We start from the raw sequence: 144,179 nt of genomic DNA on the forward strand, positions 1-144,179 counted from the left end.
GAGGTTTTAGTGTCTCAACAGGGTAAAACACATTTCCTACTCTTTCCCAAATGTGCCTAAAGATAAGAATCGCCTAGAGCCCTTACTAACAAAATAGAGTCCAGAGTCTAGGTCTAGGACCTAAGGAATCAGAAATCAGAATTTTCAGTGTATTGAATAAGCGACCCAGGTGACATTTATTAACAAGGAAACCTGGGAAACGCTGGTAATCTTATGATGTTCCATTCCTTTTATCTGGTAGCCTTGTGGGGGAATCATTTTTGTCTCAGAGCTCCTCTATCCTTTTACCAGGTGAGAAGAGGGAATGGACTCAGAAAGCAGGGAAGTCAGCATGGAAAGGAGAGAATGTGGGATGAGATTCCAAAATATCTGATAGGGTAGGAGCAGAGGTGGAGATGGGACTTAAATGAGGCATCCTTTTATCTTTATCACAAGCCATTGCTCCTCCTAGATCAGTGAATGATTCTCAACACCTCTAAGTCTCTTTGTCTGGGAAAGGGCTGGTGCTGAAAGGGAACATTTCAGACAAGATAACCACAGTTTTTACGGGAAGAGGGAGAGCAAATCAGAATGGTTAACTTGACTCTGAGTCTTAGCATTCACTATGAAGGGAAGGAGTAAGGACTCTTCAGTACTGTGAAAAGCTATCCTCTGGATTCCGTTTACTCTTATTTAAACCCCAGATTGAGGAATACTTATTTCAAGAATACGTAGTCTCTTTATTGATAAATGTGCCACAAAGGGAAAGAACCCATTTCTAATACTGGTGTGGATAACTCTTATATTCAGTTTATCTGCCATCTTGACATAAACACCAGGTTGGTTTGACAGGTTTCTTCTTCATAAAATTGTCGGTTGTCATCCAAGATCTTGCATTGATTGATAGAATTATTTATATTTTTATTTGTTATATTTGTAATAGGAAAATACCCTGTATTTTAAGTATCTATATAGAGAAATGTATGGAGCATTCTTCTAGGTGTTACAGATAAAAAATATTAGAGGATATAGCCCCTACTCTGAAGGGCTTAAAATTTACTGGCATGGGTAGGGGGGTTGGTGTCAGAACTAGTATGCTCCAAAAATAAACATCAGTGGAGTAGAGCACAGATTGAAAGCCAAATGGGAGATTCAGATGGTATGTGCAAAAGAAGTTGAGAGTGCTGTTAGGCCTGCCTGTGGGTATTGTGCCTCGGACTCTCTCTAAAAGATGCCCACGTTAACCAGGAGACTATATTCTGTTTCATCACCTATTCTCCCTTATAACTGTAACAATTATTTAACTTCTCTGACTATCAGTTAGCTGAATGCAAATGCTTTCTGGATTTCGCCTGGTCCTAAACGTAAAGGTACTTCAGAGACACACTGAGTTATCAAGTTTGACTATCTAGGGAAATTACAAGACCCTAAGATAATTAGCCTTTGTAATATGCTCACAAACTGGACATTTGGTAGATAACTATTGTCCTGCCTTCTCATTCTAGCAAGGGGTTGTGATTTCCCAACAAAGGCAGAGGAGTTGCAAAACAGCAGGACTTTGCTATGGTTAGTAATTAATGAGGTGCTAAAAGTGCCAGAGCAGAGGCTCCCAGACACAGTGTGTGACTCAAAGGGATAAGAAGCACCCAGAATTTCAAACAAGAGTGTCACTTAAATAAACAGAAAGTCAAGTGAGTCTAGTCTGTGGAATGGAAAATGGTCTGTTGACATCAGGAGTCATCATACAACTGTGTAATACAATATAATAAGGATTAGTCACTACATTTTGCAACTTGTGAAAAACTGGAATTTTTTCCTCAATCCTGCAGAAAGTGAGCAATTATCTACTTTGCAGTATTCAAGAAAGTCATAATGAACTCTTAATGCCCCATAGTGTACAAATAAATAACCAATCGGTTATAGGTTCCCACCAGCATGACTTTCCTCTGCCCCTTTAATGTATATTAATCAATCAAGTTAAGTAGTAGTATTAGTAGACAAGCCAAAGCACTTTACTAATCAACTAATAGCTGGGGACCCAAGGCCTAATGAGAGCTTTCTGTACTGGGAGGAACATTACTGAGAAAGAATGATATAAGGGGTAATTTTGGACCATGAGAACTGCCTAAAATGGAATGTGTTTTCTGGTACAGTGGAATTTCTGCATGAATTCCGATGAATGTTAAAGTATTTTCAAATTAAGATTTTATGGTTTCTTCTCCCATGTTATAGTCAAATTTCTTTAAGTACACTATTTAAATTTGGGGGTGGTAGATAGTAAAATAACACTATACTTGGGTCTACCAATATAGGTTAGCAGAAGCTCACTAAACAGAGCTCACTAATATACATATACATCCATAAATACTGTATCTATATATATTTATAAAGTATATATATGTATATGTATATGCTTTATGTATGTTCCTTGCTAGAATGGGAAGGGACAAAAAAAGATTGGCGGTAATTTGATCATCCTAGCATGGATGTTATTCCTGTGAGGGAGTTCATAAATACTTCTATTATTATTGATATATTTAATGCTTCAGTGACATTGAGAAAATTTTTAGGTTGAATAAGTCTACCTTAGACCAAGAATGCAAAACATGTGAAAGAAATCTTTTAAATGTATTCAAGGATTAAGATTTTGGGAGAATTAAGCAAGTTATTGAGTTTCTTTTTTTGCAATACGGACCTAATACCTTCATATCCTGCCATAAAAGAACTTAAGACATTTTCACATTTACAAATGAATATATGTTTTTTATATATGTGAAAAAGCTGAATCTCATTGAATTTGGTTAATGAACTTTTGTTGAAATTGTGGAAAGAAAAAAGGTTTCACAATAAGTTTATTTGATTTGATAGCATTTATTAAGTTCTAACTCATTAAAAAGAACACAACCAGCCCCATACTAAAGGTATTACTGTGAATTTGGAATTTTAATACTTTAAACCAGTATTTAATGATGTATTTTATAGAGATCTCTGGTCCTGGTACCAGTAAGTGAGTGAGTTAGAGATATAAATCAGTAGTTTATTCAGCAGAAACATTTTAGCTCCATCCGTTACGAAAAACTGAATTGTTTCTGCCTTTTTTTTTTTTTTAAGAACACTTACAGATTTTGTGGGAGGAGGGGAGTATTGTATCAAGAACTTTCCATGTTTTAAAATGTGTATTGAAAAAGAATTCACTGGATCAAGTCTTTTCCTCCAACATACTCTAGAGGGAGTCAAATCTAAGAAAGTTATGTTTAATGCATTTCAACTGCTATTGGTTCTTTTTAGAAATTTTCTTGGTGACAACGTTGTTTCGATCTTCTTAGTTAAGGTGTAGTCTAGGAGTTAGTTTGAACCTGGGAGCTAACAAGGCCAAGGTAGAGACTGACTCCCTATATGAACCAGTTAGCATCTTACAGAGAAAATACTCTCTCCCTTGGTCATAGACTGCATGGGTCAGCCTGTGAACCAATGCATATTTTGGCAAGATTAAGCAGAGAGTGGGAGGTAGGGTGTGGAGCAAGAGAACATTTATGGCCTGGGATAAATCCTTCCTCCTGGACCAGAATGATAAACTCCACACTTTGGGTCTCAGTGCCGCCATTAATTAGCTGTATGAACTTGCACATGCCATTTATCCTCTTTGAAATTCAGTTTTTCAATTCCGCTAAAATAAAGGGTTGATCTAGAAGGTATCAGATGTAAATGTAATGATATTATTCCAACAGAAGATAGTTTATGGTTTGTATACAAGCATGCCTTGAAAATCTGAGTATGAGCCAGTAGCTCCTAAAATCATGGAAGTCTAGCATTTTGTTCTTAATATACAGAACATATACAATAAACATACACAATTAGACTACATGCTCTTCCCCCAAATACTTCTTGGGCTTTTTCATGTTTGCTCCTTGTATTGTATTATTTCTTTCATTTGGAATTCCTTTAGGTTTTATCTATAATTATAGAAATCCTACATGTTCTTCAGGGCTCTACTCAGCTGGTGTGTTTTCCATGAAAAACACCTTGCCTCTCCCAACACTGCGAATATTTTCCGCTTCCTCTGAACTATCCTTGCATTTTGCTTTAATATTTAATTTTTCTTTTGACATCTTCTGCTTTACATTATAGCTGTTTTTATGGATGTATCTTACCTTTTCTGCAAATCTTCAAGATCCTTAAGTGTAGGGATCAGGTGATCTAAACTTTACATTTTTCATTTTAAGCAACATGGCTTGCCTATAGGAGATGCTCAACAAAAATGCACTGACAGAATGAATGAAAGAAAGCTATTGAAAAAGAACACCTAGTTTTTGAAAACTGAGTTAAGGAGACATGGAGTCTCTTTTAGTGCCCCTAATTGCAGTTCCTCAGGCTTCATACTCTAATGGTACGACAGCTCCTGTGTTTATGAGGAAATTAGCTTTAGGACATTTGTTCTTTAGGAACTGAGGGAGGAAAAAATATTTTATATTTCTTTTTCTTTTGTACTTTACGTATTTATAAGAAACCATACAGCTTCAGTTTTGGTCCGTGGCAATGATAAGCTGGTATTTACTCAAAGCAGATTTTGAGTGAATGTTTTTAATATTTGCATAACATTTTCATATAGTCAACCTCCTGTAGGTGTAGCCCTTGGAGATGAGTAATAGCCAGCATTTTTCTCATCAGGTACCAATTTATTTCCATATTTCAATAGGATCAAATCGCTAAATAGAGCTAACATGGAATTAGAAATTCTTATATTTAGTACAAGATGTGTTTTAGGATTTTGTTTCATGCTTTCTTATTGTTGTAACTTTGATTTCTGTTATTATGCCTTTTTTCTATCTTCCTGCTTCCATTTCTACATTTTGTTTCCTCCTTGTAGCCCACAGCTACAACAAGCCATTTGTAGATGAGGTGCCCAATGCATACTTTATTTGCTTTGATTCTCCCTGCTCCTTTTCCTTAACCAGGGTACCGAAAATTCAGGGAAAAGAGTGACATATGTGGAATATTTGTCTTTTCTTTTTTTTTTTTAATGTACAGTTACCTACACTCTCAGTAGTCTTTTTTACCACCAACTTTTCATTCTGTATTTAGCTTTTCTATATTTCTTTTTCAAGTGGCTGACATTCTATTCCTTTTGGGTGTTAGCTTACACTGCGGGATCTGCCTCCCCTTGGTAATTGCAAAGGCTTAAATCCCTGATGATAAAATGTCAAGTGACAGGGTTGAGATTTTTGAGCAGGAAGTCCTTGTGCATCATCATGTCCTTCATATTATCATGCCATGAACATATATAGTTTTACCAATGGATATGGGCAGAGTGTTCTTCCTTCCATCAATGTTGAATCTTTTCGACTTAGTTGTGGCTTCCTCATCTCTCAGCTCAGCTCAGGGCTGGGGCAGAGCTCTTGCCAGGTTGCTTAATTTTTCTTTCCCTTACCCCTTCATGCCTTTCTGAACTGCTGTGATGACAGCGGTAAGAAGGCTTTATCCTTATCCAAAAATATACCTGAAAATAGAATCTTTTGTTAATGGTTACATAGCAGAGTAGGGTCATTGACCAATCACAGAATCAGAAGTGTCAAGTAGATTGATGTTAAAGGTCAAAGAGAAATACAGTGTTAGAGAGAGAATAGATGTCATTGCAAGGATGAGCTCTGGAAGGAGTATGGCAGCCTGGATTTTAGCTCTGTCCCTTGGATCTATGTTCTGTTCAACTGCTTTTTTTGGAGTTGCATTGAACTGAGTAGTGTGGAATGTGCAATCTAACAGAAACATAGACTGCAGACAATTTGAAATAATTTCCCAGCTTAATTTCTAAGTCTTCATTGTAGAATGAAGATGTTTCCATATGAAATTAAACTACTGATATGACAGAAAACAAAAGTTTTTATTTTTTACAAGAAAACTTTGAATAGAATTTCATAATAGGGATAATTAGCATCATGCATAATTTTAGAGTCTTAGTTTCTGTATCTTTGGCAATTCCTTTCACAGTTTGAGGTATGCCTTTAAATTACAGAGGAGTGTTTGAGTACCAAAGTCAGTGTGACACTACTAAGAAACAGCTGGTTGGCTATCCTTATGGCATAGTTGGTATCATTCTTTTCTCTTGGCTTCAGAGCTAACTTCAATTTCAGGCTGGCTCCTTATGCTATTGGTAATGATATAAGTGGTGGTAAAGCATAGCATGTATATGGCCAAGATTAATAGAGTAGACTTAAATCTTATCATAGACTTGGTCTACTATCAGTATTTCAGGATTTTAGATTGTGTCATCATCTTTTCTTTCTTCCTTCTTTAATTTCTTTATTTCCTTTAATAGAGAATGTAAAAATATATTAATAGCTTTTACTTGTTTTGTTACTCGCTTTTAATTCTATAATTAGCATATTTACATAATTTAATATACCAATAGTGGAATTAAGCATTCATGTACCTTCCTACATTCACTTGGCCCCATCTGTTTCCTGGGGTCTTGGACACTTGTTCAGTGGAGATCTCTATCACCCTGTGGAGTCACCTTATTCCCAAATAACACTTGCTGCCTCAGGTTCCCCTGGCAGGAAGTTGGGCTTTACTGTACCTGATGAGGAGCGACCTGTGGCCGCATCTAAACCAGGCTCAACTCAGCTAAATACATGACAATTCTGTCTCTTCCCACTGGTTCTGCATTCAGATGAGCACTGAATATTGCACATGAGATCTGTCTTTCCCAAAGATACTTCACATGCAATGAGTAACATGACCCAGAAGTTCAGGGGAGTTTACTTTTGGGGAAAAAGTTGACCACTGAGGAATAGGAGATGAGAGAGAGCTGATTCTCTAGTCTACTCCCCAGCCCACCCCCAACTGTTCCAAGGTGCAGATGTTCCATGTGGCCTGCCAGGACATGTCCCCAGCTATGCTTTCCCGTGAAGCTGTGCCGGTTCCAAACTGCCCCATGTTGTTTTTGCTTTCTTTGCTTCCCTGCCTCATTTTCTGGCTTTTCTCACTCCTGCAGCCATTGACTACACTCTTCCCCTCAGTCAAGCATTAAGATCCAAGCTTTACCTTAGCCTCTGTGTTTTAGGAAACCTGGGTTTTGACAGATATATTTTTATTTTATTTATTTATTTTTAAAGATTTTATTTATTTATTTGACAGAGAGAGACACAGTGAGAGAGGGAACACAAGCAGGGGAATGGGAGAGGGAGAAACAGGCTTCCTGCCGAGCAGGGAGCCCAATGCGGGGCTCGATCCTAGGACTCTGGGATCATGACCTGAGCCGAAGGCAGATGCTTAAGGACTGAGCCACCCAGGCACCCCATATTTTTATTTTAGAATAAATCCCATAGAGAATTACAAAATGTCGGAATAAAAAAATAATTCCCATTCTTTCTCCATTTTTCAAGATTTTTAATAGACACTTTCATGTATTTAAGGCAGATAATAATATGTATCTTTTTGCTGTGTGGAGTTTTTAAAAAATAAATGGAATAATCTTGTGTGTATTTTCCTGAGATTTGATTTCTTCATAAAACTATGAAGTTTGAACAGTGCTCTATGCCAGTGTATAGTGTTCATTCTCATTCTTTTTTTTATTTTTGTAGAAGATTTATTTATTTTTAGAGAGAGAGAGAGAGCACGCGCGCGTGTGTGCTCACAAACGAGTGGCGGAGGGGCAGGGGGGAGATAGAGAATCTCAAGCAGACTCCCTGCCCAGCACAGGATCTCATGACCCTGAGATCATGACCTTGAGATCATGACCTGAGCCAAAACCAAGAGTTGGATGCTCAACCACTGTACCACCCAGGTGCCCCATTCTCATTCTTTTAAACACAGTATTCCATAGCATGGATGTACCATATTGATTTAACCCATTCCCTTCTTAACTCACATTTACATGTTTCCAATTTTTTGGTGTTACAAATAATGCTGCAATAAATATTTTGGAAGTGCTTCTCTGAATAGAGAAATCCTATGAGATTTTTAGACATGAGCGTTATGCACATTGTAAATTTTACCTGCTACTCCAAAGTCCTATATCTCTCATCATCTGTACACATTTTTACTGTGATCAGTTTCACTGATTTTCAAACTCAATAGCAGTGGATGATATAAATCTCTACTTTATGCCATGGCCATATGTGAAAGAACATTTCATTGTTATTTTAATTTATATTTCCTTAATTAGGAGGACAAATAGTTTTTCATATTTCCCAGCCACTAAAATTTCTTCTTCTAAAAAAGCCTCTTCTTACTCTTTCACCATGGTATCTTTCGGGGCCCATGTGTACGATGAGCTCTATGGTAATATTTTATTCTCTTTAACCCTTTCTGCTACTGAGGTATTGATTTTTTTAAAAAAAAATTGACTTTTATACAAGATTATTATTAACAAATAATTATTTTTTCTTGTGGGTTCTCATTAAGTTTTACTATCAAGTAAGTATTGCAGTTTGGCTCTATGCTTCATAGAGTTCAGCACTTAATCATCATTTTTAATATTATGATTGCCTATTAAGTTTCTAATTTTTATTAATCTGTTTCCAAAAACACTTTTTATTTTAACTTTCATTATTCTTATGGCATAAGCAATTGCATACTACAAAAATGGAAATTAAAAAAAACCCTTCATACCCTTCATACATGATAACATTTTGCCATAAAAGGTTTTAGATATTTTCCATGAATGTATTTGCAAAGATACACGTTTTTTTCAAAAAATAGCTTACATAATGCCTATTGTTTTATAACCTGCTTTCCTCACTTAACGGTGTAATGCAAACATTTCTTGAGTATGTGTGTTCTTTTCATAAGTGTTGCAAGGGAGGGATGTTTCTGAATATTTGAATATCTTCTGTTGCCTTCATAGATGAATAATAACTTGGCTTGGATATTAAACTATTGAAACAAAAAGTTTTCTCTCAACTCTTTTTGCCAACTATTATTACAGGGAAAAAAAAAGCTGTGTCAGTGATTCTTTTTCTTTATAGTCATCATGTAAGATTTTTGTCTAGGTTATTTTTACCTTTATGGATAATAAATCCATAATGTAATTTTTCAAATCCTTTATTAGTTAAATTCCCTTTTTAATTTGACTATTTCTTTTCTTCTAGATATTCTTTATGAGAGATAGTATAACATAGTGACTAATAGCCAACTTTGATGTCTGATGGCCTTGGTTGTAATTCTCTTCCTATTTGCTTTGTGACCTTGGGCTAGTTATTTTTCCCAGTTTCTGATCCAATGAGTTGTGATGAATTAGTTTCTTACCTAAGCACCTACTATAGTACTTGATACAAGGTAAGTACAAATGTATATTACTTCCTCTTATGGTGGGCAGTGTCACTGACTTTGCATTTAGTGAGGATTCTTCCCAAATGCTTCCTAAATTCTGGCATTAGTTTACTGTCAGTCTTGATTTCCAGTGTTACGTCATCTTTTCCTTTCCTTTACAGGGTGAATAGTGAGATTCATCAGACACTTTCAGCCTTTTCATACTCAATTATGTATGTATGTTTTAGAAATAATGCTCTGGTATCAGATAGGGAGTAAATTTGAGGAAACAAAAGTCGTTTGTAGGCTACATTCATGATCTTAACCCCAAGTGAAAAAGACTGGAATGTTAGTAAGAGAATTAAAGAAAAGAAGAAAGACTGAAAAGATAGTTGGGTGGTATAATGACAATACTTAGCAATCAGTTATTTGTGATGTCTGGGGAGATTGGTGAATAAGAAGAAGGGGCTGACAATGGCTGACAGATTTTAACTTGCACTATTGATTCAATAACAGTTCAGGGAGAAGTAGGTTGCAGGGCAGGAAATTTAAAATTTTAGTTTTTGACATGTTAAGCATATGAAGTCTGCTGAATGTCCACTTGGAGATATTCAGAAGGTAGTTGTAACTGTGGATCTGTGTGGTTTAGGAGATCAGTCAGGACAGGGTTTGGAAGTTACCAGCATAGGGAAGCAGGATTAGAGTGGATGAATGTTGTATGCAAGGGGGCAAATGATAGGGAAAAGCAGGAGACTATGGGCAGGGAGATCAGTTAGAATGTTCAGTATTCCAGGGAAGAAATTATCACTGATTTCTCCAGAACAGTAACAAAGTAAATAGAGGGAAGGATCAAATTTCAGGAAGCTTACTTTGAGTGTGCAATTAAGAACAGGTAGAGAAGTTAAATACCTAACTGGAAGAAATCTTCTGTTTGGGCTGTGGCAAGTGCGTAGAGCCTAAGGAAAGATGTGAAAATTTGGAATCTCCAACATGAGAGAATAGGAGGCAGGGATAAAGACCAAGGTCAAATGAAACATTGTAAACCCCACTGAGGCCAGAAACCAGAAATCTGTAGAGGTCACAATTTTCACAATAAGTGACTTTCTCCTTATCTCTTGGTTGTTAAGAAGGAAGAAAGTAGATTTGTTGCCTTGGTAAAAGTTTGGAGATTTTCTCGATAGGCACTACGAAAAGACCAGGGACCATGAAATGGCAAAAACATAATAAAAATATGAGGCTATAGGGGTGCAAGTTGTGTACAGAAGCAACTGAAACAATGTATGTTGGAGGTGGGGGGAGGTAGTTGATATTCTAGAAGAGAAAAGATGGGTAAAGGAAACAGAGACTTAATTTGGTTGAAGACTGTGTGTCTTAGTTCTTGTAAAAGTTTGGAGGAGGTTAGAGTTGCAATGAAAGGTAAAAATTAGATGTTTGTATTTAGATTTCACTTACTAATTTTCTTTCCACCTAGGGCAATGCCAGATATTAAGTGCAGACCATATATGAATGACATAAGGTGGTTTTACTGTCTGAAACAATGAACAATAGGATAGTGGTACATTCTGGAATGTGATCTTTCCATTTTTGGCCATGTGGCCTGGGATCACGTATATAGGTCTATGTAGATTTCTTAGTTACGGTTTGCCTATGACCTGATATGTCAATGTAATAATTATCTTTTGTGTAACAGTAGAGGTGGCTGTCATAGGATGAACCCCAACAATAAATAAATCAGTTGAGTGCCTGATGCTGTTTGATAGCTGTAGGAAGAGCCTTCAACATGTATATTATCTGTCTATCTTGGCCATGCTATCTGAAACTTCCTTGGATTACTTTCCCTGGATTCACTTTCTCAAAAATACAAAGTTTATGATGTTGCCATCACAAGATGGCATCTTGTATTCACAAGATGTGAGTAGCTTAGCAGCACCTTTACACAGGCAGAAAAGAGTGACCAAGTCAAAGTGTTGGATGCATGACTGAAGAATGAAGATTATAGTGGTTATAGAAAAACCGTAAGTTATTATTGCTCTTATTTTTTTAATATAGGCTAGTTTTTTTTAATTTCTGGTACCTTACAATTTAATAACAATGAATTACAAGAATGAGTCTAGCCACTTGTAATTTGGCTTCACTTTCAACTTTGCAAAAGTATACTAACATACATATGTAAACATATGTAAATATATTTTATGTAAATATAATATTTATAAACATTTTTTATTTTGTTAGGTCAAATCATTTAATAAATGTAGTAAGTTAAACCAACTAACAACCTAAATATTTTTGTTGGAGTGGCAATTTGACTGTGCTTCTATGATGGTCTGTTTCCAAAGATAACTGCCTACTTTAAGTTCCTTTAGGGCAGGGATTTTGTTTTATTCATCATTTGGTACTCTGTGGTGAGTAAAGTGCTTTAAATATAGTAAGTGATCAATGACTTTTATTGCATGAATAGCAGAGAGTGAAAAACTATAAACTAAAAAGAAAATTAGTTTAAAATGTAAATTCTAGGGGCGCCTGGGTGGCTCAGTTGATTAAGCCTCTGACTCTTGATTTTGGCTCAGGTCATGATCTCACGGTTGTGAGATCAACCCCTATGGCTGGGTCCACCCTCAGCAGTGGTCTGCTTCTCTCCTTCTCCCTCTCCCTGCTCCCACTGCTCTCTCTCTCTCTCAAATAAATAAATAAGTCTTTAAAAAAATGTAAATTCTAGGGGAAAATTTCCATTGATAGAAATAAGAATCCTGCTTGTTACCCAGGGCCCTATCATGCAGTCTTGAAGAAAATGAAAACTGTGAATTCCAATATATAATTATTAAAATAAACATTTCATCTTTTTTGTGACACCAAGTTAAATAAGCACATAAATCTGGTCTTGGCCAATTTGGTGTGGCCAGAAAGATAGCTTGATTCTTAACATAGATTAGTTGGGATGGGCACACTATTTCCCATCATCTCTGAAACCTCAGTCCTTTCGTCTGTGCTCGAACAGCTTTTTTGGCGATAATGCCTTTGCTTTTGAGTAGGAGGACTTGTTAGACCACAAACTTCCAGACTCAATTTTTGTATATCCTGATGAAAATTCTCAGATTTCTCTACTGAATGTAAACAGATGTGTGATGTGTTTAAATTGAAACTTACTGAGTGTTGGCAAAGATTTGCTCAAGTGAATAGGGTGGTGCATTTGTACTGATCAAGTTGTTTGGAACATTAAAGTGATATGACACAATAATCTAAACTTGGGATATACTAGCATGTCTGCCTCAGGCTACCACCTGCTCTGTCACTTCTGCCCCTTCTGGATTTCTCTGGAATTTACTGATCCTTTTGCCTATTTGCCTAACATTCAACTTAAATCCCTACCTTTTGTTGTTTCTTTCATATTTCCATATTATGACCCTTCATCCTCTCCACTTGCATCTTTCTCTAACTATATTCCGGGGTGACTGCCCCAATCTAGATACAATGCTGATAACATTTAAAAATGAATTAAACGCTTTTGTCTGGGCTGCCAACATGCCATCCAGACTGAGAAAGATCCGGAAACTTTGGGGCCATGTGAGCCATGGACACAGCGACATTGGCAAGCACTGGAAGCACCCAGGATGCCAGGGTAATGCTGGTGGCATGCATCACCACAGGATCAACTTTGACAAATATCACTCAGGTTACTTTGGAAAAACTGGTATGAGGCATTACCACTTTAAGAGGAACCAGAGCTTCTGCCCAACTCTCAACCTTGATAAATGTGGACCTTGGTCAGTGAGCAGACACAGGTACATGCTGCCAAAAACAAGACTAGAGCTGCTCTTATCATAAATGTGGTAAGATTAAGCTAATATAAGGTTTTGGGAAAGGGATAGCTCCCAAAACAGCCTATCATCATGAAAGCCAAATTCTTCACTAGGAGAGCTGAGGAGAAGATTAAGGGCGCGCGCACGTGTGTGTGTGTGTGTGTGTGTGTGTGTGTATGTGGCTGGGGGTAAGGGGGGGGTTGGGGGGGGCTATGTTCTAGTAGCTTGAAGCCACACAGAGGGAGGTTCATTAAATGCTAGCAAGTGCTTTAAAAAATGAATTAAAAAATTCCAAATGATCTTTATAAAAGGTACCATATAGATATGGTTGATATTTCCCAGAGTTTTTAACAAAAGGCTTACAATACTGACTTAGACAAATGTAGAGATGATAACTGAAAAACAATAAGTTGATATAATTCAATTATAATTGCTACTGTTTGAGATTAGCAAATGAAAATCTTGAGGACATAAATAAAAACTAAGTGCAACTAATGAATCGTTGAACACTACATCAAAAACTAATGATGTACTATATGTTGGCTAACTGAACATAATAAAAACAAAACAAAAAAAACAAAACAAAAAAAACCACAGAAGGATTCCATGTCCCTCTAAATGTCTGCCTACTTATGACACAATAAAATTTTCTCATCTTCATTATAAAAAAAAAAAACTTAAATGCAAATTGGAGTAGAAATCAAGAATAAGTGAGGTTATATTTTGAAACTCAAAATCAAAGGGGAAAACTCATAAGATTTCTAAACCCAAGTTTTATCTACCAAGAGGAAATCTTGTTTAGGGTAGAGATAATGTACTCAATATGTATTTAAGTATGGATGGATTTAGTTTTAGTAGGTATGCATAGGCTTCTGAAGTAAAGTTGGGTAAAGCCAGTATTTCTGGTGTCTAAAATATAACAGACAAATATCACATAAAGTACATGTAGTGGTTAGTCTAAACTTTTAAGTTTTTCCAAGCCTGTGGTGAAGTATTGCTTCTCACTAGAGGTAGTTAACAGAGGTGAGGTAGTTAACAGAGGTGAGTTTATCTTAAGATGGCTCTTTTATAAGCAAGTTATTTTAAATTATATTTATTCTCTTTGAAATTTTATACTCCTTGCAAGCTAATAAGTTTGCCTGTCACAGTTACATAAATGCTGGCAGAAGATACAAGACTTCTGGTTCAGAAACAAATGATCTTATCAGCAATAGCAATAGCCAGAGTATCAGCATTTTCTTGTGCTGGTTCCCCACACCCCAGTTCCCACAAGACAGTGCAAATATTAGGTAATGCCGGTCCATACAGCAGTTGGTGTTAAACTAGAGGTGTCTTGAGATTAGGGAACCTGAATCTTTTATAATAGATGTAACTATTCCTGTCTTTTACTCTGAAGATAAACATGCTTTTTATTATACAAGACAGTAGGCAAACCTGCTCTTTGCTTCGGGAAACACAGTCTTCGTCTTTCGAGGTTCTTCATTTTACAAACACCCATGAAAAGATAGTCTGGAAAAATGATAGAAAGTGCCTCTGTGCTCAAGATGTGGAAAAATGGAAGAGACTTATGAACTGTCTCTCAAAACAAAATTTGACAAAAATGGCTATTCCTCTTGTCTAGATAATCTACATTTAAATTATTGAAGGGTCTGAGAAGGCTTTTCCTTTTATTCTCCCAGAACAATGGTACTAAGGTGACCTCAGATGGTCCAGAACATCTTAAGAGGATTTGACATTTTTGTCATCTCCACTGGATAACTATAGTGACAAACATACAGCCGGATCCTTCTTTAAGCTGACTAATCTACCTATCATTCAATTAAAAAAAAGAAAAAAAAGATTCTGGCAACCTTGCTTCATTCATGCACAGCAAAGATAGCAATATCATAAATATTTCACTACATCCTACCTTCCACTCTGATTGCTGACCAGTTCGTGATCCCTTTAGGTCCTGACTTTTTGCTTTCTTTCCTGTTATCATTACATTTGTTTCTGTTTAATAATATTCTTTTGGTAGTGACTGGTAATCCCTGTGATAATATTAGTGCTTACTCCTTGGCTTACATCTGTTGTCCGATGCTCTGCAAAACAAATCTGATCCAGCCAGACTTCCTGGATTCTATCTCATGCCTGAGAACTGGTCCACAGGGTTGAAGTCCACACCCAGTTTTCACTAGCTTTTATGAAAAGAAGCCAGGCTCTGCCCAAAGTATGAACACCTTCTGAAAGATCTCCACCAGATGGCCATCAAGCTTTTACTTGATTTGTATCTTCTGGGCTGTTAGTTCAGTCAAAAGAATCAAACAGTAACATACATTTGGAAGTTATATTTTAAAAAACAACTCAATAAAGATCCAAACCTTGGATTGAAAACCTATTTCAGTGTGGATCAGATGTATATTTGCATTAGAAAGTATAGAGAATACATTATTTTCGTAAGACACGTAGAATTGTCCAATCCTTAGTGCTTCAAATATGTTCTAGGACCTAGGAAATACACGGTGTGACAGGGCTTTTCCTGATTGCAATATATTTTTTTGTAAGAAAAGACCACAAATATTTGAAAATATATGACTTTGAATATAATAAATATAGTTTCACTACCCCATACAAATTTTGTGATCTTTAAGCATGGGTAAAACGGTGTGAGGACTGACATATTGAATGTCAATGTTAATAACAATATAGACTTTATCAAGCTATACATGACTTTGTTCTGTCTTTCCTTATGGTCTTGACCTTCTGTTCTACTCACAATTTCCTTATTTTAATTTTTTGATATTGTAATTTTTCCATATTGTTTTATACATTCTTCCAAGTTGTGAGTTAAAGCAAGATATGAACATATACATAACATGTTCATTGATTTTCTTTCTGTTTATTTAATTCACCTGGATTGGAATACTTTGAAAAAAACATGGCTTTAGCTGTATGAGCTATAGACTCTAGATCCTTTTACTTCCTATCAGAGTGCAAGGAGAGTGTATTATACTGAGAAATACCACCTCAGTTTGGCAACATAAGAATTCCTGAGGATTGTTTGGAAGTCAGAAAATCATAGAATTATAGAAAATATTAAAGCCTTAGAAATTAGAAATAAAGATTTTTTTTTTCTGAACAAAGGATAAAACTGACCTCCTTCTGAACAAAGGATAAAAATAGCCTGATACAATCAAGCTTGATACAGCTGTACATTTAATTAATAAAAAAGACAGGACCTCAATTCAAGTCTGCCTATATTAAATTCAACATTTTTCCCCTATAACCTGCTGTGATTATTTTATCTGGATTTTGAAATGTGAGTTAGAATTGAGGAATTAAAAAATGAAAGCCAATGCTACTTAACAAAAGACAAGATAATACTCTTAGGGAATGTGGAGCTAATGCATACTGAATTACGTGGGGGAAATTGAACTTATAACCAGTATGTAGAGACAGGTCACCAGGTTCAAAAGTGAATCAGAGATCTTTAAAATGCTGGGTATTTTGAGACCAATAGCATTTGAAGTTATAAAAATCAGATAAAGATAATCAAATCTCCTATCACAGCACGTAAACTGATTGCTCCAGGGATCCGGCGCCTCCTTCTCTTTCTCCCTCCCTCTCCCTAATGAAGTAATTTCTTGGCCCTTAGAAATGTTTTTAGGATTTATTCAAAGTGTTGCTGCCAGAGTCCCATCCCATTTGGCAGAAGGAAGGGAACAAAGCCCCCAACAACTGCACTGCTTTCTACAAAGAACTGGACTCCCACTGTGTCTTCATTTCTTGGCTTTGAGCAATGACAGATTGCAGAATCAGATGTTGCACAGAAGTCTTGATAACTTAGAAAGATGACCATTGCTTGCTTGCTCTGTCAGGTTTCTTTTTTTCACTGTAAAGTTTACTGTGTATGCTTCTAAGCACAAAGAAAGATTCTCAGCTCTATCTTCATAAGTACCTAATTCTCTCTGGTAGCAGAGCAACTATTGACCCTCCGGAAAACCGGACTGATGCCTCTGTAGGTGTACTAACTTATTTCACAGGATGCTAGTGCATTTCAGTTACTCTGAGAATTCTTTTGTATTTGAACCTGATCTGAAAATAAGAATCACTTTATCTTGTAAGTAATCAAGCTGAGGGCCGTGTGCTTTCTATAGCAGGAAGAGCACATAGGCACTTGAAGACAGAATTTCTGGGTTTGAGTAGACAGGCTCAGCTGCTTACCAGCTGGGTCACCCCAAGTTAGTCACTCCTTAGCTTTACTCTTCTCATCTACAAAATGAGGTAATAATACCTTGTCTTTCTACTACATAGCAATGTGTGAGAATCACATGGGAAGATGTGAGTGAAGGATTTTCTAAAAACTGTATAGCCCTGTGCCAGTGAGAGTTATCATTGTTACCATGTGAAGGCTGTGGATGGATTAGAGAACTGTTGTGCCACAGCCAGCCAGACCAATGAAGAATGTCAACTTCAGTTTGTTTTCAAATGATTGTGTGTTTAATCATATCAGCTCTGTAATAGTGCTATTTGCACTTGTGACAAAGAATTACTGTTGCCTTTTCATGAGGACATTCATCCTAATTGACTGTGGGAAGAGCAGGGTTGCAGAAAGTACATATATGGTGATGTTTATGAAGACAGACTTTCCAGTGTTGAGAGAGGTACCCAGGAAGAAGGCATTCTTCAAGCCCTACTCATGTGCATCATTAACTTAAAATTCTGTGCAGTACCTTGAAACTAAAGTGAAAGAATACTGAAATAGGGCTCATGAGACCTTGGTTTGAATTTTGCCTCTGACTAGGCCTGAATAACAAGGCTGCTACTGCTGCTGCCGATAGTAGTAATAATAATAACTTTTATTGAGCAATTAATCTAGGTCAGGTACTATGGTCAGTGCTTTGTATACATTAAATTATTTAATCATCTCAGGTAGGTACTGTAATTATCCCCATGTTCCAGATGAGTTGACTGAGAATCAGAGAATCACACAGAAGCCATTGCTATTAAAAGCCAAATTTAGTCTTGACAGTCTCATTCCAAAGCCCATGTGTTTACTGAATACCTTATTGCCTTAATGTTTCTGTAGCTTGGTTATTTCCTCTGTAAAATGCAAGGATTTGGGTAGAGTCTCATGAAATTTCTTCTAACTCCATAATTTTGTAGGTATGATTTACTATGAAAATTTTGTTGAAGAATACAAATTCCTAAAGCACACTTTGGGGATTTTATACCCGTGGAGTGAAAAAAAAAAAAAAGTAATGTCACCTGAATTTCCCAACATATGTTTATTACCATTTGAATCATTTCTCATTTAATGTCTGACCCTGCTAAGTCCTTTTCACAGAATAGGCAAAGGTTCAGACAAGGAACTTTTTTTCAAAATTAAATATGATGTATTTACTGAATTAAGGATGCATTTTTTCCCTTTATTTTTATTTTTATTTATTTATTTATTATGTTATGTTAATCGCCATACATTACATCATTAGTTTTTGATGTAGTGTTCCATGGTTCATTGTTTGCTTATAACACCCAGTGTTCCATTCAGTACGTTCCCTCTTTAATACCCATTACCAGGCTAACCCATCCCCCCACCCCCCTCCCCTCTAGAACTCTCAGTTTATTTCTCAGGGTCCATAGTGTCTTATGTCTCATCTCCCCCTCTGATTTATCCCCCTTCATTTTTCCCTTCCTGCTATCTTCTTCTTCTTCTTCTTTTTTTTTTTTAACATATAATGTATTATTTGTTTCAGAGGTACAGGTCTGTGATTCAACAGTCTTACACAATTCACAGTGCTCACCATAGCACATAAGGATGCATTTTTAAATGAAAGGAGTGTGAAGATGAGGTGTTCCAGAGAAAGTAAAGGAAATAGGAAGATCAGGCACTGGGAGTACCAGTCAAAGGGCCCATTTAATTTTTTAATTTTTATTTTAAAAAAGATTTATTTACTTATTTGAGAGAGAGAGAAAGAGTGTGGGAGGGAGGGGCAGTGGGAACAGGAGAGAGAATGTTAAGCAGACTCCTGCGCTGAGCACAGAGCCTGATGTGGAGCTTGATCCCATGACCCTGAGATCCACACTTGAGCCGAAACTAAGAGTTAGATGCTTAACCGACTGTGCCATCCAGGCACCCCCAAAGGGCCCATTTAAAAACCCTGTTTCACCATCAATGAATGAATAAGGTGAGCTGTCCAATGATGTACTTATATAATGGAGATACAGAAAATGTTAGAGTTGGAAGGGGTTTTAGAGAATATCTAGTTCCCTAATTTTATTTTACAGGTAAGTAAAGAGTGGAATAGAGAAAAGATCAAGACTTTAGTGTCTGGCATATACACATTTAAATCTTTATATTTGCTACATACTAGGTATTTGACTTTTGGCAAATTATTTAACTTCTGTGAGGCTCTTCAAAGAATGAGAATAGTACTCTCTACCTCACTAAGATATATATATAAAGCAGCTAGAATGATGTTGTCTAACTAGCATTCTGTAAAAATTAGTTCTCCTCCCACTTAAATACCTGATTCTTTGTGAAAGAGTCCCATGTTCCACCTCACCAAGCTCCCCCGTCCTCTGACCTCCACAATTAGCAATGCTCCCTGAGCCCATTGTAAATTTTCCCACCCTGCTAAAGAGGGTTGCAATGCCTTCTTTGTTTCTTCTTCAAATGTCCCTACCCACCTTGAGGTGGCACTGTGAAAAAAAGGGCATTATTTAGTAGGAGAGAGAAAGGAATAGTTTGTTTCCTGAGATTAAGAGTCTCTTATGGTTTGTCTCCCTCTCCGGTTTCATCTTGTTTCATTTTTCCCTCCTTCCCCTATGATCCTCTGTCTTGTTTCTCAAATTCCTCATATCAGTGAGATCATATGGTACTTGCCTTTCTCTGATTGACTTATTTCACTTAGCATAATACCCTCTAGTTCCATCCACGTTGTTGCAAATGGCAAGATTGCATTTTTTGATGGCTGCATAATATTCCATTGTATATATATATACCACATCTTCTTTATCCATTCATCTGTTGATGGACATCTAAGCTCTTTCCGTAGTTTGGCTATTGTGGACATTGCTGCTATAAACATTGGGATGCATGTGCCCCTTCGGATCACTACATTTGTATCTTTGGGGTAAACACCCAGTAGTGAACTTGCTGGGCCATAGGGTAGCTCTATTTTCAACCTTTTGAGGAACCTCCATACTGTTTTCTAGAGTGGCTGCCCCAGCTTGCATTCCCACCAACAATGTAGGAGGGTTCCCCTTTCTCCACATCCTCGCCAACAGTAAGCATTCTTATTCTTACCAATTCCCCTAGGTATAGGCATATCCTATGCCCTTTATCTCTCATACAAATAAATCCAAGTTCTCAGCATTTCCTTTATCAAATCCATACTTATGACTTCAATATTTTTATTTTACTCGAACTTTGCACTCATTTTTCCAAGTATCTCATTGTTATTAAAGCAAACTATTATTTTGCCGTTTCTCCTTGTTCCCTGCCTCTTTGGCTCTCTACTCCCTTCAATTAATTAACTAATTAATTAATTAACTAACTTATTTATTTTTGAGTATCATTGACATACAATATTGCATTAATTTCAGGTGTACAACATAGTGATTCAACCAGTTTATATGTTATGGTAGCTACCATCTGTCAGCACACAACACACAACACCTTTTACCTTTCATCCCTGTGACTTATTCATTCCACAACTGGAAGCCTGTATCTTCCACTTCTCTTCACCCATTTTGCCCAATGCCTCCCACCCCTGGCAAACTTCAGTTTGTTCTCTGTATTAATAGGTCAGATTCTGCTTTTTGTTTGTTTATTCATTTGTTTTGTTTTTTAGATATCACATATAAGTGCAATCATATGATATTTGTCTTTCTCTGAATTCTTTCACTTAGTATGATACCCTCCAGGTCCATACATGTTGTTACAAATGGCAAGATCTCATCCTTTTTTTATGTCTGAGTAATATTCCACTGTATATATATCACATTTTCTTTATTCATCTATGGATGGACACTTAGGCTGCTTCCATATCTTGGTTATTGTAAATAATGCTGCCATAAACACAGGGGTTCATATATCTTTTCAAGTTAGTGTTTTTGTTTTCTTTGGGTGCATATTCAGTAGTGGAATTATTGGATCATATGGTAATTCTATTTTTAACTTTTTGAGGAGTCTCCCTACTGTTTTCCACAGTGGCTGCACCAATTCACATTCCCACCAAGAGTGCATGAGGATTCCTTTTTCTCCACGTTCTCTCCAACACTTGTTTCTTGTCTTTTTGATTCTAGCCATTCTGACAGGTGTAAGGAGATATCTCATTGTAATTTTGATTTGTATTCAAAGAAATTACTGTCTATGTTCTCATCTAAGAGTTCTATGATTTTAGGTCTTACATTTAGGTCTTTAATCCATGTTGAGTTTATTTTTGTGCATGGTATAAGAAAGTGGTCCAGTTTTATTCTTTTGCATGTAGCTGTCCAGTTTTCCCAGCAGCATTAATGAAGAGACTGTCTAGCCCCCTTTGTATATCCTTGCCTCCTTTGTCATCGATAAATTGACCATATAAGCATAGGTTTATTTCTGGGCTCTCTAGTCTGTTCTGTTGATCTATGTGTCTATTTTTGTGCCAGTACCTTACTATTTTGATTTTTACAGCTTTGTAGTATATCTTGAAATCTGGAATTATGATACCTCCAGGTTTGTTCTTCTTTCTCAAGATTGCTTTGGCTATTCAAGGTCTTTTGTAGTTCTAGACAAATTTTAGCATTACTTGTTCTAGATCTGTGAAAAGTGCTGTTGGTATTTTGATAGGAATTTCAATGAATCTATAGATTGCTTTAGGTAGTATGGACATTTTAACAATATTAATTCTTCTAATCCATGAGCATGGAATAACTTTCCTCCCTTAAACATTTGACGTAATATTATTTTTATATTTCCCATTGCTATTCATGGCCCAGCAACAATATGAGATTTTGGGTGTTTTTTTTTTTTAATATCTCACTTCAGCAACAAGCCAGCTACTCAGCCAAGTTAATTCTGTCATCACAAAGTCCTTCCTTTCCATTATCATAGACAATATTCTAGCCCAAGTTGCTATCAAATCATTTCTAAGATATTGTAGTTTTTACTATTTGATCTGTTCTTCCTCATTTGGTCCATTTGCATAGTTTTGGCAGAAAATAATTCAGCTTTGATTTGCCCCCTCTGTCCTCAACTGTAAGAACTTAAGAGTGCTTTTACATTGCCCACTGAAATAATGCCAAATGGTTTTTTAAGATTGCAAACAAAACCATTTGACCCTAATTATATCTATTAACTTGACTTCACAGTACTCCCAATAAGTTTTCCACTCCAATGGAGCTAGTCTTCTTACTGTCAACACTCCTCCCATACACCAGGCTCATGGGGCCTCTGAGTCTTCACTTACATCATTTCCCCAACTAAAAGTGTATTAAAGACTGTAGCATATTCATGGCTCTTTGCAGTTTCCAGAGCACTTCTGCAGGCATTATTTCATTTGATCCTTCCTATAATTATAAGACATAGGTAGGTATTACTATTGTTCCCATTTCTCAGATGAGAAACCTGAGGTTCAAAAAGGTTAACTGGCTTTCAAAGATCTCAATTGACCCAAAGTCTTGTGATTTCAAAAAAAATGATGTTTATTATTCCAGAACACTACTTAGAATGCTTTCCACAGCTCATCTTTCCATTTATTATTCAAGCCCAACTAAATTTTCTCTCTTAAAATTTCTTATGGCTACAAAAGCCTGCCAAGAACTCATCTCATGTTAGATGACTATACCATAGATGACTTATAAATATATTTATTTTTTATCTCTTAATATTCCTTCCTTCTCTGTTAGACCATGAGTCTCAAGTGCTAGGGGTGGGGAGAGTCTTTTTATTTTTTTATTTTTTTCTTCTGAGTGCCTCTTGTGGTGCTCTGATGCTCAAATTATTTTTGCTGAATGAATGATTTCTGCTCTGTCTTTGTAGGTCAGAGTTTTCTATGCCTACCACATATGAAGCATGGGTTCACCCTTGTCTTTAATTATTATTATTAATTACTATTTAAATAAAAAAATATTGTCCGTGTTCAAAACAGGCGTATTTAAAAAGACAGCTTTTGTTTTCCCCAGAACAATTCAGTGGTAGAATTAATTCAAGAATTTAGACAGTTGATTCAACAAAGCCTAGTGTTTTTGCCCCTTGTCTAAAGCTTTTAATTTTAATATGAAAAATACAACTTGGCTTTTCAATCTCATTCCAGTTCTTAGTTATTAAATCTTTTCTGAGAACAAGGTGTGGTTTATCAGTTTTCTCTGAAAATGGAGGCGATGTGGATTAGCTAAGTAAAAGTGCTATTCCACTGTGATTAACCCCACAATTGACAAACAAACTCCAATTGGCTATGTTATGTGACCTTAAATGATCTTTCTGAGCTGTCATGGTACTTTTACATAGCTAAACTATCTTTACTTGGCTTGGACCTATTTATATGACACAATTATACATAACAAGCCAAGAACAGACGGTATCAAATACATATGAACTAACATTTCTTAGTCTTTCTGCATTCAGCCAATCTTAAGAAACACACCAAATTGGAAATTCATTTTCATATATCAAAATTGCATTATAAATATTATATAAATATATTTTAAATGAAGTAGGTCCACATTAAATTATCCACCTTTAAAATACTTACCTGTAATAATCACTGACTTGTAGATTTGTCCAACTATTCTGCCTCAATTATATTTCCTAGATTCTTATTCAGTGCATAGATGACACATACTCAGATTTAAAAAAATATATACATAATCACTTTGAATGGAGTGGAGAGGTCATATATACTGGTAAGAAATGGAACCAGCTCTGAGCCATGCCTCCTCTAAGAGATGTTTCCAAAATTATCTCATCCCCAGATTGTAAATCAGGTGGTTGGTCTCACTTGCAGAAATTCTAATTAGTATGTGGGGGATGCCATTTAGGCATTTATATTTTTTACAATATTCTGCAGATGATTCTTTTAATTAGTCAAGGTTTTGAATTACAGTTTTAGAGAATTGCCACCACTTTTACTCAGGATTATTGTTTTCATACAAGACTTTTGCAGGTTGTTTGCCTCTTGCATGGACATGTCTCGCTTCAAATGTGCTAAGCATGGGAAACTCTGACCAAAAAAACAGAACAGAATCTATCCATTTAACAAAAGTTGTTTGAATTAAAAACACTGTTGTAGGCCCTCAGAATCCAAAAAAGATGCTATTCTAGCCCTTTGCCTGACTCCATAGTCTTTATGGAAACGAGCAGTCTATTGAGATTAAAAACATTTTTTAAAAATATTTATTTATTTATATTAGAGATGAGGGATAGGGGCAGTGGGAGAGGGAGAGAAAGAATCTCAAGCAGACTTCCCACTGAGTGTGGAGCCCAATACAGGGCTCTATCTCAAGACCCTGAGATCATGACAGAAGTCAAAATCAAGAGTCAGATGCTTAACTGACTGAGCCACCCAGGCACCCTGAGATTAAACACACTTTAATTATTAATAGTAGTGAAGTTATAATTCTTTATTTAAACATGGATTTTTGGGCATATACTTAAAAAATGGCTGTATTAGATTTATCAAAGAAAGCCACTATAGGTAAAAAGTAGCTCCTGCTGCTAAAAGCGTACCATAATAATAATAAACATCTGCATAGGACATAGGAGGATAAGGAAAGAATACAGAAGAGTATAATTAAAGGCTAACTCTAATAAGAATGACACAGGATTTTAAGAAAGGAAAGTTCACAGCCAAATTAAATGTTCAAGAAAGACTGCATGAGGAAAATGACATTTAGGGTAGCAATGAATGATAAGTAGAAATTTGTTAGATAGAGATGAAAAAGGACAGTGCTCCATCAACAGAAAGAAAGAGCTTAAGCAAATATTCGGAGACTGGAAGACATAGGGCATATTTGGGAAACATTACATAGTTTAGCTTGGTTCAAGGTTATGGCACAGGAATAACATGGAATGAGTGGGAGGTCAATGAACTAAGTACCCAAGTGTTGAACAGGCACTGAAATCACCTAACATAATATAGAGTTAGTGGTAAAGAGAAAGATGATAAAGTACTCACTAAATGAGAGGGAGTGACCTGGAAGATGATAGACATTTGCAACAAGGAGGGATTATCACATATCAGAGTCTGATAGCATGTACTTGGAAGTAGCTATAATTCTGGGGAGGTTGAAAGAAGCAATAAAGAGCAGAGAGAATATCTAACTCCTCCCTGTGAGTGGAACAAAAAGCCATCAATTGAGAGGCATGTAACATAAGCTGGACCTTATGATGAAGAGAGTTAATAGAGAAGAGGTTGAGAATATTGGATTTATTGATGGTGAAAAACCATGAGTTTCAGAGGGCACAGTACAAGAGTTGAGTGTTGACAAGATGTGGAAGCTTGAGTTAGACTTGGGGATATACATATCCAAATTAGAATAGAAATCCATCTGATGCACAGGGAGGCTGGCCTGCCTGTAGTGACTGAAATAAACCAGAATGTAAGGCATGGTGTGATTCAACTTAGTCATCTCATAGGGAACATAATCATTTCTGCTACTTATTTAACACTCAAAAGAATCCAATAAGGTACATATTTTTTAGTATAAATTTATACATAAAGAAAGCTAGAAACCAAGGAGTTACTTGTATAAGGTTCTATACCAGAGGAGTCTTATTTGAACTTGGGGTTTCTGACTCAGAAATTTTTTCTTTCTTTCTCTCTTCCCCTTATCCTTTCTCCTTCCTCAAACCATGATCCTTCCAGAACAGGCCAAGAAAGTACAATTATAAGAGGGTGGAATAGAAATGAGATGATGCAGTCTCTTAAAAAACAAGGGAGATTGTTTCAGGAAGAAGTTAATCAGTAGAGTAAAATGTTTTAGTCAAATCAAGAATGATGAAGACGAAGGCTAGACCTTTGAAGATGACTAAGACATAAGTATTCCAGTAGATTAGATTGGATATGGCATGATTGTATAACCCTTATAGTTCTCAGAGTCCTCTCTATATAATTTCCTCTTATGTTGACTATAGACTTGTGAAAAAGATATTTCTCTATCTTGCATAAAGAGACTCAGATTAATAGAGTAACTATAGCTAGAAAGTGGTGGAGGAAAGATTCCAAACATAAGTCTTCTGAGTTCAAGTCCTCTTCCCTTTCCAAAATCCCTGAAAATAAAAACAAATAAAGAAAAATCCTTCAAGTTTCCAGTTATACTAGCTGATCTAATACCTACAGAACTATGTGTAATATATTTTTACTGGTGGCTTAGTATTGTTATTCTCAAAGATAAAATTGCCAAAGAAGTTTGCAAATTTTGCTTAGAAAGATACCCCTCTGTCATGCTGTCCAATAGAAGGGAGTGCGAAGATCAAGGGAGGAGTTACATACATGTTCTTTTTAATACTTTAGAAACATCAATGATTAACAACATGGAGACATGCAGCTATTTTATGAAATCTTTTAACTAGACTGTATCTAGCAAGGTAGCCCTAGTGACATTGTATAAGCTTTACATTCAAAAGTCTTTTCCAAAGCTTGTATTTCATACTTTGACTATATACATTTATTCTCATTATTCATGGTAGTTATGTTGTATAAAGTCATGGCAAACACTGAATTAGCAAATACTGAACATTGCTCCTAAGGGAAATACAGTGTTATGTTCCTCTGGTCACAATAGTTTTGACAACTGATCAATATATAACCTTGTTTTATTCATTCTGCTTAAAGACATCTTAATTAATATATATTCTTGGTTTTAACATTGAACTCATGGTCAACAGCACTCTCATGATAACTCATGCCTGAACAAAGCTTAACCCATGCACACATTTTCTCCATTAATGTACATCACAGTCTCTTGCACTAAGGAAGACTAAACAGCACATCAATACTGCACTTGGTGATTATTTGAAAGGGCAAAATCCTCTCTCATATTTAGGTCTTTAATCCATTTTGAATTTAGTTTGGTGGTTGCCAGAGGGGAGATGGGTGGGAGGTTGGGTTAGATGGATGATGGGGATTAAGGAGGCACTTGTGGTGAGCACGGGATGTTGTATGGAAGTACTGAATCACTAAATTGTATACCTGAAACTAATATTACACTGTATGTTAACTAAGTGGAATTTAAGTAAAAATTTAAGTAAAATAAAATAAAATGGCAAAATCACCAACCGAATGCACAAAAATTAAAAAGGTATTAAGTAGACTGTGAAAAAGTACTTGCTTACAGTATGAGAGCTAAAATAAGAAGACTGGGCATCTCCTTGTTTAACCTCAGCTGGGAGATGTGCCAGCTAGAGATGCAAATTCTTCATTGTTCTGTACATGTCTATGAATGACAGGGAAAGCAGTGCAGATATTGATTTGGGGAATATAAATAAATTTTAGTGAGTAGGCAAATTTGCAAATACAGAATCTGTGAATAATGATTTTGGACTGTATTAGAAGATTAAAAGTCTTATATTAACCAAATCAATCTATAGATTCAATACAATCAAAATTCTAATGGCATTTTTCATAGAAGTAGAAAAAACTATTCTAAAATTCATATGGGATCACAAAGATTCCAGATAGCCAAAGCAATCTTGAAAAAGAACAACAAAGCTGGAGGCATCACTTCCTGATTTCAAATTATATTACAAAGTTATAGTAACCAAAACAGTGTGCCACTAGCTTAACAATATATACGTACACCAGTGGAACAGAATAGAGAGCCTAGAAGTAAATCAATGAATATACAGTCAACCAGTCTTTGACAAGTGTGTCAAGAACAAACAATGGAGAAAGGCTGGTCTCTTCAATGAATGGTGTTGGGAAAACTGGCTATCCACATGCATAAAAATGAAACTGGATACCCATCTTACACCACTCACAAAAATTAACTGAAAATGGATTAAAGACTTGAGTATAAGACCTGAAACCATAAACCTAGAAGAAAACATAGAAAAAAGCTCATTGACATTGGTCTTGGCAATGATTTTTTGGATATGATGCTGAAGGCACAGGCAACGAAAGCTAAAATACACAAATGGGACATCAAATTAAAAACTTCTGCACAACAAAGGAAACAATCCATAAGACAAAAAGAAAACCTATAGAATGGGAGAAAGTATTTGCAAACCATATATCTGATAAGGGGTTAATATCCAAAATATATGCGGAACTCATACAACTGAATTGCCAAGAACCAAATAATCTGATTAAAAATGAGCAAAGGGCCTGAATAGATTTTTTTTTTCAAAGAAGGCATACAAATGGCCGATAAGTATATGAAAAGGTGCTTAATATCTCCACTCATTAGGGAAATGCAAATCAAAACCACAATGAGATTATCACCTCACACCTATGAAGATGGCTGTTATCAAAAAGGGCAAGAGATAACAAATGTTGACAAGGATGTGGGGAAAACATTCCCACTAAAATGGGAATGTTTATTGGTATAGCCACTGGAAAACAGTAAGGAGATCCTCAAAAAATTAAAAATAGAACTACCATATGACCCAGCAATTCCACTCCTAGGTATATATCCTAAGGAAATGAAATCAATTATCTCAAAGAGATATCTGTACTCCCATGCTTTTTGTAACATTATTCACAATAGCCAAGGTACAGAAACAACTTAAGTGTCCTTCAGTGGATGAAGGAATAAAGAACATGTTGTGTGAATATGTACAATAGAATTATTATTCAACTATAAGAAACAAGGAAATCCTGCTGTTTGCGACAACATGGATAAAATTGGAGGGCATTATGCTAAGTGAAATAAGCCAGACAGAGAAGAATGAATACTACTAAGGGATATCATTAAATGTGGATTAAAAAAACTGATCTCATAGAAGGAAATTGTAGAATGAGGGTTGCAAGGGGCTGGGAAGAGGGGAAAATTAGGGCGATGTAAATTGAAAGGTACAAATTTTCAGTTATAAGATGAATGAGTTCTGAGATCTGATTTATATATAGCATGGTGACTATAGTTAATAATACAATATACTTGAAATTTGTTGAAAGTAGATCTTAAGTATTCTCATTTCTCACACACACAGAGTTAACTATATGAGATGATGCATGTGTTAATTACTTTCAACTTGGAAATCATTTCACAGTGTATATGTATATCAAATAATCAGGTTGTATTATAAATATATACAATTCTATTTGCCAATTATTCCTCAATAAAGCTAGAAAAAAATTAAAAGTACATGTAGCAGTTATCAGTGATCTGAACAAAATAACACAAAGTAATCACTTCTGGTTGAGGGAGGCAAAGAAAATGATCACTTTAGAAATATGACTTCTAAAATCATTTCTGGACATTTGATTTTAATTTTCTAAAAATATTTTAAAAGGTGTGATAGAACCTCAACAACTTTTCCTCCAAAAGTACCAATCAATTTGTGGCACCTCCACCTGCACTCCTTTTATTTGTAACCTTGTGTGCTATGTAATTGTTTAAGATGGTAAAGATAAGTCATAAGTATGTTGCTAAGGTAAGGATGTAGGGAGCAAAATGCTGAAAATTGGATTGGTATTAAAGTAAACTTTCAAGGTACATTACTATGTATCCTGTGAGGCTCAACATATATTCATTTAATGTTATGTCCTTTGCATTTGGAGAGAGCCCATAAAAAATCATAGATTTTATATATATACATATTTATGTGTGTGTATGTATGTGTGTGTATGTGTCTATATATGTATTTCATTAAATTATGTTTTAAGATGTTGTTCACTCTCTTATCCATAGGCCCTTGTTAGAGAACCTAAGTCAATTTTTAACTGTTCAATTGTAAGATAAATTTGTCTTTGTGGAGTGAAGTGCATGCTTTCCTTGACAAAACAAACACATAAACAAATGCACATTAAACTCAATGTGTTTTGCTTTTGGTCTTAGCTTCCAGGGAATTTAGAGATAATGTTAACCAAATTTTTAATAAGCATCTTTATCTTGATGCTTGGTGGTATCTATCTTCTTTGTAGAATCAGAGAACCTAATAGCTGGACAGGGATTTGGAAATAGTTGAGTGAAAACTCCTCAATTCCCAAAAACCAGATATCCAGATTAGTCACAATGCACACTTCTCCCTTTATCTACCCCTCCATAGCAAACCCATCCTTAATTTGCCTCCCACTTCTCTCTTTCTGCCACACCCACAATTTAAATTTGGCTAAACTCTATTTAGAGTAGAAAATCTATTCTCTGGGTACTCATAAAAGAGGATGGGTTTCTTTTTAATTTGCAAGTATTGACCAAATCTCCCATCTTCATTCCAGGCTAATTCCTAACATATAAATACACATTTTTCATTTATTCATTTATCCTTTTGGTTGTTCATTTATATTTTTTTTACATTACTGTGTGTCACTGGTGAAATAGCAATGAAGAAGACAAAATATATTGCCTTCAAAGAACTGATGTTTCAGTTAGTAGAAACAGTCAACAAATAAAAAAATAATTATATAGAATCTTAGACCTTGAAAGTGCTGTGGAGATAAAGCATGGCAGGGGGAATAGGAAGTGTGAGACAGGGAGGGGTTTGTAATTTTAAGTAGGGTAGCCAGCACAGGACTAATTAAGAAGAAGATAAAGCGTTAGTCATGAGATGGGGTGGAAGAGGGAGGATCTAGGATCATTTTCCAGGATCTGGCAACAGAGTAATTATAAAAGCACTGAGGGGAATGCTTACCTAGACTTACCTAGACTACTCAGGAAATAACAAAAAGATTGTGTGGTAAGAAGAAAGGGAGTGAAGGGGGAGTACTCAAAGATGAGTACATCTCAGGGAAGAGCAGGAACTAGGTCACATTAGGCATCTGTATGGATTGGGGATTTTACCTCAGGTAAGATAGTCATTGAAGAGTTTTGAGCAAAAAGTATTTCTCTGACTGCTCTTTTAAGAAAAGATTGTAGGGAGCAAGTATGGAAGCAGAAACCCTATGGAAGGTTTTGCAATAATCTGAGAGAGAGAGACAATATTGATTTAAGACAAGTTGTTTGGGGTGGGTGGTGATAACTGGTCAGATTCTGGATCTACTTAGATGGTAGAGCCAACAAGATTTTCTGTAAAATTGAATGTGGGATATAAGGAAAATAGAGGGGTTAAGAATGACTCCAAAGTTTTTGTCTCGAGCAACTGGAAGGATGGAATTGTTGTTTACACAGATAATAAAGACTGTTGGAGGAGGAGGGTTTGGGAGAGAATATCAGAAGTTCATTTTAGATATATATGTTTAAGAAGTTAAAGTGAAAATTCTGAGTAGGCAGTTGGATATATAAGCCTATAGACAAGTAGTACAGGGAAGAGATATGGGTGGGAATATAAATCTGTGAGCGTTCTATATATAGATAGTAAAAGATGAGCATTATTTTCTCCTTTTTGATGCTCTTCCCTAGGAGCAATACTTCCTAAAATAAAAATGTGGTCTTCCCTTTATCAATAAACTATTTTAGATTGAGATTGAGTGGCAAGATAGGAACTGATTTCTCTCCTCCTTTCTTCAATATTGTGATGTGTTCAACAAAAGTAGTTTATGTTCCTTTGAAAGGCAGAGTATACATTCTAAATGAAGAAGAAACACATTCTATTGTTATTAAGATAGATTTATTATGGCATTCAGAAATTTTTCATCAGCAGGTGGTTTATTGATTGAGTCACTATTCATTAATAAAAAACACTTCTTAAACACCTTCTATGTGGAGTGGAATTCATAAGATTTGGTAAGCGATTATGTAAAGTGTGAAGGACAAGGAAGATTCTTGAGAGACTTCTGAGGTGGTCAGCTTGGGTAAATGGTGGTGCTATTAACAAAGACAGAAATAGCTGGGAGAAAAAGCAGGGTAATTGGATTTGTATGGAAATTAGAATTCAGTTATATACATTTTAAAATCAAAGATATTACAGATTATTCAAATGGATTATCCTTGATCTTTGTGAGACTGGATCTTAATTTTTAGATCTCAACTTAAATGTCATTTCCCTTCCTCCTACTTTATTCTCTTACTTGTGTCCTGCTTTTCTTCCTTGCCAGCACTATTGTTATTTTATTATATTATTATTTTTCTTTTATATATATATATATACATATATATATATACATATATATACATATATATATACATATATATATACATATATATATATGTATATATAATATATGGCTCCAGTAAATGACTTTAAGTTGTAAGATGGTGATGACCATGATTATTCTGTCCCCAAATTTCTGGACATATAAATAATCAGCAAATATATGTACAATAAATGAATAAAATATATGTTTGGGGAGTTTATAGTACATTAATGGCAATTGGAGCCTGTGATAATATTGAAATTTCTAAGACTAACAAAGAAGAGGACCAATGAAATAGTTTGGAGAAGCTCCAACATCAGAGTCAGTAAAGAAAAGAATCATTAAAGAGCATTTCAGAAAACAGGAAAAAGGCAGTACCTTGAAACCAAATGAGGAAAGTATTTCAAGAACTACACTTTTATTTTTCTTTTTTGGTCCAAAGGAAAGCAAAAGCCACACTCCAACTCTTGATCTTTATTTCTGTAAGACAAGCAAACAAAATAACACACAAAACAAATGGAAACAATCTCTTAGAATTTGTTATTTGGCCTCCATTCTTCCGATCAACTCTGTGAACTAAGGCTATTGAGTATATTTTTGTGTGCATTTCTAATGCTTCCTTTGCAATTAGGACTGTATCACTTACTTAGTTTGAAATAGTGGTCTTACTTTCCTTAAATCAATGTCCAATATAATTAAACTATAAAGTACATAAAATTGTGTGTCTTTGTGTATGTATTTGTGTATGTAAATGTGTATGAAAGAGAGTGTATGTGTGTGTTCATGTGTGTTCTTTTAGATTAAGGGAGGGTTTGAGTCAATGAAAATATTTCTTGAGTTCTATGTAGTTTTACGTAAGAGAGCTCTGAAAATAAAAAGTACATAGGGCCTAAATGTACTGATTAGAAGATCTAAATGTCACCAGGAATGACCCACGGAGTGAATAATTTGTTTCCCTAGGAACATATGGAATCCACTGACTTCAGGAAATATTTTCAGAGTGCACACATATTTCTTCAAGACGTTAACATCCCAGGGGAGGAGGAGGAATAAAAACATGACAAGGAGTAATTTAAAATGGCAGGTACTGCAGTTTTCTTTTCCTATGCTGGAAACCTGATATTTGATACGAATGTAGATGATTTTCTTATGATTGCTATAAAAAGTTGATACTATTCTTTCCAAAATTCTCTAAGATTTATTTTTTCCTCCTCCTTTGTGGAATTTTGTTGTTTTTGAATGTCTTAGATTGTGGGTACAAAGAAATCAAAACATTGCACATTATTTCTTATAATGTAACCACAAGAAAATGCAAATGCTGAAGCTCTGATTCACAAAAGAATATTGCCTATTAGTTACGGTATGGTTCAATGGGAAAATGGAGTCCAAAATTAAATTATATTTCACTAGACTGTAACACAATCAAACCTTGATTTTTGTGCATCAGTTATGTTATTTCCCCTTGTAATTTTAATCTTTTCAACATTTTTTATAAGATTATAACACCTCAGGAGACTTAAATGCTGGACTTGGACTCAGACAACCTAGGTTCCAAGTCCCATTTGCCACTAATAAGATACGTGACTGGGCAAATTACTTAAATTCTCTGAGTTTCATCTTCCTTGCCTATAAAAGAAGAATGATATTATCAATTAGAGATTACTGTGAGGATTAAATCAAATAATGAAAGGGAATAAATGTGTTTTTTTTTCTTTCTTTGCTTCCAAATGCCCACTCTCTGGTGGATGTTGCAAATGCTTGAATTGCTGAGTACATTATCTATAAGTCCTGGAGAACATAATCATATAGAGGGATCTGAGCTTGGAAAGGCAACATTTTGTAGAAAATAGTTGTCAGTATGACTTAAATGAATTTGATTTTCTTTTTCTGAAATGAATCTTTGTTACAGTATAGAGTTCCTGAGTTTAGAAACCATAGACTTTATCTTAGGACATAGATTTTAATGACAATGCTTTCTAAATGATAAGCCCAGGAAGAAATACATCTTATATTGCAGCCTATTACTTTCATTTATATATATATATATAATTATAATATATATAATAGCTCTATGTACACCTGAAACTAAAGTTTCATAAAATTATAAATGTCTTTGCTGTATGTATAGCACTCTGATCTTTCCTATTCTTGTCTATTTCATTATTTAAAAAATTCTGGTTACAACCTAGTAATTTGATTTCAGTATCTACTAATGGGAGTGCCATCCCATAGCTTGAAAACCATTTTTTTTTTTTTTTACTTCAGATATGAAGTATCTTTGTAACAGAGACTTTTATCTGACTGGATTTCCACAAATAGCATTTATATAAATTTAAAATTTACAAAGTTTTTGGCAATCAACTTATTAGCATTCCTTTCATAGTCTAAAAGGTCACATTAGGGGCGCCTGGGTGGCTCAGTTGGTTAAGCGACTGCCTTTGGCTCAGGTCATGATCCTGGAGTCCCAGGATCGAGTCCCGCATCGGGCTCCCTGCTCAGCGAGGAGCCTGCTTCTCCCTCTGACCCTCCCCCCTCTCATGTGCTCTCTGTCTCTCTCATTCTCTCTGTCTCAAATAAATAAATAAAATCTTTAAAAAAAAATAAAAAAAAAATAAAAGGTCACATTAGTTTTGGACACAAACGAAAGTAATCAGCAAAGTTTTCAAGTTCCAACTTAAGGCAAAACTTAAGTCACCTGCCGTCTAATGCTAGTGACATTTACAAGCCAATTGTGTTTGACCACTTACTTTATTCTGTGGTTGGGGTTGTGATCTAAATATTATCAGGAGGCCCCATACAGGGTTGGCTTCATGGGTTTACAGCCTATTCAGGTCAACAGGCTTTGCCCTCAGAAGGGCCCTGTGTTTAATTTAATGCTTTGTTGTTGCATCTTCAATTCTTAAAAACTTTGTGTTAGAACTTGTGTTTTGTAAGCAGAGTTTGATGGATAATAGATCATTCACGTGAGCAGAGACGATATTGAATAGTATATGTGACCACCATTCCTTGCCATCCCTTTTGCATATATAGCCTTTGTGATGTCCCATCAACACAGAATTCCATTGCACTCACAATGCATTGGAGTACAGACTCAAAGCAAGTACAAGGTAAACACTTTATAGAAGCTGCTATGTTATAGAAGGAAAAAGAAAGATAAGGCAATCCATAGTTCCTTTCCTTTCAGTCCTTCCTTACTCCTGGGTAAGCTGCAAATAGTGAGTTGGTAGAATGTGTGCATATCAAGAAGTGAAACAAGATAGTTGCTAGTTTTATGCAGAGTATCCTTTGTTCTAGCAGTAACAAAATACATATGCATATATAAGCTACAAATAGAAATTGTATAATTTCAATGATTCTGCATGAAGGTTAGATTTTTTTCTATTTGCATTTAAAACTGGCATTGTGTAATATGAAATTAGTAGTAAAATTTATAACAATTTAAAATTTAAATATTCTTTACTTAGGATGACATTAAATAGGAAGTAAAAACACCATGACAGTTTAAAATAGAAAACTCAAAAGAAAGGGAAAAGCTTTGTATTTTGTAATTTATGGCATTTTTTTCCCGCTTTATGAACAAGGAATTCCACATTTACATTTTGTGCTGAGCCCTGCAAATTATGTGGTTAACCCAGGCCATATATACATATAATTATGTATATATATATACATTATGTATATAATAGTCTAAGTTATATAATAATTATTATAATTGGTAATTATTTCACAAATATGTTAAGAGATAAGAAGAAAAAATCCAAAATACCATGAAGTAATATAACAAACTATATCTGAACTGCTAGTATTAATTCAAGAACAACCTTAAACTTCTACTTTTCATAAGTTTTTACATCCCAGTAAATGCTAGTATTGTGTGAGGCAATAGGAATATAATAAACATTGGCCTTAAGGAGTTTCTGGTCTATTACAAGTGTTATTTGTTAGTTGTTAATATATAATAATGGGCAATTGTGTTATGACAGAGATAGATTCAAGGTGGAGCAAAGATGAAGTAATTATTCTTTTGGGTGTTAGGTAATGGGGGTGATAGGGTAATGGGGATCAAGAGCTCTTAAAGAAGCTTTCTACAAAGAGGAATGTGGGAGCAACAACTTTTTTAGGATTTGAGATATCAATGTTTTAAATAGTGGCACTTTTATTCAAATGGATCAAAGCTAGGATTAGTGAATTTTTTTCCTGTAATATGTTGCCTTTCTCTGGGCTCTAATGAGAATGTTTCCTCAGATCTTTATACTTCTTCCTATTGAAACAGAGTTTTTACTATTTCCTCTTCTGGAAATCTCTTTGAATCACAAGTAATTTCACCATCAACTATTTAGAAAAAATTTAGTGTTAGCTTAGTCAATATTACTATGTTCACAAAAGTGATAGCAGCATGCTTCGCCTTAGTAAGGGTTCTTTGTTTGATTGGTTATTGTCCGTTATTGGCCAAAAGCCTTATTTCCTTTCTTAATTTTCATGATGTCCTAAGATATTTCTCTCACATTTAGTTTCATGTCTTTTAATGTTTAATCTCCCATTAAACAGTCATTTCTAATTTTTCTACTATTAGATTCTAACATAGTAAAGAACCTTCCATCTACTAAACCTTTTAGAACAATCAACAGATTAAAATTTATTATTTATTTCATTATTGTTTTGTATTGTGCTGAATAGCCTACAACATTCCAAGTAATGAAATATTTTCTCTCTTGATTCATAATGAAATGATATGTAATTACTCTGAGACCAGTGGTAATTTTCCTTAAGAACTTGATTTTGAGGGATTCCATATTAATTAATGGAATATTTATCTGAAATGCTTTTTCATTCTTTTCTTCAGTACAACATGTTGGTCTTATATTTCACTCCATCCATCTTATAATTCATGACCTCATTTTCCTAGATTCCCTTTCCCAGATTTCTTAAATCTCACATGTCTACTGTTGACCTGGATACCACTTAACTGCCCTTGTACAGTCTATTTTCTGAAAATGAATATTTTGTTCAGATTACTGTTTAATATTATCTTATTTTTACATCTATATTTATTTATAATTATTGTCTGGTTCCATCACATGTTTTTGTTTTATTTCCCTTCTTAAATGTTAGTCTCAGGCTACTTTTAAAACTTGCATAATTTGACAGACATCTAGAAAAAAATGTTTTGAATGAATGCATAAGTGCATACATTTGAATATTTCTAAAGCAGGCTTAAATTTAATGGGAACATTTTTCTAAAAGTAATGAACCCATTAATGAACCCATTTCCTTTTGTAATTTTATAAAATAAGAACAAGTTTTTTTTTTTTAAGATTTTATTTATTTATTTGAGAGAGACGGAGATAGTGACAGAGCGCATGAACGGGGGAAGGGAGGGAGAAGCAGGGTCCCCCTGAACAGGAAGCCCAATGTGGGACTCGATCCTAGGACCCTGGGATCATGACCTGACCTGAAGGCAGACACTTATCTGACAGAGCCACCCAGGCGCCCAAGAAGAACAAGTTTTAAAAAAATCTTTAGGGGAGCCTGGGTGGCTCAGTCAGTTGAGCATCCAACTCTTGGTTTCAGCTCCGTCATGCTCTCAGGGTCATGAGATTGAGCCCCCTGTAGGGCTCACACTCAGCACAGAGTCTATTTAAGATTCTCTCTTCCTCTCTTAAGGAGGGCACATGGTATGATGAGCACTGGGTGTTATATGCAACTGATGAATTATTGAACACTACATCTGAAACTAATGATGTACTATATGTTGGCTAATTGAATTTGAATAAAAAAAGCTTCTCTCTTCCTCTCCCTCTGCCCCTTCCCCCACGTATTCTCTCTCTCTCTCTCTCTCAAATAAATAAATAAATCTTTAAAAAAATCTTTAAATTGTAGGCAGTGAATTAATAGCACCTGTAGAACCTGAATAACCTAGTTACAAGCACCTCAGAAGAGACTCCTTGTCATAGATACTAACAAAAATGTCACTAAAGTTTCAATTTCTTTTGTTTCTGAAGTATAAGACCTTGGGTGCAAAACTCTGACACTTATAAAAATCCACCATCACAAAAACCTTTGACTAAAATCATTTCTAATAAGCTTTCTTTATAGCACAAGGATCATAGTGCCAGCATTAAGGATTTCTTTCCTTTTATGATTTTAATGATTTATCTAGAATCACAAAATAAACCAAAATTATGAAATAAGTCACAAAATAAAATTTCCTAAACTCTGCATTCTGAGAAGACCAAGGGAAGATGAGCAAACCATGACAGAAGGAATTGGAACTGGCATCTATTCTTTCACCTTTTTTAGCTTGTGGTACACGATTTGGAGAAGAATGTCCAGTATGAGGATGGAATGAACTGACTAGACCTTATGTCTATATAGCTCCACTTATCAATGAGAGTAACTGCACCTTCATCCAAATGTATGAGAACAAATTATCTTACTTGATTGAAGGCAACAAACCAGGGCATTCCCACAGTCTGACCCGTTCCTCAGACATATAATATCACCATGAGTGATGTTTCCAGTGCCCAACATACTGTGAACACCCCACCGAACAAAAGACTGTCATCACTAGGTAATATATTCAGAATATGATTGATGGAATCTGACTGAAAAGTATCTGTGCTGTTCTGATTATTCTAACTTTCAAAGCATAGTTGTTTCAACAGGGAAGAGAAAAAAAGAAACAACCAAGATCAAATTACTCAATGACTAAGATAACAGGAGGACATGCTGGGAGAATAAGCCCAAATAATTCAGATCAGATATCATGTTCATTCTTCTTATATTCAGCGCCTAACTTAGAAATGAATTGTGTATAGTAAGTTCATTTGGCTTACATTATTCTATAACAACAATATTTATGGTGGTGGTTAGTTTTCTAGGATTGATACAAAATACCAACTTGATACAATAGAACATATGCTTGAAGTATCAATATTTACAGAAAATGTTTTAAGTTTTTCACAATAATATTATGTAAGAAGTGTTTTAAAGTATTTCTCAATAGGTTGGTTCTTGAAGAAACATACACTTCAATTAAATGAAGAGTTAGAAAATGGCAAGTTTGTGCAGGTTTTTAGGAGGATTCATGGGCATTTTCAAGGTCTTTAAAGATTAGTAGCATTCATATAATTTGGGCCTAATTTTATTTTAAAACTTTTTAAGTTTTCTCCTTCCTTGATATGGGTAGTTCCACAGATCCCCAGTTGTATTATCAGCCATGACAATACAATGGAAGTTAAGAGTAGGAGAAAGGGATGATCAATTTTTTTTTCCTGAAGAAAAGGAGCATGCAGTGAAAGATATGTAAGGGGTAAAGTGGTTAAAGTGGTATATTTATAGACAAGGGAAAATTACCCAAGATGGAATGATCTCTATTGTCATAAAAATGAAAATACAAGAATCTTACAGCAGACACAAATCTCCTCAGGCAAAGAGGTAGTTTTTGGGGCTGAAAAGATGATGAGTCAAACAATGGATTTAGAAAGCAGGGCCAGGGTAGGCCAGAAACAGTCCCCAGTGCAGACCAAAAAAGAACATGGAAACCAGGACCTGGACTGGAGAAAAATTGCATGTGAATAATGAATATAATCAAGAGTGGTTTCAAACTCAGCCAGGAAGATGAACTAACTCAATACAGAAACAATACTCAATTATTGAGTTCTAATTAAATGCCAGTTACTGCATTAATTCATTCACATGAGTTATTGTACTTAGTCCTCAGAAGAGCCTCAGTGTGATATTATTATCATGAAGTTCTATATGGGAATATTATTTTATAGATGAGAAATCCAATTTTATAGATGAAAAACTGTGACATAAGGAGGCTAAATGATTTGTCTAAGATCATCTGGAGGGCAAGTGGCAGATTTGAGATTTGAATCTGGAAAATCTGATATTGGGGCCCTCACTGTTGTATGCAAACATCCCCAAAGAGGATTAAATGGTCTAAACCCAAGACAAGAAGATCTAGGTGTAAGATTTTCCAGGGCCTAGATTGGACTCTGCTGGGGATTACTTGAGGCTCCTGCTGTCATTGATAACCTCTAATTCCAAATGTTTGGACCTCCCAAATGCCTTGAAAGTGCCAGGTAACACATTTCAAATCAGATAGTTCCTCATCCTAGCCACTAGGTGGTGATTAGTACTATCAACTTAAAAAGAGTATTTGCTAATATGAGTAGGGTGAAAAAGGACAACAGATTTGCAGTTTTCCAGGTCAAACTAGGCATTCATTTTGCATCAAGCTGTTGAGTTGCTTGTGGTGAGAAGAGCAATTATTTTTAAAAAGAAAAAAATAATATAAAAGGGACAGGTTCTCTCATTCTCTAAGAATTTATTGAGTATCTACTGTGTACCAGTGAAACAAACACAAAGTGAAACAAACACCGCAAACACAAAGATAAGCAGCGTAGAGTATCATGAGAGAAATAAAAATTAACCAGGGTTACATATCAATGTGGCAATTGGCTAGAGAGAGATATATACTAGATATGAAATTGAATAGAAATACCCCAAATTGAGATTCACCTATGCGGGCATGCGTGTGTGTGTGTGTATTTACATGCATAGTTAGGGAAAGATTATAGAAGTTTAGATATGAAGATACCAAACCTAGGTAAAGATTTTACCAACTATGCTGCAAGATTCAGTATCATTTATAGAACAAACTAGGGCTGTATCAAGGGTACTCATATCAGAGTATGAACCAAGAAAATAGAAGTAATCTTTAAAAAAATTGTTTTAGTAATCTCTACACCCAGTGTGGGGCTTGAACCATGACCCTGAGATCAAGAGTCACATGCTCTTCCAACTGAGCCAGCCAGATGTCTCTAGAAATTATTGCAATCATTCTGCTGTTATTGGAGTATAGAAATACAACATATTTCTGTACATTGATTTTGTATCCTGCAACTTTACTGAATTCATGTTACCAGTTCTAGCAATTTTTTTGAGGAATCTTTTGTGTTTTCTATATAGAGTATCATGTCATCTGCAAATAGTGGAAGTTTTACTTCTTTGCTGATTTGGTTGCCTTTTATTTCTTTGTGTTGTCTAATTGCTGAGGCTAGGACTTCCAGTACAATGTAAAATAACAATGGTGAGAGTGGACATCCCTGTCATGTTCCCGATGGTAGAGGAAAAACTCTCAGTTTCTCCCAATTAAGGATATTAGCTGTGGGTTTTTCATATATGGCCTTTATTATGTTGAGGTATATTCTCTCTAAGCCTACTTTGTTGAGGGTTTTTATCATGAATGGATGTTATTCTTTGTCAAATGCTTTTTCTGCATTTATTGACAGGATCATATGGTTCTTATCCTCTCTTTCATTAATGTGGTGTATCACATTGATTGATTTGTAAATATTGAACCACCTTGCAGCCCAGGAATATAGCAGCATTTTCAACAATAGCCAAATTATGGAAAGAGCCCAAATGTCCATTGACTGATGAATGAATGAAGATGTGGTATATACATAAAATGGAATATTACTCAACCATAAAAAAGAATGAAATCTTGCCATTTGCAATGATGTGGATGGAGCTAGAGAGTATTATGCTCAGCAAAATAAGTCAGTCAAAGACAAATACCATATGATTTCACTCATATGTGGAATTTAAGAAACAAACCAAATGAATGTAATGGAAAAAAAAGAGAGGCTGACCAAGAAACAGACTCTTTTAACTATAAAGAACAAACTGAGGGTTACTGGAGGGCAGGTGGGTGGGGGCATGGACTAAATGGGTGATGGGTATTAAGGGGGGGCACTTGGGATGAACACTGGGTATTGTATGTAAGTAATGAATCACTAAATTCTATACCTGAAACTAATACTACACTATATGTTAACTAACTGGAATTTAAATAAAAACCTAAAGAAAAAAAGAAATTATCTTAAACATTAATATAAGCTATCTATTGGAAACAAGAAAATTAAAGTTTTCTCTTTACTTTTATCACTGAATATGTCTGTAACTTTCCTGAGAAAACTTAAGTATGTCTCTCTCACTGGAAACCACACTGTAGCAAAAACAGGCTCTTATCAGTTTATACCAAAAAGAATAATTATAACCACACAGAATGATTAAATGTCTAGTTACATGCATGAAAATTAACCTATCACTGAGGGCTACTCAAAATTTATCCAAAAAATTAGACTTCATTTTATTCTATAATTTGATCATATTCATGATAAAGAAAAACTGTAATTTGAAAGCTAAAAGGGCTAGTAGAGCAACTCAGCTGGTTTTGATTGTTCCAAGGTAGACCCAGTATTAGTGGAGAAGATGGAAGAATATAAGTCATTTGAATTATAGAAATAGAGGAACTTTAAATATCTGTCAGCTGAATGAATGAATGAAAAGATGGAGTCTTAGTTATATAGACTTTTCTTTTTCTTAATGGGCTAGAGGTGGGTGAAGACTAATATACTTTAAGAAATGTCTAATTCAGTTTTATGTTACCGGCTGTGCTGTTATATTTTCATCACTATCCTCACTGTCCTACCATTACCACCAAATTGTTAGTAAAAATTGTAAGACAGTGGTCTTATCTGCATGGTGTTTTAAAGAAATCTTCGGTCAGTAGTTGCAGAAAAAAATTATTACCCCTGAACAAAATTAGAAGTGCCCCTGAAAGAAAATGTAAGCTAAAAAACACTTCTTTGCTCAGGAAGAATTTTTTTTTTTTCAATCTAGACTCCGAGCAAAAAACCCCCACAAACTTGTATTGATTTGTAATGCTAATTTGTATTACTTCTGATTTTCAGGAATGCTTCTATGGTAAGAAATTAATGAAATAAATTATCTTGAATTGGTGATACTCCCAAATCACCTGGGAGAAGTAACTAAGAGGGCACTTTCACACCCCAGGCCACATACAGTTAACACAGAGAAAATAGTTTCCTCTATAAATGAGCTTACAATAATAACTTACAAACCAGATGAGGGGGAAAAATCTACTATGAAAAGACATGACAAGAGAATTAAGCACACAGAACTTTAGAATACAGAATTAAGAATACAGAATACAGGTTAAGAACTGTAAAGTAAGTACATTACATTGATAATACCAACACAAAAATAAACTGAAAAGTATAACATGATATGAAAAAAATAAGCAGCTTTGAAAAACAACTAAATAGGACCTCTAGAAAAAACAATGTTTTTTTTTTAATTTTTTTTTTATAATAAGACCATTGAAGGCAGGTTAAGTACAGTTAAAAGGAGGATCTCTGAACTGCAATATAGATCTGAAGAGTTACCCAGAACGCAAGACACAGAAAAAAATTAAAAACATGGAAGATAAATTAAGATACTTGGGAGTAAGAGTGAGATAGATCCAGTATTTATATAGTGTGATAGAGCCAAATTAGCCAAATACAGGAATATAGAGCCAATATAGGAAGCGATAGAGCCAAATTAGCCAAATATAGGAATATATAGGAATATAGAGCCAATATAGGAAGAGATTTTTCTCAGAAGTGATGAAAATCATAAACACTTTTATATTAAAAAACAACATCCTACTAAGTCTCAAGAAAAATTTATAAGAATAAATCCATATCCATAAATATTGTAGCGAACTCTAGAATCACCAGAGATTACAAGAAAATCTTAAAAATAATCAAAGTAAAAAAAATACTGTCCACAAAATGTAACTGGACTTCTCAACAGAGAAAAAGACCACATGTAATGGATTGAATTGTTTCCCCTAATAATTTATATGTTGAAATTCTAACCCCCAGTACCTCAGAATGTGACCTTACTTGGAAATAGGGTCGGTGCAGATATAATTAGTTAAGTAAGTTTGAGGGCATACTAGAGTAGGATGGGTCCGCAATCCAGTATGTCTGGCGCCCTTATAAAAATGTGGAATTTAGAAACAGATACACATAGAGGGGTGATGGTATGAAAAGACATGTGGAGGAGATGGCCATCTACAAGCCAAGGAGAGAGGCTTGGAACACATCCTTTTCTCATAGCTCTCAGGAGGAGCTGACCGTGGTGACACATTGATTTGGCACTCTGGCCTCCAGAACGGTGTGACAATAAATTTCTATTGTTTAAGCTGCCCACTGTGTACTACTTTGTTAACACTAGCCCTAGTAAACTAATATACCAGATAATAACGGAATTACAGCTTGAGAATAGTGATCTAAAATTACATGCCCAGTTCTTATTCACATATGATGGCAACAGGAAGATAATCTTAAAGAAGAACAACTTTTCCTTTCAGAGATTCTCTTAAAAATTTCCCAAAAGATGGATCTCAGGGAGAAGAAAATTGCATTCAGAAGGAAGAAATCAGCTACATATATGGCATACAGTTTGGTTTCTAAGCACATAAATAAATTTAAACAATCGTTAGCTCAACAAAGTAAAGATTATAATGATTAATTTTAAAGATACCAAACAAGGTACCAAAGAAAGCTCTAAAATAAATATAAGAGAAAAAACATGTTTGTTTGGAAAATAATGATTAAAATTTAAGCATAATAAGATTCCTATATTGTTTACAAGGAATACTGGAAATACATATAAAAAAACTCGGGACAGAGGAGTCACAAAAATAGAAGGAGATTAAATGAGCTGATAGAACTCATACTTAGGAGAAAAGTGGAAAAAAAGTCAGAGATGAATTTGGAAAGAATACTAGGTATGAGAGACACTGGAGAAAATAGATGATAGAAATAAGAAACCAAACCAGTTAAGTGGAAATTAGAGAAATAGTAAAAATAAATAAAAAATAAATAAATAGAGAAAGCATGACAAATATTGAATATGAATGCAAAAACCCAACATATGCATAATTGGGGTGTATGAAAAAGAAAAATAATGGAAAAGAAAAAATATAAAAAGATATAATTCCAGTTTCTCTTTAAAAAAAAAAAAAAGCCACCTAAATCCACATATTGAAGTGCCACTATGTTTGCCAGAGAAAATTGTTTCAGAAGGGTTGACACTGAGATATATTCTAGTAAAATATAAATTTTAGATATAAAGAAAAAAATATGAGTAGTCAGAGAACTAGATAAAGTCACTTGTAATGGGTGTATTTGGGTGGGGAGGGGAATGGAGGCTATTCTAAGTTCTGATTTCACTGTGGCAGTGTGAGTTCTCTGCACCTCATCCATTTAGCAAGTATAAACTCTGGACAAATACAAAAGCAAACATGACAAGAAAAAGATCCCCAAACTACCTAAGATTTCTGAAAAGTAAAGAAAAGCAGGCAGTTTGTGGAGGAGAGTCAAACATGGAAAAGTGACTGGCATGGGAGGGGAGGTGGTATTTTTCTTGTTTGTCATGGCTTTGCCCCAAGTTCAGACTCAGTTATCAGCAGTGCTTCGTGGATAGCTCACACTTCAGAGGCAATAGGGACATCTTTCTGGCTAAAGCAAGTAGTTCTCAACCAGGGGATTTTGTTCTGCAGGAGACATTTGATAATGTCTGGAGACATTTCTGGTGTTACAATGGGGGTTGGAGGTTGGAGGTGCTCAATGTCCTACAATGCAAGGACAGCTCCCTACAACAAATAATTATTTGGTTCAAAATATCAATAGTGCCAAGGCAGAGAAATCCTAAGGTAGAGCAACCATAGAAAGGAGCCTTGGCAAGCCAGAGAGATCAGGGAGAATTGTAGAGTAGAGAGAGCCACAGAAAGAGAGTCCCTTAATTTAGCATATGAATCCACTCAGAAAAGTGATAAAGCTCAAGTTTACAATGTATGACATGCCCCAAATAATCACACCCATATAACTACCACCAGGGCAAGAAGTAGGATATTACTAGTGTCCCAGAAGCCTCCTGTGTGGAGAAATAACTTTAAGAAACCCATTTTCATTATAGACAAACCTGCTTTTAACAATTATCAACTCAGGGTGCCTGGCTGGCTCAGTTGGTAGAGCATGTGACTTTTGATCTGAGGGGTCTTGAGTTCTAGCCCATGTTGGGCATAGAGATTACTTAAAAATAAATAAAGTGTTAAAAAAAAAACAATGATCAACTCAAGTCCAATCTTGTTTTGTTTATACCCTCACCCATTTTTCTCCCCCTGTGTTATTTTGAAGCAAAACCCAAACATTTTATACTTTCTACTGTTACATATATCAGTACATATCTCTAGAAGACAAAATTCATAAACAAGTAACTGTAATAACACTAAAAACACCTAAGCATTAACTATAATTCCTGACATTCATAAAAACTCCAAAAGTGTCATAAATGTCATATAATTTTTAGTGTTTTTGTTTGAATCAGATGCAAACATGTCTTTAAGTCTCTTTCAATCTGTATTTCCTCCCGTATGTTTTTTTTGTTCCTTGTGATTTATTTGTTGAAGAAATGGATCCTTCAGAGTTCAGTAGTCTGAAGTTTGTTGATTATGTCCCTGTTGTGTACTTTTTCATGTTCCTCTGTCCACTGTATTCCCTTTAAATTGTCCCTTGGATTTAGGAGATTGATTAGATTCAGATTCAATTTATCAAATTATTTTTAGGGGGCAAAACCTAATGAAGGTGCATGTCTTCTTTAGAAAAATGTCAATTCAAATCCTCTGTCCATTTCTTAATTGGGTTCTTTGCTTTTCTGACATTAAGTTTTGTGAGTTCTTTGCCTATTTTGGATATTAATACTCTACTGGATGTATGATTTACAAATATCTTCTCCCTTTTGGTAGGTTACTTTTTCATTTTGTTGATGGTTTCCTCCACTGTGCAGATTTTTAGTTTAATGTAATCCTATTTGTTTGTTTTACCTTTTTCTGCCCTTGCTGAGACAGGTCCAAAAAAAATATTGCTAAGCCTGATGTCAAAGAACTTACTGTCTGTGTTGTCTTCTAGGAGTTTTATGGTTTCATTATGAAATTCAATCCATTTTGAATTTATTTTTGTGTATGGTGTAAAACAGTGGTCCAGTTTCATTCTTTTGCATGTAGCTGTCCAGTTTTATCAACACCATTTATTGAAGAAGACTTTTTTTTGCCTCCTTTGTCATAGGTTAACTGACTGTATATTCTATTCTGTTGATCTATGTGTCTGTTTTCATGCAGGTACAACACTGTTTTCATTACTATAGCTTTGTAATATAGTTTGAAATCAGGAAACATGCTATCTCCAGCTTTGTTCTTCTTTCTTAAGATTGCTTTGGCTATTTGGGGTCTACTGTGGTTTCATACAAATTTTAAGATTCTTTGTTCTAGTTCTATGAAAAATGCTGTTGTATTTTGATGGGAATTGCATTGAATCTGTACATTGCTTTGGGTAGTATGGACATTTTAACAATAGTAATTCTTCTTTCCATTGTCTTTCCATTTATTTTTGTTATTTTCAGTTTCTTTCAGCAGTGGTTTATAGTTTTCAAAGTACATGTCTTTCACTTCCTTAGTTAAATTTATTCTTAGGCATTTTATTCTTTTTGATACAATTATAAGTGAATTGTTTTCTTAGTTTCTTTTTCTGATATCTCATTATTTGTGTATAGAAATGCAGTTGGTTTCTGTATGCTGATTTTGTATCCTCTGACTTTACTGAATTCATTTCTTGTCTACGGCCATCCTACCCTGGGTGCACCCGATCTCGTCTGAATTCATTTCTTAGTTATAATAGCTTTCTGGTAGAAATCTTTAGGGCTTTCTATATATCATATCATGTCCTCTGTAAGTAATGACAGTTTTACTACTACCTTTCCAATTTCTATGCCTTTTATTTATTTATTTTTATGGGCTAATTGCTCTGTCAGGGACTTCCAATATTATGTTGAATGAAAGGGTAGAGAATGGGTATCCTTGCCTTGTTCCTGATCTTAGAAGAGAAGAAAATTTGCCTTTTGTCATCTTTTCTTTCTTAATGTCTGTGTCTTTAAAACTATTGTTTCATATATTTTGTTTAGGTTTTTTGGTTGTGTCAGGTGGGAGGCTAAATCTGGTCCATTCCTATTATGTCATCTTGGACAGAATAAAAAGTTGCTTTATTACCTATCAATAGAACTTCATAAATTTTCCTTTACAGAGCTTATATAGATTTTGTTAATTCATTGCTATAGATAAAATGATTGATATAGAAACTTTTAAACATTTGTACAACATATTCAGTCATGCATTTATTCAGTAATATTGTTTGGGTTTGACTACCTCCAAGTTTTATTCTAGATAGTCTCCTAAATATAAAGATAAGTCAGAAATGATCTCTGCCTCCAATGAGCTAATGAGAAACAAGACTCTCTCTCTCTCTCTCTCCATATATATATATAAAACAAAACAACAACAATGAAATATACACACACACACACACCCCGATTTAATGATCAAAGGCAAGGTGGTTTAAATGAATTTTGGTGATTTGGTGATTCTTTTGAGGAATCAAGAAGGTGTGTGGAGGATGTGTCATTTGAATTAATACCTGCAATCTATATAGATTTTTGGTATAAAATGATGAAAGTAAATGCTCTCCAGGGAGAGAGAACAGCAGGATCAAAGACACCAAACTGTGAAAATTTAAAGTTTTCAAAAGATGCAGTAAGTCTTCCAATTTGGCTAAGATGTTGAGCTATTAATTGAAAAACCTTGGAAAATAAGATAGGCAAGGTAGTTCAGTAGTAGATTCAAGGAGACTTGGGTTAAAACTCATTGTTTTGAGCTTCATTCTATGGGCAATAGGGACTTATTGAAAAGCTCTGTGTAGTACAATAATAACTAAAGAGATGCATTCTAGACAGAATAGACTGGCATCTGTGTGTGAAACAAAAATTCAGTCTGTTGCTACTGAGGAGGACAGGTCATGCATTAACATTTTACTAAGACTTCATTTGAACTCTCCCAAATATGTAACAAAGGGAAATTTAATCAAATAAATTCTAAGGTAGAATTAATGTATATTGATTAGTGAAAAATAATTGTTAGGCTACCAGAATAAAAACTACCTAAATTACACAATGTTGACTTCAGTTTTTTACCATATTAGATTTGATGATTCAGGTGCTGTGTGTGTGTGGAATTAAAAAGCATCAGTGAGTTAATTTTATCTTTTATTTGTTTCTCTACCAAAGATAACTTCTGTGTGAGATTTTTCATGCCAGAAGATGATTTGTTTCACATTTTCAATTTATGGTTAGTTCACTGCTAAAGACCACATCAGGAAAACTAATTTACTTATAAAGCAGCTTGTGCTTTCTAATCATTTGTTTTAAAAACCTCTTATATTCAACATCAAAAATATATACTCATCTCAGAGAAAAACCTTGAAATATGATTGTACCATGTTAATGATATTAAGTGTATCATATGTGATACTATTTCAATTATTTTGCCTACTTTATAAATTATTATTAATCTCATCAGTATTGTCTTTGGTTTCGTTAAATAGTAACACTTTAAAGCTTAAGAAAGGTGGCATTCAAAGTAAAACCATCCTCCTTTATCTCTACTGATCTCTTCCACAGCCTTCCTACTTATCAGTGTTACCTTGGCAGGTGTCAAACACTTAGAATTGCTTCATGGAGGAAAAAAAAAAAACTTATGAGAATGTCCTGAACTCCCTGAGGAAATGTACAGGGAAAAGGGATCCTAATCTAAATTTACACCACTTTTCGTTTTGAAGACTGTAAAGAGAATACTCCAATTTCGGGAAAGGTCTGAGGTTTTGATTGGTCTGTGCTAAATTTTACACCATATTAACAAACTAAAGGAGGAAAAAAACACATATGGTCATGTCTTGAGTTCTTGACTTTGATACCAAAAGCACACTCCATAAAAGGAAAATTTGATAAATTAGGATTTATCAAAATAAAAAAAAATTGCTTTGTGAAAGACCCTATTAGAAGATTGAAAAGACATGCTACATCCTGGGGGAAAGTATTTGTAAATGATATATCTGAAAAAGGACTAGTATCTAGAATATGTAAAGAACACTGAGGGGCGCCTGGGTGGCTCAGTCGGTTAAGCTTCCGACTCTTGATTTTGAGTCAGGTCATGATCTCAGGGTCATGAGATTGAGCCCTGTGTTGGGCTCAGAGCTGGATGTGGAGCCTGCTCAAGATTCTCTCTCCCTCTTCCTCTGCCCCTCCCCCCACCTCAAACATAAAAAAATAAAAAGAACTCTGAAAATTTAACAGTAAAATACCAAATGAATTAAAAAATGGACAAAGGACAAAAGATGTTCCACATCATTACCAATTAGAAAAATGAAGTTAGAACCACAATGAGAAAGATGTCAAATAAAGATTAGTGTCCTAAATAAGGAATTGAGAGTTCAGGCTTATGGATGGAAGATATATTGTGAAAATGTCAATTCTTTCTGAATTAATTCATCAATCCAACTTTTTTTTAAAATAGAATTTGAAAAAGTGACAAGGTGCTTTAAAATATAAAATATAAATGTAAACAAGCTAAGGGACAAGAATAACCAGACAACCACTGAAGAAGAGCACAGGGTGAAGTGAAATTACTCTACAAGACATTAGGACTTATGATGAAGGTATAGTAATCAAAAGAACATGGCATTAGCGCTAAATTGAAAAAATGATGAATGGAATAGAATTAAGATCCAAGAAGTATACTTACACATATATGGAACTTTAGTAAATGACAGAGGTGTCATGACGAATCAATGATCAAAAGAGATATTGCTCATTAAATAATGACAGAAAAATGGACACTGATAAAGAAGATAAAATGAGATCCCTACGACCCACCATACACAAAAATTAACCCAGATGGTGCAATGAACTGAAAGTTTATGTCCCCATCCCCCCTAAATTTATATGTTGAAATTCTAACACCCAAGGTATTAGGGTGGAGCCTTAGGAAGGTGATCACAAGATTAGATCACAAGAGCTGAGCTCTCTACAAGATATTAGTGTCCTTATAAAAGAGACCCCAGAGAGATCCCTCACCCCTCCTGCTATGTGAGTACATAAAAGTTGGCAGTCTGCAACCTGGAAGAGGGTTTTCACTAAACAGTGTATCTATTAATGCCTTGATCTTGGACTTCCCAGCCTCCCGAATTTTGAGTAATAAATTTCTGTCATTTATAAGCTACCTAGTTTATGGTATATTGTTTTAGCAGCCTAAACAGATTAAGGCACTAGGAAATAAGCTATTCCAGAGAAGATTTTTTAAAAAATGTTTCCAATGTTTACCCCTCTCAGAGGGAACAAATACTTACCCAAATTCAATAGTTTTACATAAATCATTCTTAAATGTATAACTTTCCCTGTTCTGAACTAAAGTGTATTAAAGTTGATTTAATATGCCTTTCGTGTTATTAGGTTCCCTTTTATGAATATAGCCAATGTGATGGATGCAGTGATGTCCTATAAAATCCTTTAGGGATATTTATTCCTATGCTAAATAGTCACCGAGTGCTATGTTTTAGGGCTCATATCCCAAATTGTATACTTTTATTGTTTCCTTCTCAAGTACTATCTGATCTGGTATTTGTATTTTGCTGGGAAGTGGGAATTGTACAACCATACTTGATAGAGTTTTTATAAAATATTGACTTACATATTTTTCTCTAGCAGGACTGTGGGCCTCCTAGAGTTGGATACTGAAAGCCTTCTTTCCCTTCCTTCTGCATTTGTGATCACCTACTAACATATATAAAATGCTGGATAAGTAGCTAGCAATCAGTAAAATAGTAACATTTAAAACTTTTTGGAGTTTAGTTAGAAATTGCTGTTATTCTCAGAGTTTTCCTAAAGAACAGAACTATTAGGATCTATGTGAGGAATTAATTGTCTGGCAGATTATGATATTTTAATTCTACAAAGAACAGAGCATTTGCATTTATGGGTTTCTTTCTCTTCTAATGAGACATCACATGATTACTTTTGACAAAGAAATGAGTGAGGGTAGCAGTTGGGAATTATGAATTGTATGACACCCAGGTTCAGTTTAAACAGAAGAGTCTAAGGATAGTAAGAAAGCTACTTCAGATTATACGTTGATATTCAGATATATGAAAGATTTTATTCTCTATATACCAACTCTGCATTACATGGATTTAGAACCTTTGAATATTGATAAATTTTAAGTGATTTTCTATTTATTATCATTCTAGAACATTTATTTCAAAAACTGGAGGAAGAGGAATAGTTTTTTCTTTTAACATGCTTTTAGTGTATTGCTACCAAAATAATCTTAAAGGAATGTTATTAGTAGTTTGAACCAATTTCTCACTGTGCATTTAAGCATATTTTTATTAACATGATTTTATAAGAATATGGAGGAATTCAAATGAAAACTATTCTAATTATCAACAAAAGGTCCTTCCCCTTACTGATATGTATATAATTAAATTCAGCACTGCACTGAGTTCCTAGACTGGCCAAAAAACAAACTAGTAACACAAATAAAACAACATATTAGGCAGGATGTTTGAAATACTGTGGGAGTCCAGGGGAAGGAGAGATTAATCCTGACTAGAAAGATTGGATATTCTCACTAAGAAATGGTATTTGATAGGAATCTTGAAAGGTTAGTAGGACTTTATGTTGTAGATATTGGAATAAATATTGTTCCAGTAAAAAAAAAAAAAGAATCCTGAGATACAAGAACACATAAGGGAGAACTTATCAAGGAAACCAAAAAGCAGGTGAGCTTTTCCATGGGTAATGTGGGATTTGGAGTATGACAGTAATTTATATCTTCTGTATATACCAGTTACGAAGAAGGTGCTTTATAGGCATGACCACATTTAGTCTTCATTTCAACCTTGTAATTTAGGTACTATCATTAGCTGTCATTTACTGGTGGGGAATCCCAGGCCTCGAGGGTTTAAGCTGCATCCCTGAGGTCATAGCTAGTTAGTGGCAGAGTTTGACTAAACTCAGTTTTGCTTAAGTTTAGAGCCAGTACTGACTCTTTTGGAGGTGCACTTTAGAAATTGAAAATTTGAGCTGAGGTCATATTCTCAGACTGATTGTATCCTTATTACAGTAAACTATATAACCATATTCTTCATCATATATACTTCTCAAAGTATTCTTATGAGCTGGGATTGCAGTGAAAATGAGTTACAGAGACATGACACTCAGAGAACACAAAGTCAGTAGCCAGATGAAAATGTCCTAGGGTGCATTTTACTGCTAGGCAACAAGAGTTGCAATTTGCCTTTCCTTATGTACCTGCTATGTTTGTATCACCCCATTAGTGCCCTTCACATTGGTATACAATGTTAAATATTTGTTTAGTAAACATAAGTGTAAGAGGCATGTTATTTGTTCTCCCAGAATTGCTTTCTTGAAGAAACCATTTTTAGCCTGCCCTTGTGGTCAGGAGGGACCATCAGTATTAGTGCTCAAACTCTATTTTTCTCCTAGAGAGTCCCATGACCTGGACTAAATGAATAAAGTGCTGTATTTCTCTGGACACAATAATTGATCCAGAAGAGGCATATCATCCAAAGAGGGCTGATAGGACAATGTTTCTGCTATCAGTTCCTGCATACCAAGAAAAAAAATGTGTTTAAACTGAGATGGATTATTTCAGAGCATGTGAGTCTTTGGCTGCTGGTATACATTTTGCTTAACACTTGGATTGGCATGAATGTAGAATGAGGTTAAGCAGAAATGAAAATTGCTGAGAAGTGGAGAGGGAAAAGGGCCCCAATAATACTGTCTAAACTCCTGGATTGACTCATTCATGCTTTTAAAAAGCATTTGTTGAGCACCTACATTACTCTAGACACAGTTGGGGGATCTAAGTGTACAGCAATGAACAGAAAATTTTTCTGCTCTTAGAAAAGAGACACGAATCCATCCATCATCCATCCATCCATCCAAAGTCAAGTGGTTATAAGAACACACAAAAGGGGAGCCTGGGTGGCTCAGTCGTTAAGCGTCTGCCTTCGGCTCAGGTCATGATCTCAGGGTCGAGGGATTGAGCCTCGCATCGGGTTCCCTGCTCAGCAGGAAGCCTGCTTCTCCTTCTCCCACTCCCCCTGCTTGTGTTGCCTCTCTCATTGTGTCTCTCTCTCTGTCAAATAAATAAATAAAATCTTTTTAAAAAAAAGAACATACAAAAAATATGTAACAAGGAGCAAGAGAGATTTTTTATTTAAGAAAGGATGATCAAGGGAAGCAATACTGCAAAGGCGAAATTAGGGCAGAAATTTCAATGAAGGGAGGAAGAATGTCATTTAGATAATCTGGAAGAAGAGATCTTGGCAGAGGAAACAGTGATTTCAGAGGTCCTGAGGTAGAGCAAGGTATTCTGTGCGGCTGAAGCAAAAAGAGGGAGATGGTGGGAGATGAGGAAGAGGGGAGGCAAGACTATGGAGGGCTTGTAGGCTCATTATTTTATTCTGAATGACATGGAAGACATTTAGATGATTTGGTCAAAGGTGTTAAAAAATCTGAATATATTGAAAAACAAAACCAGCAATTTGCCACACCACTATTCAGGCAGACAAGCAAAGGGTTTTAAGCTATAGTGAATGATCAGCCATGACCAATGGTGCTAATAGGTAACACAGTATAAACCCTAAAATTTGACTGTTGGTTTGCAATGTGAAAGTCATCTGTGGCCTTGATAGAGTGATATATGTAAAGTAATGGAGATGAATGCTCAAGAGTGAATGAAAGAGAGGACTTAAGACATTACCATCTCAGGATTTTCAAGTTAAGAAAAGATTCCTTTATAGTGAAGCTATTTGGAATTAGGTTTCTGTCTTGTGAGCGGCCAAGAGGCCCAGTTAATTTTTAAAGAAAGGCATCAGGCTGATTTCTGTTGTAACAGTTATAAACTACAATGCTCCAAGCTCTTAGAAAAAAACAAAAACAAAAACACCTCTCTACAGGACTACAACATAGGAAAAGCTCTGCTCAAAGAAAGAATTTCTTTTTCATCAAAATTCCTTGTCCTGATTACTGGTACAATTATTAAAAGCTATGCAATTTGATATTTGAATAATTTGTCCCTAATATAGATCTTATTAATGCTATATTACAGACCTCTCAGATTTGTAAAAATCTTTTGTGTTTAGTTCAGTAATATGTGGTTTAGCTTCTGCAATTCTGCGTGTAGTAAGCTAATCACTGACTGAAAATATGCATAACTTTGTTTCATGCTATTTTATATTTCGCAGCAAAATCCCTATTAACATCTGTCAAGAAAGTTGCTATGGAAACTGAAGTATAACACACCATATTATACATACAGATTTAACATTTTGCTTTATATCCTTTCTAGTGGAGGTTTTGTGCATATGTTCAGTTTCATATTACTCTGTATTTTAATGTCTTAATTTTCTTTTCAATAAAAGCAGAAGTTATTTGATATAGTAGCACTCCACTGTCATACAGAGGGAATTTCTTTAAGCTTTGTTTAGGTTGTGCTGTATAAGACTGTTACAGTTTGGAGGGAGATTCTCCAGCTGGCTTTAAAGAAGCAGCTGCAGTACTGTGACAGGGCTGTGTTGCTAGGACCTGAGAGTTAGGTCTAAAAGCTGAGAGCAGTCCTCAGGAACTTCAGTCCTACAACTGCAAAAGAATGAATTCTACCAAGAACCGGAATGCGCTTGGCAGAGGACCCTGAGCCCCAGATAGAATACAGCCTAAGCCCATATCTTGTTCGCATCTTTGTTAGACACTGAGCAGAAACCCAGCTCACAGGATGTGTGGACTTCTGACCTGCAGATACTGTGAGACAGTAAGTGGGTAAGGTGTTAAGGCACCAAATTTGAATTTGTTATGCAGCAATAAAAAACTGGTATGATCTGACTTCCTCTTCTATATTCCTTTCACTTCTCTTCTGCCATGGATGTGATAATAGTAGCAGGAGGCTTTACACGATGAATCTCAAAAGGGGTCATCAAGACTAATTGTAATGGAAATGGGGCAACCTGAGGCTGACTTCTGATGGCAAAGCAACCATCTAGAAGTGCTGCTTACCTGTGCCAGGTGTATACTTACACTTGTGTGTTTTCTTATTTTGGACATGGGTCTTAAAAATTCCTAGAACAGTTTTTTATTCCCAAGAATGCCTCCTGAAAATGTAACATTCCTTATAAATGAAAGATTTGGTAAAATGAACTATTTGCCTTCACTTAAACAACTCCCTAATATATTTGCATATTTTCTTGAACATATATGTTTTATCATGTTTGTTTCTGAAACTGGGATACAATGCCGAAATCGATGTCAAAAGAAACTTGCTTCCTGAAGGCAGAGGACTGAGTTGTTTTGTAGCTGTCTGTGCCTGCACATGTGTGAACTTAGCCTTGTAGGAATTTTTATATTTATATAATTGTCAGTTCATTTGACTTATTCACATCATGATCACACAAGCCATTGCCTTATAAATGAAATATATATCCTTCATTGTTGCTTAACATGGCTTCATAAAGTCAGTGTTTTGAAGCAACACTGATGTGAAGAGTTTTTGTCTATGTGGGAAGGTTACTTGTCATGGGCAATAACTTTTGCTCACTATGTGTGGCCAGAATGTAGAACCATGTCTCGTATTAACTGTGGAGTTGTATCTTTGTGTCTTGAGGCAGAGTTAGGTTTTGTGTCACAGCATAAGGCAAAAGTTACATGTTGATAATATTACCTTTGAAAGTGTACTTAAACCAGTCCCTGTTAGATCAGATTGATGTTACTAAGGTTGAGTAATAGTTAATTAGTTGTAAGGTGAACTCATTCTAAATTCCTGCTTTAACCATGCTTTGTGTGACTACATTTTTTTTTTATCACCTTAACTATGCTTTGTATGACCATATATTTTATCATCTCACCTCAGATAACCAACCAATTCTTCATTATAAATGGATTTCTGTATGCACAAAATCAAAGTAAGTTATAAAGGTTAAAAATAAAATACAAAAAAATTTATATCAAATAAATGCAATGAAGATGATGCTTTAGGTCTCAGTATTGGTATCAGATGAGAAAAAATTCGAGAAAAAAAGGAAAAGCATAAAAGTGAGCAAAGTGGCTTTTTTTTTTTAGTAGGTGAGGATATCGAACAAAATGAAGTTTTAACAAAATAAAATCTTTACAAAGCAAGTAGAACGTCAACATTGATTAAAGAAAAAGGATTATAACTCAAGGAGAAAATGAAAAAGAAACAACCACAATTGTTGAAGACTTTACTGTAACACTGTCTTTTTAAATGCAACTAAGTAAAAGAAAAAAAAATAGACCATCTAAGTAATATAATCAATCACATTATTTTAAACATTTCTATATGTCAAATTCAGAAACTCTAAAGAGGGGCTAAGTCTTAAATACTATTTATATCATTTGGTGGTTCAGTTGTAGGAAATAGAGATCACTCTAGCTATTTTAAGCATAAGACATCTGACACAGATAACTTAGTTTGTACAAAATGGTTGGGAAGGCTGGAGAAGTAGGCTGTGAGATGATCCCCAGGGATGATTCCCAGAATGACACTGCCAACTAGGCTTTCGAGGTTGCAGCTACCTTTGCTATAATCAGAAATGTGGATAATCAGGTGAACACCACCTGAACTGTCAAACTGAAGAATACACCACTGGAGGAGTTGTGATCCAGGCATCAGGAAACTGTTGCTGATACCTCCACTTCAAGTGCTTTTGAAGTTAGCGACTGGGTATTGGAGTGGTGCCATCTTTGTCCTCATTTGCCAGTAGCAAGAGGAGAAACAAGAAGTGTTCCCCTCTCTGCCACCCCTTGCCCAGGCAAACTGGCACCTTCCCAGTCTCAAGGGATGGGGTGGGGCATCTTTATTGTAATCTAATTCACATCTCCATCCTGAATTGCCAGTTAACTTTGGAAATGTGGTTTTTAGTTTTCCAGCCTCTGTAGTACAAGATTCCTTAGAAGTAGACAGAATGGATGCTGAATACCAAATTCCCACATCCATGAGACAAACTGAAACTTTTCAAATAATGGGTATATATTTGGATGTAAATAATGTATTTTTTAATGTTAAAAAACTGAGTTAAGCAAATCATAGTTTCAGACCATGAATTAATAAAACTAGTAATCAGTAATATATGTATGTATATGTATATGTATAATAATATGTATATGTAAACAAATAAAAACAAAGACTGGAATTAGAAATTATCCTACACAATTGTTGGATCAAGTATGGAATTGAATCTGCAGGGTCCTTATAAAACAATGATAATCAAATAACATTTTCAGAATGAGGCCAAAGGTATAGTTAAATATATAGTATCAAATGCTTTCATTCTGATAAGTTCTGAATTCCTGATCTTCTCCCTGAAACCAGCTACTCCTAATAACTCTGCCTGAAAATTAAGGAGTGAGATAGTTTTTATATATCAAAATTTCAGTTTTAAGAAACTGTAATTCTCAGGGTCATCAAGGGTAGAGTGGCAGTGATATATTATACACTTAGAAAAATTAGAAGTTGGTACAAAATTTTTAAAGGGTAATTTGATAATGTATATCAATAGTCTTTAAAGTATGAATAAACTTTAATGTAGCATTTCCATTTTGGAAACGTTATCCCAGGAAAGGAATGAGAAGTATACACAAAGAACACAGAATAGGTTATTGAATATAGAACTGTTTAGCAAAAATTTCCAGTTTTAGCAATGGTTAGATAAAACATGGTACAACTTTAATTCAATGTCCTATAACTATTATAAAGTGTTTGGGAAAGTATTTAATGATGGGAAAATGTTCACTAAGTATTATTTGGTGAAGATAAGTTTACAAAATAACATGTACAACATGATCTAAATTTCTCACTCTATATATCTATATATAGAAAATAATACTGGAAAGCTAAATGCAAATATATTAATAATTTTTATATAGTGGTTGATGTATCAGTCTCAGATAGGTCACGTTATGGTTTGGAAACAAAAGTACTAAAATCCCAGTGGCTTAATACACAACAGTTTATTTATTTGTTCTCTCGAGGTCTGCTGAGGGTACAGGCAACTTTCCAGGGCAGCTGTCTTCCATGTGGGAGCTCAGAACCTCAGGCTAGTTCAATCATGTGGCATGTCCATAAGTTCTTCCATGATTGCTGTGGCAGTGAAGAAAGAGTAGTCTGCACAGTCCTACAGGTACTTTTCTCCTTGGAATTCATATTTCACCCATATACAAGTATGAATGATGAACAACCTAAGTGTCTCAACCTAGAATCCAAAACTTCACTCACCCCAAAGGGTTGAGTATTTCAAATCATTCTAGTGCCTAAAAATTAGCTTCCAATTCATTTCATTCTTTGGAAATAAGGTGCTGGCTAATCTTGAATGTGCCATGGACTCCACCAGAATCTCAATTACCCTAGGCAAAATGAGAAAGAAATATTTATGTCAAAGCCTTGATAAAAATTCTCAAATATCTCATCAATAAATAACAGTAACTGAGATGTAATACATAACTTATACTTGTCTCTTAGACTTCTTTGGACACTTTCCGCTTTTTCCTTTAGATAATGCTCATAAACGTTAAATACAATGGACTCTGGAGTGGTTTTATGGATGGAAATTATATTGTTTATTTCAAGTGACCTACCTTTATTTTCCCCACTGGCTGCCATTGTTTTGTATTTGTTGTTCTCATAAGTTTTCCAGGGATTTTATGCACTCTTTGAGGCAGCTTGTCTTGCCCAATATTGATTGGGGGCAGGATAATATTTTAGTCATGCTCCTCATCTTGTGTATAACCTTGTGTTAGCCCCTCTACATCCTGGATCATGGCTTATTCTGATGTAAAGTGAAGTTGATTTTCATCTTAAAGGAGGGAACTTAACTTCTAAAGTGAACTTTAAGGACAGAATCATGTCCTTTTGTTAGAACTGGATTAACAGCAACTGGGCACCATAGTTAGAAAACCATTGTAGTTGGTATATAAACATAACAAATAATAGAAAATACACTGACATTGAGCAACATCCCAAATTACTTGATCTGCATTGGGAACAAATCTTAGATCTCTGCTTCAATTCCATCTTCAATGTAAGATTGATGTGGTGCAGCAGAGATTTTTAAAATGTGCTGTGCAACTCACTGTCAGTTAAAGTACTCATGCATGTATGTTACATACAAGTGACTTATTCAGAACAAGTCAGATGGGATAAATGATGGAAAAGGAAAAAAAGACAAAAATTTTGAAAAGAAAATTGTATTTAGTATTAGATGTATAAGATATATGTGATTTCTTGATTCCTTCTGCATGTGGTTATAATCAAATCCAACTTTTCCTATTTCACATACAAAATGAAGTTGGGAATTGGGCTGGGAAGGGAATTTCAATTGGTTTTGACAGATTGGAGTAATTTTCAACATGGCTTTGAGATAGTGGTTTTGCTTGGCTAATACATATTTTTCAATTTTGTCAATTGAGACAGAAACCCCAAACATTATAAAAGTGTTTGAATACTGGTTGTTTTTTTCCAGGAAGGCACATTGACTTTGGTGTACAATGTTAAGATCATGAATTTTGCTAAATACAATTGCAAACACATGTTCCATTGCAAAGCAGGCAATGAAGAACAAATTAAAAATAAACAACACAGAAATGGGTTTCACTAAGAAACACTGAATAACACCAAGGGTGTTTTTAAAAATTAAAATTGTACAACTATTGCAACTACTTTTTACATTGCTAAGATATTAAAGAACCATATTGGTTGTGCTGTTTCTTTCTATTTTTTAATAATTGAATCAAAGATATTGAGTCATGAAAACTAGTGTCTTAAAAATTCAGCCCTTTCTTTACTAGTGAGGACATTTTAAATACACAAGAAACTAATTTTGGGACAATTAAAATTTAATGTAATTATTAATAATAGTCTTTTCTGAAAATTTCTTTTGGTCAGATCAGAATAGTATGGATTTTGGACAAAGACCATTACAAGACTCAAAGGAAAAAAGCATAATTACAATGTGATCTCTAAAATAATGTATAAATAGAATAATTCTGAATGGCAAAATAGGTGACATTTTAAAATTTCATAAGTGGAGTTATATTTTATTCTCTACCCATCATTTCATCACGTTACTCTTTTCTTTGAAATAGTGCAAAGATATCCTATCATACTAAAATATGGAATCATTATTTATGGAATCCTTAAGAATCTGTGGGCACCATGAGTCTTCCTAACTCCTAATTTAGAATTTCAAATCTTCTAGCTTCCTAATCTTTCAATTTGCTCAGATAATTTTCTACCATTACTGCAATAGTACCTTCCCAAAATCATTCTTGTGAGACCAACTGATGGTTAAACTCCAAACTCAGAACTCCAAGGATTTACCATTACCCTTTTTCTCAACTAATAAATAATAGAAAGAATTTGGTTTATTTATTCCTTCATCCATTCAATTTAAGTCTTTCTTTGAGGTGCATGTACTTGTCTATGCTTCTCTTACTTTTGTCTTGGTAATGTAGTCTGTCTTAAATCATAAGTTCCTATAGGACAGGGACATGCCTATTTAATTTGCTTTTAACACAACTAACCCAATGCAATAAAAATATGTGAACTTAACACATGATTCTTGATGATGATGGTGATTATGATAATTTATGTTGTTTCTCTTTTGCTTCTCAGTGGCACTTACTCGTAATTCACTCTTGCTGACAGCTAAGTTTTGTGTATTTTTTGTGTACATTTTCATATTTCTTTCAGCAAAAATATTATATAAAGACATAATGCATAAAATTTAACTGCAATATTCCTTTAACTTTATCCTACTCCTCTGGCTCTTTTCCATTTATCTGGCAGAATTATACATGAGGCCAAATCTTTGAATTCTTTGCAATTTTCTCTTTGGATTTACAGCACAAGTCTGTTGATTATTCCGTATCAGTCACTATTAATATAAGGCAAACATTAAAGAAATGGAAAAGGGGCAGTTAAAAGAAATATGCTGCAGAACAATGCATGGTATTTCTCTTCCCACATTCTAATGTAATTCATCATGGCCAAAACTTTACCAATCTGCTGGGTTCCCAGAGAATTATGAGCATTTTTTTCTTTTCTGAGATTTTTCTCTTTTTTTGCACACTCAAGAAACTACAAGCTATCCTTATTTTTCCTCAAAGAGAAGACCAACTATACTTGAGAAAATAACTTACAGAGAGTCACATTTCAATATAAATAACTACTAATAAACCCATTTGATAACATCAAGTTTTCTCATTGGAAAATCATGCCAATACTGTTTATTAGTTGGCATCTGTAGGTTTTCCTACATTGTTTCATATGGTTATCCCTAAAATGATTTGAATTTTTAAAAGCCAATATCATGTTATATACATCTTTTATACATCTACTTTACTATCTTGTATAGTTCTGGAATATAATGGATTCCAATAATATTAAAAGTTACATTTATTAAAATTAATTAATTAATTAATTAATTAGACAGAGAGAGAGAGAGGGAGAGAGGGCACACAAGCAGGGGGAGTGGGAGAGGGAGAAGCAGACTTCCTGCTGAGCGGGGAGCCCGATGCGGGGCTCCATGAGGGGCTCGATTCCAGGACCCTGGGGTTATGACCTGAGCTGAAGGCAGACACTTAACAACTGAGCCACCCAGGTGCCCGCAAAATTACATCTTAAACAGAGTTATTATTATTAGTTAGTATTGTATGCTTATATGTTAGCTTATGGAGTTAACCCCAGGTCTCAAACAAAAGTTAAATTATAAATTCCTAGAGAGAAAACCCCTTAGGTCATGGATCTTTACTTGCATATTTCTTACATCAGTAATAGATCTCAGGGAATTCACTCTTCTATCTTTCCCTACCTCAATGTCATTTTCTGTATTCTTTCATTATTGAAATACCATGGGAGCTCAACTTTGCATAGATCTACTGCATAATATCCTCTCCTGTGTGAAACAAAGGAGGTAAGTATGTTAAGGAGCTTTTAGCAGGTGAAACAGGTGTGGCAAAATCCATGCATTTAATTCATAGAAGAACACTACCAACATTCACTCAGATCTTATTTATTCATTGTTTGTACAATATAAAACATTATATCTGCCATAAATACAAACTAGGGGAAGTGTACATGCTCTGAAAACAGAGGTGAGGCAGGCCTGTCAGCTTTGTATCAAAAGAAGATACTAAAAACGGATCTATATAAAACAGGTATAATTCAAAAGGCAGTGTGGTCTTTGTTCATTTTGTATAGGTATAAACAGCCTGTAACTTTCAATAGTTCCCCAGGTAGCACAGTGGTACATCATAGCTAAATAATTGAAATTTTAATACTGGCTTTGAGTCTTCAAGAATAGGTTAAATAATTATAATTTATATTTCTTTAGTGATGTTTGGGGTACTTTTCCAGACACACATGACCATCTTTGAGGTCAAAGCATTCATGAAACAAAACAAATACACAAAACAAATACACAAAAACACTTAAAACAAATACAAGTGATAACAAAACAACTGAAGAAATCTAAGTGTGTTCCAATGATGGAGATTTACTGAAAGATGGTCCATCAACCCAATAGACTATTATATAGTCATTTAAATGATAATTATGAGAACTACATAAAATATATAGTAATGTTAACACTGTTAAGTAAAAAAGTGATCATGGGGTTATACAGACATCTCATATTGTTAACAATATGTATTTTTAAAGATTTATTTATTTATTAGAGAGAGAGAAAGAGAGCGGGAGCCAGGAGGAGGGGCGGAAGGAGAGGGAGAGGATCCTAGCAGACTCCCCACTAGCGCCAGGCCTGACACAGGGCTTGATCTTAAGACCCTGAGATCATGACCGGAGCCATATAAAGAGTTGGACTCCCAACTGACTGAGCCACCCAGGCACTACTATCAATACTTTTAAAAAACATATTTGTCAATAAAGATTGGGATGAAACAACAGAAATGGAAAGGCAATGGCAGATCATAGAGGCCATGTACACAGACTTGGAGCCAGGTTTCCTGGGTTTGGTTCTCAGACTTGCCACTTTTTATTTGCCTTGAGCAAAGTATGAAACCCATGTGCTTCAATTTATTCATCTGATATACAAGAATAGATTCTCTTGTCCAGATGGCTATTATAAGAATTAAACTGATGGGGCTCCTGGGTGGCTCAATCGGTTAGGCGTTTGCCTTCGGCTCAGGTCATGATCCCAGAGTCCTGGGATCGAGCCCCATGTTGGGCTCCCTGCTCAGCAGGGAGCCTGCTTCTCCCTCTCCCACTCTCCCTGATTGTGTTCCTTCTCTCGCTGTGTCTCTCTCTCTCTCTCTGTCAAGTAAATAAATAAAATCTTTAAAAAAAAGGAATTAAACTGATATAGTGTATATATTATATGTGTTGATAAATCTAAAAAAGAAATAGTCATATTTATTAGTGAGATTAAAGGAGAATTTTGTGTTTTTTCTAGGTAAAATGAATTTTAGATTGCATCATGTGAGCTAACTCTAAAAAGTCAAGGGATTGCTTAAATAATTTGGAAAGGATAGTGAGTAAAATGAAATTCTTTTGGATTATGAAAAGAATACAACTCAGCTATCTGGAAAACTCAACAAACAGGTAATTGTCTCAAACATCTGGATAGTCAAGACTTTACTATTCTTAATGACTTCACTCCTGTTTACAAATTTCCACCATGTTGTTCTCTAAATTTATTGTTAGTTATGTCATGTGTGTTTGGCCTTCACAGCCAAGTTGTATGTTTTTGTTTGTATAGGCTAATATTACTTAATATAATTTTCTTTTCACACAAATAGTGATAAATAACTAAGTCTTATTGGACTTTGATTTTTTTTCCACAGAAAGATATTTTTATAAGTCAAAACTAGGCTTCCCCATTGTGTATCCATGTGCTTCTTTGGTGACTATTTTGTTGCATTCTTATGTAATTTCTTCAAGTCCCTAGTCTTCCTTTTGAGGTCTTCCTTTAGTGTCTCTCAGAAGAGACTTTCTGGGGATCCAGAAATTTTCAACAGTTCAGGTACAAGATTCCTTTAGGACTAATGCAGTCTGTGGAGGCTGGAGGCTCCCCTGCTGCCATTGTAATTGCCAGGAAATTCCGGATTAATGATAGTCTCTACTTTATACCTAAAATAAGCCCTCATAACTAACTTCAGTTATCTCCACCATCAACATCACCAATGTACCATAATGTTGGCTTCTACTGAGTGCTTGAGATATTTCAATCTACTTCAGGTAAAAGGTGTTGGCAACAGGAATGGATGAATCTCGGCCAAGGACACTTATTTCATGGGATGGTGACATTCTTTATTTGGTTGTTTTCTATTAGGATATCTGTCTCCTTCCAGTGTGCCTGTGGAAAAACAGGCTCATGATTATTCTTGGGAGGGAATGACTCTGTCCTGAGCAAACTTGAGGTGGGTAAAGTAGAACCAGCTTTCCTTTGCTTGCCTTTTTTGGGTTAAATTCCCCATTATAAGAGGTACCATCTTGGCAGTTGCAGAAAGGCACATGGAAAGCTGGAACAGTGATTTTAGGCCTATGGCTTTACATATAGCTCCATGTAATTCAGCCTAACTCATCAGCTAATTTAGATTTCCATGTTGATATTTGGGATCAAAGACACCAGGTGATCATAAATCATTTTTTATTTTTTTATTTTTTAAGGTTTTATTTATTTGAGAGAGAGTGAAAGATTGAAAGAATGAGTGGGAAGAGTGGCAGAGGGAGAAGCAGACTCCCCGCTGAGCAGGGAGTCAGACGTGGGGCTTGATCCAAGGACCCTGAGATCATGACCTGAGCTGAAGGCAGATGCTTAACTGACTGAGCCACCCAGGTGCCCCTCTTTTATCTTTTTTGTTTGTTTATTTACATGTGTACAGACCCCATTCCACAGTGCATGTGCTTACTTCAAGCCATCAGACTTCCACGGGCTTGAGGTGAGGACTTTCACATGAAGTTGTGGTCAATGCTAAAATCAGAGAAATTAGATAAGTTAAATTTTGAGTGATGAGTCAGTATGCCATTGGCCAATGAAGTGATTCTGAATGGGTAACCAAAAATAAAGCACTAATAGATTTGTGGCCAAATTCTAGAAATAAGATTTGTAAGAATAAGAGCATCAGGTTGAATTCCAGAAGACTGGCGCATTTGCTCGAGACAGAAATTTTTAACAGTTAGGGTTTAATGCTTGCTGAAGTATGGTAGATAAGTAAGTGAGTCTTCCATGTTTATAGGGCCATGGAAAGATGGGACACCATGATTCTTTATTTCTAGATAGGTTCTTCCAATTTCATGGATATTGTGTGTGTGTGTTTTGTGTGTGTATCTGTGTGAGTGAATGTGTGTTAATGGTGTTTTTGTGCACAAGATAGAAGTCTAGTTTTCCTTTAGAGCAAAAAGTATATACTTGGTATTTGCATTAATCTTTTATTTATTGATGTTACTTGAGTCCCATTTAGTAAATTCATTTTTGTTATATTTAATGATGTTTTGCAGTTTCCAAAAGTACTTACTCCCAAGAGACAGTTCACTGGAAAACAATCCTGACAAAGTCAGGAAAAAATATTTATGACTTTGTCTCAAATCTGTGGATATTCATTTATAGTGGATATTTTATTATATTGAAATTATTCTACCTAAAACTGATTTATTTTAATATACAGTCTTATTCACCTTTTTCCTTATAGCAAGAGAATAAACCATAGATTAGTATGAGTCTTAAGAAGTGGCTGTTTGAATATTATATCTTCTCAACTAAAAAAAAAAAGTATACTTTCTTATATTTTCCATCTCTTTGTTGAAGTTCTTACTGTGTTCATTCATTCTTCTCCCCAGTTTGGTGAGCATCATTATGACCATTACATTGAACTCTTTATCAGGTAAAGTACTCATCTCCATTTCATTAAGGTCTCTTTCTGAGGTTGCATCTTGTTCTTTCATTTGTAACATATCCCTCTGTTTCTTTATTTTGCTTGAGTCTCTGTGTTGGTTTGTATACAGTAAATAAAACAACCACCTCTCCCAGTCTTTTTTTTTTTTTTAAGATTTTATTTATTTATTCATGAGAGATAGAGAGAGAGAGAGGCAGAGGCAGAGAGAGAAGCAGGCTCCCCGTGGAGCAGGGAGCCCGATGCGGGACTCGATCCCAGGACCCTGGGATCATGACCTGAGCTGAAGGCAGACGCTTAACTGACTGAGCCACCCAGGCGTCCCGCACCTCTCCCAGTCTTGAAGGTGTGGCCCCTTGTAGGAGATGAATCTTGTCCCTCAACCCTGCCCCAACCCTTTGTCCTTTCTCAAATCTTTATGCTTGTCCAAGCAGCCCCTTGTATTTTTAATAGCTCCCAGTGGTTGAAGGTATGTCAAGACCTGTCAGTGTCCCTAAGGGGAAGATCATTGCATCTAGATTCAGGCTGTTGGAAAACTGATGCTCAGGCAGTAGTTTTTAAAAGTATGCAAATATATAGTCCAGTGGGACTGCAAGTGTAAGTCTTGCTGACCAGACAGTCTGATCATGTTCCCTAGGTGGCAGTTACAAAAAGTAGGCTCCAGATGAGTATATCAGCTCTTCTCTGGGAAATGTCAGTAAGCTGGAGCAAGGCAGAGGGATAGCTCCAAGATGTCATCTACAACCTCTGTTCCTTGTGAGCAGTTTTGTAGTCCACTAGATGTGGCCGAACCTGAAGCCTGTCCCCCAGAGCAAATCTCCAGAGGTCTCCTTCATAGAAAGATTGGAGGGTATGCCTCAGTCTGCCATCTGTACAGTGCTGTGGGGATTGCAGCCTGCCAAGAACCAACTCTCTAATTGCCACAGTCATGTGGGACCCAGGAATGCAAGCTGCCTTGACCACTAGAGCCAGATGATCAAGGAACATTTTCTCGGTGACAGCTGCAAAAACTGGGGCACCAGATACAAAAATCAGGGCACCAACTATGTGTAAAACTTTCCTCCAAAAGACATTGGTGCCCTGGAGTGAGGCAGAGGGAAAGTGTGAAGATAGCACCTACCCTCTGAGATCTCTGAGGCCTCTAGATGTGTGCTTAATTAGAAGTCTACTCCTTAGGTTTCAGCCATGATGATTAGCTAATAGGCCTTCACAGAAAATTCAAGCTCTTGGGTCTGTTTTATCCCTTGCTGTGCCTGAGTTTTGGGGGTAGTTGTAGCTGTTTAAGAATTCTTTCTCTTTTTTATTTTGAAGATTTTTATTTATTTATTTGAAAGAGAGAGACAGCGAGAGAGGGAACACAAGAAGGGGGAGTGGGAGAGGGAGAAGCAGGCTTCCCACTGAACAAGGAGCCTGAATGTGGGGCTCAATCCCAGGACCCTGGGATCATGACCTGAGCCAAAGGCAGATGCTTAATGGCTGAGCCACCCAGGCGCCCTAAGAATTCTTTCTCTATTGACTACAGTCCCATAGAATACACAATCATAAACTCCACTGACCATCAAAGCCAGACAATGTAGAGGTGTCCCCTGGAAGTAGTGACAAAAATCAGGATGCTAGATTGAGGTATGAGTTCCTTTCTGGATGACTGTGATTATTATAGACCCATGGAATAAGGAATGCAAGATCTTCTGTCCTCCCCAGCCAATCAGTCAAGAGGCATCCCTTGGGCAGCAGCTGCAAAGGTTGAGCACCAGACACATGTAAAAACTCTTCTGGGAGATACTGTGCTCTGGAGCATGGCAAAAGGAGAGCAAGAAGATAACATCTGCCAGTATCCATCCCCAGAAAGTGTTCCAGTGACTCTTAGATGTGTGTGTTAAATTAGATGCCTACCCCAATGCTTTAATATAAGTATGTGAACCTCCTTCACTTTAAATCTGGGCACAACTGGCTGCCTCTGAGCTGGGCCATGCAGCAGGTAGTCTGAGTGCATGGGGCTTTTAAGAGTTCTCTCCCAGATCACTATAATCTTATGGGTTTCAGGACATGAGCCCCATTGGTTTTCAAAGTAAGATGTTTTGGGGGTTCATCTCTCAAGATGAAGTCCTAAAAGTTGAGGTGCCCAATGTGGGGTTTGAGCCCTTTCCTCCTCAGAAAGATGCTCTGGGTTTTGAGTTTTCTCCTAGTGTGGGTCACCATACCAGAGGTGGTGTTTATGGCAAGATTGTTTCCCATCTTCTCCTACCTACTTTGATATGGTTTTCTTTTTATGTGCCTAATGTGTGGTCATCACTCAGCAAGTCTCTAGGCTTTTTTCTAAGAGGAAAATGTTCCATATATAGCTGTAAACTCAGTGTGTCCTGTGGGAGAAGATGACGTCAGGAACTTCCTACATCACCAGTTTGAACCAGAAGCAACTAGAAGGCACAGAGCAGAAGAATACAGTAGTAGAATTAAAAAATATACTAGAGGGGTTCAATAACAGACAAAATTAAGCAAGAGAAAGGATTAGTCAACTCAAAGACAGTGAAGCTGACCAATCAGAGCAAGAAAAAGAAAGAATGGGAAAAAAATGAAGATAGCTTAAGGAGTTAATGGGACGACATCAAACTAACTAACATTTGCATAATTGGGGTCCCAGAAGAAGAGAGAGAAAGGGGCAGAAATCTTGTCTGAGGCAATAATGGCTGAAAACTTCCCTAACCTGGGGGAGGAAATAGACTTCCAGATCCAGGAGGCCCAGAGAGTTAAACAAAAAACATTAACCCAAAGAGACCCACACCAAGGCACAATATAATTAAAATGTCAAAAGTTAAAGGTAACAAGAGAATCTTAAAAGCAGCAAACAAAAAACAAAAAACAAAAAAACAACTTGTCACATACAAGGGACTGCCTCTCATAAACCTAGAAGATTTTTTAGCAGAAATCTTGCAGGTTAGAAGAAGGTGGCATGAAATATTCAAAATGCTGAAAGAAAAAACTTCCAATCCAGAATACTTGACCAAGTAAAGTTATCATTCAGAATTGAAGGAGCAAAAAGAAGGTTTCCAGGCAAGCAAAAGCCAAAGGAGCTCATCACTACCAAATCAGTCTTACAAGAAATATTAAAGGAATTTCTTTAAGCTGAAAATTCAGAGTGCTGTTAGTAACAAGAAAACATGTGAAAGAATAAATTTCACTAGAAAAATAAATATAGTAAAGGTAGTGGATTAATCACTTATAAAGCTAGTATGAAGGTTAAAAGACAAAAGCAGTAAAAGTCACTATGATTATAATAATTAATGGATACACAAGATAAAAAGATGTAAAATGTGACATTAGAAATATAAAATGTGGGTGGGAGGCACAGTAAAAATGTTGAGCTTTAGAATGGGATCAAACTTAAGTTATCAACTTAAAATAAACGGTTATAGACATAAGTTGTTATAAATAAGCCTCATGGTAACCACAAAGCAAAAACCTATAGTAAATACACAAAAGACAAGGAGAAAGGAATATAAGCATATCATCAAAGAAAGTCATCAAACCACAAGAGAGTAAGAGAAGAAGAAAGAAGCAGAGAGGAACTACAAAACACCAGAAAAAAATTAACAAAATATCATTAAGTATCTACCTATTGATAACTGCTTTAAATATGAATGGACTAAATTCTCCAGTCAAAAGATATAGAGTGGTTTAATTGATAGCAAAAAACAAACAAACAAACAAAAAAGCCCCAAAAACTTATCTGTGTGTTACCTACCAGAGACTCGCTTTTGATGTAAGGACACACAGAGACTGAAAGTGAAGGGATGGAAAAAGATATTCCATAAAAATAAAAATGAAAAGAAAGCTAGAGTAGCTATACTTATATCAGACAAAATAGACTTTAAAACAAAGACTGTAATAAGACACAAAGAAGGGCATTACATAATGATAAAGGGGTCAATCCAACAAGAATATATAACATTTGTAAATATTTAGGCATCCAAAATATGTAAAGCAAATATTAACATCCCTAAAGAGAGAAATTGATGACAATGCAATAATAGTAGGGGCATTTAGTACCCCACTTATATCAGTGGGTAGATCACCCAGACAGAAAATCAAAGCAGGAACATCAGCCTAAACAACATGTTCATCCAGATGGACTTAATAGATACATACAGAACATTCCATCCAAAAGCAGCAAAATACACATTCTTCTCAAGTACACATGGAATATTTTCTAAGATAGATTGTATGTTAAGCCACAAACAAGTCTTAATAAACTTAAGATAAATGAAATCATATCAAGCATCTTTTATGAATGATATGAAACTAGAATTTAATTACACAAAAAAAAACGGAAAATTCACAAATATATAAAGATTAAACAAAATGCTACTGAACAACCAATGGGTCAAAGAAGAAATCAAAATAGAAATTAAAAAATACCTGGAGAAAGCAAAAATGGAAATGTCACATACAAAAATTTGTGTGATGCAGCAAAAGCATTTTGATGAGGAAACCTAGTGATAAATGCCCACCTCAAGCAACAAGAAAAATTTCCAATAAACAACCTAACTTTACACCTCAAGGAAGTAGAAAGAGGACAAAGCCCAAAGTTAGTAGAAGTAAAGAAATAACAATGATTGGAGGAGAAATAAATGAAATAGAAACTAAAAAGACAATAAACAAGATCAATGAAATGAAAAGCTGGTTGTTTGAAAATAGAAACAAAATTGACAAGCCTTTACCTAGGCTCACCAAGAAAAAAAGAGAGGGCTTAAATAAATAAAAAATTAAAGAGGAAAAGTTACCACTGATATCTAAGAAATACAAAGGATTGTAAGAAACTATTATGAACAATTATATGCCACCAAATTGGACAACCTAGAAGAAATGGATAAATTCATAGAAACATACAGCTTATCAAGACTGCATCATGATGAATAGAAATATGAACAGACAGATTACTAGCAAAGAGATTGAATCAGTAATCAAAAACCTCCCAACAAACAAGAGTCTAGGACAAGACTGCTTTACTGGCAAATTCTACCAAACATTCAAAGATAATACCAATCCTCATTAAACTCTTCCAAAAATAGAAGAGGAGGGAACTTTTCCACACTCGTTTTATGAGGCTGGTATTACCCTGATACCAAAATCAGACAGGGATGCCACAAGAAGAGAAAATTGCAGGCCACTATCCCTAATGAACATAGATGAAAAATCCTGAGCAAAAGAGTAGCAAACCAAATTCAACAAAACATTAAAAGGATCATACACCATGATCAAATGGGATTCATTCCAAGAATTCAAGGATGGATCAACATTCACAGATCAGTCAATATAATATACTAATTAACATAATGAAGGATATCTCTGTATCTCAGTAGATACAGAAAACACATTTGACAGAATTCAGCATCCATTTATGATAAAAACTCTCAACAAAGTGGGTATAAAGGGAGTGTACCTCAATATAATAAAGGCCATATGATAAGCCCAGAGCTAACCTCATACTCAATGATGAAAAGCTGAAAGTCTTTCTTCTATGATTAGGAACAAGACAAGGTGCCCACTCTTTCCACTTTTATTCAATATTGACAGAACAATTAGGCAAAGTGAATAATTAAATGAAAATAAAAATAAAAGACATCCAAATTGTAAAGGAAGAAGTAAAACTGTATTTGCAGATGACATGATATTATATATAGAAAACCCTAAAGATGCCATCAAAAAACTGTTAAACTGATAAATTCAGAAAAGCTGTAAGATACAAAATCAATATTAAAAAATCTGTTGTGTTTCTGTACACTAATAACGAACTATCAGAAAAAGAAAATAAGAAAACTATCCAATTACATCTGCATCAAAAAGAATAAAATACCTAACAATAAATTTAGCCAAGGAGGTGAAAGACTTGCATATTGAAACCTAAAAGACATTAATGAAGTCAATTCAAGAAGACACAGTAAATGGAAAGATATTCCACGCTCATGGATTGAAAGAATCAGTAAAATGCCCATACTACCCAGAGCAATCTGCAGATTCAATGCAATCCTTATCAAAATTCTAATGACATTTTCCACAGAACTAGAATGAACAATTCTAAAATTTGCATGGAAGCACTAAAAACCCTGAATAGTCAGAGCAATCCTGAGAAAAAATAATAAAGCTGGAGACATGCTTCCTGATTTCAAACTTTATTACAAAGAAATGCTAATTAAAACAATATTGGCATAAAAATAGACACTTAGATTAATGGAACAGAAATAAATCCATGAATATATATATGGTCAATTTATTTATGGCACAGGAGCCAATAATATATAACGGGGAAGGAATAGTCTCTTCAGTAAATGGTTCTGGGAAAACTGGACGGCCACAGGCAAAAAATGAAACACAACCATTATCTTAAACCATACACAAGAATAAACTCAAAATAGATTAAAGACTTGAAAGTGAGACCCGAAACCATAAAACTCCTAGAAGAAAACATAGGGCGTAAGCTCCTTCTCACTGGTCTTGGTGATGATTTTTCTTTGAATCTGACACTAAAAGAATTAAAACAAAAGCAAAAATAAGTAAGTGGAACTGCATCATACTAAAAAGCTTCTGCACAGCAAAAGAAACCATCAACAAAGTGAAAAGGTAACTTACTGATAGGAATATTTACAAATCATATATCTGACAAGGGGCTAATATCCAAAATACATAAAGATCTCATACACTCAATAGCAAAAAAAAAATCTGATTGAAAAATGGGTGGAACACAGAATAGACATTTTTCCAAAGAAGACATACAGATGACCAAAAATACATGAAAAGATGCTCAACATCATTAATTATCAGGGAGATGCAAGTCAAAACCACACTAAGCTATCACCTCTCACCTGTTAAAATGGCTTTTATCAAAAAGATAAGAAATAACAAGTGTTGGCAAGGCTGTGGAGAAAGGGAATTCTTGTGCACTGTTGGTGGAAATGTAAGTTGGTGAAACCACTACGGAAAATACTTTGGAGATTTTTGAAAAAATAAAAAATAAAACTACCATATGATTCAGCAATTTCATTTTTGGGTATTTATGTGAAGAAAATGAAAACACTAACTCAAAAAGAAAAATAAAAGATACATGAACACCCAAGTTCATTGCAGCATTATTTACAATAGTCAAGATATGGAAACACCTAAATCTCCACTGGTAGATGAGTAGATAAAGAATCTGTGATATATATATATATGTGTGTGTGTGTGTGTGTGTGTGTCATAATATTACTAATAGCCACACATTGGAATATTACTCAGTGATAAAAATAAATGAATTCTTGTCATTTGCAACAACATGGATGGAGCTTGAGGGCATTGTGCTAAGCGAAATAACTCAGACAGAGAAAGACAAATATTATGTGATATCTCTTACATATGGAATCTAAAAAATAAAAAATAAAATAAAAAACAGAATACAAGCTCACAGATACAGAGAATAGGTGGTTTCCAGAGGCATGGGGTGGAGGATGGGAGAAACGGGTTCAGGGAGTCAAACAATAAAAAGAAAAAAAAAGAACAGGCCAATGCTATAGATGTCTGGTAAATGTTAGTTCAGCTGCATTAAGTCTGTGTATGTTTCATAGTAAGTGCTAAAGAGGAAAAGATTATCTCATCTACTTTGTACCACATTGGATGTAGCAAGATATATACAGAAAATTTATAAATTTTGGATTGTGATGACACCTTTAGAAAGGGGAAAATATCAAAACATCTTAACACTGACATGAATCATATATTTCCATCCTTGATTATAAAAAGTTACCAAAGAATTCTTCAACAAAGTTATGTTTTTCAGAAAGTTACTTCTTTCTCTGTTATTGAAATTTCCTGCATCAAGCAAGCATAGTACCATAATTTTCAGTACATTTTCAAGATCAAGCACCGACTATATGGGCAATGTTCTAATTTAGAAATAGAAATAGAGAAGATTTTTAGGAATGTAGTAATTCAGCTTTATGGAAAACAGGAAAATGACTCAATAAAACCATCTGGTCACTAAAAAAAAAAAAAAGGAAAGAAAGAAAAAAAAAAGTGTATGCCACACTTATGTGTTCCTGCTGTGTGAGTGGCCTAGCATGGTATGGGGCCTGCTTAAAATCACCACTAACAGCTGGTTACCATTCAATTGCTATTGTTGGTGCCCAGTTATTTTCGGTTTGGCTTGGCACTGGCTGTGGCAAACATCTGCTAAGTGATGGCTCAATTTGTGAGTCCAGGTCTTTAGGATTTAAATGCCTCTGAATTTAAGGGTAATCTAGGTTTGTGTGGGAGCTTCTTCAAAGTTGACCTGAATCCTTGCAAAAGGTTGCAAGCTGTCCTGGTTTCCTGGTTTTTCCATAGCTTGGACCTTCCTTATGGGATGGTTGCTGCCCCTCCAGGCTCCTCCAGTCCTGGTAGGACTTGGCTGCCTCCTTTAAGTAGCAACAGAAGGGTATTATTAATAGCTTGGAGCAACTAGATAACCGCTTTCAATAGTTTCTAGACTTTTTGCCACGTGAGGCTAACTTTGGTGAGAATTATATTTACATACGTATGTGGACATTCGGGGCTGTGAATCACAGACATTTGCTGTGCATTTCACTCATGCTTCTACCAGGAATCAGCGGACATTAGAAGTTGGCTTTGGAATTTGTTATATCTACTGCCAGGTCACAAGGTTGTGTTTGAAAGTTCAGGAGGTAAAAGGCCCAAATGGTAATGAAAGCAAGAAAAATGTCATCTACTCTGGTTGAGGAACTGGTCAATTTCAAGTAATTATAGCTTCTTTTTTGTTCATATTTTTTTCCCTATTTACAGTTCCTAGAATTTAGAACGTGCTTGCCTATATCCCACTGTCCTCCCCTCCCCCCTACCACCTTAAGACAAAGAAGTCATTTATTTTAGAAACCCAGTGGTCTTTAGTATCATTTCAATGTATGTTTGAGTTAATTTTAGAGTAGGAAGAGTAAATGAAATGCAATATTTACACTTTGCTAATTATCTTCTCTTGTTAGAAAGCTGCTATTTTGCAGAAAGAGAAATATGTTAAAAATGTATGTATTTTAACTATAAAAATCAATTGTCATAAATTGTATATATAGCAAATCACATGGGAAGTCTTTATTTCCTAATTTAAAAAAGCTGCCTCAAAGCAATGTTTCAGCACACAGAGGCACATGGGCCACTTGGCAGACAGCCTAATTGAAACCAAGGGCCCAGGAGAAGAGCTGAACTCTGCATCTGCCGTCCAGAGCTGGCTGCACTACACTTTGAACCAGGGCTGATGGCTTTGTACACAAAGATCAAAATGAGTTTGTTTTATTCAGCTGGGTTGTGGAGGTGCACGTATTTTGGCTTCTGGATGCAATAAAGCATTGAGCTCTCAGATAAACAAACTATAAATCTAATCAAGCCTGGGCACAATGATAAGTCGATTGCTTGAAAGGGAGAGGTGGGGTTGTGGTGGCGGTGGAGGCAGCGGGGGGGCGGGGGTGAAGGGATGAGAGAGAGAATGAGAGAGAGAGAGCAAGAGAAACTCAGAAGATAAAATGGTCCAATCCCATTGTATGCTGTGGAGTACTAAACCTGAATCTTGGTGTGTTGCCAGTTTTAACAACTATTTCTTCTCCTTCTCCCCACCTCCTTCCTTTCTTTTCTTGTCATGTTGCTGTGAGATTTCAGATACATTCTCTGTTAAAGAACTGTCTTGGGAACTACATCAGATTCCTTGAATGGAAGCAACAGGTGAATTATTGTAAAATGTTTCTTCTTAAGTTGGAGTTTGAAGACTTTGAAATATTTCCCTATCTGTTTCTCAAAGCAATATGGGCAAATAATATGTAGTTAGTGTGTTCCTTATGTGCTGTGTGTAGTCATCAGTACCATTATCATGTAACCTTTATTCGTCCCCAGTTATGTGCTTGGAAGTAAAAAAAAAAAAGAACGATGAATATTTCTTCTTAAACATGTTTAGATGCAGCCACTCCTAAGCATACTTGAATATTTCAGCTATGACGAAGAAATGGAAAGGTGTCATTGATTTATTCATGTGGGTTGGATGCTTTCGCCCACCGTACAACTTCAAATATTGTTGGAATCAATCCATTTCCTTACTTTACTAAGTACCTGCCAAATAAATCTCCAGATATGATAAAATATGTGTCCATTAGGAATGGCTGAATTCCACAACTAGATTTCATCTGAAATCTGAATGATGAAGTTTTCATTTAAAGTGAATACCATAGGTTGACAGGTTTAAAAACTGCCCAAGAAATAAATAACAGTGATTTAGAAATTTTCTCCGGTAATACAGGAATCCTGGCTGTGCAATAAAGAATAAATTTCTAGAAAGTGGACACCTATAATCTGAATCACTAAGTAGATATTTACAGCATAGTTAATTGATTTTCTTAAAAAAATCTGTTTTTATTAAGATATATAATATTGAGATATATAATTCACTTACCATAAAATTCATGCTTTTCAAGTGTATAATTCAAGTAGTTTTTAGTATATTCACAAAGTTGTGCATCCATCATTTCTTTCTAATTCCAGAACACTTTTTTTTAAGATTTTATTTTTAAGTAATCTCTACACCCAATAAAGGGCTCAAACTTGCAACCTTGATATCAAGAATTGCATGCTCTACCAACTGAGCCAACCAGGTGCCCTTAATTCCAGAACATTTTCATCAGCTCAAAAAGAAACACTGTACTCGTTAGCAGTCTCTTGTGGAATTTATTGATAGAAATTTCAGGGAACTAGTACTTACTTTCTAACTTTCAATTTGAATAAAGTTTCATTTATAGTTCTGAAAAGTCAATTTTGATTATTTTTTGCATCACCAATTTCCATGCTCTTAAGATTTTTTTTTACTGTAGATAACCAAAATATTTCAAGTATGTAGTGAAATGTAGCAGAGTTTAGAGAGTTCAGTACTGAAATGGATAGCTTATTGCATGAACTACCTAAGTCTCTTAGCATCTCAAAGTTTTCATCTTATTGCATATGAGCCAAGCAGGCTAATGAATTGAACTGGGTACTACATTGTCCAGAGTATTATGCTAGGAGTCATATTCCTTGTTCAAACATATATTGAAAGTTCAATTATGATTATTATAATTTTAATAATAATAGGGAAGAATAGAAAGAAGAAAATGAAGACAATGAGGAAAAATATTTCATTGATCATCCTACTATGTAAGGAATTTGTTCATTATGCTTCTCATTTAGTAACTCATTTATTCTCAGAACAACTAAAGTACCTAAGTAGCATGATGTAGTATTGAGCATAACGTGGTTTCAAGGAGCAGAAGCCAACGCTGTTTATCTGCAGAAAAAAAGTGAGTCCATTGGAAATATATGTAAAGGCTCCAGACTCCATGGGAGTACAAATGACTGGGCTTACCAGTGAGAAGAAACCAAGGAAACTATAGAAGACTGAGCAGCAGAAATATAGCAGTAGTTATACTGCAGAAACAATCTGATGCCACTCCTGATGCTGCAATGAATATGACCTCCTGCTTTCCTGATATCATTGCATTAATTGCTCAGGATGCAGCAACCAAGAAAGAGCATCTGATTTACTGAACTTATACTAGGTGTCCACTCTATGGAGAAAAAGGGAGGAACAAACCTGTTTGGCATCTGTGATAGTTAATTTTATGCATCAACTTGGCCAGGCCATAGTACTCTGATATTTGGTCAAATGTTATTCTGGATATTTCTATGAAAGTGTTTTTGGATGAAATTAATGTTTACATCAGTAAGCTTTGAATAAAGCAGATTACTCTCTGTAATGTGAATGGGCCTCATCCAGCTAACTGAAGGCCTTACTGGAATGAAAACTGAACCCCTCCCAGCAAGAAGGAATGCTGCTAGAGGACTGCCTTTGGACTTGAACTGAACTTTTCCCTGAGTCTTCAGCTTGCTGGACTACCCTATTAGATTTTGGAATCACCAGACCACACAATAACAAGCGCCAATTCCTTAAAAAAAATCTCTTCTCTCTCATACACACACACATATGCATACACATAAACCTCTATTGGTTCTATTTCTCTGGAGACCCTAACACAGCTTATTTTGTAGGAGGTGGCTAAAACATCCAAAGATTTCTACAAAATGAGGGATTACCAGATAAATTTGGATTACTAATAGGAAAGAAGGGCCTCAATGATGAACATTCAAAAAGTAAGAAATGTCCATTACACCTAATAATATATGAAGATAGTGTCTAAATTCTGAGGGAGAGGAACTCAGAATTAACTCCAGAAGTTAATCTGGAAATAAGTCACAGGAAAATATTTTCTAAAGGAAGAGAGACATGAATTGAAGGAGCAGAAGGAAAAAGATATTCTAAGTCAGGGGAATAAAGATGGGCACGTGATCTTCCACTGAGGTGGCAATATGATGTTATATGGAGGAAGTAATGCTGTTCCAGACCTTTGAATAGCCTGGAAACCTCCACTTTCTGCCTCATGGTTGCCACTTACAGTGTAAGAACTGCAGCTACCCAGAAACCTCCATGCTACAGGTCCAAGCCATATGGAGAGGCCCCGAAGAGAGGGAGAGAGATATCAGACACACAAGGAGCAGCTAGGTGAAAACATGTAAGCAAAGACATTTTTTAATAACTTTAAGAACTGTATTCTCCAGGAGCACCTGGATGGCTCAGTCAGCTGGGCGTCCAACTCTTGATTTTGTATGAAGTCATGATCTCAGGGTCATGAGATTGAGCCCAGTGTCAGGATCTATGCCCAGTGCAGAGTCTTCTTGAAATTCTCTCCCTCTGCCCTCCACCTGCTCTTCCCTTTATCTCTCTAAAATAAATAAATGAAAAAAAAATCATTTTTTAAGAAAAGTGTATTCTCCAGCTATTCTAACTGTCCAAGCTGAAGTCAAGAAGATCAAAGCTGAAATAGCAAGCTGAGCCCTTATTGGGCACTTTAGCTCTAAATTATAAACTAAATAAAATGGTCATTTTATGTCAGTATGTAGTTTTGGGGATAGTTTGTCAATGCAAGATTTCTGTCACATATGCCATGCACTTAATGTGAAATATTGGAGATATACAATCAAAGTCAGGGGAACAGATGAGGTTCCTGAGGGTAAAGTTTAGAGAATACAAAAGGCAAAGACTGAGGTTTAGAGATACCAGTATTAATGGTCAGGGGTAAAATACCCCAGATGTTGAGAAGGTAACAAAATGGTCAGAGAAATCAGAACTAAAGTTGGAGACATTGTGACTGGAGTGCAAGATATTAAAAGGGGTAGTTGGGAACAATATATATGCAGCAGAGAGAGCATGGTTCAATGAAGACAATTCATTTTTTTGAGATTAATATTGGTTTTGTTATAGAGCAATTTTATTAGAGTAAATAATGAAACTAAGTTGGAGCAAGAATGAGATTTGGTTTGGGTACATGTTTAACAGTATAATGGTACATCAGACTATTAACAACTATATGTGATCCCTCTTAAAAGCAAAAGAAACAAAAATCTAATGTACATTTTACTAATAGGAATTTATTTTATAAATGATAAAATTTATAAATAAAACATATACATTTATTTTATAGGTTATAAAATATATGTATAAATTTATCTGATAAATTTAAATTTGCAGAACTTATAAAGAAAATATACAAGAATAAGATTTTAAAGAAATTAAAAATTTGAAATTTGGACTTATGATTCAAATTAATGGCTACTGTCTTGTATCATTAGTCCATTTATTTGAATAGTTTGATTTGATTACACAGTATTGAGATGTTTTCTTCTCTTGTCCAGTGTTATAAAATTAGATATGCATAGATTTGAACACCTAAAAAGACCAATGCAAAGTTATAAACTTCCTAGTGAATACCACATTTTCAGGAAGTTCAAAATATACATAGAGATAGCAGAAGTTTTATACTAAAATCTGCATTAAAATGATTTAGCCTTGGAGTCAAGATTAGTATCACAGGTTCTCCAGTATGTGAAAATATGTTACATATCGTATTATGCATTTTTATAGTTTTAAAAATTCTCAAAATAGGTTTAGAAATTATATTTCTATCAAACATTTGTGTGACTATTGAAGTTAAACAAAGGGAAATCTTTGAAGCACTTTGTTTTCAGCAAAACTATTTTGGATATAAAGCAATTTCATTTGAATATAAAATTGTATTCTCCATGCTACCGTCTATTCTTGTTTTATCTTTAATTATTTGTGGTTTCACCAAATTTTAATGTGTTCTTTAATTTTTTAATAAAATTTCTCATGAAAAAAGGGTAATTTCTTTCTGTATTATCTGCTTTCTAGAACTTTTTGACCCTTTTTGGAAAAAGACCTTGATAGCCAGCTGTATAGCTCACTAAATTCTGCTCAATACCATGCAAGGACAATGGGATAGTCTTTCAGTTTGCTTATATTATTAGCTATTATGTCAGTATTAAAGATATCAGAAGGCATTTAACCTCATAGATGAGGCAGACAGTAGCTAAATAAGTACTGTGACACCTGTTTGTCTCAATCAAGACTTTGGGTATCATTAGCAAAGAAGCATGTTGTGGCTTGAATGGAGGTTCAGTCATCTCTACTTCAGGGTTAGAATTGCCCTAACTGTGCTAATAGCTATATAATATGGGCATCTCTGTTTTGGATACAAGAAGAGAGATGTTCTGATGCTACAGTTTGTGAAATGTAACACCATTATCTGATTCTTCTATTAAGTACAGTTGTTCACGCCTAACCACATATTTATCATCTTGCATTGTTATCTCAAGATATTTATTCTCTAATGGAACCTTAATAACTTTATGTGAGAGGCCTTGTCTCGCCTATTTGACTGTAAGCTCTTTGAAGACAATGGGAAATGTCTCATAATTTTAGTTCCTGCTCTGTACATAGTAGTTTCAGGCACAGACTAGGAATATAATAGAGGTTAACTAACTAATAGAATGTTTGTTGAGCTCCTATATCATACCAGTGGCTATGCTAAGTGCTACATGCACAATAGTGATATGGCATAGGTTCTACCCCCTTAATAAGTTGTAAAAGTAAAAAGGGTGTGTATATATATTTTGTATATATATATAAAAGTAGCAAGCTTTAGAACTTACTTGAATTCCAAACATAATATTATTAATTTTATTGTAGATAATCCAGTGTTTTTTGTTAATTTACCAAAAAACATTCAGTATTAATAGGCTTATGAAAATATGGAGCATATCTTTTTATTAAGAAGGTTTTCATTGGGCGCCTGGGTGGCTCAGTTGGTTAAGCGACTGCCTTCGGCTCAGGTCATGATCCTGGAGTCCCAGGATCAAGTCCCGCATCGGGCTCCCTGCTCTGCAGGGAGTCTGCTCCTCCCTCTGACCCTCCCCGCTCTCATGTGCTCTCTGTCTCTCTCATTCTCTCTGTCTCAAATAAATAAATAAAAAATCTTTAAAAAAAAAAAGAAGGTTTTCATTTATTTCTATTATTATTTTTTAATCTAGGTGCAATAATTTAGGAAGACATTTGTGAACTTTTTAAAAAAAAATTATTTATTTGAGAGAGAGAGAGAGAGAGAACATGAGCAGGGTTGGGGGGAGCAGAGTGAGAGGGAGAAGCAGACTCCCCACTGAGCAGGGAGCCCAATGCAGGGCTCAATGTAGGGCTCAATCCCAGGATCTTGAGATCATGACCCAAGCCGAAAGCAGACACTTAACTGACTGAACCACCCAGGCTACCCTTGTGAAAACTTCATTTAAAATCTGGATGGCCTTGAATCCTCTGGATTCTGAGTCTTCCTTTAGGCCTCTACTCAGTATATCTCTTCTTAACACAGGCTCTGGCCCAGGCTTTCCCATTGGTCAACGTGGACCAAAGATCATTAGTAAGGCCAGATGGAAAATAAAGGAAGAGAGAATTAAAACCTGGGAGGTTTGGTAAAATAAAGTTGGAGTGCATGGGGACCCTTACGTTTTATCCTTCTCTTTATTTTCCAGAACCTCTCAGCTTCATGCATGAAATGGAGGGTCTTCTAGGGTTAAACTCTGAACTTCTAAAAAATGGTAAATCTCCTTCAAAGTGAAACCAGTTAGAGAATTATCGGTGGAGTTGTTAAAATACTTGAAATACAGAGTATTTGGAAAGAAGGTCAATTTAACCTCTCATAGTGATAAACTTGAATATAGTGTATAGTCAAACATATAGATAAATGACTTACTATTGGCAAATGCTAAAACCTAGGTAGGACTTAGTCTTGCCCTGGCTGTAGTATGACTATTCAGATGTTATAGGCTTCAGAGAGCTGTGGTAGGGTATGGGATGGATTAATGTGAATTCCAGTTGCTGGCATCTGAATTACTGCAGTTGTGAATTCTTTGATCTAGAATCCTGAAATAAATCTGGAATCTGAAGTAATTCCAGTTTAAGATAAAGAAAAGAAGGCAAGGAGATAATTATTACATTGATTTTCACTAGTAAATATTGATTTAGTTAAGTATTTTGATTTTTTAATGGAAAGTTTTCCTTATCTTGAAATATATAAGAATTAACTGTGACTTAGATATGTAAGAAGTTGTATAGTCTTTTCAATGGAATTTAAATTTCGTAATGCAGTAGAAATATTTTGTAAAATTGATATAAATAATTTGTCTTATAAAAGGGATATTGAATAAAGAGATAAAGTGAGAGAAACTTATTTTAAATAAAAAATCAGAAATAGCCAAGGAATGTCAATTTAATGAACAATTTTTTGTCCTCAAAGTCATAAATAGCAAATACAATTCTTAGTTGGGTTACATTTTACTATGATATCTCAGTGAAAGTGTTGCAACATTTTAGCATCTATATTTTTGGTGAGCATTACTGATTGATATTTTTCTTTTCTTCTGGATTGTTTATAATAGTATAGATACAATCATTGTATTTAAAAAAAAAAAAAAAAAAAGGCAAATACATTGACCTTAACTATTTTACATGGATATAAACTTGCAAGCCAATGATACAAATGGCAAAAATATTCCATTTTCTATAAGGAAGATCAAGATCAAGTTTATAAAAAGACAATTTATTCCTTTGGAGTTGGCTTTCCCTGGTCAAAAGATCTTTTTCAGGCTTAGAAAACTGTCTACGTTTTCAAAATGAGGATTTCATGCTTCAATTTTTAAGTCAAAAATTCTCACAAAGGGACTTGAATTGGAAGACAGAGAAGATGGTGGCAGAGTAGGACAACCCTAGGTTCATCTTGTCCCATGAACACAACTAGATAACTATCAAATCATTCTAAATACCCCAGTAATCAACCTGAAGACTGACAGAACAAACTCCACAACTAAAGGGAAAGAGGAAGCCACCTCATAGGAAATGCAGAGACATGGTTTAAAGGAGAAATGGATTGCAGGTGCTGTGGAGGGGAGAGAGTTGTGGTCCCAGAGAAGAGCGAGAGAGAGAGAGAGAGAGAGAGGAACACATAAGGGAACACACAAATTGAACATTTTCCCAAAGCCATTGGCTTGGAAAATGAGAGGGGCTGAATTTTGTGAATTCTTGCAACCAGGAGGACTTAAAGCCTAGAATTTTAAATGTCAGTGGGTTTGGCTGGGATAGAGCCTGGAGAGCACTGCTCTGTTCCTGGAGAGAAAGCAGGCAAACAACCTGGGGAAGAAGGCATGGAAACAGAGATCTGATCTGAAGAATGCCTGGGCACACAAGGGGGAAATTATTCTCTTCTCTTCTCTGAGCACATCCCTGAGAGGCAGTGTTCACAGAGAGATGCCTCTCAGAAAACAAAGGAGCTGGTTGGCGCCATGTCCCACCTCCCACCCCCACCTTAGCATAAACACAGAGCCACCTGGGGGAAGGAGCAAAGCACTGACAATGGCTGCCTAACTTGCTTACACCCTCCCCCCCCCCGACCCGTGCCCTGGCAGAACTGCCATTTTCAGTCAAGCTTGCCTTAGTTCCAGTGTGGTGGACCCTACCCCAGAAGACCAGCACAAATCCCTGCCCACACCATGTCTCCTGACCAGAGAGTTCTGCAGGCCTCAGTTCTGGTGCAAATGGTATCAGGTTTCATATCACAAACTGACCAGAGCACACCTTGCTAAAGCTCATCACATTTAGGCCAGGGATCAAACACTGCCCATAACAGGCAAGGAGAGCCTTTGCAGATGACTGGTCTGAAGGACAGAACGACCAAAACACAACAGCACAGAGAATGCAGCACACACTGGAGACACCCCCTGAAGTGCCAGGCCCTAGGTACCAAATGACCTCTTCTTCATAAGGCCATTATTTTTAGGAGCAGGAGACATAACTGCCTTTTCTAACAACAAAGAAGGCAGAAACTTAGACAAACAAGGCCAAGTCAGAGGAATTTATCCCAGATAAAAGAACAAGATAAGGCCCCAGCCAGAGATCTAAGTGAAACAGATGTAAGTAACGTGCCTGATGGAGAATTTAAAGCAACAATCATAAGATACTCACTGGGCTTCAGAAAAGAATAGAAGACATCAGTGAGACTCTTACCACAGAGATAAAAGAATTAAAAAAGAGTCAGAGATGAAGAATACAATAAACGAGATTGGAAACAGGCTTGACCCAATGAACAGCAGGCTGAAAGAAGCAGAGGAATGAATTAGTAACCTAGAAGACAAAATAATGGAAAATAATGAAGCTGAACAAAAGAGAAAGAATTATGCAACACAAGAATAGACTTAGGGAACTCAGTGACTCCATCTAATGTAATAACATTTGTATTATAGGAGTCCTAGAAGAAGAGAGAAAAAAGGGGGCAGAAAATTTATTTGAAGAAATAATAGCTAAAAACTTCCCTAATCTGGGGAAGGAAACAGACATCCAGATCCAGGAGGCATGGAGAACTCCCATCAAAATCAACAAAAGCAGGCCAACAGCAAGACATATTGTAGTTAAATTTGCAAAACATAGTGATAAAGAAAAAATCTTAAAAGCAGCAAGACAAAGTCCTTAACTTACAAGGGAAGACCCATAAAGCTAGCTGGAGACTTCTCAACAGAAACTTGGCAAGCCAGAAGAGAGTGGCATGATATATTCAAAGTGCTAAATGGGAAAAATCTCTAGCCAAATCTCTTTCCAGCAAGGCTATCATTCAGAATAGAAGGAGAAGGAGAGATAAAGAGTTTCCCAAATAAAAACTAAAGAATTTCATTACCACTAAACCAGCCCTGCAAAAAATATTAAAGGGGACTCTTGGACTGCAAAGGAGAAACCAAAAATGGTATAGACAAAAAGGAATAAAAATAATCTCCAGAAACAATGAAAAAATGAGTAATAAAAAGGCAATAAATACACATCCATCAGTAATTACTTTGAGGGGTGTCTGGGTAGCTCAGTCAATTAAGCATGCAACTCTTGATTTTGGCTCAGGTCATGATCTCAGGGCTGTGGAATTGAGCTCTACATCGGGCTCTGTGCGTAGTGCAGAGTCTGCTTGTCCCTCTCTCTCTGCTCCTCCCTGTGCTCTCTCTCTCTCTAAAATAAATAAAATCTTAAAAAATAATTACTTTGAATATAAATGTACTAAATGCTCCAGTCAAAAGACATAGGATATAAGAATGGATTAAAAAAAACAAGACCCATCTATGTGCTGCCTACAAGAGACTCATTTTAGACATAAAGACACCTGCAGATTGAAAGTGATGGGATGGAGAAACGTTGAAGAGAAGAGAGTGGCATGATATATTAAAAGTGCTAAATGGGAAAAATCACATGGGAACAGTCACACAAATGGATGTCAAAAAAAAAGCCAGAGTAACGATACTTATATCAGAAAAACTAGACTTTAAAACAAAGACTATAACAGAAAAGAAGGGCACTATATTATAATAAAGGAACAATCCAGCAGGAAGATATAACAATTGTAAATATTTATGCACCCAAATACATAAAACAATTAATAACAAATATAAAAGAACTAATTGATAATGATACAATAATAGTAGAGAACTTTAACACCCCACTTACATCAATGGACAGATCATCTAAACAGAAAATAAACAAGGAAGCAATGTCTTTGAGGACACACTGGACCGGATGGACTTAACAGATATATTCAGAACATTCCATCCTAAAACAGCAGAATACATATTCTTTTCAAGTGCACATAAGACATTCTCCAGAATAGATCACATGTTAGGTCACAAATCAGGCCTCAGCAAATACAAAATGACTGAGATCATACCATGCACATTTTCTAACCCACAACTCTATGAAACTAGAAATCAACCACAAGAAAAAATTAGGAAAGGCCACAAATACATGGAGGTTAAACAATATTCTACTAAATGATGAATGGGTCAACCAGAAAATCAAAGAAGAAATAAAAAAAATACATGGAAACAAATGAAAATGAAAACACAACAGTTCAAAACCTTTGGGATGCAGCAAAAGTGACCCTAAAAGGGAAGGATATAAGCAATACAAGCCTACCTTAAGAAACAAGAAGAATCTCAAGTAAACAACGTAATCTTACACTTAAAGCAGCTATAAAAAGAATAGCAAATGAAACCTGAAGCCAGCAGAAGGAAGGAAATGATAAAGATTAGAGCAGAAATAAATGATATAGAAACTAAAAAATAATAATAATAATAGAAGTGATCAGTGAAACCAGGAACTGGTTCTTTGAAAAAGTTAATAAAATTGATAAATCTCTACCTAGACTTATCAAAAAGAAAAGAGAAAGGATCCAAATAAATAAAATCACAAATGAGAGAGGAGAAATAGCAACCAATACCACTGAAATACAAACAATTACAAGAGAATATTGTGAAAAACTATATGACAACAAATTGGACAAACCTGGAAGAAATGGATACATTCCTAGAAACATATAAACTACTGAACAGAAGCAGGAAGAAATAGAAAACTTGAACAGACCAATAACCAGGAAAGAAATTGAATCAGTAATCAAGAAACTCCCAACACACAGAAGTCCAGGGCCAGATAGCCTCATAGGCAAATTCTACCAAACATTTAAAGAGTTAATACCTATTCTTCTCAAACTATTCCAAAAAATTGAAAAGAAAGGAAAACTTCCAAACTCATTCTTTGAAGTCAGCATTACTCTGAAACCACAACAGACTGCACTAAAAAAGAGAATTACAGGCCAATATCCCTGATGAACATGGATGCAAAAATTCTCAATAAAATACTAGCAAACTAAATCCAATGACACATTAAAAAGATCATTCACTATCATCAGACGGGATATATTCTTGGATTGCAAGGTGGTTCAATATCTGCAAATCAATCAATGTGATATACCACATTAATTTAAAAAAAGGATAAGAAATATATGATCACTTCAATAGATGCAGAAAAAGCATTTGACAAAGTACAACATCCATTCATGATAAAAACCCTCAACAAAGTAGGTTTAGAGGGAACATACCTCAAATAATAAAGGCCATATATGAAAACCCACAGCTAATATCGTCCTGAAAGGGAAATAAATGAGAGCTTTTCCTCTACAGTCAGGAACATGACAGTGATGTCCACTCTCACCACTGTTATTTATCATAGAACTGGAAGACGTAGCCACAGCATTAGACAACAAAAAGAAATAAAAGGCATCCAAATCAACAAAGTAAAGCTTTCACTATTTGCAGATGACATGATACTCTATATAGAAAACCTAAAAGACTCCACCAAAAAATTGCTAGAATTGAGACATGACTTCAGTTAAGTCGCAGGATACAAAATCAACGTCCAGAAAACTGTTGCATTTCTATTTACTAATAATGAAACAGCAGAAAGAGAAATCAAGGAATCAATTCCATTTACAATTGCACCAAAAAATAATAAGATACCTAGGAATAAACCTAACCAAAGAGGTGAAAGTCCTGTACTCTGAAAACTATAAAACACTGATGAAAGAAACTGAAGGTGACACAAAGAAATGGAAAGACATTCCATGCTCATGGATTGGAAGAACAAATATTGTTAACATGTCTATACTACCCAAAGCAATTTACACATTTAATATAATCCCTATCAAAATACCAACAGCATTTTTCAGAGAGCTAGAACAAACAGTCCTAAAATTTATATGGAACTACAAAAGACTCCTAATAGCAAAGCAACCCTGAAAAAGAAAAGCGAAGCTGGAGGCATCACAATTCCAGACTTCAAGATATATTACAAAGCTATAGTCATCAAGATAGTATGGTACTGGCACAAAAATAAACACATAGATCAATGGAACAGAATAGGAAACCCAGAAATGAAACCACAACTATATGGTCAATTAATCTTTGACAAAGCGGGAAAGAATATCCAATGAGAAAAAGATAGTCTCTTCAACAAATGGTGTTGGGAAAACTGGACAACAACATGCAAAAGAATGAATCTGAACCACTTTCTTACACCATACACAAAAATAAATTCAAAATGGATTAAAGACCTAAATGTGAGACCTGAACTATAAAAATCCTAGAGGAGAACACAGGCGGCAACCTCTTTGTCCTAGGCTGTAGCAACTTCTTCCTGGATATGTCTCATGAGGCAAGGGAAACAAAAGGAAAAATAAACTATTGGGACTTCATCAAAATAAAAATCTTCCACACAGTGAAGGAAACAATCAACAAAACAAAAAGGCAGCCTACAGAATGGGAGAAGATACTTGCAAATGACATATCTGATAAAGAGTATCTAAAATACATAAAGAACTTATAAAACTTAACTCCCTAAAACCAAATAATCTTATTAAAAATAGGCAGAAAACATGAATTGATACTTTTTCATAGAAGACATACAGATAGCCAACAGACCTGAAAAGATGCTCAACATCACTTACCATCAGGGAAACACAAATCAAAACTACAATGAGATATCACCTCACACCTGTCCAAATGGTTAAAATCAAGAACACAAGAAACAACAGGTGTTGGTGAGGATGTGGGGAAAGGGGAACCCTCCTACACTATTGGTAGGAATGCAAACTGGTGCAGCAACTCTGGAAAACAGTATGGGGGTTCCTCAAAGAGTTAAAAATAGAACTGCCCTACAATTCAGCAATTGCACTACTAGATATTTACCCAAAGAATAAAAAAAGTATTAATTCAAAGGGATACATGCATCCCAGTGTTTATATCAGCATTATCTACACTAGCCAAACTGTAGAAACAACCCAAGCGTCTATCCACAGGTGAATGAATAAAGATGGAATATTGCTCTCGCATAAAAAAATTGAAATCTTGCCATTAGCAATGCCATGGATGGAGCTGGAGAGTATTATACTAAGTGAAATAAGTCAGTCAGAGAAAGACAAATACCGTATAATTTCACTCATATGTGGAGTTTAAGAAACAAAACAAATGAGCAAAGGGGAAAACAAAGAGAGAGAGACACAAACCAAGAAACAGACTCTTAACTGTAGAGAACAAATTGATGGTTACCAGACGGGGAGGTGGGTTGGAAGATGGGTAAAATAGATGGTGGGGATTAAGGGTGCATTTGTTGTGATGAGCACTGGGTGTTGTATGGAAATGTTGAATCACTATATTGTACACTTGAAACTAATATTACACTGTATGTTAACTGGAATTTAAATAAAAATTTAAAAATTTTTCTCACATAGGGTTAGAGCCTTTGTATGGAACTTGAAGAGAAGTTGGTGATTATGCCATCATTACTAGCAATATATATTTAGTTGTGAGAAAAAATGTGACTTATGTTCTCAAATTTGATATGGAAGAGAAATTTACAAAATATGGTTATTTTCACATTCTCTCTAAAATGTCTGTGTTTTGGGGTGCCTGGGTGGCTCAGTTGGTTAAGTGTCTGACTCTTGATCTCAGCTCAAGTCTTGATCTCAGCATCATGAGTTCAAGCCCTGCATTGGGCTCCATGCTGGCATGGAGCCTACTTAAAAAATAATTAAAAACAAACACTTTACGGTGCCTGGGTGGCTCAGTTGGTTAAGTGACTGCCTTCAGCTCAGGTCATGATCCTGGAGTCCCAGGATCGAGTCCCGCATTGGGCTCCCTGCTCAGCAGGGAGTCTGCTTCTCCCTCTGACCCTCCCCCCTCTCATGCTCTCTCTCTCTCATTCTCTCTCTCAAATAAATAAATAAAATCTTTAAAAAAAAACACTTTAAAATAATTATAAATAAATAAATAAATAAATGTATGTGTTTTAAGGAAAATTTCCATCTAAATCAGAGTCTGACAAAACTTGGGAACATGGTTCTAGAAAAGACAATTTGGTGAAGAAAATTTTACATTTCTAGAATGATTTTATCATTGCTTCTTCCTTCCTCTTGTTCTTTATTTTTTTTTTCTTTTATTCTGAATAGGAAGCATCTCTGCTTTTCCTCTATTTCTGTAGTAACCCACACCTAAATATGCCACTGGCAATTGATATGAAAAGGCTAATTCAATTTCAGAATTCTGCATGGTGGTTCATGAGGGTTGATTCAAACACTTAATGATACATAGAGCTCACAGAGAAGCTTGGTATCATCTATTCTAGTGTCTAAGAGGGCATGTCCATCCTGTTCTGTATTCTGTGTTTTGGTCCTTGTTTTTAGGGAACTGGTTCTGGTCCTGGTTCAGCAAGCTGCCTTTCCACTCTCCATCTTTAATAAGTCTTAAGAACATAATGGATAAATTGGATAGGCCGCTGGACATAGGTGGGTGCGACTGACACCCTCTTCCCACCCAACTGAAGGAACATGATTAAGTAACAGTTGATACTCCTTGAACTGCCTTCTGTTTGTCTAGCTTTTGTTTGTTCAGTGTTATATTCAAACTGAGGTGATTCTCTTCCGTAAGGGATAGAGAGGAAGGAAAAGGGAGATGAAATGCCTGGTTTGGGGGAAGGGCTTTTTAGAGAAAGAAAATCCTGAGGAGGATTTTATGCAATTTTGCAAGGTAAATATTCTTCTGTATCATACCTTGAATTCTTCAGTAAAAATCTCTGTGGATTCATTATGAGTGAAGTATGTTTCTGGGGCGGGTAGAGTGCTAGCACTGACTCATGTCACAGTGAGGGCAAAGGCTGCTCCATGGAGGTCACTACATCTGGGTAAGGAGCTGTAGCCCTTTGCCTCCTTACTAGGATTCCTGTCCTTCCTGAAATTTTGTTGCTTTTAAGATATTAGCAAATTTGGGGGGGAAGAATCATTTTGAAAACCTAATCTCTCTAAGCTTGTTTTCTTCATGAAATGGGGATAGTAAAAATACATGTCTCACAAGATCACTGTGGGTATTAATGCAAATAATCTCTTTAACACAGAACCTTACACACAAGCACTCAGTGTCTGTTAGATATTCTTCTATTATCATTACTTTATTAAAGGTGAATGTTGCCTCAATAGAAAAGTGAAGTCAGCAGATTTGGATGACTCACCTGCTGTTAAATGCAACAACTGGCTCAAATAAGTCCAGGGAAACCAGTTATTATGAAATCACATAAAAGATCAGAATGTTATTGGAAAGAGAAAAGAACCTGGGCTAAAGCATCATATATGTTCATACATACATATGAATGATACTAGAAATTATAGAAAATAAAAGAGAGAGATTAATTTTAAAGCCAATTGGCAGACACCTTGAAAAGAAAGGGGTTTTAGGGGTAAACGAACCATGAGAGACGATGGACTCTGAAAAACAAACTGAGGGTTCTAAAGGGGAGGGTGGTGGGAGGATGGGTTAGCCTGGTGATGGGTATTGAGGAGGGCACGTTCTGCATGGAGCACTGGGTGTTATGCACAAACAATGAATCATGGAACACTACATCTAAAACTAATGATGTAATGTATGGGGATTAACATAACAATTAAAAAATTAAAAAAAAAAAGAAAAGGATACCAAAAAAAAAAAAAAGAAAAAAGAAAAGAAAGGGGTTTTATATTTATGAAGCATAAATCCATTCAAATTTCTCTTATCCAAGTTTCTGAAACACTGAAAAACTGGTAGATTAAGAGCTGAGTTAAAAAAAAAAATCTATGTTATGATTCCAGCAAATCTTTAAATATTTTTAGCTTAATATTCGAATTCCACATTCTTTGAGCTCTTATTCTAGGCCAGGGAGAGTTAACACATTTAACATTTTTTGTTTCATTTAATTTTCACAACTGCTCTATGTTAATTGACATTATTAGCTCCACTTTGCAGATTAGGAAACTAAGAAAACTTATATCCTTTTGTTAATATGTGTTTTAAATATTTTCTTCTCAACTAAGTCCATGCAAGCAGAATTTTGAACCTACATAAATCATTTTCACTTTCCATCAAAATAAAATAAAAATTTAAAATACTTCTTAAACTCTATTCCTTTCTTTAGCTACTATCTTATTTCTCATCCTTTTCATTATGAAGATATTCAGGTTGGATTTGTTCTATGCAAACCAATAGATGTTGAATTTTAGAGGATATAGTAGATCATGTATAGAATTTCAAAGTAGATAACCAAAAATATATTACTTGAGTTTTGAACCCTTCACAAACTAAGAATATAAAACTATCTAGGGTTGGAAATAAAGGAGAGTATCTTTTGAGACAGATATTTGAGGAGAACTTTTGGAGTGCTATGAGTCTATATCCCTCTCTCCCCCTTAGGAATGAAGGGTGCAACTTGTCAACTCTATACTTTATAAGAAGGGCTTCAAGGGGACCACTTAAAGAATCTTATATCATAGATATGTATGTATATGAATGATACACACATACACACATAAATGTATAACATAAATGTGTGTTGTTGTATATATATGTGTGTATTCTCTGCAATTGGAGAAAATTGTGGACTTGCGTTTGATTCACATCTGAGAACAAATGTGTCCTCCTGGGTAGTGGTGTCCAGAAGTAAGAAGCTGTGAGTTGTATCATTGGAGATAGTACTGGGGAATTTGGAATAAGTAGGAGAGGCACTGTCTACATTAAGGGAGTTATCAGAGGATCCGCCCAAAAGTCTCCACAAAGTGCCCAGGGAATGAGTCAATGTTAAACAGAGTATAGAGCCATAGCATAACAGTGTCAGTGAAGTCTGCTTTCAAGGGGTTAGAGAAAAAAACTACTGTCTAGTGGGAAGAAAGAGAAAAGAAGACAACCACCTCTGTCTTGGCCTGAGTTCCCTAAGAAAGCCCTACTGAAAGCTTATATAGGGAGGTGTAATCCCTATATAGTAAGATCAAGGAAAAAGACAGTGAGGCAGGGAAAGAGGGAACACATGTACCAGGCAGTACATTAGGTGGTTGCTTGTTTCCAAAGTACATCTTCCAGACAGGCTTTGTAGAATCACCATGCCTAAGATTATTCCCTCAGTGGAAGTAATGAAGCAGCATTTACCTGGCTTTTTCCCATTTCTTATCTCTTTTTGGTACAAATTCAACTCAGGAGGTATTAACTTCCTACCCTTGACCCTTCCAGGGTGTGTTCCCAGGCCTCTCCAGGCAGCCATTTGGAAAGCTAGACCTTGTGTCTTGCAATGAATGGCTTTCTTATGAATTTGGAAATGGGAAGAGAAGCAGAGTCTCCACAAGTCCTGGTAGATGGGATTAAGTGCAGAGTTGCTGTGATTGCATGTCAGGTCTGGGGAGGCTGAGAGAACACATAGTATCAGGAGATGAGGCAACAGTGAAGGTTGCTGAGGCTACTCTTGAGTTAGTGGCTGAGGTGTGGATGGCAGGAGGTGCCATCCTAGTTGAGGTGCCTTCTTGAAATTCCCCTCCTCACCAAGGGAGAGGAACAAATGTTTATCTTTGAACAAACATCTAAAGTTTGTTTATTATATTGTTTGGATAATTTTACTTATTGAAATGAAAATGGATTTGTAATTTGAAGTGCCTAAAAGAATTTTTATTAACTGAAAGAAAAGTCATGGAATCTGCCTAGTTTTTATCTAGGAACAGGGGATGATTATCCCTACTGAAGACATTTAAAGAGATAATAAATTTACTTAAGAGTTCTGTATATTCAATTCATTTATTATATTCCAAGCTCCTAAAAATGCACTTTATTTCATTATCTCTACTTCTTCACCTCATTAATTCCTCAGTGTACCACCACTATTCTTTAGCACAAATCACTTTACTTGTGCTTCTCTGGACGATAGGACCTCTAATGTTACAATGATTCAAACTGGTAGGTTCTTACAGGTTCCAATATAATTTGTCTGTACTCACCATTATTTGTTCTTCAATACTTCCCTGTCTCAGATTCTAAGATAACCATACCTCCTGGTTCACTTTCCACCCCTTGGATGAGTCATTTGAATCTCCTTCCTCTTCTATATCCACTTCCTGTTCTATATCCAAATTTTTAAAAAGTTGATGGCCCTGGGATTTATTCTTAAGCCCATGTTCTCCTGACTTTATGTCTTTTCTCAGGATGATTTTTCTCTTCTCTGCCAACCCTCAGCTGTTCTGAGAAAGGCTCCTTACCTATGGGATATATCTATTTCAAATTTAACATGTCTTTGAAACCGAACTCTTCATCTTTTACTTCCAGACTGGCTACTTCTTTGGCATTTACTATCTTGATTTATAATACCGTTATTTACCACACCCCATCTTCTGCCAAAGTTAGTAAACTGGGAGAGATCCCAGACTCCTCAGAAACCTTCATTCCCACATCAAAGCAGTCACCAAGCCCAAGAGATAAAAACTGAAAGAGCTTGTGAATCTCTTTGTTCCGTATCATCCTCACTGCTACTGCCTTAGGTTAGATCTTCACTGGGTCTGCCCTGGACTATTGCTTTAACCTCTGACAACAGGTTTCTGAAATCATTTCTGTTATGTTAAATTTCTGATCCACACTATTGTGAGAGTTGTTTTTATAATTTTTTTTCTAAAAATAAAATTATAAAAATCATTCCAACTCTCTTCAGCCTATAAAATACAAATTTCTTAGCAGTGCAATCAAGGTTCTCATGATCTGACCACTGTCTATCTACCTATCTATCATCTATCTGTCTGTCTATCTATCTATCTATCTATCTATCTATCTATCTATCTATCTATCTATCTATCAATTTTGGAATAAGAGAGTAATATGAAGAACACAGAGCACGTGTTTTACCATCAGCCTGTCCTGGGTTCTCATCCTGGTTCCACCACTTACTATTTGTCTGACCACAGGCACAGTATTAACCCTTCTGAACTGTTGAGTTTTTCAGGAGTAAAATGTGGGTCAGTGTACATAACCATGGCAAAGATGAAATAAAACCATGTATGTGATGCATCCAGCTTATAGACAGTGCTCAATACATTTTACTTTCCTTCCCTCATTTTATTTCCTTTACCCTATGTATCAGCATGCTGGTATGCATGAAAACATGAGTCTATTTTTTGGTTCCATCCATTTATATCATATCCTAAAAGTAACCTCCTCTTCCCTGTTAAAAAATCCCTTCTCATTCTAGAAGATGAGATTGAAGGGTCACTACTGTAAAGCAACCCTAGCACCCATGGCAAAGGTAACCCCTCCATCCTCTTTTTTTTTTTTCTTTACCTCTTTCTATAACTTACGCAGTTGCCAAGTCCACTCTTATGTCATTATTCCATAATAATGAGGCACTTGGACATGAAAGCACACAGCCAGAGACATGATGCTATTTTACAAGCTGAGATGATAGCAATACAAATTTTAAAAAATGCATAAAAGGACCCCGGAGGTGGTCTTCCTATCATTTTGTAATCCTGTTTTGGCCAGTCTTATTGCACAATTTTCTTTTTCCTTTAAAGATTTATTTATTTATTTATTTGAGAGAGAGACAGAAAGAAAGAGAGAGAGGAACACAAGCAGGGAGGAGGGGCAGAGGGAGAGGGAGAAGCAGACCCCCCTGCTGAGCAGGGAGCCAGCAGCGAGGCTCCATCCCAGGACCTTAGGATCATGACCTGAGTCTAAGGCAGACGCTTAACTGACTGAGCCACCCAGCGCCCCACAGTTTTATCATTAAAAATGTTTTTAAGTTTTATAAAACAAGACCTATTAGGGAAGCCTAATTGTACTGATAATAGTCTAAAGAGGATGTAAAAATCATTGAATAACAACCCTCAGCCATGACCTATTCTAACACAGAGGAGACAATTGGGTGTTTTCTGGCATCACTGGGCACCAGATGATTTTGAATAGTTTAAATTGCAGCAGGAAATGTAGAAACAGTAACAGAAGAATTTCCTGAGGGCAAAAGATACTCAATAATGAAATATTTCTTCAGGTGGCTGTGATACTTCCTTGCCACCATCTTTCAGAGTTTGTTTAAAAGTGATTCCTCTAAAATGCCAGAGAATGGACCAGCTGGCCTATCAAGCTCCCCTCCCAGCATAGAAGCCCATGAATGCCATCAAATAATGAAGGCTTTCCTTTCGTGCAAATGTAAGTATAATACATTTTTCTTAAAGCTATTAAACTCTTTTTATTGTAAGCAGTACTTGCAACAGGGGAGACTAAGGTTCACAGATGGGTAGCATAAACCCATATAATTATACTACATATCTGCAAATAATTAATTTGGCTTTGTGTATGTAATTTGTGTGTCATTGCCCAAACATCCTCTTTCAAAAATATAACTCAAAATGTGCTGAACGGGACATCAAGCTTTTTAGTTTTCTAGTGACATATTTCAAGAATAGTTTCAACAGACATGAAAGTAGACAGTTGGCCGTCTTTTGTGGGGCCTATGGGTAGTTACTAGGTGACTGAGGAGTGATTGTAAAGTCAGAAAGAACTGTTAGGTTTCAGACAGAGAATTACCATGTCATGAGCCAATAGCATGTGGGAAGTTGGCAACCAGACAGATGGAGCCCGAACTGGGCTTTACTACGCTCCTTTCTTCCAGTGAACTGGAGACATGCACCTCCTAATGTGTTTTCTCTTTCTTTTCCTTCCCACTAATAATTATGACTCAGTATGGCGACTGACCATCTTCCCACTTCTACACATTCTGATCTGACTCCCTAGCCCTTCTCCCTTGATCTTCTATAGTTTTGCCCCAGAGCAGTGGCTCAGTCCAGATCTGCCCATGGCAGCATGTTATCAGCTCCTAACATTCTTGGATTAGAATAAAAATGATGTAAGCCTACAGGGAAAGTTCAGGACTGCTTTTTGCAGGTATATAGCACCTGTCTGACGACTGCAGAACATTGTAAGAATGAACTCAGTCATTCTTAGCTAGGGGCAATATCACTGTTTGTATTTGTGGGGGGGCCTTTTGGCACCATTGATATTTATTGGGCGTTAGCCAAGTATGCAAATGTCCTGCAGTGATTGGGACAATTCAGCACTATAAATATTTGTTTTGCCTCAAATATCAATAGTGTTTCCACTGAGAAGCAGGTTAAATTTATAACTGTCCCAATGTTGCCTGAATAGGTGGGACACAATCCAAAGGCTCTTGACTCTTTGCTCAAGGAGATTCCATGTGAGAAAGAAGATGGTTCTGTATTATTTGCTTGAGACACCAGATCCTTATTATAAAAGGACAATTGATTTCATTTAGGAACTTAAAATCTTAACAAGGGATCCCAGAACCAGTCTGTTTAGGGCTTTGAGCATTTCTACAATTCTAGTCAAATAGAAAAGAAAAAGTATATTTGAGAGGTAATATCCATTTAATCAAAATCTCCTATATCCTAATAGATTTAGAAAGTGCTATCTTTGAATACCTCTTCAGCATTTATTATCTGTGTGAACTTAACCAACATACTTACTCCTATACCTCCATTTTCCTATCTGTAGGAGGAATATTATAGTACCACATAGGTTGATGAGAAAATTAGTTTAATGCTTAAGTCTTACCATAATATCTTGGTGCTTAAAAAGTAGTAGCTAATAATAATAAATAATTATTAATATCAGTAATAGTGTAGTTTTCAGAGTATGAAAAAATGAACTCTATTACTTGAGTCCAGTTGAATTCCATTCAGTGTTTTCAATAAAATAAATATAATTTGTCTTGAGATGGTAAACAAGATAATCCTCTTTGTTAGTAAATGTATGAAGTGTGTATGAAGGAAGAAATATGGTAAAAAGGAAATTATTTTGGCTTCAGGTCCTATTTCTTCTCCTTATTAATTGTATGGCTCCTTTCCATCCAGGTCTGGTTGCCTTTAACTTTAAAAGCTGAGTACCACTTCAAGGGCTAAAGAGTCAATTATTCAATATTATACTATCCTTTAAAACCCCCTACTGTGAGTTTTGTTGCTGTGAGCTTTCATTTAGAAGAACTATTGTGTAATTAGCAGCATCTTGGTATAATTCAGTTTGGAGGGTAAGAACATTGAAACCGAGGGCCCTTGTTCTATTCATTCATCATGTACATCTGTGTACAAGAAAGAGCTATACTATGTTGAAGTACAAATATCCCTAGGAAAAAAATATAGTGCTCGACAAGATGACTTTTTGAATTTATATAAGACAAATAATGGTCCTGTGTCATTTCTTCCTATCAATTCCAGATGCATGCAAAGATTTACCAGACTTTCCAGTAGTTGCTTTGTTGCTCTTGTCTCCAGTGAATCTATAAGAAGATCTATTGTTCTCTTAAAACAATACTCTGTTGCCCAATCTCCCTTGTGCAGCTGAAATTTTCAGGTGCAGTGGTTGTTGGTGTTTTGGGGGGTTATTTTTGCCCCTGTTAAAGGGCTATAGATGTATTTTTAAGTTCTCAAAGGGAAACTTAGCAGATGCAGATTTAGTTTTTAGTTGTACTTAAAGAGATTAGCTAGAAACTTCTTTAAATAAACAAGGAAAATGACTGAGAAAGGGCAGCTTTCAATTTACATGTCTAAAAGCTTTTTCTCAGAGGGGCCCTGGACTTGAGAGTTTGGTCCCCTTCTACCCTCCCTCATTTATAGCTTGTGTTCTTGATTCATTGGAATAGAGCATATGTTCTTTTCTCCATAAATATAAATGTAGGACTCCAGTTGATTTAATAAACCATTTATAAAGCAATGAAAAGCTGAAAATTTGGGAAACATTTTGGGGGGAATATTGCCTGATTAAATGAATTATCCAGAAAGATACATAAACTATTAATGTGTTGTAGTAGTTAATTATACATAATATTAAACATTATTATAAATATCACTTTATAATTATGTGTTACATTATATATTTAGACTTAATGAATAATTAATTTTGCATGATTAATCATTTAAATAATTTACATAAAGGGGAAAAGTTATCTGTCAATGAATTCAAGTGATCAGAAAATAGAACTTTATTGTCTATATGAACATGATTCCTCGGCAAGTAGAAAAGTAATTGGGACAATGTTCTCAATATACTCCACTTCTGTTCCTAGAGTTGTATTTGCATTCTGAAACACTGGGGCAAGCAGATCCAAGGCACTGGGGAAGTGGGGTCAGCAAGTTGGTCCTTATCATTGTTTGCCTGTTTATGCAAGCATAAACCCACTGTCCCATCTGGTATTTAGTGCTTGCAGACATCTCTGAGCTATCTTTACTTCTGTCTTCAGGGTCCCTTCAGGCCCTGGCACAACTGGGATTTGAGCAGTCTGATTAAAGTGCTAGAAGTCTTAACCAGTTCATTATAAGTGACTCTGTGATCATCGTGGTATAGCTGCCACTTTTTTTTTTTTAAGATTTTATTTATCTATTTGACAGAGAGATAGAGAGAGAGCACAAGTAGGCAGAGCAGCAGGCAGAGTGAGAGGGAGAAGCAAACTCCCCGCCTAGCAGGGAGCCCTACGTGGGGCTCGATCCCAGGACCCTGGGATCATGACCTGAGCCGAAGGCAGCCGCTTAACTGACTGAGCCACCCAGGCGCCCCGAGCTGCCACTTTTGATGTTAAAGGTGACTAAAGAAATTGTGACTGCGAGGAGGAATGAAAGGGCCTGATAGTAGTAGGTGCCAAAGCATCAGATACCACTGAAGAAGACTCAGAACCATTTGGGCAGAGTTTTTTTAAAGTTAGATTGTGCAGAAATAGAGCCAGAACATACTGATGATTATTGTTGTGATTACCTTATCTTACTTAGAGGCTAGTGTAGTCTGGGAAGAACCTTTTTTCTATAGGTTCACAAGATAATAAAATGACACATATATAATTGGTAAGAAGAGGTTTTCATCAAACTTTCAAATCCAAACTCATTTTTGAAAAAATTTAACTTGTGCAGTTCTTGTGATCCTTGTGTTTTTAATCCCCAGGAACAGCTCTTCAGAAACTCATAGAGATGTAAAATGCTTCAAAAGGGAAGAACATTCAGAACATGAGCAGGGAAATTATGACTTGACAGGTGACAAGCATTGTGAGAAACAAGTTTGCCTTTTTTCATTCCCTTCCTGGTTATCTCTCCTGTCACATGAGAAATAAAAGAAACACCAGAAAGAATCAGGTTATCATCAATACACTGGTTACTGTCATTGGTTAAGCATTAATTTAGTAGTCCATCTTTCATATAAGATGTACCCCCATTCATGGTTCTTGCATTTTGAGCTATTTCCCACGCATGTCACATTGCAGGAGGTTTCTTGGTCACTATGGGGGTCTGCTCCTCTAAGGCAGGAGTTTTCAATCTTCATATTCTTATTGTAGAACCCTTTGTTTAAAAGCCCAAGATGTAAACCAGATGAAACCAGAGCTGCTCTGTAGCAGGCTCATGAAAAGGCTCATCACATTGCTCTTTTGATTCTCTGAGAGCTCTAAAGACCCTTGCTCTATAGCAATTCTAACTCCTTTATTAAAACAAAATATAGGAACATCATGGGTTTTCCCTGGAAGGAGAATCTCCAACTGAGGAGGCAGAGCTGATTAAGATGCTCAGCATCTGCTTCCTTTGTTCTTATATTTGTCTTAGGACTTGTACACTCTGGATCCACTCCTATCTTCATGATGTGCTCCTAATAAGCAACTGGCCCTGGGCTCCTCAATACAGGCATGATAAGGTAGGCAGTGATTTCCTACTATTAAACAGCAGGGAGTTACTCTATCACACTGTAAGCCCAAGAAGGATACAAACAGGTCTGTTTTGTTAAGGGTTGCTTACCCTGGGCATAATGCTGTGCCTGGCACATACTGGGCATTCAGTAAATATTTGTGGATTAAATGAATGAGGGGATGAATAAAGAGTATAACGAGTGCCATCAAAGAAGCCTATAGCTTTCTAAAGCTGTGATAGCAGTTTTGCTAGTAGGCTCATGAACTTGTCTCATCTCATTCTCCATTTTGAGTCAAATGGCCCCGAGGGGCCAGTACAACTTTCCCTGGGCGCTCATAACTTATGTCTTAGTCTGTTTTACTTAGTACCAACTTAAAACTATCTTGTGGGTATGTTTTATATACTCTTCCCTATGGTGTGCCTTGATATGCCCATGATTAAGGCAAAGGGAACCTGATGGTTTACCTCAGCTAATGGAGGGCTGTCCTTTGTCCTTGTATTTGTTTGGTCTGCCTAGGAATTACTTGAAATGATCTCATCTATCAGATTAAGTCCTCTCTCATACATAGTGGATAAGCTTTACTCTTGCAATCCTTAGTATATAACCATATCTAAATACAATTCATATAACAAAGAATGGTATATAGAAAGCAGTAGGAGCAAAATGATGCCCTGATCCCACAGAAAGGACTCCGAATGAGACAAGGGTGATTGGAGGGTAGAGTAAGTTAAATAATGGCTGCCAAAGATGTTAGGTCCTAATCCCTAGAACCTGTAAATGTTACCTTCTAAGGAAAAACAGGTCTTTGTAGATGTGGTTAAGTTGAGGATTTTGAGATAGGGAGATTATCCTGACTAATCAGGGTGGACCCTAAATGTAATCACATGTGTCCTTATAAGAGAGAGGCAGCAGGAGATTTGACACAGATGGTAGAGAAGAAGATAAACATACAGAAGAGAAGGTAGTGTGAAGACAGAGGCAGAGACTGGAGTGATGAGACCACAAACCAAGGAGTGCTGGCAGCCACGAGAAACTGGAAGAGCCAAGGAACCAATTCTTCCTTCAGAGGCAGTGTATGGCCCTGCTCACACCTTGATCTTGGTCCAGTGACACTGATGTTAGAGTTCTGGTTCAAAGAACTGTGACAGAATACATTTTTATTGTTTAAAGCCACCAAGATTGTGGTAATTTGCTACAGTTGTCACATGAAACAAATAGAGAGAAGTGCATCCTTTTATGATTGAGTATTACATGTTCTTGAAGCTGCTCCATGTAAGTATTCTGGGGTTGGGAACATCTAAAACAGGGTATCGGTATTGCCAGCTATTTCTTGTGTTTGAAAAATGTAGGGGTTTTCTAAACCTTGGAGGATTAAGAGAAACTTTTGAGAGGCCAGTCTACCATAAAGAGCCTTTCAAGTCTGTAAAAGTGAAGAGAAGAAAGGAAGAGAGTGAATCTGAGATCACTCTGAGGGCAAACTATGGGATTGAGGGCAAGGAATTGGGATTATTCAGTGTAGACACTTCTTAATGAGGTAGGCAATTAGGTACTGTTAGGGTAGTGGGGAAATAGACTAGGAGATTTAGATATTAAGTTAATTATAATATTTATAAATTAATTCTAGGGTTGGTGTTACCTTGCTACATAAGGCCTCTAACCTTCACCTGCAATGAGCCCTCATTGTCCTCACGTAGGTGAATAACCAGTGAATCTGAGAACCAAGAGCCAGTGCAGGAGGCCCTTGTTAGTAAAGGGTAGTAAGTAAAAGACTCCAAAGATTGACACCCCTGGTTGAAGAGGGCTCCTCTGTTGGTGAACGTGGAGGCATTAGCCCTTAAAGACCTCAGTTTGATTCAAGCCTGCCTTTTCTATTCTGAGGGAAGCATGAACAATTTCTGCTGCTTGTTAGTTTGTAGGCAGGAGCAAATAACCCCCCCTCACCAAATGTACCCCTTTACTTGGCCACAGGCCTTTGTGGCCCCTTTACCATGAGCTATTCCAGTAGTATGTTCATTCATACATCTTCTTTCCAGGCTTTCTATGACTGGGAACCTTCTTTCCAAGACACCAGGCTGGAGTAAAGCACCCAGCCTTAGCCTCAAAGCAGAACAAAGACATTGGGCTTTCTTTAGAACTGTGTTCTAGCCAGGCTTTTTGTACAAGTTATAGATATGAAAACTCCTCTAAAAGTTCTGGGTAGTGAGAAGTACAAAATAGCTATCTTGACCTTTTAAAGCCATCTCTGCATAAGCTTTAAACTCTCATATGTCATGTAAAAAAGAGATTGTTCACAAATAGGCAGTTATGATTTCTAACTACTCTATGGTTCTGGAGTTCTGAAAAATTTGTATAAGCTTTTGAGATGGAAACTCATCATTCTGATTGACTTCCCAAAAGACTACACTCGTTTATAATTTCTATAGGGTCCTTCTGAATTTGTGCTAAGATAGGACCCTCCAACTTGCTGTGTAACTTGCTAATTTTCTCACACAGTTGATCATAAGTTTCTTATGCTTCTACTTTCCAGAAAAATGACTGTGTTGTCATCATTGCAGTGCCGATGAGAGGGGCTTAGTCTTACAATGATCCTGTAGAATGTTTGATTTCCTCTTGCTTTTGAAGTGCATAAAATTATAGCTTCCAGCAATGTTTTACTATTTCTTTAAAGAAACAGAAGGACATAAAACTAGTTAAACAGGCTAAAACACTTATTTCCTCATTCATTCATTAAAGAAATACTTTCTTAGTGGTTACTTTATGTTTGTCAACCTGATACATTTTTGCAGAAGAATTCAGTGAAACAATATATCTGTGTCAATCTGTGCTGTTAAGGAATTCATAGGATTTAAGATGTACTGTAAGATACTAGTATAAGTACCAAAAAAGTAATAATTATTAACATTTATTGGGCTCTATGTGTCAGGCAGAAGAATTAACACTAATGTATCACAGTAATTATCTAAGAGAGATAGTAGTTTTTTGATTTTATAGGTGAGAAATTTCAAGCCCAAGACTCTTGGGTGAGTAAGTTCTGGAGCTGGAGTTAAAACTAGTGCATGGACTATGCTATGCACTCTTCACTGCACTCTGTAATCAAGTACAAGTGAAAACCATCAAGTTAATTAAGCTTCATTGTAAGAGGGAGATATCCCTTTAGATGGAATTAGTCATCAATGGTTTTGAGGAAGAGGTTAGCCTATAGCTTGGATAAGGTTGGATTTGAGTATGAAAGAAGGTGGGGGGGGTTCATAGGTTAAAGGTTACAGAGGTGAGAAGGAATGAGGATGGTCAAGTAGAAATCAGTTACACTTGCTAGAACAGAGTGTATATATTGGAAGTAATGGGAAGCCAGGTCCCCCTTCCCCACTAACATTTTATTATTAAACCTTTCTAATGCACAGAAACTGAAATAATTGTATGGCAAACATTCATATACCACTACCTAAATTTTATAGTTAACATTTTAAGTATATTTGCTTTATCACACATGTATCCATCTATATATCCCTCTTTCTACAAGTCAATCCATCTCATTTATTAATTCATTTCAGAGTAAGTCACAGATATCAGTACACTTCACCCCTAAACACTTCATCATGTATATCAGTGAAGTGGGTTCAATATTTATTTACTGTTATTTTATTTTTTTTTTAAAGATTTTATTTATTTATTTGAGAGAAAGAGAATGAGAGACAGAGAGCACGAGAGGGAAGAGGGTCAGAGGGAGAAGCAGACCCCCCGATGAGCAGGGAGCCCGATGTGGGACTCGATCCAGGGACTCCAGGATCATGACCTGAGCCGAAGGCAGTCGCTTAACCAACTGAGCCACCCAGGCGCCCTACTGTTATTTTTTTTAAAGTAAAATTGATATACAATAAATGCCCAAATCTTAAGTGTACCATTAAATGTGCTTGGCAACTGCACATACATTTATAAAACAAACCTCTATCAAGATACATAACATTACTATCACTCCAAAAAGTTATCCTGTTTCTATTGTTGGTTGGTTTTTCCAGTTGCTGCCTCAGAGGCAACCCATGTTCTGATACTTCTTGACCATAGATCAGTTTTTCTTTTTCTTTAATTTAGTATATTATCTTTGAGATTCATTTATTTTGTTGCATCAGTAGTTCATTCCTTTTTATAGCTGAGTAGTATTTCATTGTATGAATTTACTATAGTTTGTTTATCTTTTCGCCTATCTTTTTGTCTATTGGGCTGTTTCTAGTTTGGGGCTATTATGAACAAAAGATTCTATGAATATTCCTGTATACATTTTTCCTTCCTAAGAAAAATACTTAATAGTGAAATTATTGGGTCATAAGGTAGACATGTGTTTAGTTTTATGAGAAATTTACATAGCTCTTCACAATATCCATTAAAAAATATATGAGAGCTCTGCTTACTCCATATTCTTGCTAACATTCAATATGGCAGTCAGAAACTAATTGGCAAAATAAACAATGCCTAATAATTTAGGCATAATGTAATAATGACTTAGACTGAAACAAAGTTAGTGGGTATGATAGATAAGAAAAGGTAAAAAACTTTATGAAGAAGTAATTTAAAATATTTGGTGTCTTTGGAGGGGTAAGTGAAGAGACGAAATTATTCTGAAGTGGGTGTAGAGAAAATGGATTTACCATGAATTTGTATAGGTAAAAGGAGAATTTGTTTTGTGGTTATCTGATTATTGGTTATTTGTACTCACAGACCAGTAAAATAGCAATCTTCATTGGGAGGTTGAAGGAATAACATTGGAATTAGATCATCTTCCCATATATCATGTTATTTTTGAAACTGACTTGTCGGACCAAGTAGACTTTGAGGGCAAGATGTCTGATTTTTCTTTCCTATTTCTCCTAGTATACTGCTTTGCACACAGTGGATCAGAGGAAGTATTGTATAGTGCAATGTTCTTCAACTTTGTACATCATAAACATTTACAGAATTTTAAACAAATATGTAGATATTAATGAAATTTATAGGTGAGGAGCTCAGATATTTATAATTTTAAAAGCCCATTGGATGATTATGAATCTCAGCCAGGATTGGAACAGTGGAAATAGCAGGAGTTAAATTTTGGTTTAGACAAATTAGTTCACCTCTTTGAGTCTCTTACTTCTTCTGAAAAATGGAAGCCTCTCTACATTATTGTAAAATTTAAACAAGCTAATATATGAAAATACCCTGCATAGTTTCTAGCATGTGGTAAGCATTTAATAGATGTTAATTTCTTTTACCATCTTTTAACTCCTAAAAAAATAATTATTATTAATATAATATCAACATATATATTACTATGTTAATATATAATTATATATAGTTATATGCTGTACTATGTTGTACATTATGCTATAATATATTAATATGTAGTACAACTATTAATAATATAATATTAATAACATAACATTGTTTCTTCTTTTCTTCGGACATCTTCCAAAGCTTTCTTGAGTCTTAATCTCCATCTCTTTTTTATTCTGCTTATCCCTCTGTCATGTAGTCTCTGAGCCTGAAACCACTAAAGTGACCTCTATCATTGTCACTCCTTCCCATTGTCAATCCTACCACTTTTCTCCAGCTCTGTAGCTCTGTGTCTCTTCACAAAGATTCTAAGCCTCCTGACTGTATCCCTTCCTCTCTGTGGGGTTAGAAGCAGGATATAAAGGCTGTCATAGCCATATATTAGAGCAGCTCTTCAGTTCCCAACATAAATGTTATTTTCCAAAAACACAAGAAGCAAACCCAGTTTAAAAATACCTAAGCTATCTAGATAATATTTTGAAAAAAATCACATTTTATTAAGATAGTTTTATATTTTGTTTAATTATAGGCACAGCAGAAGTAAAGTAACCTACTCCCTGCCTAACATCCCCTGATACATGCAAATACAAGGAACATCTTATTTATATACAAGTGTCGGCCAAATACTTGTTTTATATAGGCAATTAACCAAAGAAGTAAACATGTATTAGGCAGTTACTAGCACCAGCTCTTGTGCCACTGCTGGGAACAGTTTTAGACTTTACCCTTGAGGAGCTTATAGTCTGGAAGGAATGGCTAGATATGAGCATGTGGACTCTTTGGGTTCTGCTATGCTCTTTAATAAATTAAATGTTGATATCAGACTAATGTAGTATATAGCAGTGTTTTTCAAACATTTATGTGCTTATGAATTTTCTGGGGATCTTGTGAAAAATGCTCATTAGTTTGACAGTGTGGTCCAGGATTCTTTGTATCTACTAGGTTTCCAGGTGCTGCCCATACCACTTGTCTGAAGAGCGAGAACTGACTAGCAAAGGTCTAGGATAATTCATCAGGCTGGTATTTGAGTGAAAGCTCTGTGGCTCATCAGTTGTGTCATTTTAGGCAAATTACTCATCCTCTCTAAAACTATCTATGCAAAATAGAGAAAATAATACCTACTTCACAAGATTTTGGCAAATACTAATTTAAATAACGTATAAATCTCTTACTGCAGAGCTCATGCTAGAGACTGTAATTATGAGCTCCCCTCCTCAGTTTTTAATAGCTTTTTCAGATTCTTTGGAAATATTTATAAAAAAAGTATTGGACTTGTAATCAGAATACCTGGGTTCAAATATTAGCTTTGCCATTTATCAATTATGCAACTTGAGGCAAGTTAAATCATTCTTCAGAACTTCAATTTTGCTTTTCACAAATAAGGTTAATAACACCTTAATACAAGAGTGTAGAAAGGATTAAATGAGTCAAAGAATAAAGTTAATTTATAAATTATATGTGTAAGATATATTATTTCTTGAGAGTTGAAAGATATCTTTTTTCTTTTAAAATTCTGGTAACGTGGACTGAGAAAAATTACAAGAATTGGGCAATATTCTAGTCAAATGATTCAATGGAGAAAGCCAAGGTGTTTGATTCTGACACAATTCCCTAATGTCTTCCTCAACAGCAAATACATTTTGGTTTGAAATAGCTCTATGATTTCCTCCATATTTCACTTTGTAGTGTAAACACAGGCTCAAGATGCAATGAGAGCATTAAACAATTCTAGCCTAATATAAAGTGACAACTTGTTAATTAATACCAATATTGGGAACCATGTTTGCAGGCCAAATTTCATAAATAACAAAAACAGAATGTACTTTTAATCTAGCTTCACAGCCGTACAGTATTTTAAAAATGTAGATGTAAATGAAGGCTCTCTCTAACTTTATATTTTAATTAAATAGCAGAGTTGATTTAGTTTATCAAAAAATCATAGAGCTGTCTACTTAGGAATATGGTAAATAAAGAATTTGTATTTTAAAGGGAATACAACTGAATATTCACTACTTGCATATTTATTTTTCAGAACTACTATGATGTCATTAACTCAAAATATAACAAAACCAAACCTTGTTTTAAGAAAATTGTTGAATTCATGTTAGTTTGATAAAAAATAATATTTCAAACTACTTTTGATTAAAAAGTTGTGTATATAAGTTGTGTAAGAAAACTGCGTTTAAGGTATTTTGGGTTAAAATTCATGTTTATGAGCTGCTGTAATGCATTATTTTAAAATAATAACATTAGTATTTAGAACTTCACAGTGAATACATTACACACAGATTTTGCTCTTCAATGACATTTGGCGATCTCTATGAGAAATTACCTTAACATATTGTGTTCTGCCTTTGCCCTGGTATGCCTGGAACAGGTGCTGTTAATCTAAATTCTTTGGAAGGGAAAACTGTCCTTATTGATTACATGTGGCTAAAAATGTGATCTGGGAAACTTTGTCATTCAAGGGGTGCCTGTCTCCACCCTAATCTGTGTCTTGATTATGTGGTTCTCTTCCCAGCAGCTCCCTTCCTTGGCTGGTCTGCTTCACACTGCACAGATGTTTCTCCTATTGCTGCTACATGGTGATTTTTCAAGCAGCTTCATAGACAGATATTTCCCCCCACTTCTCTGGATAGACCTTTTCTCCTTACAAAGAGCAGATCGCTCTGCTGCTCAGGCTTTTGATCTATTGACTATAGAAAAAACAAACAGCACTCTATTGATGTTGTGTTTTGGGGGTATTTGGCAATAGCACACACAATAAGTGTCCTTTTCACTCTTTGAAACACTACTGGCAGATGTTTTCCATGGACTTCTCCACCCAGCAGTTTTTATTCTCACACCAGCTCCTCCTTCCAGGGGGAAAATGGATTAATGTGGTTCAGTCTCTGTTTTCCATTTTTATTTACTTTAATGCTATCTTTACCTGCACTTTAAGGTTGACAGCCAAATTTAGTTCTTGTCAAGTAAAGATGTAGTTAATATATCAATAATAAGTTAAGTAATTTTAGGAAATGTGTACTTACTGACAAAGAGAAATTTCAATTTCAGTTACTTAACACTTTTATTTGCCCTTATTTAGAGGAAAATTTTTATTTGAGATTGTCTTAGTGCATGAATATGTTTCTCCATTCATTTACCCTTCTATCCGCTCATCCATTCATGCATGACTATTCAGTACCTGATACCTGAAGACCTGACAGGTAACAGACATTGAGGATACAGAGACAGAAGAGATACAGTCCTTGAGCTCAGGAAGCTCATGCCCCAATTGTGGAGGCCAATATGAGAAATGTAGTATAAGTTGTTTGAGAGGAGTCTAAATGCAATTCCAAAACGATAAAAGGAAGGTAGATGAGGTACATATAGATAGTTTAAGCATCTTTAGGACTTCAGCCAAATTTAGGACAAGGAATGAACTGTTGGTGATTCAGAAGGGCTGTTCTGTGTCATATGGACAATAGACATTTTACAAAACAATAGTAGGCAAGGCCATGTTTTCATTGACACTTTGAAATAGTTAAGAAACATTGGGGAACACAATGTTTTACAGGGACAATAAAAATAAAATAGGTTATTATCCCATTACCCACAGAGAATGTCTGATTCTAAATATTAGGTAAGCAGAAACACTACCTTTGTGTTGCAAATTCCATTAAACATTATCAGGTAATAAATAGGACAACTAATAAAAGTAAAATCTTTGGGGGAAAATGGCCCTGTACTCCTCAAGGAAATTATACCTGCATTTTTTTGTTTTTTGTTTGTTTGAGGTATTTTATAAATGTGCAAATGTACATTTACTGACAAAAGAGCAATTTTAATTTCAATTACAGTTGACCCTTGAGTGCTCAACACAAGTTTGAATGGCACAGGTCCACTTACACAGGATTTTTTACAGTATGGTATTGTAAGTGTATTGTCTCTTCTTTATGATTTTCTTAATAACATTTTCTTTTCTCTAGCTTACTTTATTATAAGAATACAGTATATAATATATATGTGTTAACCAACTATTTGTGTTATCAGTAAAGCTTCTGGTCAACAGTAGGCTATTAGTAGTTAAGTTTTGGGAGAGTCAAAAGTTATACACCAATTTTTGACTATATAGGGTTTGGCACCTCTAATCCCCACATTGTTTTTGGGTGTTTGGAAGGATCTGAAAGGGTCTTAAAATTATGACAGTCACCTCTGAAGCTACCCCACAGGCCCTACTGTGAGCCTGGTTCAGACAAAATTTTGGAACAGTAGGTAAAGATGTGGGGCTTTGACTAAGGGTAGAACAAAATTTAACAGCTGAGCATTAATTAGGGCATAAGCCAAATGACTGTAACAAAGACGTATCAACAACACTCGTCAAAAGAAGTAGCTTATTTCTTTCACACTTAAAGATCAAGTGTAGATGGGTGATTGAACTAGTGGGTAGGGTCTGCCTTCTTTGACCTGTATGCTCATGACTTCCAACAAGTGCCCCTGGCAGTTCTTCAAATTGCCCTAGTTAGGAAAAGTGATTTTATGTTTAAGGGAATTACTCAAAAAATGCACATGTTATTTCCACTTACAACCTACAGGCACATAATTGATTATAAGGACACATCTAGTTGCAAAGGAGATTAGAAATTAAGGGTATAGCAGGGCGTAAATATTCCCAGCTCATGTGACAAGAATTCTACTATAAAACTGATGGATAGAAAGAATGCTGGGAGCCAGTCTTTGCCATAAAATAGTTAAATGCTTGTTATTAGAACTGAAATAAATGGCTTAAGAGTGAAGATAAAGTTTTCACCAGTCAAAGACTAGTATAGGAGTATTTTTAAAGGTTTCTTTTAACATTCTGACTGTTGTGGTATTATTTTATTTCCTTTCTTGATTCCCTTTAGATAGTGAAAAATTGTGAAATAAAAGAAGGCAGGTTATATGTCATATAAGTTTCTGCTGAGTGGATATTAAGTCAAGGAGGAAAGGAAAATTTTGTTGAGTGCCTACTGTGTTAGACTGTGTTAGTGTTCCTCAATATTTTTTTCCTCATTGGTGCAAGATTATAAGTCCCTACATAATTGAAGTTAGGCTTTACCGAGTGATTTGTGTTGGCTAATAAATGAGTTATTATGTTCTCTGTAACTTACAGGCTGCAGATTTCTGAGGCTGTTCTCCTATACTGTATTCTCTCTTTCCCCTCTGCCACTGCAACTGAAAATGCTATAGATAGGAGTTACTTTTCCAGCCTGGATTCTAGAGCGAGAACGATGACAATGCAAGCTACAGTGGATATGTAACTAGAACAAGAAATAAACCTTTGGTGTTTTAACCTACTAAGACTGTGGTTGCTTTACAGCATTACTTAATTTGTCCTGATACAGCAGATTGGAAAGACAGGCAGACCACCCAAACCCCTGGGCACTGAAGAGGACAAATGGGAAAATAGGTATTTGATTTATGAAGAGATATACTTCCCCAAGCTTAACCATCAAAAAACTCTTTTATTCCATTTTGGCTTTTCTTCTCCAATCAGAAGTCTTTTTGTCTACAAAACATCAGATTTGAATGACCCAATATTTACTACCTGGAAGCACTCCCTTAAACCTGAATTCTATACTTTGTAGTATCTGAAACCATCCCCTTTAACAAAAAAGTATATATCCTGCCTCCTACTGTTCTGCTAATGCTATTTCTTCTACCTGAAATTATTTTCTATTTCCTTGGTATCCACTTTCTATTTTCAACCAACACAAATTATACCCATTCCCTTCTAGGTCCAATTCAGTCTCTGTTTCCATCAGAGATGTTCCACAAATCTTATCAACTAGATATGCTACATAATGCTACATTATTTATCTAAACTCAATTTCATTTAGTCCTTTTGTCTGTGTTGGGATTCCCTAGTATAAAAGCCTGAGGCTAAAGAACTAATATTTAATTGAGAGGTGAAATTCCAGGTCAACAAAATGAGGGAATATAGACCTAAAATAAGAAAGGATGGGAAATGAGTCTAAGGTAATAGGTTATTTAGCTGCCTTCTGCTTTGTAAATATAAAGTGGTACCTGGTGGCTTGGTAAGTGAGGCATCTCCAGAAAATCCTTATAGGAAACCATGCCTTGTAACAGAAGAAAGAGTGAGATGGCTTTTAGCTCTCCTTCTATCCCATCTCCTGTTTGCCCCATTGGAAGCTGACTGCCCTACATTTGCAAACTCTGTCATCTGGCCCTTTTGAGATAATGTTGGGACTGCCAATTTCATGCCCTTCAGTGTGGCCATTCTTCTAAATCTGATAAACCTGCATGAAGCATGAAGCATAAATATGATATATATTAGGCTTTAAACAAAATCCTTCATAGTTCAAAAGACTGAAATAATTTAGACTATGTTCTTTTACTCACTGTATGTGAATATTGTAAAATATTTGCCCTAGTTATTATAGTTCTAGGTTCTTATTTCATATGAGCAATTTTTGCTGAATGTCCTTGTACATCTCAATTATCTTATAGTTTTCAGCTCACCTGTATTTCTTTAATGTAAGACTATTAAGACCAAAAAGAATGCTTAATATATATTTTTATACTACAATATTGTACTATTTGTATAGTATTTATATAATATATATAATATGAGAGTATTATATATCATATTGAGATTTCTGTGGTTTGCATTTTATTATACTATAGTATATGTTTATATTATCTGTATGTAGTATATATAACGTGTATATGTATAAATAAATATTTTATGTATATACTATTTATGTTATATATATATATAAAATGATATTGAGATTTCTGAGGTTGTTTGTTGTCAATAGCCTAGTCATGAACTAGCCTTTCCTGATTGATAGAGCTAGTATTCCAACTTTTGTTAATCTCTATAAGAATTAATTTTTCTTTGATATAATTTAGCCCTGTATGAGCCAAGAGTTCTCTTTGTGGGAAGGTTTTAATTTAAAGATTCAATTACTTCACTGAGGATTTACTAAGTTACTAAAGATTGCTTTAGGCCTTTTCAGTTTTTCTATTTCTTCCTCTGTCAGTTTTTATAGGTTGTATTACCTAGGAATTTGTTCATTTCATCTAAATTTTCAAAATGATGGTCCTAAAGTTGTTCATAATATCTGAAGAATCGGATATTAGTTATTTGTTTCTTCTTTCTCTCTTTTTTAAATTAATCTCAGTAGTTTATAAATTTTATTCCTTTCAAATAACCAGCTTTTGACTTTGCTGATTTTTTTTATTGCTTTCTCCTTTATTATTTCCTTCTATTATTTTTGCATTTGTTTTGCTGCTATTTTTCTAATCTCTTGAGAGAAATTATTGGCATATTAATTTTAAGTATTCTTCTATAATGGACACACTTAGGGCTATATATTTCTCCAGAAGCAGTGCTTTAGCTGCATTTCATAAGTTGTATGAGACTTTTATTGAATGTAAAAAATAAACCATAATACAGACCCTCATTAGTGTTGAGTCATTGAGCAAATACTAGCAACTACATCTATCCCCCAAATCATTTTTTAAAAGTTATAACTGTACACAATAAAACTCATCCTTTTTAGATGTACAGTTCTGTGTTTTTTTTTTTCCAAATGTATATAGTCACATAAGCATCACTACAATAAAGATTTAGAACATTTCTACTACTTCAAAAATTTCTGGAGCCATTTGACCTAGGCTCAGTCTCTATACTAAATTATTATTTTATCCTGATATTCAGATTCCCCTCACAATCTTGCTCCTCTTATTTTGTCACAGTTTGAGTGTAAATCAATTAGAGATTAGCCCTTCTACTGTTTCTTGGTATTGTTGATTTAAATGGTAGATCTTGCTAGAAAATAATATTATTGCACTCATGTATTTTTGACAGATTTTTCTATTAAGATGCTCATGCAAAAAGAATTGAGACTTCATTGTCAATATTAAGAACAGAACTAATAATAATTGTCTTTTCCAAATAACAAAGGAAACTTTCTTTCCTAAAATTAAAATATGGTAAATTTGCATTATTGTGGAGTTCAATTTCCTCCAAGCCAACATTGTCTCTTCAATATTTCAAAGTACACTGGGAAATCATAATGTAGGCTGAAGATTTTATTTCCCTTTCAAATAATTTTTAAAACAAGGGCAATAGCTGCAGAAAGAAATAAAGCATTCATACTTTAAGCAAATTTTACCTTCGTCCATTTTTTGGATAATTTGATTCAAGGAGAAATGCAGCCCTGTGGGATTTCCATTGTTCTTAAAAGTTGTCAATAGAAGAATTTATAAACTGCTAGTGCCAGAACTGATTACAATAAATGGTAGTTAAGGCAATATTGGTAAGCAAGTATCATTCTTTAGCTACTCCACCTTAATAACAGCAGGTTATTAATTTTAAAAATCTGCATTTAAGTCCTTTTAACCTAAATTAATGAGATTTTAATCTGAGAGATCAGTAATATTAAAATGTTCCAAATCAATTTATGGTAGAAACTGTCTCCAGAGTCATATTTCATTGATCTCCTCAAGAAGCAGACAAACAAATACAAACCATCTCTTTATATTTATTGCTATTTACATTTATTTGGCAGGAGACAGGGATGTTTGATGTGCATTTTTGAGTGAGGCAATCCCACACAATAGAGAATTGGCTTCTGTCTTCTCTGAGTCTTGAACATTTTATCAAACAAACACATAAGTGAAAAAACAATTTGTAAATATCTGAGCCTCAGTGCAATCATTTAATACATGAATACAAACATTTTGGAATTTTTTGTATACACTGAATTTTCCAGTAATTACAAGATTTAAGTTGAAATAAGATTTTAAAAATGTATCATTTTGGGAAGTCACATCATCAGTGACAGTGCCACTTTGGTATTTGAGTTGCCTATAAAACATACCCCTTATTAGTCTTTTTTTGTTTCTCTCACAATCATGGTAATTCTAATAAACAGACACATGCATGCATGCACACACATTTACTTAGAGGATTTCTTTAAATGAGAAATACAAAGAAAAAATACTGAAAACATTCAGTTTTGGAATATTTGAAATTGAGTTTTATTATTCTGCTCACATTTAAAAAGTCATCAATGTTCTGTGGCAACATTTTTTTAAAATAATGAAGCAAGTAGTGAAACTAACAAAACCAAGTGAACATTTTACAAAGAAACAGCAGTTAACAAAAGTGTACTGTACTTACTTTTTTTCTCTATTTTGACAGGATGTAATTTGTTTTTACTTATTTAATATTTTCTTCTTTATCTCATCATAAATGAAAAGTCTGGTTTGTTAATACTTTTCTTAACTCTAATTGTTATTCTAATTTCACCAATACCATTAACATTTCATTACTTTTTTAACAGAGTGACTTTTGCTCTTCCTACTTCATTAATTAATTAATTAATTAATTATTAAAGTTTTAAAAAGATTTCATTTATTTGAGAGAGAGAAAGAGCACAAGCAGGGGGACTAGCAGAGGGAGAGGGAGAAACAGGCTCTCTGATGAGCAAGGACTCCAATGCGGGACCTGATCCTCGGACCCTGGGATCATGACCTCAGCTGAAGGCAGCCACTTAACCGACTGAGCCACCCAGGCATCCCTTCCTAGTTCTTTTAAATACAGACTTATTTATTATACAGAGGTGAAGCATCTGATGATCTCATTTTGTCTTGTAGTGTAGTCACACCTGAGCATTTGTATTTTGAACTCTATATTGTTTGTTATTATGTTAAAAATAAGATTTCATATTACATTTTCCTGAACATATATTTAAATAAGTAATATCCATGAATTATTTTTCAGGATAAAAATATTAAATATTTCCTTCTTAAAGGGTAAATTGGGTCTGTTAAGTTTGAGGACCACTGCTCTAAGTGCTCCAGAGAGTAGAGACCTCAATATATTACCCAATCTGTTAGCCAACTGAGCTTCCTTTTCTTCCTGTCTTCCTTCCATTCCCTCCACTCCTCTTCCTAACTCCCCCTCCCTCCTTCCTTTCTTCTCCTTATATTTAAAGTTTACTATGAAACTGCTGTGTTTTAAATTTTACCATAGGTTATTTCAAGTACAACAGAAATGAATGATCCATATTCCTGGCATCAGAGAACCTCAAATCTAATGAAAATGATGTATATATACTCACGGTTCAAGAACTTAAACACATTTCAAAGGGAGAGAGAAAGGAGAGGATGGAAGGAGGGAGGATGTCTATTAATGTAAGATGTGCCTAATATTTAATAATTTTATGGACACAGCTAGCCTTAAGTTATCAGAATAGGGACATTGACATTATTTTGTGTCCTGCAGTGAAATTACTTAGATATAAAGGAGTTCCTTACCCTGACCAGAGGTTTTAGAAGGCTAGATTGAGGAGCAAATTTTAAAACTATTTAAAATGCTGTGCCTATAGCTTTTTGGTTATATGGTTAATTTTTTTAAAATTTTTTTATTGTTATGTTAATCACCATACATTACATCATTAGTTTTTGATGTAGTGTTCCATGATTCATTGTTTGTGCATAACACCCAGTGCTCCATGCAGAAAGTGCCCTCTTTAATACCCATCACCAGGCTAACCCATCCCCCCACCCCCCTCCCCTCTAGGACCCTCAGTTTGTTTCTCAGAGTCCATAGTCTCTCATGGTTCGTCTCCCCCTCCAATTTCCCCCCCTTCATTCTTCCCCTCCTGCCATCTTCTCCTTCTTCTTCTTCTTCTTTTTAACATATAATGTATTATTTGTTTCAGAGGTACAGGTCTGCAACTCAATAGTCTTACACAATTCACAGTGCTCACCGTAGCACATACCCTCCCCAATGTCTATCACCCAGCCACCCCATCCCTCCCAACCCCCACCACTCCAGCAACCCTCAGTTTGTTTCCTGAGATTAAGAATTCCTCATATCAGTGAGATCATATGATACATGTCTTTCTCTGATTGACTTAATTTATTGATTAAGCAACTGGTCCTTCAGTATTCCTAAGTTATCACTTTATTTCTTATATATAGAAAAATTCTAAGCACAATCAGAAGTAAAAATAAGGTCAATGGATTATATTTCTAGGACTAGCTGGGTTTCAAAAAAAAGATGGCTATTCATGCCATATGTTTTGCTAATACTCAGACATACACAAATGGATACCCTAGCAGGTATATTCTTTAAGTGGACAAAGTGCACTGAAAATACATTTTTCTGTTGGCTTGATTGTGTTACTTCATTATTATCTGTGATCTCTTTAGAAAATATATCAGTTTGTGCATTTTCTTCTGTTTTTCTGTTATTTCCCCATACTTTTCACTTTTTATTTTCTCATTTCAATTAACCATGTACTTCTAATATGTTTGCTAAAATCTTGCAGGCCCAATTTTTTAAAACTGAAATTTCATTCATATGCCATCAAATTCATCACTTTAAAGTGTACAATTCATTGACTTTTAGAATATTTACAAGGTTGTGCAACCACCACCAATATCTAATCCCAGAACATTTTCATCTCCCTAAAAAGAAACCCTGTACCAATTAGCAGTCACTGCCCATCACCTCTTACTCCAGGACCTGACAATCACTAATTTACTCTCTGACCCTATGGATTTGCCTATTTTGAACACTTTGTATGAATTTAATTATGTAGTGTGTGGCCTTTTGTGTCTGGTTTCTTTCAATTAGCATACTGTTTTTAAGGTTCATCCATGTTGTAGCATACATCAGTACTGCATTTCTTCATCTTTTTTTTTTTTAGATTTTATTTAAATTCAGTTAGTTAACATGTAGTGTATTATTATTTTCAAGGGTAGTATTTAGTGATTCATCAGTTGTATATAACACTCAGTGCTCATTACATCAAGTGCCCTCCTTAATGCCCATCACCCATTTAGCCCATCCCCCAACCCATCTCCCCTCCAGCAATTCTGTTTGTTTCCTATAGGTAAGAGTCTCTTACGGTTTGCCTTCCTCTCTGTTTTTATCTTATTTTTTTTTCCTTCCCTACCCCTATGTTCACCTATTTTGTTTCTTAAATTCCACATATGAGTGAAATCATATGGTATTTGTCTTTTTCTGATTGACTTATTTCACTCTAGTTCTATCCACGTCATTGCAAATGACAAGATTTCGTTCTTTTGATGGCTGACTAATATTCCATTGTACACATATACCACTTCTTTATCCATTTACCTGTCAATGGACATCTGGGCTCTTTCCATACTTTGGATATTGTGGACATTGTTGCTATAGACATTGGGGTGCATGTGCCCCTTCAAATCACTATTTTTGTATCCTTTGGATAAATACCTAGTTGTACAATTGCTGGGTTGTAAGGTAGCTTTATTTTTAACTTTTTGAGGAACTTTCGTACTGTTTTCCAGAGTGGCTGTACCAGTTTACATTCCCACCAACAGTGTAAGAGGGTTCCACTTGCTCCACATCCTTGCCAACATCTGTTGTTTGCCAAGTTGTTAATTTTAGCCATCCTGACAGGTGTGAGGTGTATCTCATTGTGGTTTTCATTTGTATTTCCCTGATGATGAGTGATGAACATTTTTTCATGTGTCTGTTGGCCATTTATATGTCTTCTTTGGAGAAATGTCCATTCATTTTTTGACTGGATTATTTCTATTGTGGGTGCTAAGTTTGATAAGTTCTTTATAGATTTTAGATAGTAGCCCTTTATCTGATAATGTCATTTTCAAATATCTCTCCCATTCCCTAGGTTGCCTTGCAATTTTGTTGATTGTTTCCTTCACTGTGCAGAAGCATTTTATCTTGATGAAGTCCCAAGAGTTCATTTTTGCTTTTGTTTCTCTTGCCTCTGGAAACGTGTCTAGTAAGAAGTTGCTGTGGCCGAGGTCAAAGAGGTTGCTGCCTATGTTCTCCTCTAGGACTTTGATGGTTTCCTTTCTCACATTTAGGTCTTTCACCCATTTTGAATTTTTTTCTTTGTTTATGGTGTAAGGAAGTGGTCCAGTTTCATTCTTCTGCTTGTTGCATCCAGTTTTCCCAACACTATTTGTTGAAGAGGTCTTTTATCCATTGGATATTCTTTCCTGCTTTGCCAAAGATTAGTTGACCACATAGTTGTGGGCCCATTTCTGGGTTCTCTATTCAGTTCCATTGATCTATGTGCCTGTTTTTGTGCCAGTACCATACTGTCTTGATGATTACAGCCTTGTAATACAGTTTGAAGTCTGGGATTGTGATGCCTCCAGCTTTGGTTTTCATTTTCAGGATTGCATTGGTTATTTAGACTCTTTTAAGGGTTCCATATAAATCTCAATGGATAGAAGTCTGTTACATTTCTCTACACCAATAATGAAGCAGCAGAAAGAAAAATTAAGGAATTGATTCCTTTTACAATTGTACCAAAACCCATTAAATACCTAGGAATAAACCTAACAAAAGAGGTAAAAAATCTGTACTCTGTAAACTATAGACCACTTATGAAAGAAATTGAGGAAGACACAAAGAAATGGAAAAACATTCCATGCTCATGGATTGGAAGAACAAATATTATTAAAATGTCTATACTACCGAAAGCAATCTACACATTCAGTGCAATCCCTATCAAAATAACACCAGCATTTTTCACAGAGCTGGAACAAACAGTACTGCATTTCTTTTAATGTGTGAATCATATTTAATTATATGAATATACTATATTTTGCTTATCCATTATCAGTTGTTCATCAGTTGGACATTTGGGGTTTTTTTCCCCCTATTGGCTATTACAAATAATTATGCTATGAACATCCATGCACAAGTTTTTGTATGACGGTAAGTGTGCAGTTATCTTGACAAGAATTCTGGGGCCAGAATTGCTAGGTCATATGGTAATTCTAAATTTAACTTTTAAAAGAAATGCTAAAGTGTTTTCCATAGCAACTGCAACATTTTGCATTTCTACTAGCAGTGTATGAGAGTTCCAGTCTCTCCACAGTCTCACCAAGACTTCTTATATTTCCTCCCTCCCTCTCTCCTTCCCTATTCCTTCCCTCCTTCTTTCCCTCCTTTCTTCCCTCCTTCCTTCCTCCCTTCCTTCCTTCCTTCCTGGTGGGTATGAAGTGGTATTTCTGACTAATGATGTTGAACATTTTTTCATGTGCTTTTTGGCCATTTATATATCTTTGGCAAAATGCCTACTCAAGTGTTTTGCCTTTTTTAAAAATGGGTTATTTGACATTTTATTGTTGACTTCTAATTGTTCTTTATATACCCTGATTAGTAAGTCTTTTTAGATATCTAATTGGCAAGTACAGTCTCCCAAATTATAGGTTGTACTTTGTCCTTTAATACCAAGAATTTTTAATTTTGATGAAGTCTAATTTATCTATTTTGTGTTTGGTTGCCTTTTTTTTTTTAATTTTTAGTATCATATCTAAGAAACCATTTACTAATTCAAGGTTGCGAAGAATTTTATCTATGTGTTATTCTAGAAGTTTTATAGTTTTAGATATTACACTTAGGTCTTTGATAGATTTTGAGTTAATTTTTGCATATGATTGGAGATACAGGTCCAAATCCATTCTTTTGCATGGGGACATTCAGTTGTTACAGCATCATTTGTTGAAAAGACTATTCCTCTCCCCCATTAAATAGTTTTGACATCCTCATGGCAAATCAGTTAGCCACAGATACCAGGGTTTATTTCTGGACTTTCAATTCTATTCCACTGATCTATTGTCTAGCCTTTTGGCAGTCAATGCCACATTTTCTTGATTACTGTAGCTTTGTAATAGATTTGAAATTAGGCATTATGAGCTCTTCAATTTTATTCTTTTCCAGGGTTATTTTGGCTATTCTGGGTCCCTTGCATGTCTATATGAATTTTAGGATCAGCTCATCCATTTCTGAAGAAAAGCAATTGGAATTTGGTAAAAGGATTGCTATGAATCTGAAGACCTATTTGAGGACTATTGTAGTCTTAACAATATTAAGTCTTCTAATCTAAGAACACAAGATCTTTTTCTATTTATTTAAGATCTTCTTTAATTTCTTTTAATAACATTTTGTAGTTTTCAATGTACAAGTTTTTAATTCCTTCTGTTAAATTTATCCCTAAGTATTTTATTCTTTTGATGCTACTGTAAAGGAAATTGTTTTCTTAATATCATTTTTGGAATATTCATTGATGTGTATAGAAATACAACTTATTTATGTGTCTTGATTTTATATCCTGCAACAGGCCAAACACTTGTTGTGCTTGTGTATCTGTTTGTGGATTTTTTAGAGTTTTTAATATATAAGATTATGTCATTAAAAAATAGAGATAGTTTTACTTCTTTTTTCCAATCTGGATGCCTTTATTTGTTTTTCTTCCTAATTGCCCTGGTTAGAACATCTTATACAATGTTGAATGAAAGTGGGGAGAGTGGGCATCCTTATCTTGTTCTTGATATTAGGGGGAAAGATACCAATCTTTTACCAGTAAGTATGAGTTTAGCTGTAGTTTTTTGATGGATACCTTTTATCAGGGTGAGGAAATTCCCTTCAATTTGTAGCTTATTGAGTGTTATTATGAAACAGTATTAGGTTTTGTCAAATGCTTTTTATGCATGTATTGAAATGATTATGCACTTTCTACTTTTATTCTATTAATATGGCAATCACATTAATTTTTAATATATGAACCAACCTTGCATTCCTAGGATAAATCCAACCTGGTTATATTACATAATCCTTTTTAGATGTTGCTGGGTTAGTTTGCTAGTGTTTTTGTTGTACTTACAGTCATAAGGAATATTAGTCTATAATTTTCTTTCCTTGTGATATCTTTGATTTTTGTGGCTTTGTAGAATGAGTTAGCCAGTATTTCTACCTTCTATTTTTGGGAGGATCTTGTGAAGGATTGGTGCTGATTCTCTGAATATTTGGCAGAATTCACCAATGAAGTCATCTTGTTCTGGGCTTTTGTGTGTGTGTGTGTGTGTGTGTGTGTGAGGGGGGAAGTTTTTTGGTTACTGATTCACTCTCCTTATTTGTTATAGGTCTATTTTTCTATTTCTTACTCAATCAGTTTTGGTAGTTTATGTCTGTCTAGGAATTTTCCCATTTCATTTAGGTAATCTAACTTGTTGGCATACAATTGTTCCTAATATTCAGTTATAATCCCTTTTATTTCCATAGGGTTAGTGGAAATGTACCCTCTTTAATACTTAATTTTAGTAATTTGAATCTTCTTTCTTTTTTCTTGGTTAATTTGTTGAACAGTTTATTAATTTTGTTGATCTCATCAAAGAATCATCTTTTTGTTTTATTGATTTTCTCTATTGTTTTCTATTCTCTATTTTGTTTATTTCCACTCTTTTTCCTTTATGATTTTCTTCCATGTGCTTGCTTTGGGTTTAATTTGCTTTATTTTTTTTCTTATTTCTTAAGGGTTAGGTTATTTATTTGAATCTTTCTTCCTTTTTAATGTAGACATTTACATCTATGAATTTACCTCTGAGCATTGCTTTCCTATAAATCATAAGTTTTGGTAGGCTTTGCTTTCATTTGCGGTCATCATCAAGTATTTTATACTATGGTTTTTCTTTTGACCCACTGGTTACTTAGAAGTATGTTTAATTTCCACATATTTGTGAATTTCCGAAGTTTCTGTCTGTTATTGATTTCTAATTTCATTCCATTATGGTCAGAGAACACATTTTGTATGATTTTAATCCTTTCAGATTTATTGAGACTTGGTTTGTGAACTAGCATATCATCTATTCTAAAGAATATTCCATGTGCTTGAAAATAATGAGTATTCTGCTGTTATGAGTAATGAATTATATAGATGTCTGTTAGGTCTAGTTGATTTCTAGTGTTGTTCAAGTTTTATATTTCTTTGTAATCCTTTACCTAGTCATTCTGTTCATTACTGAAAGTAGCATATTTAAGTCTCCAACTATTATTGTTGAATTTTCTATTTCTCCTTTCAATTTGGTTACTTTTTCCTTCATGTATGTTGGGCATCTGCTGTTAGGTACATGTATGCTTGTAATTGTTATATATATATATATATATATATCTTCTTGATTGACCTTTTATCATTATAAATGTCTTTCTTTTCCCCTGATAATTCTTGTTTAAAATCTATTTCATCTGCTGTTAGTATAGTCAGTCACTCCAGTTTTCTTTTGTTTGTTGTTTGCTTGGTACAGTAGTCCCCCCTTATTCATAGGGTATATGTTCCAAGACCCCTAGTGAATGCCCGGAACCATGGATAATAGTACCAAGCCCTATATATACTATGTTTTTCCCCTACACAAGCATACCTATGATAAAATTTAACTTAGAAATTAGGCACAGTAAGAGACTAACAACAATAACAAATAATAAAATAGAATAATTATAACAGTATACTGAAAGAAAAGTTATGTGAATATGGGCTTTCACTCAAAATATCTCACTTTACTATGCTCACCCTTCTTTTCTTGTAATGATATGAGATAACAAAATGTCTATGTGATGAGATGAAGTGAGGTGAATGATGTAGGCATTGTGACACAGTGTTAGGCTACTGTTGACCTTCTGATGATATGTCAGAAGGAGATCATCTACTTCTGGACCACAGTTGTTTGTGGGTAACTGAAACTGTGGAAAGTGACACTGCAGATAAAGGGGTCTACTATATGTCTTTTTTGCATCCTTTTACTTTCTTTGTGTCTTTGTGTGTTTTTGAATCCAGAGTGAGTCTCTTGTTGACAGAATAGAATTAGATCATTTTTTCCCCCATTTTGCCAATCTTTACCTTTTGATTAAAGAGTTTAATCCACTTACATTTAATCTAATTCTTGATAAGGTAAAATTTACATCTGCCATTTGCTATTTATTTTCTATGTATATTGTCTTCCTCATTTCTTCCATACCTGTCTTCTTTTGTGTCAAGTAGATAAATGTTTTCTAGTATGCGATTTTAATTACTTTGTTGCTTCTTTCACAATATATTTTTGAGTTATTTTCTTAGTGGCTGCCTTAGGTGTTATCATAAATTATAATTTATAATAATCTAGTTCATATTAATACCAATTTAATTTTGATAGTATTTCAAAAACTTTGATCCTGTATAGCTCTGTTTTTCCACTTTTTAATGCTGTATAGTCATGTATCTATACATTGTGTGTTTATCAACATAGGTTTATAATTATTCCAATTTTTCAGTTGTTTTTTAAACCACAGGAAAAAAAGAAGTTGCAAACAAAAAGTATTTATAATATCTCTTATATTTATCTATGTAGTTAACTTTACTTGTGTTTTTTATTTCTTCATGTGAATTTGACTTGTAGTTTAATGTCCTTTCACAACTTGAAGTGGGATTAATAACAAAAATCATGTGGTCATTATGTTTGACTTCATAATACCAAAAACTCAAATTTAATCACATGGGAAAATATTCATAATATATTAATAACTGAGAAAAAGTTAATAATAAATGGACATGTGTATCATGATCTTATTTATGTCAAATGTGGATATATTTTGCACACACACAGAAAAATTAAAAACAGACAAGAAATCTGTGTGCCAAATTATTAACAATATTTATCCCTGCATAGTGGAATTAATAGTGATTTTTAATTTTAAATGGTGATTTTTATTTTTTTCTAAAATTTTTTCTGTGAATATATATGATATGTAAAAAGAAAACAGTACTGTTGAATATTCCTTAATAATTTCTTATTCCTCAATAAGACATTCACAGGGAGTTAAGTAAGCATAATGTTGAAAAGAATTTGTTCTGGCAATTTAGAGTAAGATTTTAAACAATTGATTTCCTAACCAGGACCCAACTAGAGTGTAAGCTCTTTAATAGTTCTTTATAGAGCCTGAAATCACACAGTGTTAAATACACATGAACATGACATAAATATTTGTTCAGGATATGGATCAATGACTCAATAACTCAGTGAATGAATGTATGAATAAACAAATGAAAATGATTGTCGTCTTTATATGCCTTTCTTCTTCTGAAGCTACCTGGGAGAATTACTTATTAGAACTTTATTTGAGGCTCCTTAGTTGCAATTCTGGAATGAATGATTTATTATTTATAAAATCATATGAGATACTAGGTGAAAAGTCCTACATAAATGTGATATATTTTTTTATTCATTGTGACTTTTAGAATAATCTGAAAGGCTCATAACATACCATGATTGCCAAAAGCAGCTGACAAACCTGGTTAGCTTGGTGTATTTGCTTTTAACAAATCAAAGTGAAATTGGGAGAAAAAAATCATATTCAAAGTTATTCCATATAAAATGAGACTTACCAGACTTACCAGGCCCAATGAATAATATTTGCTTTCATTTAAAAATTATATAATCCAACCATAGAACGTTTACATAGGAAAATTAAATATAGTTATTATTAATTTATACCATGGGGCATGATTAATGTTTTTTCTGCCCCAAGACTTTATTTTTTTTCCTACTTTTCTCAAACATGTTTGGCATTTAGAAGTTTTAAAGTAATTTCCCCCTTTGGCTTCACCTGGGGTCTCTGCTGTCCCAGAACCTCCTCCTGACCTCAGTGTTGTGTTTTCATTTAAAATAGGGCATGTCTATAAATGTCAGCAATACAGAGCAATTAGAAGTTTGAAAAGGGCTGTAACATAAACCAGCATTATAGTGAAATGGATATTGCCTTAAGCTGCCTGCAATTCGCTTGCTGTTGGAAAGACAATATCCTGCCATTCTCCCATGGTGGCCTTCAATTGAACACATTTGGCTGAGGATTGACCCATTATTAAGATAAGTCTCTGCCTGGTTTGAAACAATGAAGAAACACAGAGAGTGAAGCCTGCAAATTGGGCTAGTAGTCAGCCAGCACTGGGCAGAAAATGTGACACCGAATTAGAGCTTAATAGCTGTCTGTGGTGCTATCTGTGAAATCCAATGCTGGCCTGGTTCCCCCTGAATTGGATGGTAGGTGCATGCTGTTTGGGCTTGCCCAAAGTTTTCAGGGTTTTGAAGGAATTGCTGTCTATATATTTAGGCATGTGTTTCGGTTATTTTCATTTTTAATACCACCATGAGCAGCAACAACAAAAGTCCAGCACTTCTGACATTAGCTTAATTTTATTCATTTTCATTTCCTCTGTTGCTAAGAATCCAGATCACAAACTGCTTTTTGCAGTTAGAAAATGGGATATGTTTTTAGACAAGGCATATCATATTGTTCCAATTTACCCACTTCCAAAGATGCTCGACCTTTGTGCACTCACAGTGCTTTCTTTTGCTAGCTTGAGGCCTTTTGACACACTGTCAGCTGGGCTCTGGCTCGCCCCATGTGACCTCAGAGCAAACTTTCCAACAAGATAAGGTTGCTGTTGAAAGTGTCTCTTGGGCTTGCAAACTTGGTCTTGCCTGTTCTGGTGTTTAGAGGGATAACAAAATGCAAAAGAGTACCAAGCTAACGTGTATTCCTTTCCAGACTCTATCTATCCTTTGTTGGGATTTTTTTTTTTAAGACCACATGAGATTTGGTGGTAAGGTAAGGAGAAAGTTTGGGAGACCTACAAAATTGCCTATTCTTTTGCTGTTATGGTGAGTCATTTTAATTAAATGTATCTCTGGTGAGGTGTTTCCATGATCCTGCCTTTTAGTTCCTAACAACATTTCATCTCGTCAAACTCAGCTTTGTAAAACTCATATGCAAAGCTGAACTGAAATGAGGGAATGTAATTGAGTGGGAGGGAAACCTATATCACTGGTCTGCTTGTAAAAAATTGTTTCTGTGCTGGCTATGAGCTATAGTTTTGGCTGTCTTAGGAAAGACTTTTAAAAATCCTTGCTGTCAACAGGCTTTTGAGGTTTTCCAGACTTCAGGGAAAGTTAAATAGACCATGAAACATATAAGAAAGTATGCCCAGGCCATGAGAATTGGGAGAAACTAGAATGGTCCACAAAGAAAGTTGGCTGAATCTCTCTTGCTGGAAGTTTAGTAACATTTGGGGGCCTGCACCATTTTGCTTGAGATGGCTTAGGGGACATGGATGCTAGAGTGCCTAAAATAATTTAAATGCTAACTGTTTTTCTAGGCAGGTATGTGGATTAAACACCATTCCATGGTCAAGGTCACCACTTTATTCCAGATTCAATGTAAATGCTTTGTCTTCACTTTCTTGGAATGTTTTTCTGTATAACTACATACAATTGTTTCTGAACAGATCTATAATGCTCTTCTATAGTGAGTACAGTATTTCTACTTCTCACTAAATGAAGAAATTGACTTCAGAGGCAACTGGAATGATACTTATGACAGACTTCATAAACCAAGATAGTTCCTGAAACATTGAGACCATAGAAATCACTAAAACACTAAAATTAGAATCACCCAATTTACATTGTTTTCATTATAAACCTAGTTCTCAGTATTCTTAGTTACCTTTTTACATATGCCTTGTCAACTACAACTTCCACATGACAACGAGTCTAAAATTTTCTGTAACATTTGCAAACTCTCTAACCCACCTTTGCTTTCCTCCCCTTAATCAACGGTCTCACTCTTATGGACGAAGAATATAGAATACACTCAGAACTTCCTCAAAATTTTGGCTCCAAAACAATCTGTATCTCCATCCATCATTTCTTCCTCTCAAAAGAAAGGTAGATTTCACCTCTGATAATTTACAAGTAAACTTCCACTTGGGTATTTGCTTCTTTCCAATTCTTAGGTCTTGTTCATCAATGGCTTCCTCTTCTCCTTACATGGTTAGAAGGATATGTGAATTCTTCTTACTTCACATCCTTGCCAAACTTGGTACTTTTGGTGTTTTCAAGTTTTAGTCATTTTGGTACGTAGTCATTATCTCATTGTATTTTCAATTTGCATTTTCCTGAATACTAGTAAAGTTAAACACATTAACAATGTCTATTGGTCACTTGGATGTTATCTTTTTGAAGTACATGTTCTTTGAAGTAACTTTCTTTTCTCTGACATTCCTTACCATTGTTTGCTCTATACTCTTTTGTATCTTATGCACCTTATGCTGTTATTCTGGGTGTTCTTTTCTTGATCTTTCTTTCAGGCTATTAATTTTCTCTTTAATTGTGTTAATCTGTTGGCAAAGCCACCTATTAAATTCTTAATTTTGTGTATTGAGTTTCAGAGTTTTAGAATTTCTATCTGGATGCTTTTAATATTTTCAAGTTCTTTAATCAATTTTTTATTTTGTCTTTTATCTCCTTGGACAGCATTTGAAGTTATTTTAAAATCTCTATCCATGAGTACCAATTTCTGAAGCCCCTGTGGATCTTTTTCTGTTGTTTGCTTTTTCTTTTTTATTGCTGTTTTGCTTTTGCTCATGTTGCCTTGTCTTCTAGTATGACTGGTTATTTTTGATTATGTGGAGGATCTCAGATTTAAGTATTTTGTAGATATAACCTGAAGGCTAGAATGATGTTATCATATCACAAAAAAGATCTAAATTTGCATGTGTTTTTGCTAGGAGCTTATGCTCTGGAGGATGCCTGGTGATACTAAGGGTGATACACCATTAATAAATTTCTTTAATCTAATTTAAAAGACAGGTGATTCAGAGAAACTGCAGTGTTCTGAGAAGAATGGTCAATTTTTGGTTTACTTTTATACCTAGCGGGCAGCTTTGTAAGGTCCCAGTCTAAAGTGTAAAGGATTTACTGAAGCCATTTCCCTTGGTAGACTCTGGACTCAACTTTAGTTCTCTTAGACCTGTGAGGCTGTCAAAAGCACAGCCCAAACTCTCAAAAGCTTTCTTTGTAATTGTCAAACTTTCCCAGGATAAAGTAACCTTAAATTCTGTGCTTACCCTCGTGGGCCTCTCTCCTTATTTTAGATCCTTTACTATTATGTTGGTTCTCTAATTTATTTAAGGATGTGAGTCTTTAGTTTTTAAAATATTTTATCTAGATTTTCCACTTGTTTTCAGTGGGAGACAAATCGTTTCGTCTTCCATTAGTGGGAATACCTTACTGTTATCTTACTGCTTTTGATATTGCTATTTCTTGGTTTTATCATCTAAAAATTTCTTGGAAGAGGCTCCATAGCTCAGGGGTTAGAGCACTGGTCTTGTAAAAATTTCTTGGAAGGCTCCTTTTCTTCTGCACTGACTCTGTGCCTCTCTGGAACTATGTGCATGGCCTTCATTTTAAAATCTTTCTGAGTCTTTTCATCTAGTCACAGGCTTTCAATTACCAGACCAACTATATGGAGCCCAAATCTGTATCTGTCCAGATTTCTTTCTTTTGAGTGAAACACTCTATCTCCAGTAGCCCAACATACATGTCCACCTAAATAATTTGAAGACAGCTCAGTCTTTAGTGAGTAAATCAACATTTTTATTAGGCCTATTCCTATCCCTGTCTAGGACTTAATCATACTGCTATATTACTTAATTTTTGGATAGGATCATCAACAAATGCTATCATCTCTTAATAATATTACCACTTTTCCACATTTGGATCCTCTCTTATTCTTTCTCTGACTTTCTGCTACCAATCTAATTAATCATTGATCATATTGATTTTTCTTCCTAAGACTTCTCTAGACATCCACCTTTTTTTTTTTTTTTAACTTTAGAGACATATAGGTCATTTCCTCTGACAACAGTGATGCTTCACTGTTTAGTGAATGATCTAAGGTAAATTACTTAACAATTCTGTGTTTCTGTTTCATTATCTGCAAAATAAGCATGATAAAAATAATAAAAAAATAAAGTAGATTACATACATTGCCACAACTTTTCCTCCTCAACCTACCCTTCCCTTTGCAATGTAACTTTGCAGCATCTATCAGCAAGAGATGAGGTTGATTTTCCTATCTTGAAATCAGAGCTGGACTGTGACCTGCTTTGGTTAATAGAGTGAAGAAGATATTGTGTATACTAGGACTTAAAAAGCACTTAATGCTACTGGTCTCTGAAAACTTGCCCAACTATTATGTGAACAAGACTGAGCCAGTCTTCTGGGGAAAGAGACCCCATGTGGGATAGAGACAAACCTTCCTGACTGAGGCCATTATAGATCATAGCAACTGACTAAAGAGTATGTTGGATGCTAGCCAAGATCAGAACTGCCAGTTTAGAGAATTATGTGCTAAATAAATGATTGTTATTTTAAAGTACTATGTCTTATTACCCAGAAGAAGTCAATTGATAACACTACTTCATAGGGTTATAGTGAAGATTAAATGAGTGAATATGTATAAAGTGCTTAAAACATTGTCTACTACACAGTAAGCATTATTAATTAATTTTATTAATTTATTAAGTAGGCTCCATGCCCAGTGTGGACCCCAAGATGGGGCCTGAACTCACGACCCTGAGATCAAGACCTGAGCTGAGATCAAGCGTTGAATGCTTAACCAACTGAGACATCCACATGCCCCCACAGTAAGCATTATTTAAATGCTAGTTATTATTATTCTTTGCCTCTTTATCCCCACTGCTATGACTTTTGACTCTCATCACCTATTACTAATTAATTGTTTTTTTTGCTGCTAATCTTTTTCCCCTCAAGTCCATTCTCCACAATTGCCTCTTGAGTGCTCTTCTAAAATACAAGTTCAATCATATCCATTTCCTCTCTAAAACTGAACTGAACCTTTGATAGTTATATTTAAGTCCAAATTCTGTTTAGTTATTTAAAGCCTGTCCAATTTTATTTTTTTATATATTACCTTGATTCATTTATGTGTTTATCAATGTCTGTCATGTTATATTGATTACTAGTAAAATAACTAAAAGTAGGACAGAAAATACTTTTTACAGCATAAAGATAAATACTTTGTAGTTGAGTCAGTGTGGTGTTTGTGGTCAATTTGGTTAATACTGGATGGAAGATCCAGAATATAACAATAATCCCAACATTTATCACATTAAAATAAGATTTGCTTTATCACACATTTTCCATAAACTAATCCACCATAAAATGCTATCTGTAAATTGTTGATGTTAGATTTATTTGCACTATAAATATAACACCTAGTTCATCAGCATGGTTGGTGATGAAATGTTCTACTTCAGGAGTTTCCAGATGCAGCTCCCCTCATTGATACCAGATTGTTACATAAGATAAAAGCTGGGGAGTTTAAAAAAAAAAAAGAATATTCCAGTGCCATCCAAAACTACTGAATATGAATTTCTATTGGTACAATTAAGGAATCTGTGTGATTTCAGAGAATTTTTGGCTCATAGATCTCTGTTATAGCTAAGGAAAATTTTTAGTTATTTTGGAGTTAATTGAAAACTAGGGCACAAGAAGCTTAAAGAATATATGAGACTGGAATATACACGGGACTTGAATTCTCTTTCAAGAATGAGAAATTGTATGTTGATTTTTTTTGTATTTTACCAACTGTAGATATGATACTTGTTAATTAACCATAGTACTATTTGTTAGAAGAGTAGTAGAAGCACAATGTTTTCCATAGTGAATTTTATTTTGATTGAACTAAGCAAGATTTTGAATATGCTTTCTGATTTTTTAAAAATTTGGATTCCTTTTAGAAATTCATAGTTGATAAAATTAGAAGTGTTCTGGACCCTGTATAGGCCAAAGCTAAAATTTTGACTCTAACTCAGTTCTTTCATATTTTACATGGAGATATTAAAAGTGCCCAATGGGGAGGGGGTGCCAATTTGTTGATAGAGGAAGATCCTGAACTCACCTCCTCTAACAGACATCAAATTCAAAGCTACGTGTAAATCATTTCCCTCTGAAAAAGATCTGAAAACTAGATGAACTGCCCTATACAACAAAGGCTAAAAGGGCCACATTGTGATGGGTAGGAGAAGCAGAGACATGGTCTCACAAAAAATCCAAATCACCATGTAGCAATACACAATAGAGAGGGATTTCACCAACAGGTACTTCTCCTGGTGGAGTGAAAGTTGAATACCCCAGATCAGGCACCCTGGCCACAGGGATCTGCCTGTTATGCTCATCCAAAAAGATGAGCTGCCAGATTGTCATTGGAAGATCAATGGGACTGATGTCCAGGGGTCCCAAAGTGGTATAGGAAACTGGAATTCTCTTCTTGGAAGATTCATGTGTGGTCTTACTCACCCCAAGACCCAGAAAAAACAGCACTTTGAAAAGTGCCTGGAAGGTGATTCTTTTGCTAATCAGGGGGCATTGACTAAAGGGATGGTGGACATTGGAGATGTTCCCTGGAGATAGAGTCACTGGTGGATGCCATTTTTACACTCTCCACATAGTTTGTTAAGACAAGTGGGCAAGCTTGGACACAGTGCCTTCCACTGCCTTGCTGGGATGGGCAAAGGTGAGCAGTGGTGGCACTTGCTGAGACCAGAGAGCATGGGTGGTTGCAATGTTTCTCTGCTCCCTGGTTTGGGTGGACAAGTGCAAATGGTCATGAGGTTCTTCCACTCCCTAGCTAAGTCTGTGAGAATGGGTGGTTGCAAAACTCCTTGGGCCCCTGGCTGGGGCTGGCAAGTGCAAGCAGTCATGACATTCTTCCATTTCCAGCCTAAACCTGGCATACATGCGCACATAAGGCATTCTCCCACTGAATTGCTAAAGCCCATGGGCATGCACAGAAAAGACATTTTCCTGATGCCCTTTTGAAGCTGGTGAACATGTCTCAGCTGCCTTGCTAAAGCCAGTGGGAGTACATGATCAACACAGGGGACATCTCTTGATTGCTTGGCTCTGGTTGCCAAGAGGGCTGGCATTCTAGAGCTCCACAGTACTAAAAAAATTAGAAAGACAGCTCTTGGCAGGCTACCACTCCCAGGGCACAGCACTTACATGTAAGTTGAAACAAAGAGACTAAAACACAACCCAAGTTTTCTTATGAAAAAGACCTATTTACTTAGCCTGGAGCTTTGGCCTGAGGAACAGGGTTCAGATTTCCCACATATCTAAAACCTAGGGAGGTGCTCCTGGAAAACAAGCAGGGACACACCATCCTTGTATACTTCCTTGGCCTCAATACAGATTGATGACACTTACTAGAAAAGAGCTCCAATTTTTTGCAACAGTTCTCCAGGGGGTACCTTCAACTCTTCTGATCTAGAGGCCAGCAGGGATTATGATTGTGGACCATGAGACTAAATATATTTACATACTTTAAACACTGCTGCTTGAGGATCTGACTTCCAATCATTCTGAATCTAGGTGCTAAATAAGAATCTCCCCTTTGGATCACTGACAAGTCTTGACACTTCCCAACAATGGGGGCATGTCTGGGCTCTATGCTGACCTGGGTGCGTCGGTGGGGGGGGGGGAAGGGGCGGGGCGGGCAGGTGCAGCAAGAATACTCTACCTGGCAAGATTATCATTCAGATTTGAAGGAGAGATAACAAGTTTTCCAGTTAAGCAAAAGCTAAAGAAGTGCCTCACTACTAAAGTGGTCTTACAAGAAATATTAAAGGGATTTTTTTTAAGCTGAAAAGAAATGGCATTAATTAATATCAAGAAAACACACAAGTAAAAAATCTCATTGGAAAATGTAAATATATAGTAAAGGTAGTGGATCAATCACTTATAAAGCAACTAAGAAGTTTAAAAGAAAAAAGTAGTAAAATTAACTAAAATTAAAATAATTAGTTAAAGGGTACATAAAATAAAAGATGTAAAAAGTGACATCAGAAATATAAAATGGGGGTGAGGAAATAAATATGTAGAGTTTTGGAATGTGTTTAAAGTTAAGTTGCTATTAACTTAAAATAGAATCTAAAGAATCTAAACATAACACTAAAGGAATTCATCAAACCAAAATGAAAGAGAGAAACAGACAAAAGGAACTACCAAAACAGCCAGAAAACAACAAAATGCCCATAAGTACATATCTATCAATAATTACTTTAAATGTAAATGGACCAAATAATCCAATTAAAGACATAGAATGGATGAATGGATTTAAAAAAAAAAAAGACATATCTATATGCTGCTTACAAGAGACTCACTTCAGAAATAAGGGCACACACAGACTGGAAGTGAAGGAATGGAAAAAGATATTACATGTAAGTTGAAACAAAGAGAAAGCTGACAGAGTTATACTTATGTAAGACAAAATAGATGTTAAAACAAAGATTGTAATAAAAGACAAAGAGGGGCACTATGTAATGATAGAAGAGTCAATCCAACAAAAACATAACATTTATAAATATATATGCACCCAACATAGGGGCACCAAAATATAAAAGCAAATATTATGATATCTAAAGGGAAAAATTGATAGTAATATAATAATAGTAGGGAATTTTAACACCCTACTTAGATCAATAGGTCATCCAGACAGAAAATCAATGAGAAAAAATTGGCCTTAAATGACACATTAGCCCAGATGGACTTAATATATACAGAACATTCTATTCAAAAACAGCAAAATACACATTTTTCTCAAGTGCACATGGAACAGATCATACAAAACAAGTCTCAATAAATTAAAGATTATTGAAATCATATCAAGCATCTTTTCTGACCCACAATGGTATGTAACTAGGAATCAATAACAAGAAGAAAACTGGAAAAACTACAAATACATGGAGATTAAGCAACATGTTACTGAAAAACTACTGAGTCATAGAGAAAAATCAAAGGAGAAATTAAAAAAATACCTATAGACAAATGAAAACAGAAATATGACATACCAAAATCTATGGGATGCAGCAAAAGTGGTTTTAAAGGGGGAATTCATAGCAATATAGGCTTACCTCAAGAACAAAAGAATTCTCAAATAAACAATTTAAATTCACACCTATTGAAACTAAAATAAGAAAAATAAACAAAGTCCAAAGTTAATAGAAAAAAGAAAATAAACATTGGAGCAGAAATAAATGAAATAGAGATTAAAAAGATAATAGAGAAGATCAATAAAACTAAGAGCTGGTTCTTCAAAAAGATAAACAAAATTGACTAACCTTTAGCTAGACTGACCAAGAGAAAAAGAGATCAAGTAAATAAAATCCGAAATGAAAGAAGAGTAGTTAAAAATAATGGCAGGGGCGCCTGGGTGGCTCAGTCAGTTAGGTGGCTGCCTTCGGCTCGGGTCATGATCCTGGGGTCCTGGGATCGAGCCCCGCATTGGGCTCCCTGCTCAGTGGAGAGCCTGGTTGTCCCTCTCCCTCTGCCTGCTGCTCTGCCTACTTGTGCTCTCTCTCTCTCTGTCAAATAAATGAATAAAATCTTAAAAAAAAAATGCCAAAGAAATACACATGATCATAAGAGACTACTATTAACAATTATATGCCAATAAATTGGACAACCTAGAAGAAATGGATAAATTTCTGGAGATTTAAAATCTTCAAAGACAGTAAAATCTGAATAGACCAATTATTAGTAAGGAGATGGAATCAGTAATCAAAAACCTCAGAACAAACAAAAGTCCAAGACCAGAAGGCTTCACTGATGAATTCTACCAAACATTAAAAGAAGCTTTTAATATCTGTCCTTCTCAAACTCTTCCAAAATATTGAGAAGAAGGGAAAGCTCCCAAACAATTTTTAGGAGGCCACAATTAGGCTGATACCAAAACCAGACAAAGACACCACACACAAAAAAGTAACAGGCCAATATACCTGGTGAATATAGATGCAAAAATTCTCAACAAAATATTAGCAAACCAAATTCAAAAATACATTAAAAAGATCATATACCATGATCAAGTGGGATTTATTCCAGGGATGCAAGGATGATTCAACACCTGCAAATCAATTAACATGATACACTATGTTAACACAATGAAGTATTAAAATCATATTATCACCTCAATAGATGCAGAAAAAGCATTTGATAAAATTCAACATCCATTTTTGATAAAAACTCTCCACAAAGTGGGTATAAAAGGAGTATACCTCGGGCGCCTGGGTGGCTCGGATGGTTGAGCGTCTGCCTTCGGCTCGGGTCATGATCCCGGGGTCCTGGGATCGAGTCCCGCATCGGGCTCCCCGCTCGGCGGGGAGCCTGCTTCTCCCTCTGACCCTCTCTCCTCTCATGCTGTTTCTCTCTCGCTTGCTCTCTAAAAAATAAATAAAATTAAAAAAAAGGAGTATACCTCAACATAATAGAAGCCATATATAACAAACCCACAGCTAACATCATACTTAATGATGACAAGCTGAATATATTTCCTCTAAGATCAGGAATAAGACAAGGATGTCACTCTTGCCACTTTTATTCAACATAGTACTGGAAGTCCTTGCCAGAGCAATTAGGCAAGAAAAAGAAATAAAAGGCATTTGGATTGGAAAGAAAGAAGTAAAACTGTCGGGGCGCTGGGTGGCTCAGTTGGTTAAGCGACTGCCTTCGGCTCAGGTCATGATCCTGGAGTCCCAGGATCGAGTCCCACATCAGGCTCCCTGCTCAGCAGGGAGTCTGCTTCTCCCTCTGACCCTCCTCCCTCTCATGCTCTCTGTCTCTCTCTCATTGTCTCTCTCGCAAATAAAATCTTAAAAAAAAAAAAAGAAGTAAAACTGTCACTATTTGTAGATGACATGATATTATACATTGAAAACTCTAAAGGCTTTATCAAAAACTGTTAGAACTTATAAATGAATTCAGCCATCAAAAGAATGAATTCTTGTCATTTGCAACTAGAGTGAAATAAGTCAGTCAGAGAAAGAAAAATACCATTGATTTCACTCATATGTGGAATTTAAGAAACAAAGGAAACAGATGAACATAGGGGTAGGGAAGGAAAAATAAAATAAGTAAAAACAGAGAGGAAGGCAAGCCATAAGAGACTATTAACTATAAGGAACAAACTGAGGGTTGCTGGAGGGGAGGTGGATGGGGGGATGGGCTAAATGGGTGATAGACATTAAGGAGGGCGCTTGTTTTGATGAGCACTGAGTGTTATATGTAAGTGATCAATCACTAAATTCTACTCCAAAACCAATACTAAACTATATGTTTGAATATAGTATATATGTATGAATTTAAATTAAAAAAAAAAAACACAAAAAGTAATTTATACCCTAGATCACCCCTACTAGGAACAACAGTTGATTTGCTTTAGCTTGGTTTTCTCTGTTAGTATAATAATTGTGAAATTCTCTTAGCAAACACCTACTTATATACCATTTTTTCTTTAATTGAATACTGTTGAGAAGTGCATAGGATATGTTTTAGTTCAAGATCAGAGGATCTATTTCCATACAGCAACTTATATATACAGAATTGGGCTTGAGAATTTTAAAATGAGATAATCGTGCGTATTTGCTTTCTTATATTAAAGTATCAGGTATAAAATAAAGATGAGAGGAAAGCAACTTATAATCATATAGCCTTTCCCTTTTGTAGAGGTAGCATTTTTAAAGTTTACAAAGCCCTTCTCCTTACATCATCAGGATGAACCTAAGAATAATGTACAAATAGCATATGTGTCAAATTATGATAGAGAGCTTAATTCTACATTAAGTGCAAGAGAAGTAGATGATGCTGAATATTGCATATTAAAGCTCATGATTTCTTGAAGATTTCTGGTCCTCATTGGAGAGGACAATGGTAATTTAAAAAAAAATCTTAGGTACAGTGGTTGTGGGAGTAGTAATCTGAGATTTTGTGCCTTGAATATTTTTCTTTCTTTGGATACATAAAGTAGCAGAGCATGACTCCATGTGGGTTGGTTCCACTTTGTGTTTTGGCTTTTGTATTTCAAAATGGAATAGTTTTCCTTGGCAGACTCCGCAGTAGAGTAAGTCTAGTGTAGGTGGAGTGCATATGTATTTTTTTTTTTTAAAGGAGAATAGGGATTTGCACAGTGACCCAGATGTGTGCTCTCTGAACTCCAACTGTCTGTGTTCAAATATGCAATGTGAAGTGAACAGGATTTAAAGAGACCCTTTGGATACCTTGAGGGTATTTCTTGCACAGTGTTTTGGCAGCATGCTCTTCTGGCTGAATTAGATTTATTGCTGAAGCACTAAATCTTCATTATATGTGACAACCTTACTCCCCTGCCGTCCTGGTCCCTTTCCATTCACAGTCTTTTTTTTTTTTTTATTCCAACATCTTTTTCTTCCCTTTCCCTAGCCCCCAAATCCCAAAATATTCTACATTCCAGTCTATCTGAGAGTTAAAATTGCATTAAATTTCTGAATGTGTCATTCACAGATGTCAGAAAGTAGAAAGAATGGTAAAGGTTAAAGACGTCTCATCCAATCCATCAGTATTTAGCCAGGAGTGCACTGGAGCTTTTAAAAGTGATCTATATGGCTAGATGCCTGACATAACTCTATCAACGAGAAGCAGTCATAAACATTCTGGCTAGGCATAGTTACAGGTGAGTATTGAAAAAGAATACTATCTCAGGTGTGAGGTCCTGAAGCTGTCACTTTTCTATCCAGCACTGTAGGCCAGGGTAAAGAGTCAGTACACACGTTCAGTGGACTTAATCTCCTGTTGAACTACTCTGGAATGTTTAATAACTTAAGAAAGACTAGACCAGATGCACTTTAGAATAATTGGATAAATTTATAAATATCAAGAAGGCTAATTTTAAAAATCCTGCCTGTATAGGTAATTCCACCCAGACCCAAATTGCTTATCAATTATCTGGCTTGTTTAAAAGTTGTGATATTGTTGTATATTGTTTGTCTGCTTACCACAGTAAGGAATATCAATCATTATATATGAAGTTAGCAAATATACCTTGCCATACCTCATATAGGTACTGCATGAAAGTCATTTGTTCATTCACTCACTCACTCATTTATTCATTTAATAAATATTGAATACCTGATATATGCCAAACACTATGAGATGTATAATTGTGAACAAGACCAACAAAAGGTGCCCCTCTCAGTGAGCTTACATGAAGAGGTGAGATTCAGAGAAGTAGGCAATTGTAAATGCTGAAGAAGGATGACATGTAAGGTATAGTAGTACAAAGGGCTTGTAACTGAGCCTCTTGTGGGGAATGGGGGAGAGGAGTAGGGAACAGGAGGATGATGGTTAGACTGAAATCTGAATGGTTAGTAGAGTTAGCCATTTGAAATAGGTGGTGTCAAGTAAAGGCACATAAAAAGGATTAAAGGTGAGAATGGAAATGACTGATAGGAACTGAAAGCAATTCTGTTTGTCTGGAGCATTTGGAGTAAGGAGAGAAGAGCAAGAGTTGAGGTACCCAAAGGAAACAGGGTGCTTGTAGATGTGAACTTGGTGAGGAACTTCCGTTGCACATCTACTGTTCATAGACCGTTATTTATGGAGCTTCCTGATTCCTACAGAAATGCACTTCACCTGCCCAGTGTGCTTTAAAACATTAAATGCTGTTTTCAGCTGCCACTGTGTTCAGCTTCTAGATATATGAAAGTGACAGAAGTAGGGAGACAAAGAAACAAGCAGTAAGTACATGTTTTCCTGTCCCATTGAAAATCTGTACATCTTCTTTTGCAGTTAAGAAAGAGGCAATGCCATTGCTACAAAAATGAAAAGATATTTATAAAAGCAAGTAACACATGAGGAACATAAATGACAAAACTAAACAAAAAACAAAGCTACCCTGGAAAAAGTTAAAATTTGGTTTAGCCTAAACCTAAAGCAACTAGGAAATTATGATTTTTAAAAAAAAAAAATTAAATAGAAGAAATCATTCCGTAACAAGTATCTCACCATGCTCTAGACTTCTTTGGAGAGTACTGTGGTTCCTGTCGTGAGAAGTAATCCAACCAGATGGCAGTACTTCCACTAACCCATGTTATTGTGGTGGGGTTCCTACAGATGCAGAATATTATTTATTCATGATGCTGAAACATGACTTTGCATTCTTCCGGGGGCTAAGTTCACTTTAAATGAATTTAATAGTGGATTTGGGGACAAGTGCTGCTCCAAATCACTCAAGGTCACCTTCCACTGAAGTCTGATTCCTTTCCCTGATGTCAGTGGCAGTTGTGCGTAAGAATTTGGCCCACTGTCCTAAAGATTACCCAGTTTGTTGGGGTCTTTGGAGTCCAGTCTTAACCCCAGAACCTCAACACAGCTGAATTTTAGACGGCAGGTGCAATTTCCCAAGAACATAGGTCAACAAGCTTTCCAGGTGTTAAATATATACACATTGTAATATACACCTTAGAACTTTAATTGACATAGTTTCTGCTAAATTCTTCTTCGTGGTCGGTGGTTTGTTGAAACTTTTCTTGGTGTGTTCTTCTATAAATGAGAACAGGTTCGTTACTTTAAATTTGGCTAATATACAAATATGATAAACTCATTTTTAAAAAAGCCCCCAAAATTTTCCCAGGTATGTTTTCAGTGTAGACATAATGAATCTTACTTGCAATAATTTCTTATTTGCCAAAGACTTCTTTCACAAAACACACTGGGTAAAATGGCCATGTATCTACAAAATAATGTAAAGAGCACATCCAACTTCATGCAGTTTATAAGATATGCTGAATGATGCAGTTTTCTTTACAATTTCTTCCAATCCTTTAAAAACTACTTGACATGTCATCTTTGTCATGAACTCTTTTCTGAATTTTATAAGTCAGATTTGATACTGATTTTATTTCAGTCTCTTACTACTATCTTAAACCTCTCTTCATATTTTGTCTTGTATGTACTTGTGAACTCTGTTAACTTTAAAGATAATTAGTATTAGAGACCCTGCATTATGTTTTAAGTACCCTACATTGTATAGGTGGGTACCTCTTCTATAATATGCCCTAGAGGAAATAGTGTGATATACTGGAAAAAAGGAAAGGGAGGGCTTTGGAGTCAGACACACCATGGCTTGATTCCTGTATTTGCAGTTCCTGAGCTAAATGGCTATAGGAAACATACTTAAACTTTCTGTTCCTCAGTTTTCTCACTTCTAAAATAAGAACATTAACACATACTGTGCAAGTCTGTGCACTTAGAAGGCACTAAATAATTGCTACCTTCTTTCTATGCTTGAGTAGAATTTCAATTTTTTTTAAAGATTTTATTTATTTATTTGACAGAGAGAGACACAGTGAGAGAGGGAACACAAGCAGGGGGGTGGGAGAGGGAGCCCGATGCGGGGCTCGATCCCAGGACCCTGGGACCACGACCTGAACCGAAGGCAGACGCCCGATGACTGAGCCACCCAGGTGCCCTAGAATTTCAATTTTTAGTTCAATAGAAGTATCTTGTGTTTTCCAAGGTATATGTTTTCCTTGTACACATATTAATTTAGAGATACAATAACTTTTCCAGTTATTATAGCCAAGTAGTTTAATTTACCTCTAAAAGTTATAATATCTGAAAGAACAGCCCTGCCTAACATTTAATGTACAGTGAGGTGTGCTTAAAGATACTTATAACCTTTTTCTTTATGCCTGTGGAGGTCCCCTGTGTCATGAAATGGAGTGTTGTTAGAAACAGTGAGAAGTTAATGAATCAACAACAGCCCAGTGGGCTGTTATTTACAGTAACATTACAGAGATGATTTATGCCCATGAGGTTCCGAGGTGCCAAGGGAACTGAGATTGTAAATTAATGTAGATTTAGCTTGTTGCACAGGACGTGCCGGTGGCCTTTGTTTTCTATTTTGAGGCACAACAAAGGACAGAGGGATGACGTACTAGCCCAGACACCAGCTAAGCTCACATTACATTTCACACTCTGGCCCATCTTCTCATTTCTTGATTGTGTGAAGAACATTTGCTATTTTATTTTCATGTTGTGATACCTGTAGCCTCCTCCTGCAGCCTCATGACTGATTCTAAATGACTGAGGACCTCCCACCCTATTTCTTTCCAGGTCTAAAGGCACCTGCTGCCATTGCATAACAGACTCAAAAATGTGTTCTCATCATGGTGATCAGCAAGTGCCTCTGTCAGTTGTCCTTAAAAGTCACCAGAAGCATTTATGCAGATTACATGCACAGTCAGGGTGACTTCTGAATGGGCAAATGTCAAAATCATTGCAGAAGGTCACTAATCTGATAAAATTCAATGGGGTTGCAGAATGTTTGTGTTTCTGAACTTGTGTATATGAAGATTTCCAAATCAGATTCACTTGCAATGTCAAGGTTAAGGTTTTGACTTTTCATTTTGTTGTTTTGGGTGATTATTTGAGAAATATATAAAAAAAAATAGAGACAGAGCTGGTAATTCTGAAAGTGCATTTTAAAATACTTTATCTTTTCAAGAATTTTACCATAAGAGAAATACTATCTTGACATTATAGAGAAACTTAATAATATCCTTAAAGTATTCTGGCTAGTACAAGAAGGACCAGAATAAGAAGCCAGGTCTTTTGAGTCTTATTTGAGTGTTATTTCTATTATAGAATTGCTCCTCTGACCGTCTGTGATATGAGCAATGTAAATTTTTTTATTTGACAGAGAAATTTATAAATGGATACATGTACATAAATATGTATATATTCTGTGTGTACACATCTGCCTATGTAAATATCTATTTTTCTCCACCTTATACCACAATATATTTTAAGCAGTGTTTCACAATGTACCCAAAAACATACCAGAGCCAAAGAAAATACAACTAATAAAACATTGGGAAGTTTAAAATATATTATAAGGCAGAAAACAGAATATAAAGTATGATGACACAGCTAAGAATAAATATAAAATTCATATTAACAAATGCAAATGAACTAGAGTCAATTAAGAGAAAAGCATTCTCAAATTGGATCACAAAGCAAAACCAGCAAAAACAAGAGACTTATTTCACACAATGTGACTCAGAAAGATCGAAAATTAAATGATAGAAAAGAACATACCAAACAAATGAAAATATAATACAAGAACACATATCATTATGTCAGACATGGTTGAAATTGGCACACAAACACTAAATGAAACTTAGAAGAGTCCTTAATGATGACTGAGAGCACTCTGCAGTGAAAATATGACATCTGTGAATATCTTTTTGCCAAAAACATAGCACTGACATTCTTAAAGCAAAAACAAACTCAAACACATACGAAAATACACAGACAACATTGATACCTTATTTTTATTCATTCCTCTTAGTCCTTGATGCGTTTATTAGAGAAAGATTTTTAAGGATACTGAAGCCCTAAATAAAACAAAGCAAGGGATAAGATAATGCTGACATGACAAACTCTGGATGTCCTTGGAAACAAACTATATGCCTTTATTACAAGTACAGTGACCATTTACAGGATTTAATTATATGTAGGATTTTAAAAATATCTCAATACACGCAAAATAGGAGAAATAATACAGGCAACATTCTCTGATCACAATGTAACACAAACA

General features: G+C 35.4%; 1 pseudogene; it reads left to right on the top strand.

Annotated features, from left to right (window-relative positions):
• Nucleotides 1-12,747: 12,747 nt before the first annotated feature.
• On the top strand, nucleotides 12,748-103,297 carry LOC110583255 (annotated as a pseudogene).
• The last annotated feature ends 40,882 nt before the right edge of the window (nucleotides 103,298-144,179 follow it).

The sequence above is a fragment of the Neomonachus schauinslandi genome, chromosome 8 (assembly GCF_002201575.2).
Source record: "Neomonachus schauinslandi chromosome 8, ASM220157v2, whole genome shotgun sequence".
NCBI lineage: Eukaryota > Metazoa > Chordata > Mammalia > Carnivora > Phocidae > Neomonachus > Neomonachus schauinslandi.